This window comes from Perognathus longimembris, chromosome 7, assembly GCF_023159225.1.
Source record: "Perognathus longimembris pacificus isolate PPM17 chromosome 7, ASM2315922v1, whole genome shotgun sequence".
Lineage (NCBI taxonomy): Eukaryota > Metazoa > Chordata > Mammalia > Rodentia > Heteromyidae > Perognathus > Perognathus longimembris.
This window is the reverse complement of record NC_063167.1, coordinates 62,083,677-62,203,972: the sequence shown is the minus strand read 5'-3', so window position 1 is coordinate 62,203,972 and position 120,296 is coordinate 62,083,677. Positions and strand designations below refer to the sequence as shown.

The 120,296-nt window shown below is 40.9% G+C and overlaps 2 protein-coding genes, 1 long non-coding RNA gene and 1 other non-coding gene across 8 annotated transcripts; 3 read left to right on the top strand and 1 right to left on the bottom strand.

Annotated features, from left to right (window-relative positions):
- The first annotated feature begins 9,790 nt into the window (after positions 1-9,790).
- Positions 9,791-35,384, top strand: Mcoln3 (mucolipin TRP cation channel 3). 4 transcript variants are annotated; one of them, XM_048351682.1, is made up of 14 exons: positions 10,095-10,131; positions 11,752-11,803; positions 12,785-13,014; positions 16,626-16,793; positions 23,609-23,762; positions 24,852-24,936; positions 25,012-25,108; positions 27,958-28,057; positions 29,610-29,722; positions 29,808-29,957; positions 31,784-31,885; positions 31,993-32,115; positions 33,065-33,271; positions 35,196-35,384. In XM_048351682.1, exons 3-14 carry the CDS (start codon positions 12,787-12,789, stop codon positions 35,328-35,330), a joined length of 1,662 nt encoding a protein of 553 aa, XP_048207639.1. In that variant the 5' UTR covers positions 10,095-10,131; positions 11,752-11,803; positions 12,785-12,786; the 3' UTR covers positions 35,331-35,384. The 4 variants fall into 4 exon arrangements, with proteins under 4 accessions (XP_048207638.1, XP_048207640.1, XP_048207637.1 ...); XM_048351681.1 differs by lacking the exons at positions 10,095-10,131; positions 11,752-11,803 and adding an exon at positions 9,791-9,915; XM_048351683.1 differs by lacking the exons at positions 10,095-10,131; positions 11,752-11,803 and adding an exon at positions 9,955-10,070.
- On the bottom strand, positions 35,365-43,957 carry LOC125355353. The gene is made up of 3 exons (XR_007211647.1): positions 43,946-43,957; positions 38,753-38,763; positions 35,365-35,444 (listed from the first exon to the last, which is right to left on the bottom strand). It is a non-coding gene; the product is annotated as an uncharacterized LOC125355353 (long non-coding RNA).
- A 9,725-nt stretch (positions 43,958-53,682) lies between these two features.
- On the top strand, positions 53,683-107,521 carry Mcoln2 (mucolipin TRP cation channel 2). Of its 2 annotated transcripts, none has more exons than XM_048351679.1 (14): positions 53,683-53,757; positions 67,346-67,505; positions 76,977-77,150; positions 79,270-79,423; positions 85,133-85,217; positions 85,326-85,422; positions 87,592-87,691; positions 91,960-92,072; positions 93,367-93,516; positions 95,385-95,486; positions 95,598-95,720; positions 103,139-103,345; positions 104,207-104,325; positions 107,235-107,521. In XM_048351679.1, the coding sequence occupies exons 2-14, from the start codon at positions 67,353-67,355 to the stop codon at positions 107,269-107,271; spliced, it is 1,614 nt and encodes a 537-aa protein (XP_048207636.1). In that variant the 5' UTR covers positions 53,683-53,757; positions 67,346-67,352; the 3' UTR covers positions 107,272-107,521. The 2 variants fall into 2 exon arrangements, with proteins under 2 accessions (XP_048207636.1, XP_048207635.1); XM_048351678.1 differs by lacking the exon at positions 53,683-53,757 and adding an exon at positions 54,153-54,228.
- Positions 107,522-119,050: 11,529 nt separating this feature from the next.
- Positions 119,051-119,154, top strand: LOC125355767. Its single transcript, XR_007211704.1, has one exon. It is a non-coding gene; the product is annotated as a U6 spliceosomal RNA (small nuclear RNA).
- Positions 119,155-120,296: the final 1,142 nt, after the last annotated feature.

The window sequence follows — 120,296 nt, the reverse complement described above, 5'->3', positions numbered from 1 at the left end:
TAGCTATTTGCCTTTCCTAACTACTGTGGCATAGTTCATCATTCCTGGTGTTGAATAGTTACTAAGTAATAATGAGAGTGAATAAGACACCACAGCAGAGAGAAAGTCAACTTACTATCATATCTTTCAGATATCTTGGAGGAGGCTTCTAGACCCTTTTTTTTCTCCTTTATTTTCCACTATTGTCCATCAGTTGGCAAAACTAGAAATTAGAGTTATTTGACTCTTCTACTGTAGCATACTACGATCATTCATTTATTTATTTGGTTGCTGGGCTTGAACTCAGGGCCTGGGCATTGTCCCTGACCTTTTTGCTCAAGGCTAGTGCTCTACCACTTTGAACCACAGTGCCACTTCCGGTTTTCTGGGGGTTAATTGGAGATAGGAATCTCACAGCTTTTCTTGAAGGTGGCTGGTTTTGAACCACAATCCTCAGCTCTCAGCTTCCATAGACGCTAGGGTTACAGGTGCAAGCCACCAGCACCAGGCAAAGTTTAGTTTTTTAAATATCTCTCTAACATCCTCCTTTAGCCATCCCTGCCTCTCTTTTATTTCATCCCTGCCTCTCTTTTATTTTAGGTATGCTTTTTCTTTCACCCAGATACTGGCAATAGTCTCTTGACTTACTCTGTCATCTGCCTTATAAATTTTTCCCAACTTGCCATGAATCTTCTAAATCAGGAATTAACTCTGACACCATCCTGTTTAAATATCCTTAGTGTGGCATAAAAATACCCTGTGGAGAGCTTTAGAAAAACACCAGGGATTTAAGGCATAATTCTAATCTTATTTCCTGCCTCTTCCCAGTGCAACCTACGTTTATTTCAGTGTTCCTCAACTGAAGACTCCTGGGAACCAATGGGCCCAAAACCTTAGCGAGATGTGCTGGCAGGAGATTGGTAACCAGGAATTGGAGCCTGAAATGTTACCACTGAGATGTTTTTGTTTCATATGAAGAACTCATGAGCTCTTTGCATTATTTTCCACAATGCGTTTGTGTTTGTTTTAATTTAAAAACGCATAAACTCATGAACTAAAGTTGACAAAAATTGAATAAAGGCAAAGAAGATTCAGACAACTCTGCTATGTTTATCCCATGGTCTCCCACAGCTCCTGGCCTACTGTAGCATAGGCCTGGGAGTTTGTGTGTCCCCAGTTGAGAGCCAGAGTTCTGGTTATTTGGGTTTCTAATGGTTCCCCAGATTTCTAATAGTTGTTCCCTGACTATGCCTTTCCCTTTCACAATTGAGCATCTTGTTCTACTTCTACCTCTCTCCCAACCTGTGATGTTTTTCTTCATCTTCATTACTTGATAAACTCTGTTATATTTCCACAGTTCAACTCAAATAAGAACTCTGAAAATTCTTATAAACACAAAATAGAATTAGTCACCTTCCTCTGTTTTTTCATTAGAGTATTATATTGTGTAATGTGGATTTGGGGCTAGGATGGTGTTTCATTCCTTTATATCTATACTGTCTAGCACAATACCTGATATATTCAGTAAACTATTGGTTTAATTGTTAAGTTGACTATTCCTGAAAACAAACTTACAGAGGCTAACAAAAGCTTCTTTGTATTCTTTAAAAGGATCTAAAAGAAAAAAAAACAGTCGTATTTAGTGAAGTAAGAATTGTAATCTTGTGATTTACAGGAGACATGAGTCCTTCTGTTACCTTTAGTTTTTAAGAAATACCCCAAGAGAATGAGTCATACTACCAAGAAATTTAGAAATGAAGTGGAAAATGTATAGTAATTTCTTCAGGCTACAGATTCCTTGTTGACCATCTGCTCTTTGGTGGGAGTGGTGAGAAATGGAACTGCCAGGGAATGCTGAATTAAATGAACCTGAAACTTGAGGATATTAAAAATTCATTTATTAGTTGAATAAACATAAAAAGAGTCAAGAAGCTTCAACTGAAAATGCTTCTCTTATTAGTTAAGGACTTCTAGAGAAACTTCAGATAGGCTTTACAGAAGATAATCTTAGAAATTAGATATAAGGTGGATTTCTACTAATAATTACTTCTTAGGAGTTAACTCAGGATGGAAGACTCTGAATAAAACCTTTTATTTATTTATGTATTTATTTATTATTATTTTTTTTCTTTTTGGCCAGTCCTGGGGCTTGGACTCAGGGCCTGAGCACTGTCCCTGGCTTTTTTTTTTTTTTTTTTTCTCAAGGCTAGCACTCTGCCACTTGAGCCACAGCGCCACTTCTGGCCATTTTCTGTATATGTGGTGCTGGGGAATTGAACCCAGGGCTTCATGTATATGAGGCAAGCACTCTTGCCACTAGGTCATATCCCCAGCCCTGAATAAAACCTTTTAACCTTTTGCTTTATTACTATGCACAGGAGAGAGAAAAGGAGGGGGAAAAAAGTATCCTTGTTTGAGCCCTAAACTTCTGATATTGCCCCGTGATTATTGGAGTACTTAGAAAAGTCAATTTTATTTTTTTTAATTTTATTTTTAATTAAATTTTGTTGACAAGGTGATGTACAGAGGGGGTACAGTTACATAATAAGGTAATGAGTACATTCATTAACATATTTATTACACCCTCCCTCATTTTTTCCCTTCTCTAGTTCAGATAAGCATATATATATATATATATATATAATATCCAGTTCACCAAAATCATATATAGTAACCACAGGGGGTACACCACAGGAAATTCACCTAGTACATTAAACCTAAAGATAAAATCCTCCTGTTTCCATTTCTTGGAGTTCATTTTGCTTAGCCTCATCTTATATAATCATATGTATGTAGCTGTTGAGCTCTTGTGATCCTTTGATAGGTCTATCCTAAACCTAGAAAAGTCAATTTTAGAAAGGAGAAAAAGAGACAGGCTCTATTTGCAAACAATGCTTTAGCTATAATAGAAAAGGACCAGTTAGGATAATTCTTAAAAAAAAACAAAAACAAAAAAACAACACACCCACCACCACCAACAACCCCCAACCCCCCAAATTCTCAAAGAAGCTTTGGAATACATACAACAATGAAATGAAAAGAAAGGTATTCTTACCACTTGTGCAGATAATGGTTTAAATCTGTTGAGGACTAAGAAGGAATGAGCCCTACCTGGCTGAGATTTGCTTTGCCTTTCCACAACGAAAGGCGAGGTCCTACAAATGTAGGTAGCAGATGTCTCTGAGATTCCAATGTAGGAGCAGAGGAGGAAACCAAGTCTCCTTTCCCTTCAGTTGGAACAGCATATGACAAGAGAATCACCATGTGGTTGATAGTGATAGCACTACAGTATCAGCAGGCATCAAGAACCAGTGAAAACCAGTTTCTTGTATCTAATAGTATTTAGTTATATATTTATGCATTCATTCATTGAAGTTATGATGGGCCTGAGGCTTGAACTTGGGATCTGGGCATTATCTCTGAGCTTTTATACTCAAGACTAGTGCCTTACAACTTGAGCCACAGCCCCACTTCGGGTTTTGATGATTAATTGAAGATAAGAGTTACACAGACTTTGCTGCCAGGCTGGTTTTGTAAAATGAAGCTCAGATCTCAGCTCCTGAGTAGCTAGGATGGCAACCACGAACCACCAGTGCCTGGCCTTCTAAATGCTTTTAAAGTAAAAATCTATTCAAAGCAAGAAAACTATGTTGTAGCCTAAATGTGTCAATTTCTGGGTAAGTAGCATCAAACTATTAAACTCTGAATCCTCATTGAGGGTAATAATGCTTTCTTCAGTGCAAATCAATATTGGGAGCAGGCATGTTGGTACAGTATGGGTATTCCTCACCAGGTACTAAATATCCCTGTAGTGGAGCATAGATAAGTATCAGTCCACAGTCCACAGATAGCTCTGTTATTACCGGGAGGGGGGGTGAGGGGGGGAGGGGAAAGAGAGACAGAGAGACGAGAGAGACAGAGAAACAGAGACAGAGATAGAGAGACAGATAGTGACAAAGAGAGAGGGGGACGATGGAAGAGCATAGAATATACTCTACACACTCCTTCCTTCTACTAATCACCCCCCCTCCTAAAGTTTGTGCTACTCTCAGTAGCCTATTGAGATCTTGCATAGCTCATCACGTTATATGCTGAGTGCTTGTAGGACAAGTGTGACACATTATAAATATCTGTGTACCTAAACATGTCTAAATACAGAAAGGTGCAATAAAAGTATGTTATAGAAGACAAAATACAGTACAACGTACAGAGTGCTTACCATTAATGGCTCTTGCAAGCCAAGAAGTTTCTCTGAGTAAGTCAGTGAGAGGTGAGCAAATGTCAAGGCTGAAGGCAGGACTTCTGTAGATTGTGTGAGCACTATACAGTTAGGCTGCATGAAATGAGTCATGATATTACATTAGCAAAAACAGATAACTGGACTTGTCAATGCTGCACAATGCCTATTAGTTCAAGATTTGTTCAGTCAAGGAAATTCAAGTGGTTATACCTTCCCATTTCCCATGGTAAATGAATCTACCATCGACAAAAATATCTGAAGAGAAACCCAGAAAGAAAGAGGATTGTCTTGTATTTAAGTAATAAAAATGATAGAGACTTTTGAATTCTTGTGGGATGAGCAAGATTATTTCTGAAGGGCAAATGGTGGTTTTGCCAGGTGTATGGTCTGTAAAAGAGTTACTTTGGATAAAAATCTAATTATTACTTTCTCTCTCTATGTGTTTTGATTACTAAGAAAAGTAATGGGGGCTGGGAATATGGCCTAGTGACAAGAGTGCTTGCCTGGTATACATGAGGCCCTGGGTTCGATTCCTCAGCACCACATATACAGAAAATGGCCAGAAGTGGCGCTGTGGCTCAAGTGGCAGAGTGCTAGCCTTGAGCAAAAAAGAAACCAGGGACAGTGCTCAGGCCCTGAGTTCACGGCCTAGGACTGGCCAAAAAAAAAAAAAAAAAAAAAAGAAAGAAAAGTAATGGGTGAGAATAATACCTTTGGTATTTTGAGTGTAAATCATACTAACTCCAATGTGAAAAAAAATCAAATGTAATCTGTCACTCAATGTTAGAAAAATCACCTAAAATAAAGTTTGATAAATAATCTTTGTATCAAATAGTTCAAGGAATTTTCTTTAATAATTAATTGGCCTTAGATTATTGTAACATTTTTACTTTATAAACTAAATTTTTTTGTACTTTTTGACTTTCATAATAACAGTTTTAAAGATAAACACATTGTACAAATACATACATTATTTCATAAGGATTACTTGATTTTAAGCTGTTTTACTTTTTTAAAGTTTAAAACTAAGATGGGATAAAGTGAGTACTACTGGCTCAGGACTGTAATCCTAGTTAGTCAGGAGACTAAGATCTGAAGGACTGCAGTTCAAAGTGAGCCTGGACAGAAAAGCCTGTGAGGATCAATCTGCAATTAACTGACATAAAGCAGAGCTAGAAGCCTGGTTCAAGTGTAGAGTGCCAGAGAGCAAACAAGCTCAGCAAGCAAGAGGCTCCTGAGATCAAGTCCTGATACTGGAGTTGGGAGGGAATCCTTGACAAAACAAAACAGATCCCCCCTCCCTGAAAAAAATAACACAGAAAAAGAACAAAAGTAGGAAGGAGATGAGCAGTTGTGGCTCATGCCTGTTATCTTATTTATGTAACCAGGAGGCTAAGATTGGCCTATTCTAGGCCAGCTGGGGAAGAAAAGTTCTTGAGGCCCCATCTCAGTGAAAGATGCTGGGTTTGGTAATGAGTTTCTATCACCCCAGCTATGATGTCAAATGTAAAATAGTAAGGTTGCGTGTCCAGGAATATTTTGCTTCCAAACTTATTTCTTGAAATACCATCATGGAACTAACATGATACATTTCATGTATGTAAATGAATTAAGGTTTATTTTGTTTGCAAGAATGATGTGTTAGGTCCAGGAATATACATGTACAACCCAGCAAAGTTAAAAGCAAGACTGATTAGATCTCAATTGATTTTCTGTTATGTGCTTCTGTCTTGCTTTCCAGAAATGTTTACGTAAATCTGTAGCACTAATGACAATGTTTCTTGTCTTTATTGTGACTTTGTCAATAGATTTATTATTTTTAAAATTAATCAATTTTATCATAAATGTGATGTATAGAGGGGTTATAGTTACACAAGTCAGGTAATGAGTACTTTTTGAACAATGTCACCTCTTCTCTCATTTTCTCCCAGTTTTTCCCTCCTGACTCCCCCCACCAAGCTGTATAGTTCATTTTTAACATAGTGTCTATTGAATATCTCTGCTGCATTTGTTCATTTTTGCCCTGCCAGTTCTGTGCTCTCCTGTCTCCTCCCTCAAGCAGATAAACTTACATACAAGGCAAAAGGCACAGAAATAAAAAAAAAACAGTGACAAAGGAGAAAAAGAGCAAAATAATAAAACCTCTTGTTTCCATTTCTTGGAGTTCATTTTGATAAACATCCTTTTTTTGAGCCTTTGTGATTCTCTCCTAAGAATATCCTTCTTTGGTCTCACTGCACAAATGTTTAGAATTCTGTTTAATTTATCATGTCTAAGTATTTTTTTTTGGTCTTTTACCATTCATGGTGGTCATTTGTAGATTTATAGGCACATTCTAATTACCACCAATGAGGGAAACCATTTAACCTATGTTTCTTTGGGTATGGCTTACTTTGTTTAATCTAATTTTTTCCAAGTTTCCTATTTCCTTATGAATGGTACAATATTGTTGCTGATGGAAACACTGTGTATATATAAAACACATTTTCTTGATTCAGTCATCCACTGATGGCCATCTGGGTTGATTCCATTTTAGCTATGGTAAGCAATGCTGCAATGAACATGATTGTGCTAGTGGCTTTTGTTTGGCCTTTTGTATGTGCTCATTTAGGGCAAATGCTGGGGCATTTAAATCTGTAGCACTAATGGCAATGTTTCTTTTTTAAGGGAAGCTCTATGTTTAGTCTTTTGAAGAACCTCCATACTTCTTTCTAGAGTGGTTGAACAAGTTTGCATTCCCACCAACAGTATAGCATTGTTCCCTTTTAGATACATCCCCAGTATCTATTATGGTTAGCTTTCTTGATAATGAGCATTCTAACTGGGGTGAGGTGGACTCTCAATGTTGTTTTGAATTGCATTTCTTTTATGGCCAGGGATGTTGAACATTTCTTCATGTGCTTATTGGTCATTCTTACTTCTTCTTTTGAGAAGTCCCTTTAAATCTTTAGCCCATTTATCAATTGGGTTGTTGTTTCTTTGAGGGAGGGTAAGTTTTTGAGCTCTAAGTATATTTTAGATATGAGGCTCTTGTCTGATGCATAGCTGGTAAACATCTTCCATTCTGTGGGCTTTCTTTTTATATTGCTAGCTATGTCCTTTGCAATTCAGAAGCTCTTCAGTTTGATGCAATACCATTTACCATCCAGCCTTTTTTTAATTTGTTGTGATTCTGGATCTTTACTGAGAACGTTTTGACCTGTGCCTAGGAGCCCTAGTGTTTCCCCTACCTTTTCCTGTAATATTTTCATGATTTCAAAAGCTCTGGAGAAGCTAAGAATCAATAAATTTCTTTTGCCCGTAACCTTACTATATTTAATGTTAAGGTTAATTTCCTCCTTCAACATTATCTTGACATCTTTGTCAAAAAATTAATACTCCAGATACATGGGTAGGAGTCTGTTTCTGGACTTTATTCTATTCCATGGTTTATGTAGATTCTCTTGGTCTGTTCATTAGAATAGAATTGCTTTGCTTATGACTTTAAAACTTTAAAAGAAGTTGCTATCAGGTATGGAAAATCCTCCAATTTCTTACTTTAAAAAAGTGCACTGGGCTACAGGTGTGGCTCAAGTGGGAAAGCACCAGCTATTAGAAAACTAATCACTTAAGAGGTCCATGAGTTCTAGTCCTAGTGCTTGAAGAAAAAAATCATATGCATTTCCATATGAATTTTAGAGTGCATTTGTTAGTTTCTACAAAACAATGTGGTGGAATTTTGTTTACTGAGAGTGGAGTCAATCTATAAATGAACTTGGCAAACACTGATAACCTAACAATATGGAACCTTGCTATGCATGAACACAGTTGGTCCTGCTATTAATTTATAGCTTCCTCAGAAAGAAAAACCCAAACCACAATATCTGCAAGTGCATAAAATATGCCAGGCACATTCCAGGTGCCGGTGGCTCATGACTGTAACTCTAGATTTTCAGAAGGCTAAGATCTGAGGATTTCAGTTTGAATGTGAGATTATGTCCAATTAACCACAAAACAAACTAGAAGTGGAGCTGTGGCCCAAATGGTAGAGTGCCAACCTTGAGCAAAATAGCTCAGGGATTAGTGCCCAGCCCCCAGAACAAAAGGGAAAAAAAAGGAAATGGAGCTGTGGAGAAAGTAAATAATTTTCTACAGAGCAGTTAGAAATGGCATAGGAGATAATTCACAGCTGATCGAAAGTGTGGCATTTCCCATTCACCAGTCTACATAACTTTACCTAGGGCTAGAATTAGAAGTGAGCATAGTCGATAACTGCAAATCTCTCCAAAATTCATTCATTCTAAACAAGTATTTCAAACACCATCACTGTTAGTGGAAGAAGACCATGTTCGATTGTTGGGAGTATATGAGCACTTGGAATTAAATTATATTTTTCAAATTGCACTTGAGAATAGAGTGTGCCAATTATATCCTTTGGGTATATGTCTTGCCTGTAACACTTGGGATTCAGGTTAATGAACACCATAGAATGTTTGTACCCATTTCAAGAAAAGATGATTCCATTTATAACTTATCCATACAAATGCATCTGGAAACTAAAAAAGAAAGTATTGAAAAACGTCTAACAGTTCGGGATACAATTTTTGGAGTACCCCGTGAAGGAAATTGACACAAATTTACCTATGGGCCCCAAAGGAAAAGCAAACAAACAAACAATCTAACAAATGAAAACAAATTCAGACGGATCGAGCTGGGCACTGGTGGCTCAAATGTGTAAAAGACTGAGATCTGAGGATCCAGGATTGAAGTCAGCCTGGCCATAAAAGTCCTAAAACTGTCATCTGTAATTAATTAGCAAAAAATCTGGAAGTGGAGCTGCGGCAATAGGTAGACAGATTCCCACCTTGACTGCAAAAACCTCAGGGGCAGCTTAAGGCCCCAGTTCAAGAACTCAGTATGCCCCAACCCCCCTCTCTCTCGCACACACAGGTAGATATTAATTAAAATTAACCAAAGTGCTGATCCATTCCTGATATGGAATAGGCTAAGAGTGATTGATTAATTAATTTTGTCGGTCGTGGGGCTTGAACTCAGGGCCTGGGCGCCGTTCCTGAGCCTGAACCACAGCTCCCTTTCTGGTTTTCTGGTGGTTAATTGGAGCTACAAGTCTCATGGATTCTCCTGCCCGGGGTGGCTTTGAACCTCGATCCTCAGATCTCAGCTTCCCGAATAGGTAGGATTACAGGCGTGAGCCACAAGCGCCTGGCTAAGATTTAATGTGGAAGAGCAATCTATAAAGAAAAAAGGTTACAGTTTCAAGTCTCCATAGGGTGTTTCTATTCACATCGCTTCTAAGGCTTTCCCAGAGCTCAAATTAGAGACGTCTAGCGTGCCGTGGGTTGCTTCCTTGAGCTTGTCTGAAACTAGGACTGGGGGGTGCGGGTGTGGGTGGGAACAGGTGGCGGTGCCAGCGCTCGGGGGCACAGCCGTACTCCGGGAGACTGCCTCCTGCGCGGGCCTCACCGGTCCAGCCCCCAGGCTTCCCGGAGGGGGGCGTGGCCTGGAACCCGAGCTGTGGGGGAGGGTCACGAGCTGGGGCGGCGGGAAGGGGGGAGGGGGCGGATGCCGGGCGTCCCAGGGACTGGCTGAGCCGCGTGGGGCCGGATGGCCTCTCCCTGACTCCGGGAAGCCAAGTCGCCTCCCCGACGGCTCCCTGCGTCCCCCGCCGGGCGCCCCCTCCGCGTGCCGAGCCGCAGGTGAGCCGCGCCAGGCGCCGCCCGGAGGCATCAGGTGTCGTGGGAGCCGAGCCCCGCGGCGCTCAGGGCGGGACTGCGATGTCACGAGCCTCGGGTGACACCGAGCCAGAGGGAGGGTCGGGCACTCGGACGTCGGCGCCATGGAGGGCGCGCAGGTGGGAGCCGGGTGCGAGATGCATCTGGTCCGCACAACCCCTGCCCCGCCGCCTGCCCAAGGTCAGTAGTGGCCATGGTGGGCTGGGTGCTCTGCCGGTGTCACGGAGCATCCCAACCAGGCTGAGCTCCGGGCCGGGCCGAGGGCTCAGTCCCTCGGCCCCGCCCAGCCTGCCACCGCCCCGGACGCCAAGGCCAGCACGCTGGGAGCAAAGAGCCCCCCACAGCAATGAGTCTGGGCCTACTATAGGGTCTTGATGTTGCTTGGCTGGGTGCTGGCAACTCGTCCTCTCATTAGAGGTGTGGGGGGTGGGGGGTGGGGCATGGAGACTGTGGGATGCAGTCTTTTATCAGGTCTCGGGTCAGCAAATCTCTCAAGGGACAGTGCTGGAGTGCTGGAGCCCACAGCTCTGCAAACACCTTGCATCCAGGACCAGCCCCAAGAGATAGGCTCAACCAAAAAAGCGATTAAAAGTTGTGTAGGATGAAGTAGGAGAGTGTCTGCTTGAAGAAAACGAGTTGGGTTGTCTACTGTGAGGCGGCTCCATCTTTAATTTTCCACAGCTGGCCGTTGTGAATAAATAACCTGTGGGTATGCATTCTAAGAGCATGATTAACATAGCAGATAGGACCCCTGCGCCCACCCTGCCTTCCCCGGCTCCTGGATGGATGGATGTGAAGAATAGCTGCTAATTCTCCTTCAGTTGTTGGAGGGGTCAATAAGGCTTTCACTAATGCTTGCAGCAAGTTTAGTAGTCAGTCCTGAATGAAATGAGCTTGCTTCCGGAACAACTTGGTGCTGGTGTGCTGAATAAATTAACCGTGGTTGGCTCATTGTCTCTTTGTTGCTGTGGGCTACTGTTACACTGGTGTGGCTTCTTTGTTAAAAGTTTAATTTCCTCTGCTTCAGTATAAGGCTTTAATGTGACTTCAAATCTGTAGTTCACAAATATTATCAACGCCATTAATATATTGGTATTCATATGCAATTATTATGAACAGGTAAACTCATTTAGGTTCCACAGATAAACTCATATAAAGAATAGCTGAAATATTCTATCTTTTTGAAGAAGAAAATGAGATTGTTTTGAATGAATAAACTAAAGGATTAATTTTTCTCATGTTTTCACCTAAGAATTATTGTACATATTCTGATATGCATTTTAACACCAAAACAAGGAGCTTCTAGCAAAATTATTTAATTTTGAATGTATAGTAGTGCTATATAGAATATCTCATAATACTATATGCTTCATTCACTCAGCAATATCATCATTCATCTTTTAATTAACCAAGCATTTAAAACTTTCCCCATGACTAGTTTTATAGCCAATATCTACTTTCAGGAATGTTAGTTTTGCTACCAATATTAGCATTCAAATCAAAACATGGGTTTCTAGAATTGGGAAAAGTACTGCATTCAAACTGTGACATGTTGGTTATTATATAAACACAATTTAAATTCCCTCAAACATAGGCAAAATTTTTCCCCTGATTTAATACTTTATTATATGAAATCATTAAACTCACCCAGGCTTTCTGTATTGTATGGAAAGACTGCTCCCTGGGAGGATTGGGGTAGATGATTTTGAACAGATTTCCATAATGTCAATCTTTATCTGAGGGAAAATACAAGATAAATCTGAATCACTGGAGTGGTTTTTCTGTCATTTTTCCTTTCAGAGAGACAAAAGAAACAATAGGTACAAGCTACTTTGAAAATAAAACGTGCTATGTAAGTATATGGCCTTCTGTGCAAAGCAAATGCAGGTGATGGGACTGGCTGCAGATTGGACAGCAGTTGCATGTCCAGCTTACATTTAGCAGAATAGTTCAGTTCCCTGAGCTCACTCTGTCACTCACAGGGAATCATGCTGGCTGTTTAAGAAGCTGCTGTATCTTCTGTTGGGTCTGGGAAAGCACTTCAATGCAGCTGTTTGCTTAGTGCTAGACTGTGCAAGAAGTTTGTTTACAATTTTCAAAATGTATGTATGTATTTATGTGCCTATATCAGGGCTTGAACTCAGGGCCTTGTGCTCTTGCTCAGCTGTTTTGCTCAAGGCTGGCACTCTACCACTTGAACCACACCTCTACAGTTGACATTTTGGTAGATAATTGTAGATAACAGTCTCCAGGACTTTTTGACTCAATCTGGCTTCAAACTGTGATTCTCAGGTCTCAGTTTCCTGAGTAACAAGGAACACAAGTGTGAGTATTGGCACCTGAGTTTGTTTCTATTTTATTTGATGCTTGTCTCAATTATATATTTGCTCTTGTCTCAAATATATTATTATTATTCATATTTTCTCTTTCTTGTATACATTATGTGTACATATGACCTTTTACTAATAGGAGTAGACCTTGAGTTTGCTAACTTGGTGAAAATTCATTTTTTACTTTTATTTTTGTAATTTAAAAATTGTGATTATAAAGGTGATGGATAGAGAGGTGACAGTTATATAAGTCAGGTCAAGAGTACATTTCTTTTTGGATAATGTCATTGAAAATTTCACTTCTTAGTAAAAACAAATTTAAAAAGTGACACCTTACTTTCTATTCTGTAAAATTTCAAGGGCACTTGAGGACCACCACAGTGCTATGTGACAGCAGGTCTCTTGTCTAGGCTTCTTCCTGCACAATCCTGCAACAGTGAATGATACCAGCTGTGCCCTCTCACTGAGTGGACATATTGGGTTGTCTGTTTTTTCCTCTCTAGACATGGCCAATCCTGAGGTAGTGATAAGTAGTGGCAGCTCTCATGAAGAGGAAAATCACTGCACTTTCAACCAGCACACCTCCCCATCCGAGCAACTTCTGTTAGAAGACCAGATGAGGCGGAAACTCAAATTTTTTTTCATGAATCCTTGTGAGAAGTTCTGGGCGCGAGGTAGAAAACCATGGAAACTTGCCATTCAAATCTTAAAAATTGCCACTGTGACCATACAGGTAAGCACTTCAGATCAGAGTTTGATAAAAGCCTTGTTAAATTACAAGGAGAAATAGTGGGTGGTGGTGGTGCTGCTACTCCTCCTCCTCCTCCTCCTCCTCCTCCTCCTCCTCCTCCTCCTCCTCCTCCTCCTCCTCCTCCTCCTCCTCCTCCTCCTTCTCCTCCTCTTCCTCCTCCTTCTCCTTCTTCATTAACTGCATATGTCATAGAGAACAATAAAGAAACACAAAATTTAACCCTTTTTTTCTTTATTACAGGATTTAAATGAGGTCATTTAGTGTGAAGAAACTATAGAAATGGGAGTAGAGTTAGGGGAGTTTTTCTTTTCTTTTGTTCGTTCTTTTTTTTGCCTGTCCTGGGGCTTGAACTCAGGGCCTGAGCACTGTCCCTGGCTTCTTTTTGCTCAAGGCTAGCACTCTGCCACTTGAGCCACAGAGCCACTTCTGGCCTTTTCTATATATGTGGTGCTGAGGAATCAAACCCAGGGCTTCATGTATATGAGACAAGCACTCTTGCCACTAGGCCATATTCCCAGCACCTTCCTTTCTTTTTTTTGCTTTCTCACTTCCCATGAAGTTACCATTCTAGTCACACATTTAATTAATTTTCAGGAGTAGAAAAATTAGTATTTGGATTCTAATCAAGAGATATAATGGAAGGTATCATTTCTGGAAACTAGCAATCTCCCAAGGGACTTTCTTTTCCTTGGGCATTTTTCCCTTTACAAACATCTCACAGCTCATTATCATGAACACTGGGCAGCCGAGGATGTGGCATTATCACAGAGAACTGATATTAGCTAGTGAGACATGGGATGTTGTTTGTCACTGAAACTAACTTCCTTGGCTTCTTTCAAATGTTTTGTGGCACTTGTATGTACTAGTTATTTTGACTTAGGCAGTAATGAAGTTTGAACTAAGGGCCTTGTGTTTGCTAGGCAAGTGCTGTACAGCTTGAACCATACTTCCAGCCTCAGATGATGTGGTTTTTTTTTATGATACTCTCCTAGGGAGAGTAATTATTTCTTATTAGAAGCAAGAGCGCAAACATGAAACAGATTTTAGTACTAAAAATAGTTGTGATTGGGTTTAATCTTTATTTTTATTCACTCCTCATGGTAAAACCTAGTATTAGAAAAATTTATTAAAAAAACAAAAAACAAAATACTGACATTACTACTGTATTTTTTAAAAGGCAAGGTCTCACTGCATAGTCTAGGCTGACCTGAAATCGGTAGCAATCCTGTTTCAGCCTCACAAGGATTTTGAGTGGGATTACAAGCCTGGACCCACATGCCTGGCTTGACATTACCAATACTAGTTGCTTCTTGAGAAAAATTCATATGATTGGTAGAAGCCAATGAAATTTCTACAAACATAGAAAGTTCGTGGGTTTCTTGCTTAAGTTTCTAATACTAGAGGTTGCTTTAAAGGGAAAGGACCATTCTGGTACATTGTCATTTAATTCTATCAACACTGCCCAGTCATTTCTATTGGGTAAATAATGGCTCCTCTCATCTAACAGAGGAAAGAAAGGCACATGGCTATTCAGTGGAAGAATGAAGATCTCAGAGACAGACACACTCTTTGTAATATCACACAAAAGATGTTAGTATCTTACTATAGTTTTTTGGCACTTGGAACTGAAACTCTCAGTGATAATGTGTTACATTAGGGAAAAGCTTACCAGTTTGCTTTACATTGAAGAAAAGTCTATATAGACTAAATATGACTGTTTCTTACTTAGAATAATAACTGGTACTAGAAGAGGGGCGGGGTGATGAGAGGGTGACAGTGTAAGTCTAATTAAGGCTCATTCTTTCCATATATAAACATGTCAAAACACAATCCCCTAGTACAACTATTCGAGACTAATAAGAAATGTAAAAAAAAAAACAAAATTAATAGGGACCACTTGAGTGTTTGCTGTGTACTAGACTATATATTTTACAGATGTAATGATGTTCAATTCTTAAAACAAATTGGAGGTGGGTAGTGGTATCTATCTCACAGACAAGAACATTGAAAATAACCTGTCATGTTTAAGAAAGCTGAAGAGTGGGACTGAGATTCACACTCAGTCTTTCTAAGACGTATTCATAAGTCTCCTGTCTAGAGTTCATCTAACCTTCTATAATTACCAGAGTGGCCAACAAGAACATTAATCAATGGTTTACACCTATTTGTATTAACACATAGAAGGTATTTAGGTAAGTTTTAAAAAATGAACTTAAAGGAGTCTTACAATATTTCCTAAATCCATATCTGAGCAAACAAATATGACATAAAGGTAACTTTATCATTGAGCAACTGAGGTGACAGATAATCCTTTTCCAGAGGAAAGTTAGTGTTTCTGTTTGTTCTTCTTGTTGTTGTTGTAGCCCTGACTGGTCTAGAAGTCATAATACCCCTATCTCTTCCTTCTAAGTGCTAGGATTATAGGTGTGCACCTAACACTGGTGAGTTTTTCTATAAATTAGATGTCTACAACACCAACACTAATAATAAGTAGGAAGATGTGTACAATAAAGAATACTCTAGTGAAAGTACTGCTCCTACTACCCACCCAGTCATCTCTGAATGTGGTCATTCGCTCAGGCGGTCCTTGAAGACCAGAGCTGATTATCTTCTCATTATCCTCATTACCTAGCTCAGGGCTGTCATGTGGGAGGGGCTCATGTAATTGAAGAACTTGGCAAGGATATCTGTCGGAAATCTTCAGAGGTTTATGGTCATCAGTTTCAATAAATATAAAATCCCTGGACTATCAACCTGTCATTCTATCAGGACTTAAATGAGGACACTTGGCTTAAAGAAACTCTCCAGAAACGGGCCCTATGTAGAGAGTGGAAAGGTGTGAGTGCAGGTCATACATTATAAGGGATCAGAGGGAGAAAGATTACTTTACATTTTTTCCTGATCAGATCCTGGATTGCTTTTCATAGCATGACAGGATGGATAGAGGTTTAGTCTATTGGCTTGTGTTACAATTTTGGCCATATACTTGCTAGGTGTGACTTGGAAAAATTAGTCAATTTTTGTGAGTCTTTGTATACTCATTTGTAAAACTGTATGTTGGTAACTATACGATGGGATCGAGAACTCTGCGGGCAGGAGCTGGCATGCAGGTGATGTGTTACTCTCTATTTCCATGTAAAATACCCCTGCTTCACCTTGCATCTCAGTCAGAGTATGCATTGAAAAGGGGTAAGGTAGACAGTGGTTTGGGGGATGAAAAGAAGATGAAAAAGATGATTAGAGAACCGCAAGCTTTTGGGTTTGGCTGAAAGGGCAACGTTACCATTACAATGCTGTGAAATGATCTTTTTGTAAACAGTTGAGTTTCATGTAAATCCTATGACTATTAAGGGCACATTGCATTCTTACACTTTAATTTAGGGATACATTGCAAGGGTATCTTCTATTTGGGTGTATTGTCCTTGCTTTGGCAATAAGGCCCAGGAAGTAGAGTACTCAGCAGCTGCAAGCCTTCTTGTCCTACACAATTCATTGCAGATTCTTCTGTTTACCATTCAAGCCTCTGCACCATCTCCCTCTCCCTTTTCTGTTTAGATTTTCACCCTATTGTTGTTCTTCTTTTTCCCATTAAGCTGGTCCTTTTTGGACTCAGTAACCAGATGGTGGTAGCTTTCAAGGAGGAAAACACAGTAGCCTTCAAGCACCTCTTCTTGAAAGGATACTTGGACCGAATGGATGACACATATGCAGTGTACACGCAAAGGGACGTATATGATCAGATCATCTTTGCAGTAAATCAGGTAAATTACGTGTGTGCAGTTTTTTTGTTTTTTTTTTTTTTTTTTTTTTTTTGGCCAGTCCTGGGCCTTGGACTCAGGGCCTGAGCACTTTCCCTGGCTTCTTCCTGCTCAAGGCTAGCCTCTGCCTCTTGAGCCACAGCGCCGCTTCTGGCCGTTTTTTCTGTATATGTGGTGCTGGGGAATCGAACCTAGGGCCTCGTGTATCCGAGGCAGGCACTCTTGCCACTAGGCTATATCCCCAGCCCCCAGTTTTTTTTAATGCTAGAGATAGAAGTCGGGGCCATGAGAAGTGCTCTAGCCTGAGCTACACACCCAACTTGAGTATTAATTCTAGGGAGAAAGAATGCATAGAGGAAAAAATAGCAACTGATATTATTACAGAAACCGATACTTGGGTATTGAAGAGTGAACAATCCTACTTGAATATACATACACATATGTATTTATACATATATACATACAAATATATGTTATATATACTTGTTATATATATTTGTTTTATATATATATTTACAGTTGGGATATGTGTGTGTGTGTATGTGTGCACGCACACGTGCATACTGGTATTGGGACTTGATCTCAGAGACTAGGTGCTATCCTTGAACGTTTTCACTCAAGGCTGACACTCTACTTCTTGAGCCACAGCTCCACCTCCAGATTTTTTGGTAGTTAGTGATAAGAGTCTCACTGACATTTCTGCCCAGACTGGCTTTGAACTTCAGTCCTCAAATGTCAGCCTCCTAAATAGCTAGGACTACCTATGTGAACCACTGGCACCAACACAATTGACTTTTAAAAATACTGCTAACATACCTTTACAAAACTAAAAAAGCTTTTCTTTAGTACTAATAGAAAAGAAATCTTTTAATGTTTCAGTGAAAACAATTGGAGCTAGGAGTTGGCATGGCAACCGCAATGATTTCAAATTAGTAACATGACCCTGGGTAGAAGTAGTCATTAAGTATTCAGAGCTTGTACCTTCAGAGGCCCATAACAAATAATGAGAATATTAGCTCTGCTGAGTTTGTATAGCAATCAAGTCCTAAAGGTTCACTTCAAAGTAATTAAGGCTTATGTCATACATGACAATGACTTCATTGTGACTTATAAGCAAGAAAGAAGCTTGCTTTTTCATGCCAAAGAGTCATAATTTTATTGATTTTTGTCATTTTTTGGTATGAATAATATTTTCTCAAGATGACAAATTCCCCACTACTGAAAGTGTTCTTGAAGCCAGTATTTCTATCCTGACTTAGTTTATGGATGTATTTCATATTTACTACAACTCATATTCAACATATAATTATGAATTCATCTTGTAGAGAAAAATCTATGCATATTGCTATGATAGACTGTTGAGACAAAATAGATCTTTATGGCACAAGAGACTTCAATTGGCAATGGAGTGAAAAAGTTAGTAACAGAAGTAACAAATCGTTAAACAGGAAAGTGGAGATGTGACTTAAGTGGTAGAGCACCAGCTTTGATAAAAAAACAAACAAGCAAGCAAGGCCTACTACCAGCCCACACATATAAAAATATCTATAATATGTTTAACAGAATTATGCCCCACAATCTGTTAAAAGGAAAATATCTTGTTGTAGAAGTTATTTAGCTTTGAGTGTATTGAGTGCCTGTAAAGCTGTTCTGAATGGAATTGATTGTTTTAGCGTGGGGAGGGGGCTGGGTAACAGGTAAGGGAAGAGACACACAGTCCTCTAAATTCCTTATGGAATATCTTTGTCTTTATAAGTAGGCTTAAATTCACTCTTCAAAATACTTGTCTTGATATCCAGGTCATTCTGCCTATCAGATCTCCATTTTCTTTACATGTAGCAATTTATGAAGATTCCTTAGAGTGGTCTTGTTTGTTCCTACCACAACAATAAAACAACTGAGGCTAGAGAATTTATAAGCAACAGGAATTTATTTCTTGCAGTTCTGGAGGCTGGAAAGGCTAGGATCAAGATCTGCTGGCTCATTGTCATGTATCTTGTTCCTCATTCTCACATGGTTAAAGGGATGCAGAAGGATTAAAAGGTCTAACTGATTTCTAGCCTTCTGCGTTGTGTATGTGTTTGCCAGTCCTTGGGCTTGAACTCAGGGCCTAGGAGCTGTCCCTGAGTCTTTTCATTCAAGGCTAGCGCTCTACTACTTGAGCCCCAGCTCCACTTTTTGTTGTTGATGGTTAATTGGCGATAAAGTCTTACTGATTTTCCTTCTTAGGCCTGCTTCAAATGGTGATCCTCAGATTTCAGCCTCCTGAGGAGCTAGGATTTATAGGTGTGAGCCACCCAGCACCTGGCTTTCTTACCCATTTATAATACTGTTAATTCCATTTTGGAAAGCTGCACTCTCACTTAATCACTCACTTAAAGTTTTCCCTTGGCATTATCATTATTGTCATTATTATCATTATTGTAGTTTTAAGTTCCAACATATGAATTTTGGAAGGGCATAATGCATTCAAACCAGCACTACTATATAAATACATCACCCTAAGAGAGTGATGTTTGCCTTTGGCAGAGGAATCCTTCCTGTCTCCTAAGCACCATTCAGGTGGTTAGATAAAAATTAAAAATATCCTATTTAGAGGCATCGTGAACCAATAGAAGTTTGTTCTTAATGAGATCCAGTATTCTTCATGGATTTAGAGAACAGAGGGGGAAAACACGTAGAATCTGTTTTATGTGATAAAATGTCTTGGTGCTTGAGGTGACAGTCATTTGCCATCTTAGTTACGAGAAGTATTTCTACAATGAATTGGTGAATTGATTAAGCTAGTCTCAAGATGTTATTGAACTGGATGATCTCTAGAGCTCATTTGAATGCAAAGTGTGACTATAACAGCATTTCCTTTGGCTTATTTATGCTTCTATTTGACTAGCAAAGGCTTAGCTTTTTAGACAATATTTCACCTCAGCTTTGAGCTTCTCTCTTTGGTCCCTTCTAGGTCATCTTTACTGGCTCCTTTTCTTTCCATAAATTTGGACAATGTTCTGACTACATCTTGGAATCACTACATCCAAAGCCGCTTTACATTTCCTTCCTATCTGCTTCCAGATGGTTTTGCTTTCTGGTTAGGTGCTTAGATTTAAAGTCCTCAGGATTTCCTGGGAATTATTTACTTTTACAGTTTAAACACCCTGTATAAATGATTGGCTTCCCCTCTTCCCCATCTGCCCTACCACTTCTTATCAGTTTTCTGAGGAATTGGCCTAAGATCATAGATCTCATAGACCTCATGGTATAGACACAGAGACAGATACATATACTGTATCTATCCATACATTACATCTGTCAGTAATCAGTAGCACAGTAGTTGACACAAAAATATTTGTGAATTAGTAAATGTGCTTGAAAGACTCCTTTAACCAGGAGATTATAAGGCCACAAGTTAGAAATCTATAATCAAACAACAATCAGTTTTAATTTTAGGTAGCCATACCACTTAGCTAAGGGACTTTAATTTGGGTTTTGTATTATCACCCAAAGGATGACCTGAGACCTTGACTCAAGTAAATAATTTCTTTCAAGGCAGAGTTGCACTGGTTGGAAAGAACAGGTGCCCAATTAAAGGAATTAAAAGCCCAACCCCATAGAAACCTTAGCTACAAAAGTGCCCTGTGCAATCTGACCAGGAATTCCATAAGGAAACCACCTTCCAACTATAGTATCTCACATATTCCTGTCCCAGAATCCTCTTTGGAGTGGCCCTTTAGCTTAACACAGCCCTGCCACAGGCCCTAGACTGTCCCATTCAAGTTTCTGCAAAAGAGCCTTACTAAAACAGCCTAGAAGCTTACCATGTTATAGCTACCTGCAGCACTAGGCCTCAGATCTTTTGTATCTGCAGATCTTAAAAGGTTCAAAACACAGGATTACACAGTTAGGAGCTTCTATGCTTCAAGTAACTCTTGCAGGGATTGCCCACACAGCTATGGGCCCCATTGCAGCTGTGATTCTATCACACAACCCCTGCATGCTTTTCCAGATTTGCTTTCCACTACACATTGTACATGCCAGTTCTGGTCTATTTGTTGGAAAGCAAAAACTATCTCCAACTATGCATGTAGGGCAACTGCATTGGCAACTATGTTTCCCTACATGCACAGAACCTAGTTCTGGGAATAGCTCATGTGGATTGTTTCTATTACTGAAGACTTTGGGCTGACCTTCTTAATCCTAATACTCACAGAATAGCTTCTGTACTCCTTACAGTCTACCAACACAATCTACATAGATTAACAGTAGGAATGAAGAGGTACTGTTATACTATAATAATCTTTCAACTCATCATTACTTTAACAAATATTTATTCACCTATGTACCAAAAGTGCTGCAATTAGAGCCATAAAGCTCAATAAAATCCCTTTTCTGTGGAGCTTATGTGTTGATGGGGGAGATGGACTTTTAACAGATTCAGCCAAAATCATTTGATTTAGGGTAGCAATGGGTGTTATGAGACAAAATAAAGCAGCACAAGGCAGAGGCAGTACCTTCAGGGGATTGAGAAAAGACCTTCCTGAGGACTTAAAGCCAGGAAAGAATATTTTAGGCTGAAGGAGAAACCACAACACAGATCTTAGAGCTGAAAAGCATGTGACATACATACAGAAATGCAGTATAGTGAGTGCTATCCTAGTAAGGCTCTGAAAACACAACTCTCAGGGCTTTCCTAGGCCTGGAATGAAACTGAGTCTTATCCTGAGGGAGCTAGGAAACCATAGAGAGTTTATGGTGTGAGAAAGACTAATATAGAATGGCAAAAGTTAATAGGTATTTGTTCAAGTATTTATTTAGCATCTATGATTATCAGATGCTGGTGTGGTTACTGCAGTGAACACACAGAAAAAGGTGAAGGAGGTTACATTGTAATAGGAAGAGATGGGCATGATTAAATATGTAAGGGTTTCGTCGGTCAGTTGATTATCAGTACTATGGAAGTAGAAAAAAGTAAGCAGAGGAAACAACTGGAGATGGTCAGGAGAGGCCTCTTTGGGGAGGTACCAGATGAGCAGAGGAAAAATGTGGGACAGACCACTCATGACTGTCTCAAGGAAGCAGTCTTAAGCAGGTTCACATTCTGGGTATTATGAGTTTCATCTACATGAATCCACTCACTCCTGCATTCTAGATGGAGACTAAACTGGGCTGAGAGTCAGGATTGGGAACAGGGGAACCAGGTAAGGGACTGGTCTTGTCCAGGGAAGAATGATAATGGCTTAACCCAGAGCAATAGCAGTGAATTTGAGGAAGTGCATGTGCCTTGTAGTGAGGATACTCAGATCCTTAGGGGATTCCTACAGGGGTGTAATTAGCAGGAAATGCAGCTCTCTCTCTCTCTCTCTCTCTCTCTCTCTCTCTCTCTCTCTCTCTCTCTCTCTCTCTCTCTCTCCCTCTCCCTCTCTCCCTCTTGCTGGTTTTAGGGCTTAAAGTCAGAGCCTGGGTGCTGTCCCTGAGCCTCTTTGTGCTCAAGACCAGTACACTACCACATGAGCCACAGCACCACTTCTGCCTTTTTCTGAGTAGTTTATTGGCGATAAAAGTCTCACAGACTTTCCTGCCCAGGCTGGCTTTGAACTGCAATCCTCAGATTTCAGCCTCCTGAGTTGCTAGGATTACAGGTGTGAGCCACTGGAGCCCAGCTAATTCATGATTTTCTGTAGGATTTGAGAAAAGGAAATTTAAAAGATCATTCATAAGTCTTACTCCAAACAACCCATTAACTTGCAGAAAAGGGAATTTTTATGAAAAGAGCAGGTTGTTTTTTCATATGTACATTTATATTTAAATCTCTTGTGGGCAACATAGAAATTGTGTAGGTAGATTGCTACCCATGGAAGGTGTTTGGTGGAGAGGTCAGAGCTGGACATACACACGTGCGCGCACACACACACACACACACACACACACACACACACACACACACACACACACATATATACCACCTGGAAGTCACCAGCTGACTAGTAGAAGTTACCTGTGAGAGAATGTGGAGAAAACAGTCTTGGACTGAATCTGAATGCATGAGAATGGTAAGGGAAGGACGACCAAGAGGAAGCAGTCTGTACCACAGAAGTCAGATAAAGATGTTTCACAAGAAGGAAAAACACTTCGATTCCTCAGCACCACATATATACAAAAGGCCAGAAGTGGCGCTGTGGCTCAAGTGGCAGAGTGCTACCCTTGAGCAAAAAGAAGCCAAGGACAGTGCTCAGACCCTGAGTCCAAGCCCCAGGACTGGCAAAAAAGAAGGAAAAACGCTCAACTGTGTGAAATTACTAGAAAACTTAAGTGAGATGCTGGCTGAGAACTAAGACTCAAACTCAGTTACATCTGCCCATTAGTGACTTTGACAAAGGCCAGCTGAGGACATATCCCAGAGGCCCAGATTATAAATAATTTCCTTTACCATAAATCAATTTCTTTTTCTATTGCTCTTACTTAAATCCTTTTTATCACAGCATGTGTCTCACACATCCTTCATAGATCTACTTTTCTGTGTCTACCACATAAAAATTATTAATTCTAAATGAGATCGATATTATTTCCTTGTCTTTGTATGACCAATTATGCCAAATATAGCCCACAGAAACCTCTGAGATACTTTGTTTTAGAAACATCTACAGAAACCCACTGAGTTTACATTGAAAATTATTTTAGGATTCCATAAGATTCTCATTTGTAAAAGTAATATTTTGTTTTATTTAGAATACTTGCCAGGGGAAGGGAAATAATTCCGTGAAAGGAGTTAAAACTGTATTTTTGCCTTGGCTGGTATTCCACTTCCACTTTCTCTTTTTTGGTTGAAGTACTTGCAGCTCCGAAACGTCTCTGTTGGAAATCACGATTATGAGAATAAGGGTACCAGGCAGTCAGCTATGGGAATCTGCCAGCACTTCTACAAGCAAGGAACCATCTGTCCTGGAAATGATACCTTTGACATTGATCCAGAAATTGAAACACGTGAGGCATTTCCTACATCCAAGAACTTTAGTTTTGACTCCTTGATTTATGCTTAAAACTTTTATTTTCATCTCTGAAAACACTGAACTGCTTTTACTACTACAGAATAAGAAGAATCATGCAGAAATTAGGTGTTCTAGGCCCTTCACTGTAATTCATGAATACTCAAAACAAAACAAAAATAAACAAATAGACGAACAAAGGGTTATTATCCATATTTCAGAGAGTCTAAATTAGAGCTCAGGTGATGATCTGCTCAGGATGACAATGGTAAGAGGCAGGACTGAAAGCTGGCCCAGGTTGTCCGTGTGATTACCCACTGTATCTCATCATCACTCATACTGAATATTCTGGTTAAATAGATTGATACTATATTAGGTACTTGTCAATTCTTGATATATTGCATCAAGAGGAAAAATAAAGGATAATGATTGCAAATAGGAAAGTTTCTAAATTGCTGTTTTCCTTTCTTAAAAGTGCTTGATGAGAAAAAAACAACTGTCGACATCATAAGATTTTAAAATACAAATCCACTAATCTTAGACAATGTGTTACAAACCCTTGTTTTAGGATATGTTTATGTAAGCTTAGAGGGAAAAGAAGGAAAGTTGCCTTCTAGATAACCCCACTGGGGCAGAGTTCAAGTTATCTCTAGCTTCCAACCAATCTAGAGAGGTAGCCGCCTTTTATGTCTTAAAAACATCAATTGTTTTGATGTCTAGTTTGTAAAATCTTTTTTTTTTTTTTGGTGTGTGTGCCAGTCCTGGGCCTTGGACTCAGGGCCTGCGCACTGTCCCTGGCTTCTTTTTTGCTCAAGGCTACCACTCTGCCACTTGAGCCACAGCTCCACTTCTGGCCATTTTGTATATATGTGGTGCTGGGGAATTGAACCTAGGGCTTCATGTATACGAGGCAAACACTCTTGCCACTATGCCATGTTCCCAGCCCCTAGTTTCTGAAATCTTAATTCAGATAAGTAAAACTCCAATAACTGATCATGAAGATATTATTCCTTCAAAATGTCATTTGATTTATTTTAGATATCATGTCAGGATTTCTGTTGTTGTTGTTTGCTTCTTTCTTTGTCAGAATGTTTCTATGTGGAGCCTGATGAGCCTTTCCATATTGGAACCCTGGAAGAAAATAAACTCAACTTAACATTGGACTTTCACAGGTGAGGAAAGCCAGTGAGTGTGTGACGTGGGCTTGTGTGTATGTTCCTTATACTAAAGCCATCTCTGCTTTCCAGACTCCTGACAGTGGAGCTCCAGTTTAAGCTGAAGGCCATTAATCTTCAGACAGTCCGTCATCAGGAGCTCCCTGACTGTTATGACTTTACTCTGACTGTAAGTGTGGGCTGCGGTGAATCTGTTTCCAGTACAGGAAAAAAACTGTTCTATTTATATACTTCATATATCTGTTCTAAAGCATCATAAAATAATATGTTTCTACATGAATGCACATAGGTGGGCTTTTGATACAACGAGCTCTTGTTTGTTATAAATTGCTTACTAGTTCTTTGTCACCTGTACCTCACTGTAAGATCTTTAAAGGGCACAAGCTTGCCTTTTATTGCCTCTCTAGTACAGTGCTCTAAATAGAGTAGATGTGCAAACATAAGAGGAACAGATCTTACTATCACTGGCAAGGGTCCTGGTGCTGAGTTTTCTCATCATGGAGGTTTACAGCCTTTGGGTTATTGATCACAGTGACTTCCTCATGTTGGCTTTGAAGGCATGGTTGGTCTCTCCCCTGTTTGCCCACTTGCCACTGCTCTGTTGTTCTTGATTGCAGATGAAGTTACTAAGCACTCTAGATAGCACAAGATGCTCTCAGGTGGATTAGCACCTCATGAGATTGACACAACTTACCTTCCTATGATCCAGATTTCTAGTATTTCAACAAGGCTCATAGTGGAAGAATTAAAATATGCTTAGATAATGACATTTCCATCAGAGAGTGTAAGACATATTGAAGTTAATAATATCAGAACATGACACATGGTGATTTTTCAGAGCAAGAACAAAGAAAAAACACCAAAACCTTGAAAACAAGAAAAAAATACTAAACCTGGAGGAGTATTTTGAATTAGGATGTATATTTTGATCATAATATTTACCAGTAGGTTATAAATTATCAGTATTGATTTTTTTAAAATTGAGCTAAAATCCATAGTCTCTTCTCCAGTTGGAGATAAATTCTATACCCTGATTTCTCACGGTATAACGTTTTGAATTATCATTTTGTTTTATCTTTTGTTTGTTTTATTCTCTGTCCCTACTCACATTTTTATATTTTATTGAATTTAACACTTTGTCCTTTGTTTTAAGATTTTCTATGTATTTAAATATCTAGAAAGCTCCCTGGGGGCAGGAACTACTTTGGTTAACTTTCATCCTTTAAAGAACATAGGAGACACAGCTGTTTATTGCATAATAAATGAAACACTTGTGAAATCCATATCCTTTCTAGTGATTCAATATAGATACCCAAGTCTCTAGTATATGCTAGATAATTTTTTTCAAAAGCTACTTTAAGCTAGGCACAGGTGGCTCAGGCCTGTAATCCTAGCTACTCTGAAGGCTGAAATCTGCAGACTGTTATTTGAGATCATCCTGGGCAGGAAAGTCCCTGAGACTCTTAAAATTAATCACCCAAACCCCAGAAGTAGAGCCATGACTCAACTGGCACAGTGCTAGCCTTGAGTAAAAAAATCTAAGGTATATCACCCAGGCCCAGAGTTCAAGCCCCAGTACTGGCACACCTGAAAATAAATAAATAAAGATAGATAGATTAGATAGATAGATAGATAGATAGAAGTCAGGTAGAACTACTTAAAACTTTCCTATGTGTGTTCATTTGGCTTTATAATAAAAAATAGTGTATTCACACTCATTCATAGTAGTTTAATAGTTTGCATCTTGCATTTTGAAAATAGATGTATAAATATATAGAATTCTTTAGTTCATTTGATGAACTAACTCTTACCATTGTGAAATAATTTTACCCTTGATAATATTCTTTATGCTAAAAGATATTCTTTTGGTTAATACAACTGCTCTCTAAAAAATTAGTATGAATGTGCTATACTTTTCTATCTTTTGTATTAACTTAGTTGTATCTTATGTGTATGCGTGTGTGTGTGCGCGCGTGTGTGTGCATGAGTGTATGTGGTGTTGGAGATTGAATCTAGGACCTTGTGCTCTGTAAGCAAGTGCTCTTCACTGAGCTGCATTCACTGTGCTGTTCTCTTTAGTTGAAGCCTCCAGTCTAAATTCCACATGTCAGTTCTGAAGAAGTAAGTGACATTACGGAGCTCTGGGTCATATTTTAAGGGTTTCATGGAGAAAAGTCATCTTATTTCTAGACTCCGTATATCTTTTGATCAGCCCACAGTATTATCTGAGAAGTAAAACATAGGTGGTAACTCTGTGTCCCCAAGTATCCCTCCCTTTCTTGTGTTGGTCCTGGGGCTTGAGCTCAAGGACTAGGTGCTTTCTCTGAGTTTTTGTTTTTTTTTTTCCCCTTAAGGCTAGCACTCTACCCCTTAAGTCACAGCTCCACTTCTGGCTTTTTGGTGATTAATTGGAGATGAGTCTTATGGATTTTCCTGTAGGGGCTGGCTTTGAACTGTGATCCACAGATCCCAGCCTTCTGAGTAGCTAGGATTATAGCATGAGCCACTGGCACCTGGCCCCAAGCCCCTTTGTGATGCTAAAGTGACTAATATCTAGATTCAGAAAGAAAATAAACCCTATCTGAAATGGGTCAACATAGAAATCATGAGCCTTTGTATTAGTCAACTTTTTAGGAGCACTGAAAACCTATCTGTAACGGAGGCTTGACTATACATACCGGACAAAGCAAAGCTGCACCAGGTCTTGCCATAACAAGAAGTCATCTGGAAACACTCAGGACAGGAAGGAGGGCAAGCACTTTTGTTATATAAGGTATCCACAGTGGTATGATGACTTAAGGACATACATAGTTTCTATAGAAGATCTAATTCAACCATTTCAACTCACAAAGAGATCGAGGGGCACTTCCCAGAGATGAATAGAGTTAGCAAACAAATCACAGATGAGAATCTCCGTGTCTTGTCCCTTTGGAAGAAATGCTTCCTAATTAGTGCACAGAGATATGTTGAGCTTACAAACTATACATAATGTCCTAGACCCTTTGTCTCTCTTTCCAGATAACATTTGACAACAAGGCTCATAGTGGAAGAATTAAAATAAGCTTAGATAATGACATTTCCATCAGAGAATGTAAAGACTGGCATGTATCTGGATCAAGTAAGTGAACAGCTTTACTCATTTTGGGGAGGGCCTTTGGATAATGTAAAAAGGGCTGTTAAATTACTGCCTCTGAGATATGTGGAATGTCAAGTAAAAGATTAGATCATTCCCAAGTCCTTACTTTTCTGCAGGTAGAGAAAGTATTGCAGATCCCTGGCATTTCAGGCAATACGTAAGTTCAAAGCATGAAGATGACTCCTTAATATTTCCTCATGCCTCTCTTGCCCACTCCTGACCAAGCTCATACTCACAGTCCCACCCCAAACCTACACATACCCAAGCCCAACTTACCAACTTCATATTATTTATTTTCACATTCATCTTCCTCATTTTAGTATTTCAAAACATACTCAGGAGTGGTGGAGCCATTATTGTTACAGATGAAGAAACCAAGACTCAGGTGTGAAGCCTGGGGTCCATGGTCCTATAGCTAGGAGAATGAGGGAGGACTTGACTCTGGAGCCTCCCACACCTTCTCATTGTGTCCTATCCGGGGTTCAAAGTAGGCTAAATGAGGAACTGGTCTAAGGAATGCAGATGAGAAGCTAATTCACATCAGTGGCCCATATCTGTAATCCTAGTTACTCAGGAGGCTGAGGGTGGGAGGATCATGGTTTCAAGCAATTTTTTTTTTCCAGTCTTGGGCCTTGGACTCAGGGCCTGAGTACTGTTCCTGGCTTCTTTTTGCTCAAGGCTAGCACTCTGCCACTTGAGCCACAGCGCCACTTCTGGCCATTTTCTATATATGTGGTGCTGGGGAATTGAACCCAGGGCTTCATGTATTCAAGGCAAACACTCTTACCACTAGGCCATATTCCCAGCCCCAGCAAACATTTTTTGAACAAAACAATTCACAGGACTTCTCAACAGAAAAGTCAAGCTTAATACCTTTCCACTATGATGATTTACTTTGTTTATATCACTTTCTTCAGGTCCTTGTACACTTTTGTTTAACTTCATGCAGTAGAAATAGAACTTCCATAAGACCTGGAGCCTGCCTTGTACTGTACCTCACCACCCAGAAAATGGCCAGGTTTTATACCAAGTTCAGTATAAGTTAATATGCTTTGCAAGAAAATGAAATGTATTTAGAACCCCAACCCACAAACCAGTAAACTAAAGATCTTTGAATGCTGGTTATAGTGATTTTGAAAGAGTTTCGTCTTTAAGTACTAATTGGAAGCATGCTTCTACTTTTTTTCTTTGTAGGTAGCGTGAATTAAACTCAGGGTCTTGCATTTTCTAAACAAATATTCCATTACTTGAGCTGTATCTCAGCCCCTTTACATTTTTAGCTTATTTTTCAGATAGAGTCTCACTCTTTTGCCCTGCTGTCTTCAAACAGGATCCTTTGTATTGCTGCCTCCCACATACCTGGGATTGTAGGCCTGCACCACTGTTCCCCACCTGAAAAGATGTGTATCAAGGCTCCTTTTATGTATTTTCTTTCTGGAAAGAATGCTCGAATTATCTAAATTGTTCTAAAAAGAAGTAGATGTCACTGTATTAATATCTCACCATTTGTACACTACCAAATCTTTGTTTCCAGTTCAGAAGAACACTCATTACATGATGATCTTTGACGCATTTGTCATTCTGACTTGCTTGTGTTCACTGCTCCTCTGTGTGAGATCTGTGGTTAGAGGACTTCAGCTCCAGCAGGTAAAGGCTACTGCTTTCCAGGAATGCCACACAGACATTTGGATTGATGGAAAATCTCACTGTGCCTCTTTGCTTTTCCATAAAGGAATTTTCCAATTTTTTTCTCCTCCACTACAAGAAGAAAGTTTCTGTTTCTGATCAAATGGAATTTGTCAATGGATGGTACATTATGATTATGATTAGTGATATGCTGACAATCATTGGGTCAGTTCTGAAAATGGAAATCCAAGCTAAGGTAAATTTTTTCCCTTAATCATACCATGGTTAGTTTCAAATTTATTAATGCTTTTTTTCCCTAAAATGTGAGAATTTGCAAAGTAATGATTTCTTTTAGAATGTACATTGAGTACACTTGAAGTTAATCACCCTTATTTCCATAACTCTAACTAGGAAGTCTCAGGAAGAATCTTTGAAAGCATAAGCCACAGGCTCTTACACTAGAATCATTTGGGTGCCCAGTAAAAATGTCCTGCATTAGATTAATAAATTTGAACTTTCCAGCGAAGCATGTATATTCTTATGCACAAATAGTAATGTAATTAAGTAAAAGATTTAAAAATCTTATAAGAAATTTAAAAAGGTTCAACTAAAAAGAGTAGGCCAGGATGAGAGAAGTGAAGCCAATGTACCATTGTGTACCTGTGTGTGTTTTCTCTGTCAATTCAAAACAAGAAGACTTCCTCCTCCATTCTTTTCCCACTGATGTGCTCCAAGTTTATAATTTTTCTTGTCTTTTCTCTCTCCTTCCTTCCTTCCTTCCTTCCTTCCTTCCTTCCTTCCTTCCTTCCTTCCTTCCTTCCTTCCTTCCTTCCCTCCCTTCCTCCTTCCCTCCCTCCCTTCCTTCCTTCCTTCCTTCCTCCCTTCCTCCCTTCCTTCCTTTCTTTCTTTTTTTGTGCTGGTTTTGGGGCTGGAACTCAGGGCCTGAGCACTGTCCCTAAGTTGCTTTGCTCAAAGCTAATGCTCTACTACTTGAGTCACAGTTTCACTTTCAGCCTTTTTATTTTTTTGGTGGTTAACTGGAGATAAAAAGCCTCACAGACTTTTTTTCTCTGGCTGGCTCTGAACCAGGATTCTTTGATCTCAGTCTCCTGAGTAGCTAAGATTATGTGCATGAGCCACTGGTACCCAGCCCAAGGTTATCTTTAAGATTAATCTAGCCTAGAAATAAACTTTCTCCCCAAGACAAAACTCAAAATAAAAAGAGAAAATTATTTAAACGAATCTTAGTCTTTTAGTTTCCTAGCTTTGTGGGACTAATTAACTACATGCATTGCCTAAGGAGCTGGTCATAAACCTGGGCAGAGCCCCTCATGCAATGATTACCTCTTTCATGTAATGTGATAATCAGGGTAGGCCATCCACTCGGTTCTATGCAGTCATCCAGGGATCCAAGCTCCTCTCAGTTTGTTCCTTTGACAGCCCGTAGGGCTCCTGTTGATACATGATTGACCTTGAGTTGTCTCACAAGGAAATTGTAGCCTATGGGAAATGAAAACACCACATGATGGAACCGCTTTCAGTCTGTGGCTGGCTGAAACATAGCAGAAAACCTGTTCACATCCTGCTGGAGAGAACATAGTCATACCTGTCTATGAGTAGGGGTGGGGTGCAAAGCCCTGGCATGTGCATAGGAAGGAGAGTGGATTTTTGTCAACATTGAGCTGCCATCCTATGTGATTATAGTCTATGTTATTTAACATTAGAGATAGAAAAAAAGAGAAAGGAAGGACTAAGGGTAGATTGGTAACAAACCTTTAATTATTTTTACAGACATTTAAACAAATGTCTCCTAGTGGTGTCTAACCATCCTTGATTTTTCTAGAACATCTACTCCTTGACTTTTCTTTTCTGCATTTACCATTAGTAAAGATCCTATTCGTCTATTACTATTGTTTCTGTGTCCCACCCCCAACTAGGATGTAAGCTTCAGGAGGGGAGGAATTTTTCCCTTTATCCTTAGCTCTTAGAAAAAGAATACCCAACTCATAGGTACTCAATAAATATTTCTTGCTGAAATGACTTTCTGCCATTTAATCTATCCCTCCCCCCATTCCATTGCAGAGCCTCACGAGTTATGATATCTGTAGCATATTTCTTGGGACCTCTACCATGCTGGTGTGGCTTGGCGTCATCCGGTACCTTGGTTTCTTTGAGAAGTACAATGTAAGGGATTTTATAGAGCTCTGTGTTGTTGATGTTTGTCTCGAGGTTATTGCACTGCTTGGGAGGAAGTACAAAGGGGGTTCTAGTAACTTCTCTTACTTCCACAGCTCCTAATTTTGACTCTTCAGGCAGCACTGCCCAGTGTCATCAGGTTCTGCTGCTGTGCAGCCATGATTTATTTAGGCTACTGTTTCTGTGGATGGATTGTCCTGGGGCCTTACCACGACAAGGTACAAAGAAGCAACTTATTTTTCCTGTCACTATAAAACTCTTAGAGAAGGTCCAATGGTTTCTTTAGTCTTTAAAAAGGAACCTTTTATCTGGGGGTTCTGCCTTAAGCTGTAGAAGGTAGTATATTTATATGTAAACTAGTGTGACTGTCTAGAGAGAATCATTGATTCGCTCATCTTCTCAAATGCTGTTTGGAATATATCATTTAATGAAGTTCATTCTACTATGAGGCATCAAAGTTTATACAATTTTATCCATTAATATGCAATTTAATATTACCTAGATAAGCTTTCCTCAAATATGACTTTATTAAAAGTATATAAGTTTGTAGGAATATTTGAAAATTTTGTTATCAGACCTAAAGTCTTGAATATTGTGTCAGTACTAGGGCTTAAACACAGGGCCTATATTTTTGGTTGTCTGACATTTTTACTTATAGCTGGCATTCTCCTGTCCTGTTATTTTTTGCTGCTTATTTTGGAGACAGGGTCCCAAGGACTTTTCTTCCCAGGTTGGCTTTTGAGTAGCTAGGATTACAGGCATGAGTCACTGGTGCCCAGCTTCATTATGCATTATCTAATCACAGGAGCAGGCTTGGTTAGGTCCTGGGAATCTCTGCAGAGCATTGCAAGGATCTCTCTCTCTAAGAAGATAAAGTAAAAAGAGAGACTTGTCTCAGAAAGGCCCTAAGTGTGCCGACCTGGCCCCTCTGCCTTCCACTTGGGCTGCACCAGTTAACAGGAACACTAAGAAAGAGCTGCTCATCAGAGGGAAAACAGTAGACTTGTGCGTGTTATACTAAAACAAAGGCTTGTGACTATCTCAGTTTGCTTGAAAAAGATAAGTGGGGCTATGGGGTCTCCTGTTTTTTAAATACAATGTCATGATCAAAGGTTTCAGTGGGGAAGGACATTCAAGAAAGTAAAGTTTTCTCTTTTCCTTTTCTAGTTCCGTTCTCTGAACAGAGTCTCTGAGTGCCTTTTCTCTCTGATCAATGGAGACGATATGTTTGCAACATTTGCAAAAATGCAGCAGAAGAGTTACTTGGTCTGGCTGTTTAGTAGAATTTACCTCTACTCGTTCATCAGCCTCTTCATATACATGATTTTAAGCCTTTTCATTGCACTGATCACTGACACCTATGAGACAATTAAGGTATGTTAGCCAGAAGTACCAGCATTCTTCTAGAACTGTCACAACAATATTTAATTCCTAAGATGGGGGAAAGTAGGTAAAGAGCTCAATTTTAGACACTAAGGAAAAGAAATGGAGAAATAAAACTTCTAGAATGTCAAAAGTCTTATCTCTAAGTAATTTTGATTTTTTAAGTAAGATTTCTTAACTTTTATTAGAATTAGATGAGTCAGTAGCTATTGGGTAAATAGCAGTCCAGAAAGCCATTATTTTTCATAGGGTAAACTTTAAGAATCCAACTTTCATAAAACAAAATGAACTCTTTCATTGGGAGCATGCTGTAATTGAACCTATTACTCCTTGCCAGGTCTTTCATGGGATATTCTAAGAGCTCCTTGGCCTCCAGAATAGCAAAGAAAGCTGTGTGGAGTGCTAGCTGTACATGCTTTATACACTCAAGAGACCTGAGTTGAACAACTATCTCCATTCATACTTAAAAAAATCCTCTTGAGTCTCTTGAAATATGAAAAGGTAGACTAAATATTGACATATATTTAAATTTCTAACAACTTTATAGTGTTGGGTGTACCATTGGCCTGGGCACATCTACATGGGCATATTTTCTTCAGGAATTAGGGGAATAATGAGATGTGATGCCATGTGATTAGCTCCACGGATGGAGAGAGGGTTGTGGTTTGCAGTTGATCATTAGGAATATCTCACCCATCAAGCCTGGGCTGTGACTTCATTCCTTCTAAATCAGAGTTTAATGATTGAGCATCCTCTTCCACTCTCTTCAACACTTGTTCAGCAAGGCTGTGATTTATTCCCCAAGACTGGGGAAAGAATGTACATGTAACTGTCTCAATTCCTGCATAGGCTATGCTCTGTTTACTACCTTCAAACCTACAAGTGGAGAATCATGTGTCACCCTAGGGTGACATCAAGATCTCTTTTTATTTCTTGCTGGTTTTTAGGTACTGTCTTTGAGCTTCTACACTCAAGGCCAGGGCTCTCCCACTTTAGCCATAACTTCATTTCCAGCTTTTTTTTTTTTTTACTGGTTATTTGGAGGTAAGCATCTCTCACACTTTCCTAAGTAGGCTGGTTTTGAAGCACAATTCTCAGATCTCAGCCTTCTGAGTAGCTAGGATTACAGAAATGAGCCACTGGTGCCAGCCAAGATCTCTTTTAAGAGTATCTTTTGAGGATGCAAGCCTGAGCCTCCTGTGTTAAATGTGAACCTCTTTCCATGGGTTCAGAGCACCTGCCATGTGGGCAAGCCAACTTATGTCTGAGTCTTTCTGACCAAGTGGAGATTCCAGACCCCAAACTGGTACCCATACAAGCCTTCAACAAACCTGTCTGCCTGAAGGGGTGATTCTATGAGAGCTTGCAGGTTGGAAGTTGTTTTATGGCACTCAAATCTTTGGTTAGACACCTGGACCAGCTAGGAGCATCGAAGATTGTAAAGAGGTTATCCAGAGAACACAAGCAATGCCTACTCTTCACTCTCAACAAAATCCATTAATCCAGATCATTTGGACTTCTATGTCCTGAACCAGGTTCATCTAAGAAGTTTGCTTTATAGTGCCCCGGAGGTTGTGGGGGTATAGGGCAGAGTGGTGATAAGGTGCGAGACTCAGGATGCAACTGGCTCAATTCTCACCAGAAAGGCGATGCAGAGCCAGGTGCAGCATGACCACAGTGGGTTGAGGTGGAACAGGAAAGGAGAGGGCAGGAAGGCGACTGCAGAGTCTCAGGCCTGCTTCACCTCAGCCCAGCTTAGGAGTGACTCCAAAGGTTATATCTCCTAACTTCCCTGAGAGAGCTAAATGGTCCCTCTAGAAAGATCTCCTCCCCTGCCAAATAATCTGTGTTGTGTTTGGATAAAAAGCTATTTCAATGTATGTATCAATGAGAGCCTTTTCATTCTTCTGCATAGCACTATCAACAAGATGGCTTCCCAGAGACTGAGCTTCGAAAGTTTATATCAGAGTGCAAAGATCTGCCCAATTCTGGAAAATACAGATTAGAAGATGACTCTCTGGGATCTTTATTCTGCTGTTGTAAAAAGTAGATGTCAGGTTTATCTATGACTTAGAGAAAAATGTAATGTGTCACTAAGTTGGGAAGTCTCATGGATATTTTGAAATCAAACATAGGATGATTTAATACAATTATGTTGAGATAACTATTTATATTTTTAAAAGCAATATTTAATGTCTCTACTGCTTCTATTGGGTTTGCTTGCTTTTTAAAAACTAATTTTAATAAAGGAAGCTGCTGAATTACTATATTTTCTTGTTTATTGTAGCCCTTTAAAAATTCCCTGAGGCTTGAACTCAGGGCCTTGCACTAGGTAAATGCTCTAGCTCTTGAGCCACACCCCTACATTTTTTGCTTTTAGTTGATTACCAGATATAAGATCTTTTCTTAAAGAATAGAGAAAGAAATAGGCTAACAGTGGAATGGTTGGCTCTAAAGAACAATTTTTTAAATTAGATTTTGCCTTTAGTTTTAGAGAGAATCAAATATTTTAAAGTAAAATACATACCATTGTACATACACTTTCAATCTTATACTAGGCACAAGGTACTAGGTACAAAGTAGAATGTGTATGTACATATAAATAAAAATTAAAATGAATACAAAATATGTATTTAAACAATGAGTATTTTCTTAGTAGCCAGATGTCTTGTGACAACTTCTGATACTCTGCCTTTCCTGGACACATTAGTCTCCCAGAGAGTGATTTGGAATCGGGAGGTATAGTCTTATAGAGTGAGGTTCTATAACTCATGTAAAAATGTTTTGGAAAATAATTTTTGAAAACAGTTGAGAAATGTGTGCCTTAAAATGTTTCTACCCCTTGGGGACCAGTGATTGAAAACTGACAGGATTTTCTTAATATAGTATTTGTTTTGTATACTGTTTATTCAAATAGAAATAAATATATAGTTATATAATAAAAGTTTCTCAAAGTAATTTTTTTTGAGGGGGACACCAGTTTTTAAATTTCTCTCTTTTTAAGGCTTAATGAAGACTGAAGACACTGAAATCATATTACTTAATCATACATTATGATTCTAGGTGTTGCAATGTGAGGCTTTACAAAGCTAATTTAATAATACATGTTGCTTTTAAAAGAGTGAAAAATGTAAACCTGTATGGGAGTCTGTATGGAGGGATTGTTTTTACTATTTGTATTGCAATCATTTTTAGAATTTATTAGGACACAAAATGAATTAAAAAGCATGTTTATTATCTGAGAAGTCCTTTCTGTTATTCATTATGAGATTTTGTTTAGATTAACTGTCGGGGCCTCTGAGGACCCCTTTTCCCCTACCTCCCGGGGAAAATGCCTGAACCCCAAAACTATGAAAGAGACTCAGCCCTACCCCTCCCACCAGCAGAAGGAATAAGGCGTATCTTTGTGGTCTTTGCTAAGTGGAGGAGAAATGCTGAAATCCCCTTCCCCACCAGCCCCCCTCACCTGTTTGATGCAGGAAGAGAATCCTGGGGAGACAGCTTGATGGTTGAATGGGTCTCACCTGCCCAGGGGGTGGGCAGAAGAATTTATTACAGTGACAAAGGCGGAAGGGGAGGGACTTGGGGTGATTAACTGATTGGATGAATTGGGCTGCCCATCAGGTGATGTCATGAACCTTCCTCTGTGGGCGGGGACTACAGCCCCCCCATGGGCCGGGCCACCGCCATTAGACATGTGGCCAAGCCGGGAGGCCAAGCTGGGCTTGCTTCTCTTCTGGTTGAGGCCAGAAGGTGGGAGGGGTTCCCTCCCACACTGCCCCAGGGCTGGTTGAAGGGCAATTAACAAAAAATGTTTCAGTGGCAATGTGAAACTTCTGAGCCAGTGTGTGGCAGGAGTTTTGCTTTGCTCTGCATTTATTATGTTTCTTCTGTGGAATTACAGTGGCTTGGTGCCTTCAAGTCTCCCTTTCCTGAAGCTTCAAGCTTCCTTATTGTGTCAGGAGTCTCTGATAAACCCCAAGGCCTAATTTTAGTAATCATGTCTATGAGAGAAGGGTTCTGTTATTTCCAGGAAGAACAGTCCTAACATTTTTGTACTCTTCTCAGACCAAAACAGTGGCCTGATCTGGGTGGGAAGGTGTGTTATGGGCATACATTATAAAGTAGGTGTGTATGTACCATAGAGCACTGCAAGGCAGTTAGATAAAGTACAGGGGAAAATAAGCCATTTCTTTTTCAAATTTTCTTTCTCCCTAGCCCTGTCTACCAGGCCCAGGTTTTCTGGAGACATTTCTTTGTTTGGAGGTCAGGGTCTCTGTTCTTTCTCCCACCATGATGATTCTCAAGAAGACTGAGTTAGAACAGGAGGTGCTCAAGAAATACCAGCACAGATTCTCATTTGTCAAGTCCTAGGTTGATGCCAAGGACCTACACTCATAATAACCATGTAAGTTGATTACAATGCGAGTAGGAGCTACAAGGCCAAGAAGAGCTAGATGATGAATTAGGTAAATCCATGTTGGGATAACAAATGAATAACTGTCCCAAGATTAAGGATTCAACTTGCCTTCTGTTAGTCAAGATAGAAACAAACCTACTCAGGAGGTGGAGACTGGAGGGATGGAAGCCCAAGGCCATCCCAGGTAAAAATGTTATTGAGACATCTCTGCTGATAAGCTAAGCATTATATATATATATATATATATATATATATATATATATATATATATATATATATATATATATATATATATATGGAGGCCACAAGTAGGAGGATCTTGCTTTGACCCCATCCCAGTTAAAAACACTAGACTGCCTGAAAAGTAACTAAACAAAAATAAAAGGACTGGGGGTGTGGTTCAAGTGGTAGAGTACTTGCTAGTAAGCATGAAATCTTAAGGTCAAAATCCTAGTACCACTAAAGAATAATAATGAGAATAATAGTGAAAGAAAGAGAGAGTGAAGGAGAGGGAGAGAGAGAAGCCTCAAAAAATGGGCTTGTTGATAGCAACTTGGATATTTTAGGATTTGTATTGTCTGTTAAGATCATTTTTTGCTCTTGCCCACATTTTATTTAAGCCATGCAAATGTCACTTCCTTTTTTGCTTTAATAAAGGTTTAAAATATATATTGAGTTTTACTTTTTGTCCTAGCATAGAATTTTCAAATTAAAATCATAATACAAATAAGGAGGTGTATGAATTAGAAGAATAAAGGTAAAATTCTCATCATTTGTAGATGTGATGCTCTGCATAGAAAATCTTAATAGAATCAAGAAGTTATAAGTACTTATTGGAGGATTCAACAAAGTTGTTGGAAGTAATGATCAACTGAATAGCTCATAGTAGTGACACAGATTACCTTAGGGACAAAGGTTTTGTTTTTACAAGCTAACATTAGGAGCATAAAAAAAAATCAAAGTGAGCTAAAAGCCATGAGCTAAGAATAAACTGTGGAGGATCAGGGAAGATGGCGCCGAAAGAATAGGGAGGCACCCCGACTCGCACCAACTGAATAGCGAGCTGGGAACTCCAACGCCCAACACCCCATCAAGAACCCAGCAAAACCAGCATCCAGAAGCAGTGGAGAAACGCAGGAAAACAAAAAGGAGCAAAAAAGAAGAACCGAAAACCTACACGGAGCCGGAGATTAATCGGGGCACCCTCCCCCCACCAGCCGACCCTGGCCCAAACAGGGTCAGGCTGGGAAAGGGGAACCCAGCGATCCGCAGACAGGCTGCCAGGAGCGCAGAATTCATATAGCGGGAGACCCCACGGACACAAGGCAGGGTGCGGACCAAGACACACACCGGCAGCGACGAGAAGTTCGGGTCCACACCGGGTTCGGACGAGGGAACCCAGCGCAGCAGAAAGAGGGAACGGGGGAAGCCACCATGACACTTCGCCAACCCCTGAAGGGCTAATGGCTGCGCGGGACACACACACAAAGCAGCAAAAGTGAGTCCCCCATAATCCCTTCCCCCAACAGGAGACCCAAGCCCGAAAAGAAGCTAGATCTCCCTCCCTCCCCCTCCCCACTCCCGAGGGAACAAGGAACCCCCAAATCAGGCGGGAAGCTCCCATCAGGCGCTGGGAAGCCAGTTTAGCAGGGGAAGGGTGGAACAGCCCCCAGCCCCCACAGGTTCCTCAACTGGCAGAACCGGCCCTGTCCCCTTCCCAACAGGGGCCAGGGGACGGCCGGCAGGGCAAGCCCCACCCGAGGCTCCTGGACCTCGCAGACTCTTACAACTAAAATCACAGGCGCTGGTGGGCAATACCAGCCCAGCAGGGTCACCTGAGCCTGATCACATCCCCCCCTCGCAGCGGAGGTGAGGTCTGAGGGTGCCAAGCCACACCCGGACAGTCGATCCCACTGGGCCCCACACATACCGCCCCCCCCCCCCCAACGGACTTGCGGGAGGGCGCAAGCACAACCCAACAACCCAGGACTCGCTCTGGGAGGCATATCCCGCTAAAGTGCATGTTGTATTGGACAACAGCACACAGGAGGATGGGGGCCCCCGGCGACAGCGCCCGCTCTGGTAGGCGTGTACCCTGCACTGGTGGGCGGGGCCACAGCGGCAGCACCTGCTGCCGTAGATACGCCTACACAGGAGGGAGGAAAGAGCTACAAACCAAATCTGAGAAGCCACCCAGATTTCCAGAACCGCAAATCACAAAGAAACATAACTCAGTTCATCAAAGGACAAGCCAACTCGCCAGCTCCAAAAAGCAGCACGACTGAAGAGGAGATGGAGACTAAAAAAGCAAATGAGGCCATGTTAACAGGAATGATCGAAAGCGTCAGAAATGAAATCAGAAAACAATTCCAGGAGTTTAGAGTGGAAATCTGGAAGGACACCAAGGAAGCCAAGAAAGAAATGGAAGCAAAAATGGATACAATGCAAGCCGCCTTTAAAGAAAATCTCCACATCCTGAGAATTGAAATGCATGAAAAAATAGAATTAAAATACAACTCTTTAAAGGTAGAAATTTCCACGATCAGAGCTGATATGACAACCATGAATAGCTCTCTGACATCCATAAACTCCGCAATTGAAACCATAACACAAAGAGTGGACCACATAGAATCCAGAATCTCTCGCCTGGACGATGAAGCAGCTGACAACAACCAGAAAATGACCACACTCCAAGAAAAGGTGAAGCTTCAGGGAAGATTAATCCAGGAACTAATGGACAAAGACAAGAGATATAATCTGCGCATAATTGGAATAGAAGAAGGAGCCGAATATCAGAACAGAGGGCTTAATCATGTTCTCAATAAAGTTATTGCAGAAAACTTCCCCAATCTCACAGGGGACCCCATCCAGGTAACCGAAGCCTATAGGACACCTGGCAGGCCAGACCCCAGGAAAACCACCCCAAGGCACATAATATTCAAGACTACAGACCTCAAGATTAAAGAGCAAATTCTGAATTCAGCCAAAGCGAAGAAGGAAACTTTTTTCAATGGGAAGAGGATTCGAATAACATCCGACTTATCCACACAAACTTACCAAGCTCGAAGTGAGTGGAAGAACACTATCCAAGTACTCCAGAATAACAATTTACAACCTCAGATCAAATATCCAGCGAAATTGGAGTTCACATTCGAAGGGAGAACCAGATCTTTCCACACCAAAGAGGAGGTAAAGGAGTATGTGAATAAAAAAACCAGCCCTACAGCGAATATTAAGAGGGGAACCCCACCCAACAGAGAGCATAAAAGACACACAGACAGAATCAGAAAGAAACTTCAATAGCCAAAGTCCAGCAGAAAGACCAGCTCACTAAAGACAAGAAGAAAAAAAAAAGAGGAAAAAACAGCCCAACAAGAAAATGGAAGGAGAAAAAACACCCTTATCCTTGATCTCTTTAAATATAAATGGCTTAAACTCCCCGATTAAGAGGAGCAGACTGGCAGAATGGATTCGCAAACAAAAAGTTGACATCTGCTGTCTACAAGAGACCCACCTTACAGCAAGGGACAAAAACAGGCTTCGAATGAAAGGATGGAGCAAGATCTACCAAGAAAATGCACACACCAAAACGGCAGGTGTAGCCATCCTGATCTCAGACAAGCTGGACCTCTCTTTAAAGTCCACTCAAAAAGACAAAGAAGGACACTACATATTAATACAAGGAAAAATCCAGAATCAAGACATCACGGTGATAAATGTATACTCACCGAACAAAAGAGGCCCGACATATGTCAAGCAAATTCTCACAGAATTACAGAGCAAGATAGATGCAAACACAATCATAGTGGGTGACTTTAATACTCCTCTCTCTCCAAGAGACAGATCCAACACTCAGAGGATTAGTAAGGGAGCTGAGGACCTAAATAACACCATTTCCCAAATGGATCTAACAGACCTATATAGAACCTTTCACCCTACAGAGACCCAATACACCTTCTTTTCAGCAGCCCATGGATCATATTCCAAAATAGACCACGTCATAGCCCACACAAAGAACCTCAGCAAATACAAAAGTATTGACGTCATCCCATGTATCTGATCACAGTGGATTAAAGGTAACCCTCAACAACAAAGGAAACCACAGACACTATACACACTCTTGGAGGCTAAACCCCATGCTGCTATCCAACACTTGGGCCACAGATCAAATTAAAGATGAAATCAACAAATTCATACACCACAATGACAAAGAAAACACCTCACAAAGAAACCTATGTGACACAGCTAAGGCAGTACTGAGGGGCAAGATCATTGCACTCAGTACCCACATTAAAAGAATGGAAGCAGAGCAGGTGAATACCCTCACGATGAAACTAAAACAACTGGAGAAACAAGAAATGACAGAATCTAAAACGACTAGGAGGGGAGAGATCACAAAGATTAAAGAAGAGATAAATCTGATTGAAAATAGAAAGACCATTCAACAAATAAATAAGACTAAAAGCTCGTTCTTTGAGAAAATAAACAAAATTGACAGACCCCTTGCAAGACTCACAAAAAAAAAGAAGAGAAGAGACTCATATACGTAAAATCAGGGACTCCACTGGAAAAATTACAACAAGTACACACGATATTCAAACAATCATAAGGAGCTATTTCCAAAACCTCTACTCAGCAAAAAACAATAATTTTACAGAAATGGATCAATTCTTAGAGAAGTACAAACTGCCCAAACTGAACCAAGAAGAAATAAATCAACTAAATAAACCAATAACTTACGGTGAGATACAGGAGGTAATCAAGAACCTCCCTACTAAGAAAAGCCCAGGCCCAGATGGATTCACCAACGAATTCTACAAAAACTTTAGTGAGGAGCTAATACCAATACTCCTCAAACTCTTCCGCGAAATAGAAACAGAGGGAGAAATCCCAAACTCATTCTACGAAGCTAATATCATACTCATTCCCAAACCAGGCAAAGACCCAACAAAAAAAGAGAACTACAGACCAATATCACTAATGAACACAGACGCAAAGCTTTTCAATAAAATATTAGCTAACAGGATCCAGAAACTGATCAAGAAAATTATACATCATGACCAAGTAGGCTTCATCCCTCAGTCACAAGGATGGTTCAACATCCGTAAATCAATCAACGTAATTCACCACATAAACAGATCTAAAATTAAGAATTACATTGTTATCTCAGTCGATGCCCAAAAAGCCTTTGACAAAATACAACATCCATACCTATTAAAAGCTTTGGAGAGAACAGGAATAGATGGAACATTCCTCAAAACAATAAAAGCAAAAGCCATATACAACAGACCAACTGCTAATATCATATTAAATGGAGAGAAACTTAAATCATTCCCCCTAAACTCAGGAACAAGACAAGGATGCCCACACTCCCCACTTCTGTTCAACATAGTGCTGGAATCCCTAGCCATAGCAATAAGGCAAGAGGAGGACATCAAAGGGATCCACATCGGCAAGGAAGAAATCAAGTTATCCCTATTCGCAGACGACATGATCTTAAATCTGAAGGACCCAAAAAACTCAGTACCCAAACTCCTACACCTAATAAACCAATTTGGCAAAGTAGCAGGATACAAAATCAATCCACAAAAGTCAGCAGCTTTTCTGTACACCAGCAATAGACAAACAGAAAAGGAAATTATGGAAACAATTCCATTTACAGTAGCCAAAAAAAGAATAAAGTACCTAGGGATCAACTTAACCAAGGACGTGACGGACCTATTCAATGAAAACTACAAAAATCTAATAAGGGAAATCAAAGAAGACACAAGGAGATGGAAAGACCTCCCATGCTCATGGGTAGGCAGAATCAATATAGTGAAAATGGCCATATTGCCCAAATTGTTATACAAATTCAATGCAATACCTATCAAAGTCCCAGCCACATTCTTCACTGAAATAGAGAAACCAATCCATAAATTCATATGGAACAGCAAAAAACCTAGAATAGCCAAAGCAATTCTAGGCAAAAAAAAATAGTGCAGGAGGTATCACCATACCAGACTTCAAGCTCTACTACAAGGCCATCATAACAAAAACAGCATGGTATTGGTATAAAAACAGATCGGAAGACCAGTGGATTAGAATTGAAGACCCAGAAATAAAACCGCACTCTTACAGCCAACTGATATTCGACAAAGGAGCTAAAGACATACAATGGAATAAACATAGCCTCTTCAACTACTGGTGCTGGGAGAACTGGGCAGCCATATGCAGAAAACTCAAAGTAGACCCAAGCCTATCACCATGCACCAAGATCAACTTAAAATGGATCAAGGACCTCAATATCAGACCTGAATCCTTGAAACTACTGAAGGACAGAGTAGGAAAGACACTAGAACTTATAGGCACAGGAAGGAACTTCTTGAATAGAGTCCCAGGGGCACAACAAATAGGGGAAAGACTCAACAAATGGGACTACTACAAATTAAAAAGTTTCTGCACAGCTAAGGTCATAGCCCCCAAAATAGAAAGACAGCCAACGATATGGGAAAGGATATTTACCAGCACAGCAACAGACAAAGGCCTGATATCTGTCATCTACAGAGAACTCAAAAAACTAAGCCCCTCCAAGCCCAATAAACCTATTAGGAAATGGGCAAAAGAGCTAAAGAGAGACTTCACAAGAGAAGATATAAAAATGGCAAAGAAACACATGAGGAAATGCTCAACATCCCTGCTAGTAAAGGAAATGCAAATAAAAACAACCCTGAGATACTACCTCACCCCAGTTAGAATGGCCTATACTCTGAACTCAGGAAACAACAAATGCTGGAGGGGCTGTGGGGAAAGAGGAACCCTTCTCCATTGTTGGTGGGAGTGCAAATTAGTACAACCACTTTGGAGAACAATATGGAGGTTTCTCAAAAAGCTCAATATAGACCTACCCTATGACCCAGCCATACCACTCCTAGGCATCTATCCTAAACAGCAAAACCCAAGATATCAAAAAGACATTTGTACTTCCATGTTTATCGCGGCACAATTCACAATAGCCAAAATATGGAAACAACCCAGATGCCCCTCCACAGACGAATGGATCCAAAAAATATGGTACTTATACACAATGGAATACTACATAGCGATTAGGAATGGTGAAATATTGTTATTCGCAGGGAAATGGTCAGAACTTGAACAAATATTGTTGAGTGAGACAAGCCTAGAACACAGAAAACAAAGGGGCATGATCTCCCTGATATATGACTGTTAACAAAGAGAGACGGAGAGACAGTAGAGACCAAGTCTGTGAACACTGTATATGTGCTTGATACAATGTATATTGCATATGGGTCTACCTGACCTAGACAAGGGATGGAAAAACAGGTTGTAAGATATCACAAGAAATGTACACATTGCCCTACTATGTAACTGCACCCTCTTTGCACAACACCTTGTAAAAAAATTTATGTTCAATTAATAATAAAAAATATATATATATAAAAAGAATAAACTGTGAATTAATATATAACTTTAAGTCTCACACTACTCATTAGGCTAGAGAAGCTAACAATGCTTTTAACTTCTCGCTAATAATTTGTTCAGAGCTCTAGATAAGCAAATTATGAATAAATGTCTCCAGAAAAAATCTGGTAAAGCTCACCCCTGGACTGAAGAAGGCCTTATGAAAGGTGGATATATATCTCCTAAATGTGGGTTTTTCTGCCCTAAATAAATATCTTCTAAAATAAATGCCTGGTAGATTCTCAAAGATTTATTACATATGCCAATTAAGGAGACTTGGTGTCTAGGAAACCCACACTTACTAGTTTTGAAAACGTAAGATGCAAATGATTAACTTTATAGATTGTGGAAATGAAGGAGCATGTATGGAGTTAGGGACCTGGAGTCCTTTAGACTGACCTGAGTTGTATAAATAAGCCTTATATGAAGGACTGGTGGCTCTTCTCAAGTGCCCACATTACTAGTCTGTTGGGATAAGCTTTGTTATCTTGATTTATTAAATAAAACTTGTATAAGTATCTCAACTAGTTAGACTCATCTGTGAGTTCTTTTCTGTGATAATGTCATGAACTTTGTCGACATGAGTACCATGAATATGGATGGCATGCTATGTCACAGCTTAGCTTTGAGGTTGAAGCCCACATTCTCTGGGAACCTCCCTGGGTTTGAATGGATCCTGGTTCCTGTGACAGTAAGACCTTGTCTTAAACTACCAAAAAGGGAGGGGGGGCGGGAGAGAAAAAGAGCAGACTTTCAGATGTTTAAAATAAAATTTGGTAGTAAACTAGGGCCTGTGGGCCAAATCTAGCCTGCCACCTATTTTTGTATGTCTCTTAAGCTACAATAGTTTTTTTTTAATTAAAAAATTGTTTTTGCCTGTCCTGAGGCTTGGACTCAGGGCCTAATCACTGTCCCTGGCTTCTTTTTGCTCAAGGCTAGCACTCTGGCCTTTTCTTTTTATGTGGTGCTGAGGAATTGAACCCAGTGCTTCATGCATGCTAGGAAAGCACTCTATGGCTAAGTCACATTCTCAGCCTCTTAAAAATAGTTTTAATGATTAAAAATTCAAAACCTAAATAACACATGTATTAAAAAGTCTTCAGAGAAATTAAACAATATTTGAACTAATAAAGGTGAAAATACAAACTGTCAGAAATTCGGAGACATAGTAAGTGTGGTACTGACAGGGAAAATTATAGCATTGAAAGAATACTTTCAAAAAGAAATGTTAATAATCAGTCATTCCAGTGTCTACCTTAGCAAACCGGATTTAAAAAAGAGTAAACACAATCCACATCTGACAAAATAAATAAAAAAAAATAGAGCAATAGAGAAAAGTATCAAAAGCCCAAAAGTGGCTCTTTAAAAGGATTAGTAAAATCAATAAACCTCTAGGCAAGCTAAGAAAAATGAGAAGACACCAACTTGTAATATTCAGAAATGAAAGTAAGAACACCACTACAAATCTTATGGGCAGCAAAAAAATTCTAAAACCATTATGCACATGTCTTCACTCATAGATTTAAGAACCTAGGTTAAATGGACCACTTTCTTTAAAGACACTGCTATGGTTAAAGTGTGTTTTCCAGAAGTATGTTTTGAAAACTTAATTCCTCAGTGTGGCACAGTTGGAGTCCTGGACTTTGTGGGAGGTGTTTGGGTGAAGCAAGGATGGGGCAGGGTGGCACTCTTACAAATACATAGCTTCCCCCCCCCCCCCCCCAGAACACGTTGGCTGTCATCATTTTTCTTTTTCACAAGTGCTTGGCTATCTTTCTGCTTTCTGCCAGGGTTGAAGAAGTGCAGGATCCTAAAAAGCTGATGATACCATTTCCTTCATATATTACCAAAGACTCTATTATACCAACAGCAATTACACTCAAACAGAAAACTGGTGCAGCAAAATGAGATATTACTATAATAATACTTAAAAACATAGAAGCAACTTTGGAACTGGGTGAATAGGGGCTGAGATTGTATTGAAGTGAATGCTGGAAAGGACCTGGGTTACTGAATAGAGTGCAGTAAGGGTAATTCTGGTGAGGACTCAGGAGACTAAGGAAGTCTGGCACTTCATACAGACAACTTTTATGACCATAATGTAGATAAAAATGTGAACAGAAATGGCCATCCTGATGAGCTCTCAGATGGGAATGAACTAGAGGAAAGGCCATCCTTGTACAGATGTAAAGAAGTTGGCCCATCAGACCAATATCACTAATGAACACAGACACAAATCTCCACATTAGCTAACAGGATCCAGAAACTGATCAAGAAAATTATACATCATGACCAAGTAGGCTTCATCCCAAAGACACAAGGATGGTTCAACATCCGTAAATCAATCAATGTAATTCACCACATAAACAGAACTAAAATAAAGAATCACATTGTTATCTCAGTCGATGCCCAAAAAGCCTTTGACAAAATACAACATCCATACTTATTAAAAGCTCTGGAGAGAACAGGAATAGATGGAACATTCCTTAAAACAATAAAAACCATATACAAGAGACCAACTGTGAATATCGTATTAAATGGGGAGAAACTAAAATCATTCCTCCTAAACTCAGGAACAAGACAAGGATGCCCACGCTCCCTACTTCCTTTCAACATAGTGCTAGAAGCCCTAGCCATAGCAATAAGGCAAGAGGAGGACATCAAAGGGATCCACATTGGCAAAGAAGAAATTAAACTATCCCTATTCTCAGATGACATGATCTTAAATCTGAAGGACCCAAAGAACTCAGTCCCCAAACTCCTACACCTAATAAACAATTTTGGCAAAGTAGCAGGATACAAAATCAATCCACAAAAGTCAGCAACTTTTCTGTACACCAGCAATGTACAAGCAGAAAAGGAAACTATGGAAATAATACCATTTACAATAGCTAAAAAAAGAATAAATTACCCAGGGATCAACCTAACCAAAGACGTGAAGGACCTATTTAATGAGAACTATAAAAATCTAAAAAGGGAAATCAAAGAGGACACAAGGAGATGGAAAGACCTCCCATGCTCATGGGTAGGCAGAATCAATATAGTGAAAATGGCCATATTGCCCAAATTGTTATACAAATTCAATGCAATCCCATCAAAATCCCAGCTACATTCTTCACTGAAATAGAGAAAGCAACCCATAAATTCATATGGAATAGCAAAAGACCTAGAATAGCCAAAGCAATTCTAGGCAAAAAAAAGCAGTGCAGGAGGTATCACAATACCAGACTTCAAGCTCTATTATAGAGCCATCATAACAAAAACAGCCTGGTATTGGTATAAAAACAGACCTGAAAATCAATGGAATAGAATTGAAGACCCAGAAATAAAACCGCACTCTTACAGTCAGCTGATATTTGACAAAGGAGCTAAAGACATACAATGGAAAAATCATAGCCTCTTCAACTACTGGTGCTGGAAAAACTGGGCAGCCATATGTAGAAAACTCAAAGTAGACCCTAGCCTATCACCATGCACCAAGATCAACTCAAAATGGATCAAGGACCTCAACATCAGACCTGAATCCTTGAAACTACTGAAGGACAGAGTAGGAAAGACGCTAGAACTTATAGGCACAGGAAGGATCTTCCTGAATAGAGTCCCAGGGGCACAACAGATAGGGTAGAGTCTTGACAAATGGGACCACTACAAACTAAAAAGTTTCTGCACAGCTAAGGACATAGCCACCAAACTAGAAAGACAGCCAACCATATGGGGAAGGATCTTTACCAGCACAGCAACAGACAAAGGCCTAATATCCATCATCTACAGAGAACTCAAAAAACTACGTCCCTCCAAGCCCAGTAAACCAATTAGGAAATGGGCAAAGGAGCTAAAAAGAGACTTCACAAGAGAAGAGATAAAAATGGCAAAGAAATATATGAGGAAATGTTCAACATCCCTGGCAGTAAAGGAAATGCAAATAAAAACAACCCTGAGATACCATCTCACTCCAGTTAGAATGGCCTATACTCTGAACTCAGGAAACAACAAATGCTGGAGGGGGTGCGGGGAAAGAGGAACCCTTCTCCATTGTTGGTGGGAGTGCAAATTAGTACAACCACTTTGGAGAAGAGTATGGAGGTTCCTCAAAAAGCTCAACATAGACCTACCCTATGACCCAGCCATACCACTCCTAGGCATCTATCCTGAACAACAGGTCTCAAGATATCAGAAAGACATCTGCACTTCCATGTTTATTGCTGCACAATTCACAATAGCCTAAACATGGAAACAACCCAGATGCCACTCCACAGATGAATCGATCCAAAAAATATGGTACCTATACACAATGGAATACTACATAGCAATTAGAAATGGTCAGAGCTTGAAAAAATAATGTTGAGCGAAACAAGCCTAGAACACAGAAAACAAAGGGGCATGATCTCCTTGATATATGACTGTTAAGGTGGGGGGAGGGGAAGACAGTAGAGACCAGGTCTGCGAAACCAAAAACTTCTTGTCAAATGGTATTTCCCCCAGGTTTGGGTCAGTGACCCTACATTATGTAACTAAAACCAAACTACTAATCAACATATAAAGGTCAAAAATTGACCTCTCAGTGGATCACAATAGCTCAAAAGCTATGTATATATGTTCATATAAGACAAGGATAAGCAAACTCTATTATCGACGTTACATTTAAAGTCCTAGGTGAATTTCCTTTGGTGTATGCCACATGGCTACTGTATATGTTTTGGTACACTGTGTATTGTATATATGTTTACCTGATCTAGGGAAGGGAAAGAAAAACAGGGTATAAGATATCACAAGAAATGTACACACTGCCCTATTATGTAATTGTACCCCTTTTGCACAACACCTTGTCAAAATTTTTTTAATTAATAAATAAATTTTAAAAAAAAGAAAAAAAGAAGAAGTTGGTCCATTATCTCCATGTTCTAGGGCTGTGTGAATGGCACAATTGATGAGCGAGCTATCTGGTAGAAGAAATATCCAAGCAGTAAAGTGCTTAAGAGGCTACATGGTTACTTTGACCACTTCTGGAGACATAGTAGCAAAGGGATGAACAAAAGGTATCATTAAATGGGAAATTTGCTATTAAGAAGGAAACTAAGAATTATAATTTGAAACATTTTAATTACATCCCTAGCCATATAAAGTAAACAAAAAACATGTTAGATAAGGAATATTGCATGGCCTAACTACTGTTTGCTGAAGAGATCAGTATGAACACAAAAGAGCCAGAAACACTCACAGAGTAGTGAAGATCAAGACTCAAAGATATTTCAGAAATCTATTCCATCACAAGCCCAGAGTCCTAGGAGAGCAGAATAGTTTCAGGGGACTGGCCTGGGGGCCCTCAAGGGGCTTTCTGCTCAGGGAAACCTGAAGACTCTTCCCCTTGATCTTCTGAACCACATCTAGCTGTGACTCAAGTAGTCCCAGATGTGGCTCCAAAAGACACAAGCAGCAAATCTGAGCAGAATCGCACTGTGTCTCAAATGGGCCCAGATGTGCCTCCTGTTGGTGCTGCAAGGGACGCAGTAACTATGCCTTGCTGTGCCACATCTACATGGTAATAATTCTGCAGGTATGTGGGATGCCAGAGGTAAAGAAGTGGAGGCCTCCACCCCAATGTCAGAGGACATACTGAACTCCCTGAGAGCTGGATAGAGACTTTCCACAGGAAAGGAGGCACCAGAGAAAGTCCCTGCCAAATCTAGTGGGGCCGCAGGCCTAGGACTGCTGCTGAGATGTGAAAACAGTCCAGCCACTGTCAGTGTGCAACAAAGACACTGCTATGGGCTGAGCCCTGTAGGGATGCGGCTGCCTGAGGTGTTGGGATCCCGCCCCTTCCCCTGGCATGTTCAGAAGGCTGTATGTGGATTGGAAGATTATTCTGAGATTTAAGATTTAATGTCTGCCTGATGATTGTTGGACTTGTTTGGCATAGTCACCCATTCCTTGTGATTCACTTCTCCCTTTTGGAGTGGGAAAGACTATCTGATGCCTGTTCTTGTGGCATCTTAAAGTGGATAACTTGTTTTTGATTTTAGAGATCCAGAGTTAAAAAGAATTTGTCTTGAATCTCAAATAAGACTTCAGAGTTTAAGTTGATACTAGAACTAGTCTTAGGATTATTGGGATGGAAAAATTGTGTTTTAATGGAAGGTCATGAATTTGGGAAGCCAAGAGAAAATGCTGAGGTATGAGTTTATCTCCCCAAAGTTCAGGTGTTACGAGGTTAGGCCTAATGAATTATTTGGCTCATGTGGATAGAGCCCTCATGAATGAATTTTTCTTAGGGAGATGGTGAGCTTTATCAGGAATTTGGATTTGGCCCCCTTTTTTCATGCATGTGCACAAGTGTATGTATGCGTGTGTGTACTTTCTTGCACTTCTGCTTTCTGCTATGGATTGAGGTAGCACAAGCATTTCACCAGAAGCCAAGCAAATGTCAGCACTATATTCCTGGACTTTCCAGCTTCCAGAATCTTCAGCCAAAGGAAACTCTTTATAAATTACCCAGTAAAATTCTGTTGCTATTCCTGTGACTGCAAAGGAACATACACTAACACACAAAGGAGGATCAAAGCCCAGGCTAACCTAGGTATAAAGCAAGGCCTTACCTTGAAAATAATCAAGGCAAAAGGGAGCTGGGGGTGTGACTCAAGTGGTAGAGATTCATCCTTGCAAATAGGAGGCTGAGAGTTCAATTCCAGTGCTATAAAACCAACCAAGCAGCCAACTTATGACTATCAGCATACTTAATGGAAAGAAAGTTCAGCAGATTTTGCCTGCTAAGATCTGAGACAAGGCAAGTATATTCTGCTTACCATTTCTTTCAGTATCATAGTAGAAGCCCTAGATGATGCAATAGAGCAAAAAAAGGAACTCAGAGGTATTCAGTATTTGTTGTTTATTTCTTTATTTTGCCAATCCTGGGGCTTGAACTCAGGGCCTGAGCACTGTCCCTGGCTTCTTTTTGCTCAAGGCTAGCATGCTACCACTTGAGCCACAGTGCACCACTTCCAGCCTTTTCTGTTTATGTGGTGTTGAGGAATCGAACTCAAGACTTCATGCATGCTAGCAAGCGTTCTACCACTAAGCCCTAGGACAGGCATGCAGGTGCATATGCATGCGCACGCACACACAAATAGTACATAAAATTCTTTATCATGAAATTATTGTTATGTGCAATTTCTTACTAGTTTCTCCCCAGTCATGCTGCTGTCTGCCTTCTTCACTTGTCTCCCCATAAATGAGACTAGCACTTTCTCCCCTCTTCTGAGGAGGAGCCCAACAATCCCCACCTGTGCAATCTGGCACTGTACAGACGGGATCTTCCAAGCTCTGTACTTTGGGCACAGACATCTGTGAACACAGTTGACAGGGACTCTGAAACATGGTGGGTTTTGTTTTTCTCATAGCAACTTCTTTAGAAGATCAATATTTTTTATGCTTTTACATCCATCATTGTGTCTAATCGCTTCTATTTGGAGATGTACATTAGCCTAATCCCTAGCAGGATATTTTTGTCGCTAACCCTAGGGACCTTGCAGATCTCCATAGCCTGCAACCTGGAATCTTTGTAAATACATAGCCTGCAACGTGGGCGCTTTGCTACTTCGTGAAGATTTGGACCAGGAAGGGGGAAGAGGATTTGGGTCGGTGCTATGGCAACCATCAAGTCAGTCTCACTCCGTGGAACGGAGCGTGCCCACAGCCTCCATTCCCACCGACTCATGAGTGGTGGCTGATTACCTTCCTCGGTTTTCCGCTGTGATCTTTTCCTCCTACATCAAAAGGAAGAGACTACAGCCAGGAGCAAGGGCTTCCTGAGACCCACTGGACAGGCGGAGAGGGTCTGGGCCCCACACTCCAGGCCCCTGGCTCCAGCAGCCAGTAGTCAGCGAAGGTGGGGGCGGGGGCGAGATTCATCTTGGTTTTTTCCCTTGTGCGCTTTTATTACTTTTATTATCTCTGAAACGTGACTCTTGTCATGGAGGTTGGTGATCGCACACTTCTGAATCTGCAATGAAAGAAATTGCCCCTAATGAACTCTGAGACAAGAGTCTCACTGTGTACCCCAGGCTCACCTCCTACTTCAGTGTTCCCCAAGCCTGGAATTAAAGGCATGGATCACGGACAAGGGGCAGTTGTGTGTGACGTTCTGCAAGTTGAGGATTTTCACTTCCTCGTCTTGGTGTGGAGTATTTGCCAAACACATCGAGAAAGAAACTGCTGAATGAATGAATGAATGAATGAATGAATGAATGAATGGAGAAAGAGGAAAGGGAGGCCGGGAAGAGGGAAGGAAAGGACGGAGCAATGAGGAAGGCCCGAGTGGGGAGGGCAGGGCTTGTACTCCGGCCTCGGGGGAGGGGTGGAGGTTTGTGGGCGCTCAGCTCTACAGACAGGTTCCCTTTAGGAAGGCTTCTTCCTGGCCCGGCCTCCCGGCAGACGCCCCGGGACCGAGCCTGGGAGCCCCAGACTGAAGCAGGTGCAGCAGTCCCGGCGGCACAGCGTCCTCCACGTGTAGCCCGGACTCCACCATGCCGCAGGGAGCAAAGGCGCTGGACCTACTGCTGTGGAACCGCACCTCGGTTTTCTCCCGGGGGCCTCACCACAGGTCAGCACCCCAGGGGTTTGGCCCTAGCTCGTCAGCCCCCTCGATTCCGTCGTGCCTTCTGGGGGGGTTGCTTCCCCCCCGCCCCCCTCCCACCTCGGGTAGTTTGGCGCCGGCACCTGACCTGCATCCCCTAGGGCCCAGGGCCGGCTCTGCGCCACTGCCTCCACCCTCCAGCCTCCAGCCTCCAACCTCCAGCAACCAGGAGCAAGCAGCTGCCACGTAGAGAAAGTCCCAGCACCAGGCTGCAAAACTCCCCTAGCGCCCAGCCTGGGCTGGGCGGAGGACGGGGCGGGGGCAGAGGTGGTGATCCGGGCGGGGAAAGGGGGGTGATCCGCGCCTGGCTGCGTGCCTGCCGCGCCCCGTGGGGCCCAGACAGAGGCCTTTCATCACCACGTGCGCCCTCTGCGCCCGGACGCCACCCGACCTGCAGGCAGGACCTGCACGCTCCGGGCTGGGTGGCTGACTGGAAAGGTAAGAAAGAGGAAGGGGGCCCTCCCAGAAGGGCTGCAAGTTAGGGGGGCTGCGATGCTGGCAATCAAGGCCACCAGGTGTGCACGGAAGGGGTTTTCCTGCTCTTCCCAATCCCAAGAGTCGTGGAAAGTTCCAAAGAAGGTGGCGGCTGGGCAGCCTTGTCTTTTCCCCCAGGTCGGGAACCCAGAGTGGGTTCACCTCTAGGTAAGGCAGCTAGCTGGTCTGCATCTTTCGGCTTAAGGGACTCTGGAGAAATCCTCTAGAAATTTCTTGCTTCCTGGTCATTAACTGCCTCCTCTTCCTGAACAAGCAGGCTTTTAAAATTTCTTCAGTCTGGAGGGTTATAGTGTGGGTAACCGCAGTCCTCTGAAAAGGCTTAGAGCTGAGCCAGATGGCTGTACCAGGCGACCCTCCTCCATGGTCAAAGCTCCTACCACCCGGCGCCATAGCTGAGCCAAGTGGCCAGTACAAGCTGGCCTGGGCTCTGGTTTCCCCACTCAAAACAAATACATTGCCGGGCTGTTAAACTTTCCCAAAGTAGTATTGAGACTTCCCTGTCTCTCCTTCATGGCTCTCTCTGTGTCCTAAGTTGACTTACAGCTAACAGGGAAAGCCAGAAATCAAGAAAACTGACTTGATTTGTCCAAATAAAGTAATTTTCAGTATGTGTAATGTATTAGTGTTCTGGTTTTTGAAAGACAAGTTTTAAAATTAGGAAACACCATTGGTGTAGCTTTGTAGTAACTGCCATACCAAAATGACTCATGCCATGTGATGTACAATTTTAATGCTGAAGTGTTTGTTTTGGATGGCTAGCTGGGTGGACATTATATCATACTTCCACTTGCCTTAGCTTTAAATGTACAATTCTTAAAAAGTCAGGAGGAAGTTAAGTCTGAATTGATTTACTCTCTTTTGCTTGTGCGCAGGCTGGGCGTGGTATATGATCTCTACTTCTTTTTTTTCTTGACTACATTATTTTTCATAGCAAATTTCCTTTAAGGGCTTACATGGCCTCTATCATATCCCTAAACTAAATCAGATGCATTGTCTCATACACAACAGTGTATGGCTTTGGAAGGCTTCTACATTCCATATAGACTATGTATAGGTGTCTGGTTGTGCAGTAACGGTGAGAAACAGAAAATTGGACATCACTTTTAATTGAGAATGGAAGAAAAGTGATGAAAGAGAAAGGTGTTTGTAAATCACAATGCAAAGTCTTGTATTCTATGGAGACTAGACCAGCTTCATCGTTCTCTCCAGAAAAGGGGTGGACTTAATACTCAGAAACTCGAACTGCTCACACTGTCTGTAGTGGGCTACTCAGCTCAAGTAGGACAATCGGGTGGCTTCTTCCTGTTTAGTCAGAGGACTGTTGAGATTTGTACTCATTCTCATCCTGGGGCCTTGAGAACAGTTCAACTCTCATGACCATGAACTTTCCCCTGCATACCCTCCAAGTTAGCAATGCAATAAGCCAGGTCTGCTTCAAGAACAGGCTTGCTCATTCTACTTGTTTATATTATTTTCTACCATATATATAGTATATGTGTATATATGTATATGGTGTATATATGAGATATATATATGGCATATGTGTATGCAGTAATGAATGTGAAATATCCGAATGGAACAAGGAAGAAGGGTTTGGAGCAATGTTTAGACATAGTGGTGGAGAATAGAGAACTGAAAGTCAGCAATGATCACACTCCCTGGCTGACCTCTGTCTAATCCTCCAGCAGTGAAGTGAAACCCAGATTAAGAATATTTTTGCAACAGTGGAAAAAAAAAGCCACTTGGCTTTTTGAGGCTGCATTTTTGTCAAAGTAGAAGAAGTGAGTACATTTCTTATCCAACTTGTTACCTCCTCCCTCATTATTCCCCTCCACCCTCCCCATTTCCCTCTCCTCCCTGTGAGCTGTACAGCTGGTTTACACCATATAGTTTTTTTTTAAGTATTGCTGTTGCACTGGTTTGTCTTTTTATCCTTTATCTCTCAATTTTGGTATTCCCTTTCCCTTCTCTAGTTCCAATACACTTATATACAATATCCAGGGTACTAAAATCAGTTACAGTGTTATCAGGGGTAAAACCATGGGAAGGGAATATGGAAAAAAAAAAGGTGATACAGATTTAGGCTAGTCATAGCAGAAGATCACAATAGCCCTATAGCTATGACTTTATGAACACATAACATGATGCTAAGTGAATTGAACTCCATGTTATGGAAATGAGTGCTATATCATTCTTGTAATTATTTTCAACAAGCCATGTGAAACCGTAGCTTTCTTTGGGTTCTTCTTGCCCTCACTATCTCTGTATCTCATCTGAGTACCCTGGATACTGTATATACGTGTATTAGAACTAGGGAAGGGAAAGGGAATATCAAAATTGAGAGACAAAGGATAAAAAGACAAATGACTCCAAAAGCAATACTTATAAAGCCATTTGGTATAAACCAACTGAACAACTCATGGTGGGGGGAGAGGAAAAGGGGGAGGGGTAAGGGGGATGAGGGAGGAGGTAACAAGTTGAACAAGAAATGTACTCACTGCCTTATGTATGAAACTGTAACCCCTCTGTACATCACTTTGACAATAAATAAATAATTATTAAAAGAAAAGAAGGGCACGGTTTCATGTGGCATGTTGAAAATAACTCAACAGTGATAATCACTTGTTTCCACAACTTGAATTTCATGTTGCTTAGTATCATCTTATGTGTTCATACAGTTGAGCTATTGTGATCTTCTGCTTGGACTGTCCTAGACTTGTACTAATTATTCCCTATGAGGGAAACTATAGAGTCCATGTTTCTTTGGGTCTGGGTCACTTCACTTAGTATGATTTTTTTCAAGTCCTTCCATTTCCTTATGAATGGGGGAATGTCATTGTTTCTGATAAAGGCACAGAATTCCATTGTATATGTGTAGCACATTTTCTTGATCCATTCATCTACTGAGGGGCATCTGGGTTGGTTCCATATTTTAGCAATGACAAATTGTGCTGCTATGAACATGGTTGTGCTGGTGGCTTTAGTGTGGTCTTGCTTATAATCTTTTGGGTAGATGCCCAAAAGTGGGGCTACTGGGTTATAGGGAAGCTCTATGTTTAGCCTTTTGAGGAATCTCCATACTGCTATCCAAGTACCTCAAACATAGGTGTACATCACTACACTTGTCCCCTGCACAGAGGAATTTTCTAGAGGTAGCATGAAGCCTGGAATTCACCAATATGACACTGAGACAGGCTTGTTCAGAATTAAGATAAAATCAACTCATTGAGGAAAAAAACATAACATTTATTTGCAACTTCCTTAACCTAGAGAGTTATCATCATGGAGCTATTAGATTAGATTATCGAAAACATTACAGAAAGAAAAAGTTAGTCAGGTGTTGGTGGCTCATGCATGTATTCCAGTCTGAGATCTGAGAATCTTGGTTTGAAGCAGAATGGTCTGTGAGGATCGGACTCCAATTTAAACAATGAAATGTTGGACTCGAGGCCTGGCTCGAATGGTAAAGTACCATCCCTGAGCAAGAAAGCTAAGTTGAGAACATGAGGCCCTGAGTTCAAGCCCCAATATGTATTACACAAATATAAAATAAAATTCAGTGTTGCTGCATTTGGAACCCTGTGTTGCTGTGAAGTGGGGATTCCTTGTTCATCTCTGCCCCAGAAAGCTATTTCTTCATGACAATGTAAAGGATTGTGGTTGTTGAGAAAAAAAAACACACTTTTAAAATGGGCGGCTCCACTTCTGCTTTCCTGGTAGTTGGAGGCAGCAAAGTGGCGAGAGGGGATGGTTTTACAGGAATCTGGTGTCTTTAGGGAAATTCCTGAAAATATCATATAGTCATCCTTTGTGGGTGGCCCTAGTGGAAAAATGAAACACCGCTTCCTTCCTTCAAGGCTCTTCTTAGGAATGACCATGTGGCTTGTGTTCTGAGAAAGATGCTGAGAAGGAGCCAAAGTTTACTTTTTTGCTCCTCCTACCCCCATCTCAATTCCTTTAGTTGAGACACAATACTACAGAGACATAGATAACTAACTTGGTTTTCCTTTTTCTCATGAGGGTAGCAAGTCATGAGGGAATTAGTTGATAGCAGGAATTACAGTGAAAACCTAATGTGAGAGTTGTTAGGATTGCATCAAAGTTTTCCATCTGACAATCATCTTGGGGCCAGCAATGGTCACTATGTAGAAACACTGATGCTTATCTACCTCTGTCTTATCTTCCTGTAGTCCATCTCCCCCCCACCCCAACCATGTCCCCGGTCCCACTACATGCACATGAAGGACAGGAAATACCTGACTACCTGACACACAGGAGACACTTTCAAGTAGCTTATTTTAACTTACAATGTTAACTCAAGAATTCACATGTCAATCACAATGAAAAAATAGGGAGAACTTGATATGACAAAGGAAATTAAGAACAGCCATATTATATATGAATGTCACCAGGATGTGTGCTTTGTTTTTGTTTCCTAGTTTATGTCCTTCTAGACTTTTAAAAATGTCTGTGTATATATACATGAAGAGTGTTGACAGTTTTTGAAAAATGGGATCTCATTGTATCTGTTCTATAACTTAAAAATACATCACACATATTTTTTAAGTTAGCACATAGTTATAAATAAGGATGCAATTAGCATTTTTGTCATCATCATTCTGACCAGATATTTTAAAATTGAGTTCTAGATCACAAAAACTCTTATGGCTCCTGTCCAAGTACCCTTCAATATTTAAAATATCCAACAGGGTCTTCCCATAATTCTTAGGCAGAAATTAAAATAGATCTTTGACAATCTGATTATTAATGAATTTTTGTTGTTAGTAAATGTCCACTAGCTTGTTCAGGTCTTCTGCTTGTTTTATTAGGTTGTGTTTTCTTCTTCTTCTTTTATTTTTTTTTTGCCTTTTTTTTTTCTTGGTGCCCCACCCAGGAATATTTCTTTTTTTTTTTTTTTTTTTTGGCCAGTCCTGGGGCTTGGACTCAGGGCCTGAGCACTGCCCCTGGCTTCTTCTTGCTCAAGGCTAGCACTCTGCCACTTGAGCCACAGCGCCCCTTCTGGCCATTTTCTGTATATGTGGTGCTGGGGAATCGAACCCAGGGCCTCATGTATATGAGGCAGGCACTCTTGCCACTAGGCCATATCCCCAGCCCCGTGAAATGACTAATATTTCTTAAATATTACTGGTTAGGAGCTTTCTACAGGGAACTTTGGCCTGATTAAAGATATTGCATGCATTTTTGCTGTTCTATTTTTTTCTTTTGACTTTTTGTAGCCTTAAATTTTTATATTGATGTCTATCAATCATTGTTATAGCTTTTGAATTTTCTCATTCTTAGAAAGGCTTGATAAACTATTTTTTAAATTCTGTACTTCTGTCAATGTTATTGTTTAATGTGTGAAATTTTCTTTGTATTCAGTCTGAGCACTCTGTTTCCCAAATAGCAAATTATCATAACAGTCTCCTGTATAATACATTCCTCTAATATGTTTTGCTTAAGGAAGAATTCAAAATGCAGTTCTTCATATCAATATATGAGGCTATTATTGTTGTTATTGCTATTATTATTGGCAATGTTTGATCTTAAAGAGTACTGGCCAAGCAAAAGTTATATAGTCAGGATTATTGTCTCATTTTAAGATTTGTTTTTCTCCCCTAAGAAATCTTCATTAACACCTGCTTTGTGTTAGTCTGCTATACGCTGCCATATACCATAATAAACAAGGCCTCTTGTAAAGAAACCAAATAGAGACTATGATCTTGACTGTGAAGAAAATAAAAAGGGATATAAGCAGCAATGGAGCAGGCTGCATGCAATAGAGTGGTCAAGAATGTCTTTAAAAAGAGCAAGAAAGTCGTGAGACTCTTATCTCATTTAACTACCAAAAAGCTGGATGTGGAACTGTGTGTGGCTCAAGTGGTAGAGTGCTAGCTTTGAGCTAGCTTTGAGAAGATCAAGGACAGTGTCCAGGCCCTGAGTTCAAGCCCCAGGACTGTCACAGACAAAGGAGGGGGACATTTGAGCTGAGAAGCAAGAATGAATCAGATACAGTAAATTGGGGAAACAGCAGTAGATTAGTTGAATTACCAAGTATATACCCAAGAAATGAGGAGTGTTCCAGGCTTAAGAATGATGTTATGGTGTAGCAAGAAAGCAGAAAAGAGAGTTGGGGAAGAAGTGAGCTGAAGACTTTTAGGCTATGGCAGGAAATAGTGGGAGAGTTGGACTTTAAGAGCAAGATAAAGTCCCAGAAGTGTTTTAAGGAAGTAAATTAGTTTAAATTAAAGTTTGAGAATATCCGTCTAGCTGTCCTATGGAACATTGGTTGGAAAGCTATGACAGTTTTTGGATGAAGAGTTGAAGTGCTTGGACCAAGGAGCTTGAGAGGCAGAGAGATGAGAACTGAGAGAAGACTGGGTAACTTAAATGTGAGGGCTGAAGAAGAAGAGAAATAAAGCCACCTCTAGAGCAGTGGTTTAAATGCCTTACTGTACATTAGGATCACCTGGGAAGTGTATTGTTACTCTGTGGTCAGGTCACACCAAAATGTCTAGGATCTGGTGCCCAAGCACAAAAAGCCTTTAAAACTTCCAGGTGATTCTGCCGTGGAGCCAGTGTGGGGAATATAGAATGGACTATGGATAGCTACTGAAGCATTGGGATGTGCAGATCACTGCTTTGAAAGATAGAAAGAGAGGTTAGAGCAGATGAAATGTAGATTTGAGAAACCTGTTAGACATGGGGAGTTTTAAGAACGAAGTTGAATAAGGTGTGTGTGTGTGTGTGTGTGTGTATGTGTGTGTATGTGCCCGCACGTGCACACCAGTTTGCACTCAGAGCCTGGGAGCTGCTCCTGAGCATTTTGGCTCAAGGCTGGCACTCTACCTCTTAAGCTACGGGTCCATTTCTGGCCTTTTTGGTGGTTCTTTGAAGATAAGAGTCTTGTGGACTTTCCTGCCCGGTCTGGCTTTGAACAGTGGCTCTCAGATATCAGCTTCCTGAGTGGCTAGGATTACAGGCCTGAGCCATAGGTATCTGGTGAGTAAGAGGACCTTTTTAAGAGAGACCAAAAGTAGAGTCCCATCAGATGGATAGCATTTAAAGTTACAGGATGGGGTAAACTCAACTGGAGTATGGAGAATAACATGCGGACCATGCTCTGACTTCTAAAAGTCAGATGGAGGAGAAGCCAGCAAAGGAGATTGAGCATGTCCCCAGGAGGCAGGAAGAAAACAGAAGAGAAGGGTCTCCTAGAAGCTGAAAGAAGCACTTTGTCAAAGAGATGGTAAACTGTATCAAAGGCTGCCAAGCCACTGAGCCTAAGAGGTATTGGTGGGACTCCTCAGCAGAAGTTTACTCAGTAGTTCCTCAGTAGTTCTGGTGAAATGAAAACCCAGTGTTTGTTTCTAGCAGAGTTGAAGCTCAAGTTACCTTGGGAGGCAGATGCCGGGTTCATGCCATCAGATGCTGGCTTCACCTGTGCCTGTGGTTTCTTTTCCTTCTCCTTGTGATAACATGACCATATGGAAATCTCAAGCGTTTGTGACTTAGAATAGCTCTTTGCTAAAACATTATATATTTTCAATAAAATTAATTATATTTGAAAATGACATTTTTGCTTCTATCCTGACCATTTTACAGGCCATTATACCTTAAGAAGTATTAGTTCAGGGGTCAAGAACAATGGACAAGGGATCAGTAAAAATATTTTTCCATTGGTTGAGCCAAGGGTCTTGCACATGTTAAGTAAGCATTCTATCTCTTGAGCTATGCCCTCAGCCTAGTTTTTTAAGTTTATTAATTTTTTAAGACATTGTCTCAAAACTTTTTCCAGGGCTGACCTCAGACTGGTGATTCTTCTGCCTTGGCCTCTTTAGTAGTTGAGATTAGAGGCATAGAGTACCATGCCTGGCTAATATTGGATTCTTGTAGTTGGGGGCAAGCTGCAACTTCAAGTTACCTGAATTATCTCACGGATAAAATGAGGAGATAGCAACAGTAGCCTCTAAAGTGGGGGTTTAAGATTGGGTTACACAGCAGGGACATATGGAGTGTCCAGGTAACTTTTATCAGTAGGATAGGGATCACGCAAACACTAAGCCAAACCAATAGCAGCCTGAGGCTGCTTGCCTAATTTGCTGACAAGGAATCATTACTGTGACTGGTGTGTGCATTTTTCCTGGGCAAAGGTCAAGCGCCTTCTTCATGCCCACGTTGGGGCTTATGGTTCCATGAAGGTTAAGAATCACTGGTAACTGGTTCTTCCCACTCACTCCAAAATACAAACAACCTCAGACTTCTTTCTTTAGTTTCCCTCTAAACTTCAGGATTCTTCATGTTATTGCTTTGAAAAAGCTGAAATTATCCTTGGTCACACAATAGCCTCAAAACCAGTTGATATCACAGGGTCCTGATTGGCTAGGGAGAAAGTAGGCTTTCTTAGTAACTGGGCTAGGTTTCTTCCTCTCTCCTCCCTTCTTCCTACCACAGTGCCAACTTCTTCCTGCATCCTATGTAGTTTTCCATTCAAGCATCTCAAGTATTTGCTTTGTCTACTGAATGGATGACTGCATTCAATTCCAGATTGGTTTTCATGCTTACTAATTATTATGCTCCGCCCCCCCCCCCCCCCCGCCTTTGGTTTTTTGGTCTCCAAATACCATGAAGCTTGCTTTCCTGTAGTTTAGTGAAATTAGCAATCCATAAGTGTTGTGATTGCTCTTATTTCATGCAATTTGATTTGTATGGCTGTCCTGCAATTAATGGGTATCACATTTTAAACCTTCATTGACGTGTGTGTGTGTGTGTGTGTGTGTGTGTATGTGTGTGTGTGTGTGAATACTGGAGCTTGAACTCAGGGTTTGGGCACTGTCTTTTAGCATTTTTTTTTTTTTTGCTCAAGGCTGAAGTTTCACCACTTGAACCAGAGATCTACTTCCATCCTTTTATGATTGTTAATTGGAGCTAAGAGTTTCATGGAGTTTCTTGCCTAAGTTGGCTTTGCTCTGCAATCCCCAGATCTCAGCCTCCCCAGTAGTTAGAATTACAAGTATAGGCCATCAGTGCCTAGCTCTTCATTAACTTTTTTGTTCTTTGTCTTATGTTATAGCAATGTTTATTGTTTATTGAACCTCTGGTCATTTTCACCATTAGTCATGTTTTATTAAATAAAAAGTGAATTTATTATTATTATTTATTATATGAATTTTTATTAAATCAAAAGTGAATTGGGGATCATCAAGGTGGATCCATTTAACCTCACTGCTAAAGAGATAGTGGTTAAGTCTGAGCTCAGTATTTCATGAACATATCTCAGGGGCATTGGGCAGGCTTCCTCTCAGGGCCCTGAGTTCACAGTGGAGGACACTGCTCTCAGATAGTTAAGATACCATCATCTTCTTAGAGATGAATCCTTCAATATTTCCAGTCAAGTATATACTATATATTAGGACTGTGATGGCCTTGGCCGTGGCTCTCTGCCTATAGAACTGTGCCTATAAGCAGGATTTACACTGTGGCACAATGCTCTCTCACCTGAAGGACACTAATGCGTTCTCAAATTTCTCTTTCACTGAACACCGAGCAGTGAATTTCCAGGAGTCCACTCAGCCCTACGTCCAGCGCTTGCTTGGCGAGAAAGGGCACATGAAGTGATCAGATTGAAAAAGGAGGGAAACTATGGCAGGTTCAAGGCAAACAGGTTTGCAAAGTTTTTGTGATATGACATTCACTGTAGTCATTGATTTTTTTCTTTCTAAAGGCATTTATCCACCAAGTTTTTCTGGCAGATATTTTGCCCAGGCTGTATGGTTATTTTTGAATGGGTCTAATTCTAACATACTTAGTCTTGTGTCTGTTTACCCTGTTCCTTCCTTCCTTCCTTCCTTCCTTCCTTCCTTCCTTCCTTCCTTCCTTCCTTCCTTCCTTCCTTCCTCCCTCCCTCCCTTCCCTCCCCCTCCCTTACCCCTCTTTCTCCTTTCCTCCCCCCTCCTCCCTTCCCTCCCTTCCCTCCCTCCCTCCCTCCCTCCCTTCCCTTTTCTGTGCTGGTTCTGGGGCTGAAACTCAGGGCCTGGGTACTGTCCCTGAGCTTCTTTTGCTCAAGGCTAGCACTCTACCACCTGAACCACAGCTCAGCTTTTTTGGCAGTTTATTTCCTGCCTGGGCTGGCCTGGAACCACAATCCTCAGATTTCAGCCTCCTGAGTAGTTAGGATTGTAGGCCTGGGCCACCAGTGCCCAGCTTACTGTTTCTAAGTAACTGTTGCATGTTAGTTGATTTCCTTGGGTATATCTAATGGCCTGCTGGTCATGTATCCTACAAGTTGTTTGCTAGAAAGCTCCCAGTCTCAGGTTGAACCTTTGGAATGACCTCTGGGTTTTATTGGGCCCAAAGGAGAGATCTAGTCTGGGACCTGAGGATCACACAAGATCATAGTTTGAAGTAGCTTGACCACCCAGATGTGAGGCTCATGGGGCTGATGTGTGGCTGTTGTTTCTCAGGTTGAGTCTGTTTCTAATGATTCCTTCTTTCTTTGGAAAGAGGGTTCGGAACCACTCTCATCTCTGTTGTCTTCTGTCTCAGTTGGTGACAGGCACTTTTGATGCTGGATATTGTCCTGAGAAGGCAACCCTAAGAACACACATCTAAATGTGAAGAGGATCTGTTAGATCATGGGTTGGATAGGGTCTGAGTCCTGGCTCCTTTGTCCCCCTTCCTGAGGCCACAAAACTCCAGAGACTGTGTGAGTGGCAACTGGCCCGTATTTCTCTGGTCATCCACTGAGACTGCACAGGAGCACTCTGCAATCTAGACTCAAGTCCTTTAAAGGACTGTCCTGCTTCTCAAGAAGCATGGAGCTCATGCAGGACTTTTCTTCTTCCTCTCTTCTCCCCTCCTTGTTAATATAGATAACAGAACATAACTCAATAAAAAAAATTATAGCCAGGTGCTGGTGGCTCACACCTGTAATCTTAGCTACTCAGGAGGCTGAGCTCTCAGTATCACAGTTCAAAGCCAGCTCAGCCAGGGAGGTTTGTGAGGCTCTTATCTCCAAGTAATTACCAGATATCAGAAGTGATGCTGTGGCTCAAAGTGGTAGAGTGCTAGGCTTGAGCAAAAGAGCTCAGGGACAGTGCCCAGGCCCTAAGTTCAAGCCTTATGACTGACAGGAAAGAAGGGAGGGAGGGAAAGTGGGAGGAAGATGTTATATTTCCAATTAAAAGATCCTAAAAAAATAACCTTCAATTACAAAAAATTCCTCAGGAACTGTGTAATCTGAATGATAAACCTAATATATTAGACATTGTAACTAATGTTATTACCAAGATATAGAAAGCTAACTACAAGTAACAACCCCCAAAGGGTATTGAGACTCAAAGTAAAAGTTTTGAGATGGATAGATTCAGGCACCATTGGATACAGTTGAATAATTAAATACTGCAATTAAACTTAATGTCTATCTTTTGTCTGGTTGTCTGTCCTAGCTCCAAATGCTGACAGGTTTTCCTTTGGTGGGGACTTAGCATCTATCACTCTAGACTCAGCCTGTGCCTGTAGTCTGTGAGTGCCAAACCTGATCATGTACTTGGAAATAATACTGTGCTCAGTGCAGTAGTCCCAATGTGTGCATATTTCTTTGTGAAAGATTATTTACGACTGCTAGACATTTTATATTATGTTCCCTATATTCCGTTACATTGTATTTTGTGTAATTCACCTTACATTTTGAGCCCTGTGTATATTCTATGTTACATTAATGATTAATGCAGTTCAGAATTTAGTTCTTAAGATGAAGACTAAAATAGAAGCACTAATATTTTCTGTTATCCCCAGTGGATTGTTTTGTACACTTCACTTTGAGGATTACTGTGTAGAAAGACCACCTGTGTGGCCACAGGTTACAAGCATGCTCCGACCCGGGCTCATGGATCCTCTATGGCCCATGTGAGTTATGTGCCCATCCCTGAGTCCTGAGTCTTTGAAACAGGAACAGCAAACTATTACTAAAGTGGTCAAATGTGATTAGATATAAGAATCTTATAGTCATTGACATTTTATCCCAAAATGAGGGACACAATCCTTGTCAGTACAGATAGAGGTTACAGTGATAGAGATAGAAGTTCTCTAACTCCATAGCACTGTAATCCCACTGGTGCTAACTACATTTCTATCATTTCATACCTGAAGTATTATAAAAGTGTCTCTGATCATCTAGGTTTTGCTCTTCTACAAACTCACAAATACACTTACACATTTACACACAATCTCTCGCCTCATACTTATACACACAAACACACATGCGTGCACACACATACACACATGCACACACATTTTTTCCAGCAACAGGAGAATGCTGTATATTGAAGTTCAGGAATTGGTGAGTCTTAATTTCTCTTTTTATAATTGTTAAGAATGTCTGCAATGTCACTCTTCTGTGGGCCTAAATATGTTTTTGATTGTTTTTTAAGAGTTATTATAGCTAAAAATGCTTTTCCAGAATCTATGTTGAAAATCTTGCCTTCTGTTTTGTGGCTTTCTTATCAACTTCCAAATGTAATTGATATTTTGGAAACAAAATGCTTAGTTTTTACTGTATTCCAATTCGTAACTCTTAATAAAATTAAAACTTGCTTGAGAAAAAAAAAAAAGAATGTCTGCAATGGACAACATCAGCGGCTGTGTGGAAAGGCAGATAGTAGAAAGGTTGGAATAATGTTTAGATCTCTGTCTTTTTTTTTTTTTTTTTTTTTTTGGCCAGTCCTGGGCCTTGGACTCAGGGCCTGAGCACTGTCCCTGGCTTCTTCTTGCTCAAGGCTAGCACTCTGCCACTTGAGCCACAGCACCCTTTCTGGCCGCTTTCTGTATATGTGGTGCTGGGGAATCGAACCCAGGGCCTCATGTATACGAGGAAAGCACTCTTGCCACTAGGCCATATCCCCAGCCCCTAATGTTTAGATTTCTAAAGAAGTAAGGCTGTGCCTGGCTGGACAGAGCAGTGCTAACATGAACAGCGGAAGTACTGAATTGAAAGTCCTATTCAGAAACAAGTTAAGGGACAGACTGTTCTGGGTATTTAAAAATTGATCTTCCATGGCAGAAATACAATGGCACTTCTTGATTCTGAGGTGAAAGAAGAATGCTTGAGGGATGACCTGAAGTTTTACTTCATGAGCCCCTGTGAAAAATATCGAGCCAGACATCAGATTCCATGGAAACTGGGCTTGCAGATTTTGAAGATAGTCATGGTCACCATGCAGGTAATTGATATTATTTCTTTTCTCTTCACCTCAGGATGAAACTGGGGTCATGTGTGCTGTCTCTGACTTTTGTTTTGAAAAGTTTACACTTAAGTTCCTAAGACTATAAAGTCATATCAACTCTGGAGAGCAGATGGCAGGTTGAAGTTCAGTTTAGAAGGAAGCTGGAAGTCATCGCTCCATAGGCTCTGTAAACAATAATAATATTTATTGAAGGGGATTTTTGTACCTGTGTGAGGCCCATCGCCTGGCCAAGGTGGTCAGTTTAAAGTGATTTGTATTCTTGAAATCTCTCATCTTGGATCAAATGTCCTTTATTTAAATGTTCTCTTGAAATATACATTGTTTTCAGATTTATAGAATGTTGTTTCCCTTTCATCAGTAGCAATGTGTGCTAAGTGAATGATTTCTGGGCACTATCAAGAACGTACACTATCCAAGTACTAGTGGCTCACACTTATAATCCAAGCTACTCAAGAGACTAAGATTTGAAGATTAAGATTCAAAGCCAACAGGAAACTCCATGAGACTCTTATCTTCCATTAACCAGCCAAAAGTCAGAAGTGGGATGTAGCTCAAGTGGTAGAGAGCACCAATCTTGGGCAAAAAAAATGCCAAGTGAGAGCACTAGGCCCTGAGTTCAATCCTCAGTACTGGCACACTTGTGCACACACACACATACACAAATTAGACAATTTGCTTAGACTGATTTGCTACAGGCTTATCACTAGCATCAGAAAAGTCTAGTCACTGGGTTGCCCTGTAGCTATCGATCTCTGATACTAATCAGTCTAGGGGAGGCTCCTGTGTAGATAATGTATTTGAAACATATATGCTTTAAAAATTAGTACAGATTTGGGGAATTTATTGCTATTGAGAAACAACCATTCTATTATTGATGCAAAAGTATGTAAAGTTGCTATTTCTAGAATATAATCATAAGTACTCAGAATACACCCCTACAGCTGTAAAACTGAGAGGCTTCTGCTGCACCTGCAGTTGCATCATCTATACTCAGAAGGAGGTCCTTCTGTTTTGTGGCATGCCATCTTAGCTCACCTCATTGAGCTGTAGGGGAAGAAAATCACGTGAGAAGAAACAAGACTGAGATATAAGCACTCTATTAAAGGTATGTGCTTATTAGATTTTTTCATTCTTGGTTTTGAAGTTTTGATTCTGATAGCTTAAAGCCTAGATGCATTGTTAGCATTACCTGAAAAGACAAGAAATAATGTTCTTTTCTGTCCTTTGATTAATTTTTTTTGTGTGGATACTGGGACTTGAACTTGAGGCCTCATGCTCTTGATTGGCTTTTTCATTCAAGGTTGGTGCTCTACCATTTCAGCCACAATCCACTTCCAGATTTTTTGTTGGCTGATTGGAGACCAGTCTTTTATTTTCCTTTGTAAAGAATTTACTCTTTGTAATAACCACCATGTAAGCCCCTCCCCTGGCAACCAATGGACTATTAGATGTCCCTAGAGTTTGGACCACCTCCCACAGACTCTGCCATGTCTGGCCTGCATAGTTGTCCCTTCCCGTTATCCAGTATAACAAAGCCTGAGAGAATGCCAACCAGCTGCCATTTCCCAAAGTAATGCAAAAGGACATGAGTCCACTTCTTTCAGTGGTGACTGCCAGGTCTTTAGATAGTAATTATCTCAAACTCATCATTTGTGACAGTCTGGAGAAGAGCGGGAAGGGAGGGTTCATTGCCCAAGCCTGCAAGCTCTTGGTGGTGCTAGATATTGGGCAGCAGCAACTCAATCTACTCCATGGTGGGGTTCTCCAAGGGGCAAGGCACCCCAGCTTCTCCTTGGGCAGGCTCTACATTGTCTTAAAGTTGCAATTCTTTAAAACCTTGCTGCTCCTCCATAACTTCCATCTTTGCAGGGCCTGACAGGTCTGACGGAGCCTCAGCTGCTGGGTGGCTGCCATATTCTTGTCCTGGCACTCTGTGCCTTCACCTGCAAGGTGTAACAGCATCTCCTGCAGTTCCTCCTTCTTCTTCCACTTGATTCTGGTGGTCCACCTTGTCAGGCAGGCTGTGGATGAAGCAGGTTTTTAGCTTGTTCTTGGGTACCTGTGCATCCTGCTTCCTGTCCCCAGACAGCCGTGATTCCAGCTCTTGGGGATGAGGGCCTGGTACTCTAGGTCTCTCTGGCACTGGGCTGCCAGGTTGGCCAGGCACCTAAGGTGGGCCTGCTGCTCCTGCAGCTGCCAGCTGAGCTTCACCTTCTTTGATTCAGCCACTGATTGATAGTGCTCCAATGTAAAATCTCACATGGTTTGTGGGTTGTTGGCATCCCCTGGAAAAGTCACATGAAGTGGAGTTGACTTCTTACTGTTTTCTTCTTCTTTGCTCATGCCCTTACCTTCCCTAGGGGAAGCCAGGAAGCTCATCTGGGTCTGCAGCTGCTCGTTCTCATATCTTGCTGCATCTAGGCATTTCAGTGTGTCCTGTAACTTTTGAGTTCTCAGTTCTCCAATTTGCTCTGCACCTGATCCTGCTCCAGCTGCTTCAGCAGCTAGGGCTGCCTCAGCAGGTGCTGCTGCAGGGCCTCCTTCTCTGAGGTCAGCTGTTGATTGGAGACCGTGTGTTCTTCATAGATGGCTCCTGCAGCTGGGCCAGGACTGCTCCTGCTGTTCCTGCAGATTCTGAGCTGCTTGGTTCTTTAATTCAGCAATCTTTTCCCATTCTTTGAACTTCTCCTCTAACTGGTCCAGCTTCTCCTGCAGATGTTTCTTCACCTGCTGCTCCGAGTGCAGGATGCTGGTGATCTCCTCCTCACCACTCAGCATATGGAAGGCATCCTCCAGCTGGGCCAGCTGATCTTTCAGCCATTGGTTGTGCAAGAGAGTGCATCTCATGCTCTTGTGCTCCCTTTCCATTGTCTTGAGGATCTTGTGTCAATCTTTGGCCTGCTGATTCCATTCCTTGGCCTTCTCCAGTATCTGCAGCCATTCCTGCTGCTCCAGGTTCTAGAGACTGAGGCTCTGTATTTGGATGTGCAGTTGCTCCTCCAGGTTTTTTAGGTTCTTCTGCATCTGGTACGCCTGAGCTTATAGCTGCTGCTCAACCTGAGATGGCTCTGCAGGAAGCTGCAGGGGTGGCAGCTCTGCCTGCTGATTTCTCAGTTCCACAAGGATGGTTTCAAGTCTAACATCTGCTTCATCCCTTTCTCCTTCTCCTCTTTCATTTGGCTCATCTGCTCCGACAGCTGCTGAACCTTCTCCTTCCACAAGGACCTCTCCATTCTCAGGATTTCTGCGAGGTTTTCTCTCTCCAAATTTAATGTTGTCACCAACTATTCTGTATTATCTAGTTGTCTTTCCAACTCTGCCTGTTCTTCTAGTGCTTGTTGTAATTCATGAATTTTGATCTTCCTGTTGGCCATCTGTGTCAGGAGCATTTCCAACCTCTCCTATATCTCTGTGTTCTCTTCCTCCAGATCACCATAGACTCTGATGTTTTCCTGGAGCTTCAGCTTTACAGCTTTTCAGTGCTTCCTGTGCACAGGCCATCTTCTCATCCTCTTCCCCCTATTGATCTTTCAGGTCTTTCTTTTCCTGCTTCAGTGTACAGCGGCTCTTTTTGCATTCTGCAAAGGCAAGCACCAGATGTTGGTAGAACTTTTCTAGATTCTTGGTGTTATTGAGACCCATGACACTTTTGACCCTGGCATCTCTGACTGTGCCCAAAGATGGAGAAGGCTCAGTGTTAGTGTGGTTTTTGGCTGCACCTTCAGTCCCCAGTGGGGTTTCTCTTAGGAGGTTACTGCCATTTTTAGTCTCCTTCTTCTTCTTCTTCCTCCTCCTCCTCCTCCTCCTCCTCCTCCTCCTCCTCCTCCTCCTCCTCCTCCTCCTCCTCCTCCTCCTCCTCCTCCTCCTCCTCTTCTTCTTCTTCTTCTTCTTCTCCTTCTTCTTCTCCTCCTCCTCCTCCTCCTCCTCCTCCTCCTCCTCCTCCTCCTCCTCCTCCTCCTCCTCCTCTTCCTCTTCCTCCTCCTCCTTCCTCTTCCTCTTTCTCTTCTTCTTCTTGGATTCTGCAGGCCCATCAGCACAATTACTCTGCTGGTTTTCTTGTAGTAGTTTCTTTCCTGCAGTTATTTCTAAAAAAAATATTTTGTCTTGTTTTCTGGAGCAGTGAAGGTAGGGGATCCATATTCCAAGGCTCTCTGAAATCACCTCTATTCTTGCACTCACCACCACCACCATCTACTTCCTGCTGTATCTTCAAAATCCCCTCGATTCTCTCACTCATCATTCAGCACCCACCCTCAAGTATCTCCCTCAACTGTTGGTAGTGGTGTGAGGCAGCAGAGGGGATATCAGTACAACTAGGTAGCTTGGAATATGGGTGTGGGCCCAATTCTTGTATTCCATTGGTCAGAGAGAAACATTAGACATAGGGGCATGGTCAGGCTTTTGTAATCCAGGTAGAATGGGTGGAATCACACTGACAGCTGCTCCTGTAGCCCCTCCCCCATGCAGACATGTCTAGTTTTGTTGGGGGACAGGTGGAACCTGCTCTTGCTATATAGGTACACAGTTTTACAAGTCACCTTTCCTGGCTTCCCTCACACAACTGTGGTCACCAGAGTTTCCACCAGGCTTCCAACTGCCCTTCAGGAAGTGGTACTAAGAAACAGCTTTCTGCCCACATCCAATGTCTTCAGGTCTTTACTCCATGCAGAATTAGCTTAATTGTTCTGACCATATTTGTTTACCCTTGTATTTTGATCAGAGAATGAGGTTCATAATGGCCTTAGTATACCCTGCTATTCCAGTTGCTCTGGGACTGGAGGGTGCAGGGATACCATGGGTCCAGGGCTCCTCTCCATGAGTTTCAACCATGCTACACACCTAGGCCATGCATAGCCCTGCATGTGCTCCACACACTTTGGCAGGTGATCTCAGAGGATTCAGAAACACAATCATGGGAGGAATGAGAATGCCTGAGAATTCCATGCTGCTGTCCAGGAGTATGTGAAATCCACACTAGACAGAAACAAGAGTGATAAATGGGAGATGATGGAAAACAAATGTTAGCCAAGCAGTCAGTTAACCAGCCACATCCAAATGACATCCAGTGTGTCCAGAATCCAGGCTCTGGGGCAGCCCACTATCACCTTATCCCCTGGACATCTACTTCAGCATTGCAGTGATTGGTGAAGTGATTGACGAATTCATTTTGTGTGGTCAACTTTTCCTTTCAATGAAAAATCTGTGCTGGTTGTGGTGGTATGCACTTGAAGTTCTCTCTGCTCCAGTCACTTCTGAAATGAACTCTACCTTGGTATGATGGCTATATGGCATCATAAGGATGTCCATTATAAACATACATTCTGCCTATAAAGAGTCACTGTAAGTACATTCCTTGTAAGTTGCAGGCCCTGGGACTCAGTGCAGAGGCAACTTCTCAGTCCCTCAACTAAGATGGCACCTGGTCCCTAACTCCCACCACAGCAATCAGCTCAGGAGGATACCTTAAGGAAAACAAAACATTACTTCCCTGAACTCCACAGTAATTTATAATCTCAAAGGGGGTGTCTGCATTCTTTTGCTAGTTTTGCTATCTCTCTCCATATTTCTTGAACATAGCTAGAATGGTATCTTGTTTTTATCTTGCACAGGATATTTTCTCCTAGAATGATTTCAGAATGAAATATTTACTTCACTTGTCAAACTACATTAGCATGTACTTATTTTCTGTCTTGTGCTCTCAGCAAATCTTAGGATCTAGTTAGTTGGATGTGATACATTTTTACTGTCACCTGCCTTTTGAAGATAAAGTCATTTTTGTCAATCCTGTCTTCACTTGCCCTTGCTCTGTAGGGAAAGCTTGGTGCTTTCATTGTAAGAAAGACTTGGCAGTTTCCTCCTTATTACTGTCTTTTCTAAGTGAAGCTTTGAAAACTCAAACCTTCCCTGACACTAGATAAAGATGTTGGCTTGTTCTATGAACAATGGAATGGAGGAAATTTCTTGCTCTTGATGCCAGGTAGAAGTGATTCCAATCAGAGATTACAATTACATGCTCTCTTCTCCCCAAACTTGTATTAATGGCTTTGCGTTTAAATAAGGCAATGACTTTAAATATCAGCAAATGGTAGATCTCTTTCTTGGTCAATTGTACATTCCTTATTTTTGGCAGCACTGAACTGTGAACTTAAAGTCTGTGTTCTATAGCCCTTTTTGAGCCCTTCCACCTCCTACCCCTTCCTTCCTTCTCTCCCTCCCTCCATGTTTCCCTCTGAATCTCCCTCCATTCCTCCCTCTCTCTTTCTCTCTCTTGTTCTTGTCTTCCCCTCCCTGCCTCTTCTGCCAGCCTCAGGTTGTGATTCTTTTGCTACCAATCCTCTTATCTCTGCTTCATGAGTATCTTGTGAGCACAGGCATTCTCCACTATACCCAGACCTTCTTTTGTTTCTTTAGTGTCACTCTGGATTTTGGAGCAAAGGACCTAATAAACTGGTAGCATTTCACTTTAAGCTGTCATGTGGCCAAATGCATGAGAGGCTCTACTGACAGTCAGACCTAGATTCAGATAGTCACTTTGATATTTTCTAGATGTCCCAGCATAGACACATTATACGTCCTCCAGTTGCATATATATAAAATGAGATCATATTCATCAATTGATCCAGAATGTGATGAAAACATTGTGATGGGCACTACTTCCCTTCCTGAGTATCTGGTAGTAAGAAAAAAGAAAAAAAAATAATTGCCTGACACAGTGTGGCGGCATCAAATGAAAATAAAAAGAATTAAGTTTTAACACTGTCCCTGGTATTCCATGCTAAGGGTTGATCTTGCTCACATTGTACCCCAAGCTTGGCACAAGACCGACTTGGTAAACTGTGATGGAAGATTCAGTGGTGCTACTGGTAAGGCAAGCAGTGTCAGAGGGTGTGGATGCCTCTGCTAAAAATTTAAAACAATCATGTGAATCTATTTCCTGGTTTACTTTTTCAGCTTTCAGAGAGCAACAGGATCTTTCCTGGAGTTTCCACCAGGTACCACTGACAGACATCATATGCTTGGAAGAACTTTTAGCCTTCAGTTGTTTGATTTTCAGCCTGTGTTGGATGATGTGGGGCTTCTTATCTGATGTTTCTCTTAGAGTGGCAGTGTTTTAGCACTTGCTCAATTGTTGGATGTGGTATTTGAGGCATGTGGAATGGTGAGAGTATCATCTATGGATATTTTCCAGCAATAATTGCATTTCATAATTTGGAAAAACTTGCAATTAAATCCTTTTTATAAGAAATATCTCAGAGGTATTTGATAGAAAAAAATTTATGTAGCACACAAATTAAGATAGTTTTGGTGTTAGATCTGACTCTTAGTCTAGTTAGTTGGCTTGTAGCAATTTAATAGGACTAAACCTCAGTTTCTACTGTGCAAAATCACAACTAAATACTGCATGTATAAACTGGGTAGAAGAGGTTCACACTTGTAATCCTAGCTACATATCAAGCTGAAAGCTGAAGGATTATGGTTTGAAAAGTCCTTAAGATTCAGTCACAAAAATGATGAACAAAAAGCTGGCTGGAGGCTTTGTTCAAGTGATAAAAGCACCAGCTGAGCAAGTAAGGCAAGGAGGTTTAGGATCTAAGAAAAGAAAAGGGAAAAAAAAAAACTCCTTTGAACAAGTAACTGACAATTTATCAAAATGAATATCAGGAAGCTGAAATATGTGTTGTCTGCAAGGGGGCTTAATAAGAAGGGGGTGGGAAAATGGGGAAGGGGTGATGAATATATTATAATATTCAATGTATATATGTGAAAATAGAGCTAGGTAACTGAAGGGTTACCTTCAGTTGGGGTTTTGAGATGAGGGAGAATGATGGAAGGGATAACATTGATCAAGTTGCTCTCTCCTCAAAAACTGACATGGTGAATTGAATCCCCTTTATACTACTACTTAAAGATAATAAAAATACATAAATATAAAAACTAAAAAGATAGCAATGCTTGAACAAAAGTTAACACAGTACCTGGCAGAATAACATTGCTGACAATGGTGATGATTAGTTTTAATTATTTAATTTTAGAAAATAATCAGACAAAATGTAAAATCTAAAAAATGTAAAACACTAAGGCTGGGTGCTAGTGGCTCATGCCTTTCATCCTAGCTACTCAGGAGGCTGGAATCTGGGGATCATGGTTCAAAGGCTACCTAGGCAGGAAAGTCAGTGAGACCCATCTCTAATTAACCACCAGAAAACTGGAAATGGAGCTGTGGCTTAAAAAGTGGTACAGCAACTAGTCCTGAGGAAAATTATTCAGGAACAGTGCTCAGACCCTGATTTCAAGCCCCATGACCAATAACAACAAATGTTAATCACTAAAAAACTTTATTCCAGTTTTCATATGCAAATAGATGTTAGTTTCATCAGAATTGTTCCTAAGTGATTTCTTGTATACTAGAGTTGAGCTGGATCCCATTGAATAATGGAATAACAAAAGTGTCAGGACCAGCTAATTAAACTTAAAATTTAACCTCTGAAGGAATAATTTTAAAATGTTTTTCTATCTTAGTTGGGTGAGGTGGGAAACTTTTGAGGGTTTCTTTGATTATGTTTTAAAACAACTTAGGAAGGTATAGAAAGATATACACCCCTGCCCGGGCGTGGTATGTGAGAGACAGAGAGGGGTGAAGGCATGGAACAGGGTACAGTGGATATGAAGAGCACACAAGGTGAGGGCACACATGATACTATGTATATGCACGTGTGTGTGTGTGTGTGAGAGAGAGAGAGAGAGAAATGGATATACCTATGTGAGAGCTATACACACAGCTATACAGCTGTGATATGTATGTATATAGAGATAGATAGATAGATAGATATATAGATAGATAGATAGACAGATGTATATGTGTCATTTATATTGCTTTTAGTTTTTATAAGCTTTTGGTGCTAATTTTTCCCTTTATTGAGCTCCAAGAATAAGCTTTTCATTTCTGTTGAAGTGAGTCTTTGGCTATCTAAGCTTTTGTGTGAGAACACAGTGTAAGAAAGAGCAAAGTAGGCATTTTATCAGGAGCAGGTGGGTGTTTGGCGACATGCCTGGGTTTGACATCTACAGTTGTGTTCCTTCTGGAAAAATGTCTCTTTAGTAAGAGAATTTCAGGGAATGTCCCTCCCTGTACTTCAGGAGAGAAAGGAGATGTGAGAAGATCAGAGGCCCTGGCTCCCAGCCTGCTTCTTTACTTCAGTACATCAGCATATCAAAGCGTAACACTTTTAGATAGTTTGTTTCTGAGTCCCAACACAATTTTATCCTACTTACAACTGCTGATATAGCACCATAGGGTCATTCTTTTTGCTGATGTTTGACAATGTTGCTATTAGCGTAAAGCTAAGTATTGAAATTTTTCTTCCTTTTAGAAGTGAGGTTGATAATAATAAGGAATTATCTTCCTCTGGCAAGTGGTAAGTGTCATACTCCTATTTTGTTTCCTAGCTTGTTCGATTTGGTTTAGGTAACCAGCTGGTAGTAGCTTTCAAGGAAGACAACACAGTTGCATTTAAGCACTTGTTTTTGAAAGGATATTCTGGTGTAGATGAAGATGACTATAGCTGCAGCATTTATACTCAAGAGGACACCTATGAGAGCATCTTTTTCACTATTAATCAGGTAAGACTGGCACTTGACACTTGTCCTTGTTGTCTTTGAAAACAACTGAAAATTATACATATATTAAAATGTTAATTGTGCATCATCTTTCAAAATGCTTTTTAATTATTTCTAGAGCTATATAACAGTGGTTTTCTGTTTTGAGAGTTTTTCTTTAAAATTTACCCTGTTTTAATATATGTCTCCATTGCTACTACTTTGGGAAGATTATCAAATGGCTAAGAGAGTCATAATGTCAAGTTTGATGAAGATTTGAAACCCATACTAAAAGTCCATGGTAATCTTAGTTTTGGCTTCTTAGTATTAATAAGCCTAGCTAAACCTTGAGGATATGAAATATAATACAATTATATTATAGATAGGTATAAGAAAGTACATTTGTTAGTCTGAAGAAACAGAGGAGAGAGATAGTTTCTTTCATTTATTCAATATACATTGGAGTCCATGGTACGTAGCAAGCACTGGTCTAGACCTTGGGGAGTATAACACAGTGAATAAAACAAAATCCTTGTTCTTTTGAGAGGGGGAGAGATAGTTAAATATGTAGTATTAAATGTTGGCTTCCATAATACATGCTGATATGCAGAGCTGAGTTTGTTTTGCTACTGTGGTAAGAATAAAGCTACTGTGACCAGTCTTCATGGTGCTTTGGCTAGAGAGAGAATCTTTTACTGTGGAGGGCCTTAATTAAAATTAAGTGAAGATCATGATAGAATAATATACGATTGGTGGATACAGCAAGGTAAGAGCTGGGAAACAGTCTGAAAGACTCTTGGAGTTGTTAATAAATTAGATCTTCAAAAGAGTATTTAGTTGAGGGATTTTTTTTTGGCTAGTCTTGATTAGACGAAAATTATTTGCAAGTTTTATGTTCCTGAGTCAAAATTCCCTGTGTAAAAAAATCTTATTGGTGAAGATGGAGACAAGAGTTAATATAAACTGTGGTATGGGGGCCTCCATGGTGTGTCTAAACGTGAGAGCCACTGAGGAAGAGAGCCAGGAAGGAGATAGGTAAGTAACTGTGCACTGGGATGGATATTTACAAGTCTCTCTAGAAGTATTATTATTATTATTATTATTATTATTATTATTATTACTGCTACTACTGCTATACTACTATTACTAGGGCCAGTGCTGGGGCTTGAACTCAGGGTCTTTCTCACTTGGCTTTTTTACTCAGTAAGGTTGGTGCTCTGCCATTTGAGCCACAGCTTCATTTCCAGCTTTTTGCTGGTTAATTGGAGATAAGAGTCTCATGAACTTTTCTGCCCAGGCTGACTTCAAACCTTGATCCTCAGATCTCAGCTTCTTGAGCAGCTAAGATTACAGCCATGAGCCACCAGTACCCAGCTAAAAGTATTTTTACTTATTTATATTTTATATTTATAGAATTATAAATCACAAATATAAATCCATTGGAGTACAGTATGACAATTTGGTACATTTGCAATTTTCCTTTGCTTGATGAGGGAACTTCTCACTGAGATGGTGATATTTTGAATCAAAACCTGATGGAGCCAGTTGATATGGAAGTTCCAGAGAGAAAGAACAACAAAGGCTAGAGGCAGAAGCATAGCTGACAAGCTCTTGGAACTGCCAGAAGGCAGAACAATGTGGCTTTGGGACTCCAGTAGGTGATAAAGTCTGAGAGATAAGGTAGGCCCTTAGCTTTGGCTCTGAGGGAGACAGGATCTGTAGTCAGTATTTAATGTAGTAGAGCATTATGTGAAGCAATGTGGCTCTATACAACCTGAGAAGATTACTTTGTGGTATCTTTAATTGGAAAGGGCCCCAAGGAACATGATGTAACTATAAAGAGTAGCTCAAAGGGCATTTTGTATGCTGCAGTGACTGGTCGAACTTTTAAAAGCCTGTGTGTGTATGTGTTTTCATACCTTTTTAAAGAATCTTTTTGAGTCATTCCTAGGGCTTGAAATCAGGGCTAGGGCACTGTCTCTGAGCTTTTCCACTTGGGCCACAGCTCCACTTCTAACTTTTTGGTGGTTAATTAGAATTCAGAGTCCCATAGACTTTCCTGCTTAGGTTGACTTTGAACTATGATCTCAGCCTCCTGAGTATCTAGGACCCACATCTGCCTACCTATTTTGTTTTTAAATAGTATCATCTTCTAAAGAACATCTCCCTGGCACCCCTTGATTATGGTGAAAATGAAGACAACAGAATTGGCTTAAAGGTCTGCAAGCAGCTTTACAAGAAAGGGACCACATTTTCTTCCAATGAGACCCTGACTATTGACAGCAACATTGAGACAGGTAATAGGGTGGCCATTTTGTCATATGCTTTTCTCTGTCATTCCCTATGATAAGAACAAAATGGCTCCCAGGTGCTGGCAACTCTGTGGAACATCTTGCCCCTGGGAGAAGGAGCTTATCCAGGCTATGGCTGTCACATTTGCCTGTAAAGACTAGGGCTCAGGAAACTATGTGGTGACAGTACAAGTTCAGCGTTTTGGTAGATCTGTTTGCTAGAACTCAAAAGAATTGGTTTGTGGGTAAATGCATGGATGGATGTTCATGTTTGTTTAGGTTATTTTCCTAATAAGGGAATGATTAGACTATTTTTTGCTTTTATTATTTATAAAATATAGAAATGCTCTTCAAAGGTGGTTAACAACTGAGTATATCTTTTAGGAGATTCTTAGCAGCTGATCATGTTAGAATTGTTTTGTGCCCAATCTGTTGAGGATGGAAAAGAACACCATATATTTGGTTTTCATTCAATAAACTTGACACTCGCTATTTCCTGTGGTGGGGTTGCAAATAATGAACTGTTCAGGAGTAGGAATCCTAGTAGCGTTGAGAACATGGAATTGGGCTAGTACTGGGTCTTGAACATAGGGCCTTGTGCTATTATTGCTTGGCATTTTTCTGCTCAAGGCTGGCACTCTACTACTTGAGTCACACCTTTACTTCTGGCTTTTTGCTGGCTAATTGGAGGTAAGAGTTAGATTTCTCTGCCTGGGCTGGTTTTGAATCATAATCCTGAGATTTCAGCCTCCTGAGAAGCTAGGATTACAAGCATGAGCATGTAGAGCTATGATAGAATGGTGTTCATTAAATAAACGAATCATTTGGCCATATATGACTTTTTGATCTTAAGGTATCTTGGTAGCATAGAAGAGGACATTCCTGTAGCACAGAGGTTTTTATCTCTGTTTCTGAATGCCTGTTCAGTTTATCTATATGAGCATGCATTCTAAGTTCTTGATTCTGAAAGAGGTAGCCCCTAAGCCGTACATTGAGGCCATGTGCTGTCTGGTTCCAGGTGTCCATCAGAGACCCCTTTGAGGAGAGGTGCTTGGTTCTGCAGCCTGCCACACCGACATGATACTCCTTTAACCTGGGTGCTCAGCCATGCACCCTGTGACTCTGTGACAAAGATTGGGAAGATGTGAGAGATGGGGCTCAAAGCCATTCCGATCCCCCGCTACTTCATGTAGGCCCTGCCCTAGGTCATGTATTTGCCTTTTTAAAAGGTGCCACTCAAATTGGATACAACAGACAATGTTTGCCACTGGCTCACATGCTGTTTTTCTCAAGTGACTTTTAAAAAATCGGTTAAAGAAGTTTGGCCAAAGTCAATATCTAAAGGCTGCGCAGGACTGGCAGGGATGGGAACAGGATGTATTTATTTCCTGACCACCACACAGCGGTGCTATTGTTCATTTTCTCTCTATAAGAATATGACACCATTTTGAATAAATGTAGAGAGGTTCATTGATTTGAACTTAAACAGGTCAACTGTAATTTTTTTTTTACCTTATTAAGTATAATTCATCAAGAACCTTTCAGTGTATGAAAAAGATACTAAAAATTCATGGGACTTGGTTTTAGGCCCTTTTTTCTTAGATATATTGGATGATAGTAAATACAAATTGAATTTGGTTTCATTGAGGAGGCATTATAGTTTGAGTAATGTGTATTGGTTGAAACTATCTCAGATTAGCTACTCAAAGTGTACATTCTTTGCTACTAATAGACTGTGTTAAATGCAGAGATGAAACTACTTCCCAGCTTTTCTGGTGAGTTTATACTTAGTTGCATCACTGATTGCATAGATCAAGTAAGTGTTTGCCTTAATTCATGCTTCCTATTCTACCTCTGAAGGGTAGCTTTCCCTCATGGGACAAGTGGTTCAAGTGATAGAGCACCTGCCCAGGCAGTCTTGAAGTCTTTATTTCAAACTCCAGTACAATCAATCAATTAATAAACCAATCAATAGAAGTACAGCTTTCGAGTTCTGTCTTGTTAAAAGGACTGTTATGCCAGGCATCGGGGACTCACACTTATAATCCTAGCTACTCAGGAGGCTGAGATCTTAGAATCACAGTTTGAAGCTAGCCAGCAGAAAAGTCTATGAAACTTTTATCGCCAATTAACCAGCAAAAACCTGGAAGTGTAGCTGTGGCTCAAGTGATAGAGTGCTAACCTTGAGCAAAACAGCTCAGGGATAGTGCCCAGATTCTGAGTTCAAGCTCCACGACCAGCACACACAACTGTTATGAATTCTGTCAAAATTTTTCTCAACAGTTAAGTGGTTGTCATTTGAGTACAGGTTCAGTATACCAAAATTCCTGGAACCAGAAGTGTTTCTTTTCTTCAGATTTTTGCAATTATTACATGAGTGTAATGCAAAAACATCTTTGGGATGAGACTCAAATTTGAACATGAAGTTCTTTAATGTTTCATACATACAACCAGAAAGTCATTTCATTGCAACATTTTTAGTCTATCTGCATTTTGACAGTTACCATTGTGTGAGATCAGGTGTGGAATTTTCCACTTTTATCAAGTGAGAACTCAAAAAGCTTCAGATTTTGAGAGAGCTCCAGATTTTGGGTATTTGGATTAAAGGTGTTCACCTTAAAAAGTGTTTTATTTTTGTTTACTCTTATCAGTTTGTTATGGACTTCTTTCCATGTGTTCTTAACATGAGGCATGGTGACTCTACCATCATTTTTCCTGTTGTTTTCAGAGTAGAGAAGACTGTAGTAGAAGGTCAGCTAGGCTTCAGAGAAAGTTCTGACCAAGTATTGTGTAAACAGGACCTCTAGAATAATGAAATAATTCAAAACTTGGACACTAAGCAATCTTCTAAGGCAAGTTTTATAGAGAGTATGAAGTTAATGGAATCAGAGAGGTTCCATATCTCTAAATGTAAGGTTCCATTAAAAAAATCTTTACCGGGCTGGGGATATAGCCTAGTGGCAAGAGTGCCTGCCTCGGATACACGAGGCCCTAGGTTCGATTCCCCAGCACCACATATACAGAAAACGGCCAGAAGCGGCGCTGTGGCTCAAGTGGGCAGAGTGCTAGCCTTGAGCGGGAAGAAGCCAGGGACAGTGCTTAGGCCCTGAGTCCAAGGCCCAGGACTGGCCAAAAAAAAAAAAAAAACAACCTTTACCATCCCTTCCCTAGCCTACATTAACCATAGTGGTATTTAAAAAAAAACTACAATTGGGTCAAATCACATCCTAGTTTCAAATTATTGCTATTATTATTATTGTTACTATTCTAATTGTCAGTACTGGGACTGAACTTAGGTCCTTTCATGTTTGTTCCCTTGGCATTGTTGCTCAAGTTTGGTGCTCTACTACGTGAGCCACTGCTCTGCTTCTGGTTTTTTGGTGGTTAATTGAAGATGTGTCTCACACTTTTCTGTCCAGGCTGATTTTGAAACATGATCCTCAGTTCTCAGACTCCTGAGTAGTGAGGATCACAGCATGAGCTACTAATTGTCCAGCTTTAGCTTCAAAATTAGTGATGGCTTCTCATTCAACTTGGAATCAAACCTACAGCTCCCTATGGGAACTAACACCTGCTACACTCACCTCTCCACAGCTCCATCCCTAGTTCTCTGTTCTAGTATCCTTTCTGTTACTGGAACAAGCCAGGCTCTGTCTTGCTTGGATTCCTTACTGCTTGTTTGGAGGCCTGGAGTGCCCTCCCCTTCCTGGCATCTGTACTCCAACTAGTTCATTTCTCTTCAGCAACTTCAGCATCTTGAATGTACCTCTGTGATAAGCTTTCCTAAAGTGACTTCATTCCATCTTCACCATCTTTACTTTAACTAGAATTCTCTTGTCTATGTTTTCGATGTGTTGTTTAGCTTCCCCATAAGGAGGTGAGTGCCATGTTGGCAGTAGCTAAGTCTGTCTTGTTCATTGCTTTACCTCAGAACCTACCTCAGGGCCTGGCTTGCTTCAGCAAATATTCCCTGAAGAAATGAATGAGTCAAGGAGGGAGCCTAGCTCCTTGATGTTCTAAAAGCCTTGCCTTTTTACATGATGGTGTCACATTCCTGTAATCCCTGCTACTCGGGAGGTAGAGGCAGGAGAGTGCAGAATTTGAGGCCAACCCTGACAGAGCTAACAGAGACTTTGCCTCAGAAACAAAATATGAAACCAAAGGGGCTGGGAGAGAGGCAAGGGACAAAGTGCTTGTCTGGTATCCACATGGCCCTGCGTTCAATCCTCAGTAGTAGAAATACACACATGCTCAGAGGCCACCCCCAGTGATACTTAGGATCTAAAACCAAAGAACAGGTATATTTAAGTGTTGTTTAGACACCAACTACTTGTGTGACATTGAGGAAGTTTCTTGCTGCGGTTTGTTCATCTGTAAATGGTAACTATGGTACATATCTCACAAGGTAACTTTGAAGGTCAAAGCAGGGCATTCAATATGAAGACACATAAGACCTATACTGCACTGTATATACTGGAGTGTACTGAGATCCGGAGGACAGACTGGGTGCCAGGCCTGCATAAGGTCCTGACTGCTCCATGTCACACACTGCCTGCCAGGAAGGCACAGCCCTAACCTGATGGGGCCCACCATGTGCAGCTCACACCAATTCTGCCACATGCTCTTCTGACCATGGCAGGTGCGAACCTGCAGCCTTCCTGCCTTCCTGCTTTGGAAAGCACCAGTGTTTGGTCACACAGTAATAAAATAAACGTTATAGGAGGTTCGTTCCCATTAATTCTATGTATAACTGTTTCTCCTGAAAGCAATTATGCTGTTTCTTTCCTCCAAATTCTTCAGTGTGCATATCTTCCACAGAACAACACTAACTACTGTATAGTGTTCAAGATAAGGAGTTAACTTTGGTGCAACACTACAGTCTACAAGCCTGCTCCATACATCATCAGTTGTCCTAAAGTTTTTGAAAACAAAAAATATTTTGTCCCCACCCCCTGCTGTCAGGATCACGTGTCACAATAAGTTGTCAGATTTTTATGGTTTCCTTCAATCTGGGCTAAGGTAAAGTTACTTGAATATGCATTTCTTTCTTTTATGATCTTGAATTTTTGTGGGTGTCAGTCCCGGGGCTTGAACTCAGGGCCTGGATGCTATCCTTGAGCTTCTTTGCTCAGTATTGGCCTTCTACCACTTGGTTTACAGCTCCAATTCTAGCTTTTCTGGTAGTTAATCGGAGACAAAGTCTCATGGGCTTTCTTGCCTAGACCTGGCGTTGAACCACAATCTTCAGATCTCAGCCTCTTGAATAGCTAGGATTACAGGTATGAGCCACTGGGTGCCTGACTGATCTCTCTCTCTCTCTCTCTCTCTCTCTCTCTCTTTGGTGTGTGTGTGGTGAGGGGAGGGAGGTCTAAGGATTGTAGTGAGGGCTTTATGAATGCTAGGTAAGTGCTCTAGTTTTAAAGCCATGTCCTCCACACAATCTGGACAAATACAGTTTGATTGTCTCTTACTGTGAGGGAGCCTTGCTGTTTCCTCATGCATTTGGGGGCAAGGGTGCACAGAAGCACCGTGTCCTCAGTTCATCTTGTGACTGGGATGTTAGCTTTGTTCACGGAAAGGTTTTCATCTTCTTGTTGTAAGTAGTATTTTTTCTGGGGAGATGTTTTGAAACATTTTATGTATCCTGCTACTTTTGCTCATCAGTTTGGGCCTTGAATTGTGAAGTAGTCCTTTCTTGTTCTTCTACTGCTCTAGATTGTGTTCACTTAGACCTGCAGGCGCTTTCCAGTGTGCCCCAGGACTGGAAGCAGCTCCAATTCTTCACACTGGAATTTTATCGGTAAGTACACGCTCAAGGCCTGTCTCCCAGGTGATGAGAGTTGGGGGAGCAGGGAGAGTAGACTTGTCAGATTATGATAACGCACACCTTTTCATATATTTTATTTAGGCTCTTACAAGTTGAAATCTCCTTTCACCTCAAAGGCATTGACCTACAGGCAATTCAGTCCCACGAGTTACCAGATTGTTATGTCTTTCGAAATAAGGCAAGTGTGTGTGTGTGTGTGTGTGTGTGTGTGTGTGTTCCTTGAACTCAAGGCATGGATGCTGTACTTAGACTTTTTTGCTCAAGGCTGGACTCTACCACTTGAGCCACAGTTGTACTTCTGGCTTTTTTGGTAGTTAATTATTTATGAGTCCCATGGACTTTTCTGTCTGGGCTGGCTTCAAACCACAATCCTCAGATCTCAGCCTACTGAGTAGCTAGAATTACAGTCATGAGCCATTGTGCCCAGCTAAATGTTTGTTACACTAGGCTACTTCACATATTCTTCTATACCCCTTTAGTAGGTAGAAAGTAGAAATCACACCAACTTATATTTGGTTGTGTTTACTAATCATTTGTGGTGTCATTGTTGTAGAGAGGCTGCTACTTCTATAGATGGAGCAAGTAGGTCCCAATTTATAAAAGCAGATGTATGACTTGAAAATAGTTGTCAGATTGCCCTTAACCTGCTATTCCTCTATGACATTAAAGGAAATATTCATGGTAATGCTTTTTTCCAGCTTCAGAGGAAGGTTTTTGTAAATGATTTTGAACCACAAGGCTGAAACTACCCCTCTTGATCCATTGTGAGAAGGAGCTGTGTTTTCTCTTCTTTATTTGGGCAGGAAGCTCAGGCAATAGAGGCTGCTCACCGCCATGGGGAGGGCAAGCTGCTTCCTGATTTCCTGCAGTTTCTGTCTCCTTTCTTTTCTTTTCTTTTTTTTCCTTTTTCTCTCTTGTTCTTGTCTGCAGCTATAACAGACTACAACAGATTGGGTGATTTATAAACAAGAGAAATTATTTCCCCCACAATTCTGGAGACTGGGAGGACAGCGCAAGGGGCTACCTCTGGGGGAAGGCCTTGTCATGTCTCAGAATGGCCAAAGGCATCACATGACGACAGAGAGCACACATGAGCACACATGAAAGAACAAAAGAAGGCTGTCTTTATGGACAATCCACTCATGATAACTAGCATTGTCCATAGTAACGACTGATCCACTCATGAAAGCAGAGCTGCCAAGACCTCACCACCTCTTAGTAGGCCTTACCTCCTCATCAAGTTTGCATTGGGAGTCAGAGGACACCCTGAAATTGCAGTATGTGACAGGGGAGCACATCAGTGGCTGAGGAGATGGTGGTTAACCTCCCTGTGGTGAGCAGGAAGTGCTGGGAATGTCTAGAGTGACAAGAACAGAGATAGGAGAGGAGCAGGGAGGGGTTGGCTTCACAACGTCAAGGGCACTGATGGCTCTTTTCATAATTTGGTAGACATTGTGCCTTAAATCAGATGCTTTGGGTTTTTATTTTCTTTTTAATTTATCCTTTATATTTCTCTCTACTTAAAGTTCTGAAGGCTTGAGGGAAATACTTCAAGGGCTCCTCTAGGGGAAAGGATTTGGTACAGAGATCTGCCCTAGCTGCTAGATATAGAGAAATGGGACTGATAGGACTTAACTCTTTGGATTCTGGTTTGGTTTTTGTGATGGTGTTGGATTGCAAATAATGTGGCTTGTTTCCAGTGCTCAGAGAGGTGTGGAGTTGATCACCCCCACATCCAGCTCTCCAAGTTCTTTCGTTTGTGAAATCTCAAAATTGTTTTAATATGTCCACGCTACAAACAACTCAGTGTACAGCTTATGTCTTCTATAAACTTTACATGATTCAGATGACTAAAATAAAGTTTTTGATGTGGAAGGATTAAAGGCAATTGGCAATCTTTGTTTGGAACAATGCTGTCATTTCTGAAAGCATGGTACATACCTCTGGAAGTGAACAGAATATTCTAATAAAAACCTAAGTTTTTATGTCCAAAGGACTAAATTGATAAAAGGTATTCTTCAGTTCCATTCAGGGGAATAATTAAAGGCAGTGTCTTTTCTTGTCAAAGACTGGTACATTTTTATTTTAGTTCTTGGGACTAGTCAGCTACTTTGCTCCAGGATTTCTCTAAACTAGACAGTGGAAATCTACAGTCAGTAGGACTTCCTGTACTTACCCTGCAAACAATTTTCTTCATAAACAATAGAAAATTGTGAAGAAATCCCATAAGGGGGACATTCTCAGCAGTATGATTCTCTTTGGATCAGGCTGAGTTTTAAAGCTCAGTTGCTCTAATATGTTCTATCTCTTGCTGGGCTATAACCTTTCACTCTCCTTGTATCTTCAGATTACCTTCGATAATAAAGCTCATAGTGGCAAAATCAAAATCTACTTTGACAGTGATGCCAGTATTGAGGAATGTAAAGCCTTGAACATGTCTGGATCCAGTGAGTATGCACCATGCCTGGCCCCGGGGCCCATGGATGGGTTTTAACACTTTAGCTTGGAATTTGGAGAATTTAAGTGGTTGATTTGACTGATGATAGGAAGAAAGGGTTCTTGAAAGCCATAGCAAACATTTATAGTTATATACTTCTGTTTATACAGCAATTGCTTATTACACATCTCTTGAGGAGAGGTAGTGGGACTGGGAGGTTAGGAGCACAGGTGTTCAGTTCCTGGGTTAATTTACCATGCCTATACTTTTGAACTCCCTTCCTTCCTTCCTTCCTTCCTTCCTTCCTTCCTTCCTTCCTTCCTTCCTTCCTTCCTCCCTCCCTCCCTCCCTCCCTCCCTTCATCCCTTCCTTCCTTCCTTCTTTTCTTTTCCTTTCTTCTCTTTCTTTCTTTCCTGTAGGTACTAGGCCTGGAGCTGTCCCTGAGCTTTTTTGCTCAAGGCTAGTGCTCTGCCACTTGAGCAACAGCTCTACTCTGGGTTTTTGGAAGTTAGTTAAAAATGAGTTTCATAACCTGTTTTGTTTACTTAAGAGAGTCCCAACCTTTCTACCTTTCAGTTGTAAACTATAGCCTAATGCTTTTGATTTTTTTTTAAAAAGTTTTCTGTATCAGAATACAGTTTTTGTTTTCTATGAAAACTGGTTCTTCTCTTGTAGACACCATTTTCTCTCACAGACACCTATCAGATGTGTATATTCCAAGTCCAAATACAGACTTCAGATATTAGAATCAACCTGTGGGTTAAACTTGTTGCCAGAATAAGAGTTTCTTAGAACATTGGGATCTCGGGCTCCCTCCTGTGGCCAACAGCAAGAAGCACAAGCCTCCCAGAAGGCTGAGAAGAGTCGCTAACATGCTTGTGCTCCGTCACTAGGAGAATATGTATTTAAAGTGAGGGACGGGAAAGCCTTAAAGGCTGAAAGTTTAAAAACAATTTTAGGAAATAGGTTTTCTCCCTTGTAGGTGAAGCAATCTGGTGGGCTGATATGACCCTGGTTTGGGGGAAAGTGAGACAAGGGCAGGGGTGTCACCTAGTGGGCTCCTTATGCCATTTCCAAAATATTTGGTGGTCTTTTCACACCCTTGCAGCTTCCTGTGCCCCTGTTTTGCCTCAAATCAAAGATTTCCTCTCATTTGTAAATTTCATCTAGCCTTTTATGAGGTTGGACTATGTTACTGATTACTTCATCTGACTTGAATTTATAAGCAAAGTAGTTTGTGGAAGAGTAAGTGGACAGGAGTCCCCACTGAGAGGATGTAAAATGGTATTTATCACAGGGAAGGGGGTGGTAAATTTAGGAGGCCAGAGGTGGCCTTTGGAAGGGTGGCATGGAACACATGGGACTTCCTTGGTCATATTTCAAGGTATCTTTCTGGGTTCTACAAACCTAAATTTGGAGGTCATTCCTGTAGAATAACATAGTTTCCAGGGAGTAAGAAAGTAATTACTTTGTTTATAAAAATACTAAAAAATGTCCGCACTGCCTTACATATGAAACTGTAATCCCTCTGTACATAACTTTGACAATAAATAAATACATTATTAAAATACTTTTCAAACACAAAAAACTACTCTTTTCAGTAATTCAAGGGAAATAATAAAACAAAGAGAACAAACAAAATCCAGGTAATCCTTGCTATTGAAAAGACTAAAATCTGGGGACTAGTAGATCAAATCATCCTGGGCAGAAAAGTTCTCTAGATTCCATCTCAAAGCAAACAAACAAATAAAAAGACACAACTGCTTTCCAGAGTGATTGAACAAGTTTACACTCCCACCAACAATATAGTAGGGTTCCTTTTTGGCTATGTTCCTGCCAGCGTCTGTTATTTTTAGTTTTCTTGATAATGGAGATTCTTACTGGGGTGAGGTGGAATCTCAATGTGTTTTTGATTTGCATTTCTTTTATGGTCAGTGATGTTGAGCACTTCTTCATGTGCCTCTTGGCCATTCTCATTTCCAGAGTAGTCTCTCTTTAAGTCTTTAGCCCATTTATTTAAGGAGGTAGTTGTTTCTTGGAGGATTTGTTTTGTGGGCATTTAATTTTTTGAGTTCTAAGTATTTGTTAGATATGAGGCCCTTGTCTGTTGTATGGCTAGTGAAGATCTTCTCCCAATCTGTGGGCTTTCTATTTATCTTGAAAGCTATGTCCTTTGCCCTGCAAAAGCTCTGTAGTTTGATGCAATTCCACTTGACCAACCTTTCTTTGATTTGTTGGGTTTCTGGGCCTTTATTAAGAAAGTTTCTACCTGTGCCAAGGAGCCCAAGTGTTTCTCCTATTCCTTCCTGCAGTGTTTTCAGGGTACACAGATGAATATTGAATGATAAAATACTGAGCACAGCTGAGCACTGGCAGCTCATACCTATAATCTTAGCTACTCAAGAGAGTGAGGTCCAAGGATGTCAGTTCAAAGCCAGCTCAGGCAGAAAAGTCTGTGAGACTCTTATCTTTGGTGCTTAGCCGGAAGTGGAGTTGTGGGTCAAGTAGTAGAGTGTTAGCCCTGAGTGCAAAAGCTCAGGGACAGTGTACAGGCCCCGAATGACCAGAACAGGTGTGACACACACACAAGCACAATGAGTGTCTGGTATTATTGTTTTCCTAGGGCTGCTCTAGGAAAAAACTTGTGTCACCTTCACAGTAACGTTATGAGGTAGATTTCATTATTGTCACCACTTAGCAGATGAGGAAACAGAGACTCAGAAGTTAAGTAGCTTTCCCAATGCGCCCCACCTTCTGAGTGTACCTAGGCTGTCAGGCTTCAGATGTCATGTTCCTTCCTGCACTTTCCTGCCTCTGTGCTTCATGCTGAGATGTCTCTGAGGATGTCATTGTGAAGTTCATGGCTGTCACACAGAGGAGAGTGAAAGAGACCATCCATGTGTATAGTCATGGGGCTCTGAAAAGATATAGGCAAGACTTAGAGAGATGGGAATTTCGTCCAGCTTTTTGTTGTTTTTTTTTTGGCAAGTCCTAGGCCTCGGACTCAGGGCCTGAGCACTGTCCCTGGCTTCTTCTTGCTCAAGGCTAGCACTCTGCCACTTGAGCCACAGCGCCACTTCTGGCCGTTTTATGTATATGTGGTGCTGGGGAATTGAACCCAGGGCCTCATGTATACAAGGCAAGCACTCTTGCCACTAGGCCATATACCCAGCCCCTCATCCAGCTTTTTAATCTGAAGCTTGATGATGAAACGAATGATCAGAACCTGTTGTGTGTAGGGAAGAGGCGCTGTCCCTGGCAGAGACACCAGCATGAACCAAGTTCCTGAGACAGGAACAAGGGCTGCAGGGGAGATAGAGAAAGAAGGTGGGAAGCAGACAGGCGAAGGAATGTTTGAAATGTGGGATGTCACCATGAGGTTTGAGAGAAACGAAGAGTATAGGTCCATCTCTCTTTGGCATAGATTCACTGGGACTGTGTATTTCAAATAAAAACCCAATTACCTCTCTCCTTCCAATCATCTTCTACTCCAAGAAGTTCTTTTCCTCTGTGTACAGAAAAGCTCCCAGAGAGATTGAGAATCAGAGTTGAGGATTCTGAGTGGTGGTGATTTTTATTTTGTTTCCTTTTCTTTATTTTTGTATTGGTCATAAGGCTTTGAACCAAGGGTCTGGGTGCTGTCCCTTAGCTTCTTTTGCTCAAGGCTAGTGCTCTACCACTGGAGGCATAGCTCCATTTCCCATTGCTTGGCTTTTTCACTTAAGGCTGGCTCTCTACCACTTGAGCCATAGCTGTGTTTCTTGCTTTTTGTGGCTAATTGGAGATAAGACTCTCACAGACTTTTCTGCCTGGGCAGCTTCAAACCATGACCTCAGCCTTCTGAGTAGCTAGGATTGCAGGCATGAATCTGCACAAGGCTGAGTGGTAGAGTTTGAAATGCAGACTGGATGTCCACTGTTAATGGTTTTTTGTGAAGAAACTCACAGTATGTTAGAAGTTTCAACCATTTGAATAGAGAAAAATGAGTCACATTCTACTGTATCCTCTTCTACAGTAAATATTTATAAATTATTTTGGTGCATTTATTGACTGTTCGTATGTTTTTAAATGTATTCCTCTTTACCTCAGTAGCTGTTTTCACTTTTTTTGTGGACTTGGAAATGAATGTAGTGTAAATTGTTTCTGAATTTACCATTTCCTTTTAGCTGCAGACCAAACTTTTTATTTCATTTACATTTCCTTTCAGTTGTCCATTTTGATTGAAGGTGATTCTCAGTGGAGGTGTGTTTAACATTTGCTTTCTGTTTTGCTCTTTAGTTCAGAAAAATACTCAGTATGTCCTGCTCTTTGATGCATCCGTCATTGTGATTTGCCTTGCATCTCTTATCTTGTGCACAAGGTCCATTGTTCTTGCTCTGAGGTTACAGAAGGTAAGTCTGTTTGCTTTAACTCCTTCCCCTCTTGGTCTCCATTTCAAGGCTCCCTAACTGATGTTGGGCTACTCTGGCCTTCTGGTACCCCTGGACACAATAATTTCTTTAAGTGATGGCCCTAGGTGGGACACTAGTCAGCTTCCAACATAGGAAATAAGAAAAAGCTCTGGTTATGCCAGAGCAAACCAGATCATTTTCCCCTTAAGGCTGAGCTAGGGAATATATTCAGGTGCTTTACGGTGGTGAACTCTTGAGCTTTTGGATATTTCCAGAATACATGAGACTTTTTGGCTGTAGGAGTGATCTCAAAAAAAAGTAACAGCGTGTGTAGGTTTCATCTTTTGTCTTCAAATCAGAATTCATTTTGACAGGGAAGGATGGATGGTAAATGGTTTCTAATGAACTTAAAATGCTTTAATTCTATTTTTAAAATAGTTGAAAAATTCTCCCCAAGTTTCATCTGACCTTTTTACCTTTGGGGTTCCAGGGGGTCTATGCTGTAGCTCCCCACCGATCTTCCAGTTGTGGCATTCATGATAAGTCCTGCTGGAATCAGAGGACATGGGAAGTTGTGGGAATGCCTTTGTGAGCAAGGATAGTCTTCATTCTGTTTTCCTTGATGGAGAACTTTTGTCAAGTTGACTTGTAAATATCTACCCACCTCTCTTGACTGCCTTCCAACCTTATTTTATTTGTGCCTGTACTGGGGCGTGAACTCAGGGCTACATGCTCTTGATTAGGTTTTCTTCTCAAGACGAGTGCTCTGCCACTTGAGCTATATCTCTACTTGCACTTTTTTTCTGGTAAATTGGGCATAAGAGTCTCACAGGCTTTTTCTGCTCAGTGGCCCTCAGACCTCAGTCCCTGAGTAGCTAGGATTCCAGGCATGAGTCTCCTATGCCTCCACTAACTTGGCTGATATTCTAAGCCCAAGGTTAAGGTGCTGTCTCTTCCAGCAGAATGGAGACAACATAGAGAGCACTCCTGCAGGTCCAGGCTTGGGTCCTCTGTACCTCAGTTCCCTTAGCTGGGAGACAGGACTTTCTAGTTCCTAATTTACAGGGTGTTGTTGGTTCAGATGAATTGATAACATAAAGTGTGTGGGACATACTATGTGTTAGTTGTCCTGATGAATGTTGGTTCAAGTCAGAGCATAGGTCTTTAGTTTTAGTTTAATTAGCAAGTGTACAGATGATGGAGGAAAGATCATTTCACACATGTGAAATGATCCGTCAGTAACACAGGGGGAGAGAGTGCTTTATAAGAAATAATTTTTAAATACTTGCTGCAGAAATTTCAAAATGTCTTCCTGAAGAAGTACAAGCAACAAGTGTGCGATGCCAACCAGTGGGAGTTCATCAGTGGGTGGTATGTCCTGGTGATAATTAGTGACCTGATGACCATCATTGGATCCATCTTAAAAATGGAAATTAAAGTCAAGGTGAGGGGCAAGGCATTTGCAATCACTTTTGATTCTTTTGGATGACCTCAGGCATCTCCAGGTATAATGTCCTTCCCGAGGGTAGTTTGATTCTCACTCTTGCTCTTTCCTCACACCCACACAGTAAGCTGTCCTCTTACCTGCTGCCTTGGGAAGGGGATACGGCAGCTGGAGGTCTGTGCCAGCCCTATGAGGTCTCTAGGAAATGTGTGGCATCTTCACAAGAGTAACTGAAGTGGGAGATGATCGGCTATTGGGCTTCACGTTTGTTATAGTTGCAAAAAGACTAAGTGACCCACAAACCAGTCAGTCCCCCTGAATGTATGTGTGCCTCAGTGGTGACGATCTGTGATGCTGGATGCCCTGATGGATGGGGAGTGCATGAGCCCTTGGGTATCTATGGATGCTTGGCCTGCTGTGCAAATGAGCTGATTTGATCTCGGGACTCATTTCTGATTCTTTCTTCCCTCATGCTGTGGCCCATCATCATTGCCAGAACTCATCAAGGCTACAGCACATGCATTGCCCCATCTTTGCCTTTCTTGGCTTCTCTGGCCTGTGTTTAGCCTCCTTGCTGCTTTCTTGTCTTCAATGTTATCTCAATTAAAAAAGATTTAAGTAGTTGTACAAAAGTGCTTCAATTTAGTGAGTCAGATGAGTGCCATGCATCTTGCCTGTTCCATGTCACCCCTGCCCTTGTGCTCTCTCACCTTTCCCAGTCCCAGCCCTACACGCACGTGTGTCTTCAGTCTTTTAAACCCTGTCTACACAGCTTCCACAGTGACTTTTTTTTTTTGGAAGAGTTTGTCTTGTTGATACAATCCTGTTTACCTGGGTCTCCCCTTGGGATGTAGTGGCCTCCCTGTAGCATGGCTTCCAAGGGGTCCCTCTGTCTGAGCTCTGGCTCTGATGCTGCTCTTCCAGGATAACTTGTTGGCTCTCAACATTGTGCCTCTGTTCCACCTTTTCCCCATTTGTCTGTGAAACTTTCTTCAGGCTGTCCTGCAGGCCCTGGGGTCTTGTGTATGGCAAGCTCGTAACTAGCAGAGCGTTGTCCTGTTGCACGTCTATTAGAGTCATGCTCATCTCCTTAGTGCAACTTAGAATTCCTTCCTTCATTTCCCTTCCTTCCTTCCTTCTTTCCTTCCTTCCTTCCTTCCTTCCTTCCTTCCTTCCTTCCTTCCTTCCTTCCTTCCTTCCTTCCTTCTCTCTCCTTCCTTCCTTCTTTCTCCTTCCTTCCTCTGCCTCCTTCCTTCCTCTGCCTCCTTCCCTCCTTCCTTCCCTCCCTCCCCCTGCCCTTTGTGCTGGTCCTGGGGCTTCAACTCAGGGCTTGGGCACTGTCGCTGAGCCTTTTTGCATAAGGTTAGTTCTCTGCCATTTGAGCCACAGCTTCTCTTCCAATTTTTTTGTAATTAATTGGACATAAAATGTTTCAGGGACTTTCCTACCCATGCTGGCTTTGATCCTCAGATCTTGGTCTTCTGAGTATCTTAAGATTTCAGGCATGATCCACTAGCACCTAGCTAGAATTTCTTGAGAAATCAGCAAGTCATATTGGAGCTTGCATAAGTAGGTGAATTATATTGTCTGATATTTTAAAAATGCTGTTAACATATATCCTTTAATACTTTGGTCAGAGGTAAATGCAATTTCTATTTCACAATCTTGTTTGGAAAAAAAAACAGTTCAGCCAATTGAAATACTAAAAGGAAATGAGACATTTAAATTATGTCCTAAATTTTTCTTTTAAAAAACATTTAGTAGCCCCTATGGAGAAAAAGCTTATTCCCCTCCCCCATCAGTTGGAAGTAAGTTAAGTAAGTCATTTAGACTAGAATGCTGTACTGATCTCTTTTTTCCCCCCATAGTATCTCACAAATTATGATCTGTGCAGCATTTTGCTTGGAACATCTACGCTCTTCGTGTGGGTCGGAGTCATCAGATACCTGGGGTACTTCCAAGCATACAACGTAAGCATTGGGCCAGGGAGAGAAACCCAGCAATTAATGCCTATCTCTTCACTGGGTTCTAGCACCAAGTTTTCCATCTTGGCCATTATCTGACCTTCTTTTTCTCCCCAGGTGCTCATTTTGACAATGCAAGCCTCACTGCCCAAAGTCCTCCGGTTCTGTGCCTGTGCTGGCATGATTTACCTGGGCTATATATTCTGTGGCTGGATCGTCTTAGGACCGTATCATGAGAAGGTGTGTAGCTCTGTTTCTTCCTCCTGCTCCCCAGAGCCTGGGACCATCTGCAAAAGGCTTCCACGCCAGCCTTCTTCCTTCCTCCTCCTCTCCAGCATGTGCCCTTGTCAGCAGTGTGCAGATAGCTGTAGCTTTGATTTCTTTTTCTTCTCTTTTTTAGGATATTGAAGTGACTTTAGGATGTTGGGCCTATTTTTTTTTTTTTTTTTGGTCACACATTCACCCAGATGATTGTCAGTTGAGAGGTATCAGGACACAAGATCTCTTTAGTTAAGAGGAAAAAGCCAGGTACTCACACTTGTAATCAAACTTAGCTATGTAGGAAGATTACAACTGAGGCTCATAGTACAAACCCAGCTAGGACAGGAAAGTTCATGAGACTCTTATCTCCAATTATAGTAAGAAGTTGGAAGTGAAGCTGTGGCTCAAGTCATAGAGCACCAGCCTTGAGTGAAAAAGCAAAGCAAGAAAGTGAAGCTCTGAGTTCAAGCCCCAATATGGCAAAACAATGTATAAATAAAAAAGAACAGTATTATAAGATCTTTTAATTGGAAGCCTTGGGGTTTTCATCCTTGTTAGCTGAGGATGGAGGTAAGTAAAGACTCTGCCTGGAACAACCATTTTATTTCTGATTGAAATGAATGTAGGTGATCACAATACCATCTTTGTGTCTTATTAAAAATTGAAATCTGTGTTCCACACTGTTGCTGAGCTATAGCAGCATTGGAATCTCAGCAATATCAAGGTTCTACTTAGATGTTCTGGCTTTGAAATGATAACGTTGATTGGAAGATAATTTATGAAATGACACAGAAATGCAAGCAGTTATTATGAGTTACAATTTTTCTCCCATGGATCTGTTGCTACTGGAACAAGAAAAATAACAAAATCCAGCAAATAGCAATAGCTAGCTCTTGCTTCTTAGCTCTGCTCAGCATTGCTGCATTTTTTCCTCATTCCATCTCTGAGAATATCAAGAGCACTGCAAGGATAAAATGGTTTTAATAAAAAGCAAAGAATTGCTACTAAATTTAGGTAGCACTTCAATCCTAGGTTTTGAGATTGACAGCTGTATTAACCAAAATGTGTGGTCAACTCTGGGTTGCAGACTCCACAGAGTAAATTGAGAGTTTGAAGTTCAAACCTTCTCTGCTGTCCTACTAAAATATAAGTGCACAGCATGGCTTTCTTCTCCAAGTGTCATATTTAATAAACCCAGAGGGAATAACAATTTTTATTACTTGCAACATAGGAGTAATTATCAAAATGATAACCTATGATTCAATAGTACACCTAGATAATACTATCCATTTTTCAATTCCATATCTCTTCCTTGAAGGTGAAGAAGAAAAGAAGAAGAAAATTTTCCTTTGAAGCTGAGTGCTGATGGCTCATGCCTGCAATCCTAGATAGTCCATAGGCTGAGGTCTGAGGACCACAGTTCAAAGCCAGCCCAGGCAAAAAGTCCTTACAAAGGACTCCCTCAAAAAGCCAGAGTGGAGTTGTGGCTCAAGTCGTAGAATGTTAGCCTTGAGCAAAAAATAGCTCAAGGACAGCACCCAGGCCTTGAGTTCAAGCTTCAGGACCAGCACCCCCACCCCAATTTTTTTCTCTTTGATATAGTGTTTTTGATCTGGATAACTCACTTTTGTAGTGTCCATGAAAATTTACATTTTTCTTCCTCATTTTAGGCTCTGAAAGCTATTGCATGTTTTGGTCATGAGAGGGCAGTGTTGCACTGTGTGGAATAAATATTGAGCCTAACAATTTGGCTTTTTAACTCATTGGCTCCTAAGACTCTGGGACAAGCAGTATTATTATTTCTTTTGCCACTGGCTTCCTGTGTTCCCCACTCCATAATTATTCCGTAATTTGCACAGTTAATGTGGCTTGAGTTTTACTATGTGGACTACCATTCTCAAGTGCTGTTTGTAAGGCCTGGTAGCTCTAAGTCTTCATCTCTTTTGCTATGTTCACTATCCTATCCTGGTAGCCAGCTCACTGTCACTGTGACAAAAATGCCTGAGACGATTGACCAACATTTAAAGAGGAAAGATTGAAAGATTCATTGTAGCTAATGGTTTTAGTTCATGTGCACTTGGCCCTGTTACATTTGGGCCTGTAGCAAGGCAAGACATCATGGTGTCCATGAATGGCTGAGAAATGTGCTTCACCATCTAGTGACCATGAAAAGGAGACAGAAAGAAGCTGAGATTCCAATAATTCCTTCAAGGACACACCCCTGATGACCTAACTTCCTCCTGGCAGGCCAGCGCCTACAGGTTCAGCTTCCCCAATAGAGCCTCAGGCTGGAAACCAAGCCTGTAACACACGGTCCTTGGGATATTTGAGATGAAAACTACAACATTACAGCTAGGCACTGGTGGCTCATGCTTGTAATCCTAGCCACTCAGGAGGCTGATATCTGAGGATCATGGTTCAAAGCCAGCCTTGGCAAGAAAGTCTATGAGACTCTTGTCTCCAATGAATCACCCCCAAATTGGAAGTGGAGCTGTGGCTTAAAGTGGTAGAGCACTAGTCTTGGGGAAAAGAGCTCAGGGATAGTGCCCAGGCCCTGAGATCAAGCCCCATAACTGACAACAAAACAAAATAAAACACAAGTACAACATTCCATTTTTTCTTCCCTGTGGGGAAATATTTGCCTTTATTTAAAAAATAATGTTACAGGGGCTGGGGATATAGCCTAGTGGCAAGAGCGCTTGCCTCGTATACATGAAGCCCTGGGTTCGATTCCCCAGCACCACATATACAGAAAATGGCCAGAAGTGGAGCTGTGACTCAAGTGGCAGAGTGCTAGCCTTGAGCAAAAAGAAGCCAGGGACAGTGCTCAGGCCCTGAGTCCAAGGCCCAGGACTGGCAAAAAAAAAAAAAAATGTTACAATAGGAAAGGATCCTTTACAGAAAGAAATGATTTGGTAATTTTTCTGAGGTCACCCAGATAATAAATGATAGAAATGATATTCACACCCTGATCTGCCTGGCCTTAGTGCATATGCATTTACCAGTTCTCTATAGAAGTTTTCTTGGTATAATCTAAAACAGAACATTGCAAAAGAATTGGGGTTGTACTTCTGGATCAATGGTAAGAAAAAAGCCCCAGAATCTTTCTCAATGTGTATCAAGATCTTGATGGAAAGTGATGTCATTAGCTTTCTGAGTCCAGCGATATTTCCACACACTCAGTTTTGCCCTTTCATCAGATCAAGGTAAAATTTGGATGCTCTGGGTCAGCACTGTCCAATAAAAATGGCATGTGAGCACAAATGGAGCCATGTGTGGACTTTAAAATACTCTAATAGCCATAGTAAAAGATGAAATTCATTTAAATTATGTATTATATGGAACCTAGCATATCCAATATTGTTTCAGCATGTAAGCAGTGAAAAAGAACACTGCTCTTTGACTAAGTCTTTGACTCAGTATGGTATCTTTTGTATCCCCACCAACATCTCAATTCGGATATCCCACATGTCAGGTACTACACAGCCCCACATGGTGAGAGGTTATTATTTTGGATAGTGGACTTGTAGACATATGTCTCACTTAATGTCAGCTTCCCTTTAAACCCTGGGTAGTACAGGGATGAGAGATGTCTCTGGGGTTTCCTGGCAGATCTGTGTAGGTACCACACACCCCCATCTCTAGCCAGGCTGATAGACTGAGGGCATGTATGCTTGAGGTAATTCAAGAAGTACACAGATCAGCAGAGTGAAAGAATTCCAGTATTGCACTGCTTTTCTCTCCTTGCTGCTTCTCTGAATCTGAACTTAGAAGGTTTACCTCTTGCAGTAAAATTTCTCTCAAATTTATCTAAACTATCCAAATGCTCAGGATCCCTCTCCCCCAAGAGTTCCCCTCGGCCCTTTAATACCAAGCACGACTGCAAGCATTTCCCCATAGTATTTTAGAATCATACAACCTTTAGTGTGAAGAATATATAACTAAAACAAACAAAATACCTCTAAAGAGGAGATATCAGAAAAACTAATGTGGTTTTCGACTGTTTGAAATTAGCCAGAGTCTTAAACATTTTAGCTTCCTGTCTTTCTGTGACATTTAATTTCAGTGGATCAACTAAAAGGAACAAAGGAATGAAAAGTGTCTTACTGATTGGTTTATCTCCAGCACTAATGGACTTTGGCACTGTGCCCTTTGAAGATATCTGGGCCCAGAGGGCTAGAGACTATTGATGTTCTTCCAAACCTCACCTTGAATTATTAAGCATTTCTCTAATGTGGTTTTCACATTTCTAGAAGGTTTTCTCTAGTATGAGGCAAAAACAATAGTCTTGCATTGTCTCCATTTTACAAATGAGAAGCCCAAAGCATTGAAAAATTGTTTGATTTTGCTGTTAGCACAGGTAAGATTCCCCAAGTCCTGCATCACACTTTTATGATTCTAAAAGCCTCTGGCTTTAGCCAAGAATTGATTTTACTCAAAATCCCTGAGCCAGTTACAACATTTTGTCTAAATGTTACATGAGATTCTGGCCAGCAGCTCATTCTTCCACATAAGCTATTTGCAAGTTATATTGCATTCAAATAGAAGTTCCTTTTGGCTCAATCACAAATGATCATTAGTGAAATGAACTTTAGATTCTCTTTGTGGTCCCATAGAATCTACAGGGACTTTTTATGGAAATACCCTTTTAATATTTATGAAATTTCTTCTGGGCATCAAGTCTTGTCAAGGCTTACCCTCTGTCAAGAGTCAAAACAGGTTTTGGTACACATGTCCTTCTAACTGGAAGCCCATTAGGACCTTACCATGGGAATATTTGAAGAATACTTATACAGAATTTAGTCACTGAAATGAACTCTGATCATTGCCAAGTCTTGCAGTGCAAAAATATCAGAATGGGAACCAGTTAATTTATTAAGTCTCTGCTTCCACTTGTTGGTGGCTTGAAATGATTCATATGTGCACACAAGAGGGAGATGTATAATGGTTATGGATATCGATGTTGAAATGACTTCAAATGACTTGAGAGTCACGTTCTGCAAAGTTTATGTTTTACTGAAGCCTACACTAGAGTTAAAAAAATAAGTTTCCTTAATAATCCTATAATATTATTATAATTAAGTGTTGACATGAGAGTGGTGTATAAAGGATGAATCAGAGAAACAGAAGGATAGGCCTGGGATGGATGGGAGAGTATTGTTAGGAAATTCAGCACATAGTTTTTGAGTATTTGATTATTTTGACTCAATGACAGAAATAGGAGAATTTGAAAGGAAAGCTCTCTTTTTCCTGGTAAGGGTGGTAGGAGATTTTGTTTTTTTGCATGTGAACTAATAACACAACTTTCAAGTAATGTTGTTGTAGACATTCTCCAGGCCTTCCTGAGTCTCCTCAAAGCTACACTGGCTTCATGCACATACAGTCCTGACGTCCAGAGGGTGGAATTTACTTCAAAATTCTGTAGTCCTCGGTTTGATCTGTGTTTCTAAGAAACAAATTTTCTTTTGCCTACTAGGTTATGATGCCTCCTTACAAGGTTTTCCTACCTAACAAATATTTAACCCAGCACCTCCAGAGACATTTTTATTAAGCTCCTGCTGTTTGCTTTTATTGGATGTGGCAGTAGGTCAGACTCTCAAAACCAGGATTGCTGACTACCAGGTCCAGTGAGTGATATTTATTCCATGGTGGCCTGGGATTGGCTCCTGAATTCCAGTGTACACCTTCAACCAAACTACCTACTGTTAGTATTCCTGGGGCATCAGATCACCTTGTCTAAAATGGAGCCCATCACTAGCCCCATCACTTATCCATACTTCAGACATACTTCCTCCCTGTTCTTCTCATTCAATCAGGCCTCTCCCTCTCACCTAGACTCCTAAGTCACCTCTGACTGGCATCCTGCCCTGGGACTGTTCCCATTCTAGGAGAGTTTGCACCTGCCATTGGCTACATTGAGAAACAAAGATAAGATTGCATTACTGCTTTGATTAGAATTTCTTTTGCTTGTGTCTAGTTATGGGCTAGACTAAGCCTGATGTATATAGAAGAAAGAGTGTGGTCCTGTGCAGCATGGGGAAGACATCAGCTTCCAACCACTGCCCCTGTGGTTTGGCACCATACCACCCCAGGGTCACTGAGCCCAACTATCCCCTCCTTCTAGTGCTAAGTGTAACTTACTTTGCACAGCTCACCTCAGCACTACCATGGGGTCTTATTGTCTATTTGGTTTGGTTTTGAGACCAGGTCTCACTATGCTTTGTAGCCTGGGCAAGCCTGAAACTATTGATCTTGCTGCTTCAGCTCATGAGTGCTTGGATTACAGATATGAGCTACCATTCCTGGCCTACATATTCATTCAGGTAGGGGTGATTGGAAGGCATTAGCTATGTTTATTTCTTCTTTAACACCTCTCTTGTGGCATCCTTTACTTTTTGATGTGCTAGAATTACCTGGATGAATGTTGGAAAGACTATGGCAAACAATTTAGCAAGATTTTGTGGTTCTGTGTTATATCTCAGTCACTTTCAAAGGTTGCTGATCAGAGTACACAACCACTCTGGTTCTTTCAGAAAGCAGTTTGGCAGTTCATTGCCTTAAAAATGTTAACCCTTAGACTCTACAATAGGAAAAGGCATTTGCAGAAGTCTTTGTTCCTTTGTTCTTCAAATTAGCAGACATGATGTCCCCAGTGGCAGAGAAGTAGGTCAACTGGGGATTTTCAAGGAGGAGCCTATTAGATAACTGTATTTTCTGTGTGTGAATAACATAAGAAGATGTGTGTGTGTGTTTGTGTGTGTGTGTGTGTGTGTGTGTGTGTGTGTGTCAGATAGCATGTGTCTCATCATGATGCTTCTTGTTCCCGTAGTATGCAGGGTTCCCACTCAAATGCTTCTTCTTCCCATAATGCTCTGGGTGCCCATTAAACCGATAAAAAAGATCAGGATGGTGCCTTTGCAAACCATCAAGCAATCAGCACAAAGCCCAAGGGAGGAGATATGAGAGGAGTAGTGTATTATAAAACCCACTCTCCAAGAAGACTCCATTGGACAATAGTCTTTTGGGGCCCCTCATTTAGGAGATTCACTGCTTTCCTTTCATTTTGAAATAAAAGCTGTTTATATGAAGTAGAAAAAATTAGAACCCAAATTTGTTAGACAATAGGAGTAAAAACATGTTAAAAGTGCATGGGAAAAGCCAAGACAAATGTCAAGTATTTATCTGTGAGAGGACAGTGGACAGGAGGGAGTTGAATGTTTCCTATTTTTGTGGTATTCTGGCTGTCTTAAAAGGAATGCTTTCACTATGACCAAACATCATCATCAATGACAACAAAGCAAAAAGACCACTTTGAAAAAAGACAAGCTAACCATCCCATTCTGCTTTGTTGGATGTGCATCTTCTCTCAGAAGCTAATTTCTGTTTTCTCTCTACAGTTTGAAAATCTGAACCTAGTTGCTGAGTGCCTGTTTTCTCTGGTCAACGGTGACGACATGTTTGCAACCTTCGCTCAAATCCAGCAGAAGAGTGTATTAGTGTGGCTGTTCAGCCGCCTTTATTTGTATTCCTTCATTAGCCTTTTCATATACATGATACTCAGCCTTTTCATTGCGCTGATTACAGATTCTTATGACACTATTAAGGTATGCAAACTCGGTGTAAGATCAGAGGATAGGAAAATACCATGCTTTTACTTAAGTATGATCATTGTATTTAGCTTGTGTAGAAAATGAATCTTTTGGTCTCTAGAGACTAATTATCAACATACATTTGCTACACGATCTCCCTGTTATCCCAATTGGGTTGGGCAGGGCTGGAAGTGCAGTGATAAAGACAAAGAGCATAAGTCAGGATGGGCTAAACTGGGGTGTCCAGCAGACAGGTTGCTACTCTCTTTACCAGTTGATGTTTCTGCCCAGCTGGCTACCTATAAGTTTAATTGATGAGAAGCCATCTTGACAACTAGCTGAATAGTGGCACACTTCATTCATGTTGATGATAAAAGCCCTTTGACCGCCATATTAAAGCAACCTCACTTGAGTGTGAAGGACAGGGTCCTAGAGTCTTTGTGTCTGCTGGGAAAGCTCACTGCCCTCTGTTCTACTCAGTGGACAACTTCCATAAAAGTATAGCAAGTGGCTTACATTCCAGAAGATTCTAGGTGGACAGAGAAGACAGTGGAATATCTTATCTGCTCTCACTATTCACATTCTAACTTTCTACTTTTGACTATTTCCTTCTTTCCCTCTGTCAACACACTCTTCTGCTCTTCCTACCAGCTTTCTTTCAGCTGTTTTCCTCTGGATTGTTCTCTGTTCCTGCGGTGGCCCTGGTGTGGTTGTTCTGGAACTGGCAGGGTGATTCACCATTGTTAATAGAACTCTTTGGATCTGAGCTAGCACTGTGGGAGAGTTTTCTTTCAGCAAAGGTGGGGTTGATTTGTTGACAAAGAGCAATTTTTCGTTTTCAATAAAGAAGGTAACATTGTGTACTTTTAAAAAAAGAAATATCAACAGAATGGGTTTCCTGAAACGGATCTGCAAGAATTCCTGAAGGGATGCTACAGCAAAGAGGAGTATCAGGAAGAGCCCACTGCCTTCCAGTCCCAAGCCTGCTGTCGGAGGTCAGTATTGCATTTATTCTCCGGGCTCCTGAGGTCAACTGCTGTGTTGCCTTAAGAAAGAGGTGATCCAAGGCTAACACCACACTCTGAAATCAGTTCTTTGTGAACAATAGTTTATCTGTTTTTCCACCCAAATTGGCTTTAGAAATGGATTGTTTCTTGTAAGACAGGTTTTTGCAGAAGGGTTCATGACATGAAATCAGGAGGTTGATATTTTTCTTTTTTTTTTCCCCCTGGGTCATGAGGCTTGAACTTGAGGTGCTGACCCTGAGCTCTTTTATTTCAGACTAATGCTCTACAACTTTAAGTCCCAGCTCTGATTCCTGTTTTTTTGGTGGTTAGTTGGAGATAAGAGTCTCACAGACTTTCCTGACCAGGATGATTTTGAACCATGATCCTCAGATCTCAGCTTCTTGAGTAGCTAAGATTATTGACATGAGCCACAGGTTCCTGGCAAGAATTTCTTTTTATTTCTTCCAAAAATCAATACTTGGGGTTTATAATTCAGGAGGCTGATCTTTTAAGTGACTGAAGGAAATGGTCAGAGTTCTTCTTTTCGGAAGTGGGGCTTTGGGAATGTCTTATGGCAGCTTTTCTTCTCACAGCATGTGGTACAGATCATCTCCTGCAGCAGAGCAGGAAGCCTCCTTGAGATGAAGCTGTGTGTGTGGCCTTGGTTGAGAACATGAACTTGAAGCTTTTCATGATGTCCCTGAGCTTTCTTTGCTTGCTGTATGGGACTCAGGAAAGTGGCCAAGAACTGAGTGGACGGCATGTGCCACCAGTGGTCTGGAGACTTGGGATCAGATGGGGACAGTTCTCTTCAACATGTCTCTCCTTGTTCTCATCAGAAGTTTTTGGTGGGAGTTTTCATGCTCTGCCTTTGTTTTTCAAGAAGGGTGCTTTCAACCAAATTCCTTAAGGAAGATGAGATATCATTGCTCCTTAAAACTATAAGATGTATTTTTTTCTGCTAATCACATCTTGGGATTTAAAATAACGTGAGCAAGCCTATCCAAAGAATGTCTGGTAAATTAGAAATGAGATCTTCTAGAGAATTGAGTTTTCAAAATCACATTTCATTCTCTCTGAGCATTAAATTGTTGTTGTAGAATCTGGGAAAAGGGGCAGTTACTTTTCTTATTAGGAAGCTGACTCCTAAGAGTCAGCCTGTATAAAGAAAGTCTCTCACAGTTGTTTTTCTATTATGTAGAAAAAGGGGACGAAATTTCACTAGGAAATGTGGTTGGGAATTGTGAAAGGTAAGTGATAGGCTTTTTGGTACTCTAGTTTTGGACCTGTTTTCCATTACTGAAACAAAACAAAACAACAAAAACCCTCAAACTCCAGAAAGCTGTTAAATGTCTCATTGTGCAGCCATTTAGAATAATGGTAGTCTTGAGATTGGACTAGATGCCTTATATACTAAGAACGAACCTGAATGGTGAAAAGGAGGGAGCAACATCAGCAGACAATTGTTTTTACATGTGCTAAAGGGCTGTTTAGAAGATGCATGGTGAGAAGGAGGGCCGCTCATCATGAGGAATGAAAGAATTATACTAAAGAGTCCACCAAGAAGATCACAGAACTGGGATGATAATTTTGAAGAAAGGAGTCTATCAGTGGTTTGAGATGTAGCTCAGGTGGTAGGCTGCCTGCCAATGAGCAAAAGCATAAGATATCAAGTTTAAGTCCAGATCTCAGGCAAACAAACCCAAAGTAAGTATATTAAACACAAGAAGTCATTGCTGCCATGTTTGGCCAAAATTTGGTCCTTGATGAAATCAGCTAGAGTGGTGTTAGTAGGATTAATGCATCAAAACCTAGATTCCAGGAAGGTTTGATAATTCCTGTAGAAAGTATATGATTCATGGAATCTGATGGGAAGGAGTAAGTTGCAATGGGATCTTGAGAACAAGCGATTGTGTTGAGCTCATCTGAAGTTATAGTAAAATGTGTTTAAAGACTAGAAAGGAAAGAATGGAATGAAATTGAGGAAGGGTATGGAGAATAAATATATATTGGGAAAGGGCTTTGCAGAGGCAACTTGGGTAATAAAAGCACTGAAAAGATTTGTGTCAGATGACAGCAAACCAGCTCAGCTCTGCCCCCTGCCGGGCATGGATGTGGTTGTTTCTTTTCAACAAAGCAGTCTGGAAACACCTACCAATGAATTCCCAGACCTCCTAACCTGGTCATCAGAATACCTGGGTTTTTGTTTTGGACCCTGACACTGATCAACTGTGTCCTGTGACCTCTCCTAAACCTCTCCATTTCTCTCGTGTTATCAGGGTAAGCCAGGTGGTCTATGAAAGCACTTCCAGGCTAAAGAGAATGATGTTTTGGAGAGGGATGCTTTATTGAATAGATGTGAGTTAAATTCCCTCCTTCTTTATTATAATAAAGGATGAAAACTAGTCCTTGTGACTATTGATAAGGCTTTATTAAGAAAGAGGAATAGGACTGGGAATATGGCCTAGTGGCAAGAGTGCTTGCCTTATATACATGAAGCCCTGGGTTCAATTCCCCAGCACCACATATACAGAAAATGGCCAGAAGTGGCGCTGTGGCTCAAGTGGCAGAGTGCTAGCCTTGAGCAAAAAGAAGCCAGGGACAGTGCTCAGGCCCTGAGTCCAAGGCCCAGGACTGGCCAAAAAAAAAAGAAGAAGAAGAAAGAAAGAGGAATGGAGGGTCCTAAGAGATGGATGGCTGCTCACAGTTTGTTTCCAGAAACATGTACTCAAACCTCAAATAATGTAAACATTTCTTCTTAACTTTTCTCCCTTTTGCATGTTTTACTTCTATTACCCATGTGTGCCTAGGATGTAGAGTATTCTGATGTGTTGGTGAAGGTTTTATCTTTAAATCACAGTTGTTCTTTCTCTTTTTCCTCCCCCTTTTTCTTGTAGGAAAGGAAGTGATGACGACTTGATGCTTATTAATTAAAGTCCTTCTGCTATGGACAGCTAAGTGTCAGGCTCTTTATACAGTGGCAATGCAGAGTGACCCCAGAAGGCTTGGACCAGTAGGTCCAAAAGAGTTGGCTTACTTAACAGTGCATTAACAAAGAAGACTGACTGTCAGCTGGCTGACCAGAACCAAAGTTTCAAAGTCACTTTTTCTATGAACTTGGAGGATAAAAAATAAACTACAGGCTACTACAAGACATATGTGCAATGGAAATATAGACAATGGACCCAGGTGCTGATGGCTCAAACTTCTAATCCTAGCTACATGGGGGACTCAGATTCGAGTATAGTGATTTGAAGCTAGCATGGGCAGGAAAGTCCATATGACTCTTATCTCCAATTAACTACAAGGAAGCTGAAAGTGGAGCCATATCACAAGATTTGGAATGTCATCCCTGAGCAAAAAGCCCAAGGGATAGTGTCCTGGCCATGAGTTCAATCCCCAGCATGGGAACAGGAAGAGCAATGAAATTATCCATTAATTTGATAAGTTAGGACAGGGTAATTTGGGGATGGAAACCCCTTTCCTCCTTTCTTGGTATGGAAATTAATGGTGTGTAAAGCAATGCAGTATGTGTTTTGTCACTAAAGGATTTGTTTTCAGAGTGATTCGTGAGTAGAAGAAATGTTTTAATTCATGATCTTCACAGAAGTATAGTTGAGTGTAATAATATCAAATGAAGATGTCAAGCTGGAGGAGTATTAAGCCATGTAAAGATAACACTTAAGCCAGGAGCTGGTGGCTCATACCTGTCATCCTAGCTACTCAAAAGTATTGTGATTTAAAGTTAGCCAGGGTAGGAAAGTCCATGAGACTTTTATCTCCAGTTAACTACCAGAAAGCCAGAAATGGAGCTATGGCTCACTAGCCTTGAGCAAAAAACTCAGTGACAGTGCTCAGGCCTTGAATTCAAGTCCCAGGATTGGCACGCACACACAGACATAAATTTTAAAAATTACATTTAAATCAACAGTAGATATTTCTTAGCCTGTTTGCCCATGAATTTCCTTCTTCATCATAATATGGAGTAACAATTGGCATGCTCAGTGGAATGAATTGGAAACAGAACATTGTTCTAATCCTGACTGGACTCACACAATATGTGGCAATAAACGGTCATTGTGTTCACTGAGGTTAACCTTTGATCTCCACCGAGATGGGGATTTACCATTGTCAAGCAAGGAAATGTGGTGTGTTTTTCTTTAAATAAATTTATTTTCATCTTATATTGGTGATATTTGTATTTATTAAAATGTATTATCTCATAGTATCTGAAAAATTAAGAGTACATCTTTATGGACTTTTTGTCTACAAAAATTCTCATTTTGGGGGCTGGGGATATGGCCTAGTGGCAAAAGTGCTTGCCTTGTATACATGAGGCCCTGGGTTCGATTCCCCAGCACCACATATACAGAAAATGGCCAGAAGTGGCGCTGTGGCTCAAGTGGCAGAGTGCTAGCCTTGAGCAAGAAGAAGCCAGGGACAGTGCTCAGGCCCTGAGTCCAAGGCCCAGGACTGGCCAAAAAAAAAAAAAAAAAAAAAAATTCTCATTAAAAAAAAAGCACAATAGGGATTAGTATACAGAAGTTATTAAATATTTAGTGATGATGGATTAACATTGTTCATGCATAGATTTATATTTAGCTATCTCAAAGATCAACTATTTGAGTTTATTGGTGAAGAGTAGAACATGAATTAAGCAGAACCCTTATCTTAGGGCAGATGCTTTATGGCTGCATTGAACTTCTAGCTCTTCTTATGATGGTTATTTTTGAGATAGATAGTTCACTTTCTGTCTAAGCATGTGCCTGGACTTGATCTGCCAATTTTAGGATTCCTATTGCAGTTTTGATGACAGATATATGGCCACATCTAGCTATAGACTGAAAAGAAGTCTTAGGAACTTCCCTAACCTGGCCTGCCTCAAAGTACAATTTTCCCAAATACAACATCCTTGTATGACAGGTCACCTAGCTATGGGTTGAGAAGGAGTGTCATGAGCTTTTCTTCTTGGGCTGGTCTTGAACCATGATTCTTCTGTTTCCAGCTAAGATTATAACTATATGTCACTGGTGCTGTGGCTCAAAGTGGTAGAAGGATAACCTTGAGCAAAAGAGCTCAGAGACAGTGCCAAGGCTCCAGGTTCAAGCCTCTTGACCATTACCACCACCACCACCACCAACAACAAAAGTATATGTCACTAGCATTTGGCTTATGTTTGCCTTTTAAACAAAGAACATTAGACTGACGGATCTGGACTCCTTTATATGACTCCAGAATCAGCTATGTGAATAGATCACTTATTAACTACTTCTGAGTGTATCTGCCTAGCCCTTGTCTCTGAACAGAATTGCCTCTCATCTAAGCCTGTAACTGTGACTGACATTTGACTAATGTTTCTCTTTTATTGGCTTCCATGTTTCTTTTTATTTCTTTCCCCTCCAGTTTTATACAACCCTCTCAGGTAGGAAAATCTTTTTTTTTTTTCAAGGTTACGTGAATTGATGGAAACATTGTTTTCTTCATTTTATGTAATTTCAGATAATTGTCACTTTTTCAAGTGTATTATTTGGATTTTATTGACCAGTTGTCTCAAACTTCTGCTAATAGATAGCTCTGAAACCATTTCTGTCTTCTGCAAGGCTCCACTTGAGGAGTTCACTATGAAAGTTAGGAGACATTCTTTCTGTCATACAAATTTAATTATGGAATCTCTCCCCCTTCTAGAATTTGCCTTCCTGGCTTGTAGTGACACAGTCAAAGCCAGGTGCAATGTCTTCAGCTCATTGACCTGGAATGGGAGGAGAAAGTGTCGGCATAGAAGCCCCAAGAGTTAAAATTCTAACAGTCTTACCTCAGAAAGGTTGAGGCTCTAGACGAGCTGCTCTCTATATTTAAATAATAATAATAAATCTCAATAAAGTATGGAAGTTAAGTCACATTCCTCATGCAAAATCTGGCATGATGTGAAACCTAGCCTTTCTTCCCCCTCGATTCTCTACTGTGTTTCTAAGTAGCTTCCAGGAAGTGCCGCAGACATTAAGACACAGCTTCTGCAGCTAATGGGCCTGCACTTTCCTCTTCCTGAGTCTCTGTGGACAAGTCATGTGCTTCAGTCTCCCCAGGTGAGTAATGGAGATGGTGAGAATTTCATTTCAATTTTAATTTCAATGAGTGAAATGTTAAAGTGTATATAACAGAACATGGCTTTTTAAGTGTTCCATGATGATTAGGTTTCATTAATAAATGCTTCCTTGCATAGTGGGCAACTCTAAAAATCTCACCTGAACTAGCCATGAAGATAGATCTTTTTTTTGTTTGTTTGATCTCATCTGTGTTTTGCTCTAAGCTCACCACACAGTTACGATGGACTTTGTTTTGGTTAGGACATCTAACTCCCTCCTGGAAAGTGGTTATCAATTCAAACCCAATTAGTGTACACCTAGCTGTGGAGGAATGGCACAGCAAAGCAGCCTCCATATCCTGCCACTAGGGGCACAACTGTCCTGATAGAACAGTAAAGGTGCTGGAGAGTCACATGTCCCTAGTCCTTCAACATGGCATGATCCTCAGTCCTCTATCAGGGGCCTATTGCCCTTGCCAGACTCACCAGACTCACCAGAATATGCAAAGTATGGGCCAGTTTGCTTCATGGCCTGTGCCGATTTAACATAGGAAATGCGGACAGGTGATGGAGATACTTAGCCAAAGCCAAATTGGATTTCTGCCACTTCCCCCAACTCCTGCAGAGGGCCTATACTGTAATTCAGGCAAGAGGCGCACCCTAACCCTTTGGAAGCCCCAGCTTGAAGCCTTGAAAAGCATAGCAGCTTAGCTTTATAACCCAATAGACAGTATCCCATGAAGAGTTGACCTGAATCGGAGCCACTTAAAAAAAATAGATATTTTTCTAGAGCCGTGTTAGGTCCACACAAAACAAAGAGGAAAATACAGAGTTCCCATAAATTCCCAATTCCCACATTGGCCAGCCTCACCTCTCCTCAGTGGCCCACACCAGAAGGAGACATTTGTTGCAATCCTGTTGGTGAACCTATCTTGGCTCACCACTCTTAAGTTCATAGTTTACATTAGAGTTCACTCTTGGTTTTATGCACTTTTGGTTTTGTAATATGTTCCCACCATGATAGGTGCACATGGGATAGTCTCACTGTTTTACAAACTTTCTTGCTTATTCCTTCCACCATCTTGCTCCAACTCTTAGCAATGGCTTATCTTTGTACTGTCTCAATGGTCTGTTCTTTTCCAGGACATAATATCTTTGGGATCCTACAGCCCTTTCAGATTGGCTTCATATTTAATTGTATTATTTTAGTTTCCTCCATATCGTATTGTGAGGCTGCCTGTTCACAAAGGGACACCATTTGTCATATCTCCACAAATGTGGCTGTTTCTTGGCTGGCCAAGATAGAGATTAAACTTCATGGTGAGTGAGGTGGTGAGAAGCCACGTTTTCCAGGAAGGCTAGGTGCTCTGATGCTCTCCTTTGCCTCATTTCCTCCCTCCTCCAAAGAAGAGCCTCACTTCCTGAATTTCTATTTAATATTTTTCCCTTGACACAGAATAAATGACTTCTAAATTCAAGTTAGTCTGACAATTGCTATGGTCCTCAGGCTTTGTGCAGTAAAGTCCTCTAGGAACTTCCCAGTACACTGGACCTACAAGCATTCCCTCCTGTAACTTTTGTTTGTTTGCTTGGTTTTAGTGGTACTGGGATTTGAATTCAGAACCTCACACTTGCTAGGCAGAGGTTAAGACACTTGAGTTACACCTTCAGCCCCATTTAGCTTTATGTTATTTTTCAAATGGTCTTGCATATTGGTTGGTGCTGGCCTAGTACTTCAGTCCTTCTATCTATGCCTCCCACACAGCTGAGATTACAGGTGTGCACCACCAGACCCAATCCCAATGACTCTCTTTACAGCTCTTAGTCTGAAGGGCCTATGTGTGTAGCACTATTAAACATGTTGCGTCTTGGAGAAAAGAGCATAGTAGCATTGGGAGTACTTAAACCAAATTTCCAAATAGACACTCAAGTTGTTAGGGAAACAATTCAACTCATGTCGGTTCTACAATGGGCTCATTTACAGCAAACGCTGCTGTAAACCACGGATGGCAAATGTGTCTCTTGCCATCTGTCTTTGCTGGAGAACCAGCAAGTGAATGAGTAGCAAGAACATTCCACACCACCTTACATAACAAGGACAGCAAAACTCTGACTTCCTGAAGACTCCTGGGAGCTATTGGCTACGGTGAATGGGGGAGATCATTTATTAGTGTGATCTATGTGTCTTAGTTTCTAATGATACATAAATTATCCCATGAGCCATGATACATATGGTTTAAGAGAATTTTAAATGAAAGCAATTTTTTTTCTAGCAACATTAATTGCCTAGCAGCAGTAAATTACTTATCTCCTGCAGCCCATGGGCTGTGGTCATTACTCTTTCCTCGAGGTTGAGAGAATGTTCCCCAAGAGGAATATTTGCTCTGACAAAGTGAATTTATATCTTCATGCGACCCTGCAACTAGGTCTAAAGGAGAGAGCATTACTCGGGGAGGAGGGGAGGGCTAAGCGCGTGCGCGCACACACATGCCATGCTGCATGTGTTACCATGAAAGGATAGTGAATTTAGTTCTATCTCTGGTTTGCCTTTAGGGGAAAACCAATTTTGCTATCAAGAATTAATCTTCTCCAGATGCAGGCTTGAAAGTAGACTTAGCTAATAAGCATGACATTCCCTAGGTAACAAGCATGGGAAGAGATAAGCATTATTAATATTGGAGAACACTAGATAATTACATCATGTGTAGAAGGAAAATGATGATGGTATGCAGGACCATGAATTCATCACATATTTGTCCATTTCAAGGCCTACATTAAGTATTAAAGATGTAAGGGTCTAACTACAAGTTTCCTTCCTCCAACTCATGTTGCATCTAGTAGATGAAACACTACAGCACTACAACAGAATCAAGGCCAGTGAGCTGTCAGCCAAGGCGATGTCTTCCTGATGGGTAAAGTAAGGTTTTTCAGAGACTAGAAAATGCTAGAATTGAAACTTAAAGAATATATTAGCTGGGCCTTGTGTGTCATACCTGTAATCTCAGTATGCAGATACCTGGGGCAAGGTGGGTCACAAGTTTGAAGTCAAACAGCCTCCCCAAACAAGCAAACAGAAAAACAAACAAATAGAAAACAGTGGTATGGATGAGGGCTTTCTGGACAAGCCTTCTGGAGGACAGAATAGCAAAGGCGTTGATGTCTAACATGGGACCTGGTTAGTTAGGAAATTTGTGCTTTTGAGTGGGTAGAATGTAAGTTGTATACTGAAGAAAAGAATAGAGGGTACCAGGCACTGGTGGCTCATGCTTACACTCCTGGCTATTCAGGAGTCTGAGATTTGAGGACCATGTTTCAAAGCCAGCCCAGGCAGGAACTTCAGAAAGACTCTTATTTCCAATTAGCCACCAAAACAACAACAGCAACAACAACAAAACTGTACTTGGAGCTGTGATAGAGGGCTTGCCTTTAGCACATAAGCTAAGGGCCAGCACCCAGGCCTAGAGCCCCAGGACTAGCAGGGAATAAAAAACAACAACAAAATACTAGAAGGCACAACTAGAAAGGTAGAAATACAGGGCCCCAGGACATTTTATACCTTGGGAGAGTTTAGAGCTGAGAGCCATATGACCAGGGAAGGTAGACTAGAAAGGACAGTTGGGCTCCAGTGATGTCAAAGAAAAATCAAATCAGTTATAATGCTGAGAGAATCACATATGAACATGATTGTATGTATATTATCTGTGTATATATATATATATATATATATAAATCATCTATTATCTATTTATCTACCCACCTATGAGAAAGAGAGAGAGAAATGAAAAACTGACCTAAAATTGTCTCTATAGGAATATACCAGATTATACTACATTGAATGTATCTATATCTATGTATCTACCTATCTAATCTGTACACATATTTTTCACTTCTCAAAAGAAAATACCCTGGCATTTTCTTGAGCCATCTCACTTTGGGGGAAGGAGGGTCTCCTCTTTGAATTTCTGTTAGTGAGAAATAGGGGTGTTAAGATGAATGGACTGTATTTCTATCACATGGAAATTTCTCATTCCCACAGTTTTAAACAAAGCAGTTAACTCAAGACTTTCTCTTTCTGCCTCACTCCTCTTCACCCACCTGAAACCCAGATATTTTGAAGTCCTCTGACCTCGGCCATCAGCAGATTTGTGTTTCTAATGGTGGCAGGACCTGCAGGTGTGACCACTAACAGTTTCAGTCTTCCATGAGCTGTGGAACACTTCCCACTGTGCGTAGAGCTTCTAAAAGACTCTGCCTCACCTCTAAATTCCTGCTGTGACTTTGTGAAGATTTGGGAGAGGGATCACAGGTTTGGAAGTGAGCATGGCTGTGCAGGTTTTCCAGCAAATGCCCGGAAGTGCTCCGGTTTAGTCTCCCTTATGCTTCCATCAATCCTCTGCAGAGACAATCCTCTGCCAGCCATAGAGATGCCATCTTCCAACTCTGCCATCCTCTGACAAATGCACCCATGTGGGTTAGAGGTGGTAAACTCCTAACTCTTCCTTAGTGTATGGAACCTATGAGAGCAAGGGCAGGGAGAAACCCCATGAGGTGTTCCTCACCACCCCAAGCAAGAAGTGGTAAGGACTCTTGCAGCCCTGCAGGCTGATCATAGAGCAGGGAACCTGAGGAATACAGTGGGTAGTCCAGACTGATTGGTGGATGTTCAGTTCTCTGTAATATGTTCACAGGGCTAAGCCGTGGCCCTAACGTGATCCATACTAGCTCTGGCTCTGGATGGCCAGAGAGGCATGAGGAGGGGAAACCATCATTGTCCTGCAATGGTTCCTAGGCAGTAAGGATCACAATCTCCTAGGCCAATCTTGGGGGAGGGGTATGCATTTCCTCTCTAATGAGACTAATATGGAGACAACTTCCTATATCAACTTCCCAAGGTCAAGTTCCTGGAATAGCTTTTAAGGCATCTAATGGATGGAGGAGGGGATGGGTGGAGCTATGAGGATTCTTTTACTAGATTTTTATCACCCTTGTGAAGAATGTTTCCACAGCTCCTCTGAAAAAGTGGAACACAAAAAGGGATGTTAGTCACACAAGGGAAGTTTGGAGGTGGGGTGTCTCATGAAATGATGATATGATTCCCCTCCCTCATGCTTTTCTCTGGCCTTAAGCTCTTTCTTATGCAAAATACTTTGTGAAAGTCTCCACATTGAGATGATTGAGACAGAAGAATTGTCATTAATTTTCTACATTGAAAATTAAGCAACTAAGTAGCATAAACCTCATGGATATGTGGTTCTTTCCCTTTGGCCTTTTCACAGTAGGCATCTTCTAGAAAGTACGTCATTGAGATACAAGTGGGTACAAGGCATATCAGCCAGCAGCATTATCTTTTTAGTATACGTTAAGAAGATCAAAGTTTAGCACCTTAAGGGTGTGTAGTCAAATTCCAGATGGATTATAGACTTGACTGTAAAAAAAAATCCATATATGAACTAGGAAATAATACAGATGACTTTTGATCTGATCCCACAAAACAATAAAAACTTCCAAACTACTAAAACAAAACAAAAAAAATACCTTAAAAGAATAAAATAAAACAGGTGCCAGTGGCTCATCCTATAATCTAGCTATTCAAGAATCTGAGATTTGAGGCTCATGACTAAAAGTCAATCCGGGCAGGAAAGTCGATGAGATTTTAATTAACCACCCAAAAGCCAGAAGTTGAGCTGTGGTAGAGCACTAGCCTTGAGAGAAAAAGCTACGGGGCATTGCCCAGGCCCTGAATTCAAGCCCCAATTCTGGCACACAAGAAAGAAAAAGAAGGAAGGGGAAGGAGAGAGGGATGGAGAAGGAAGGAAAGGAAGGAGAGACAGAGGAAGAGATGAAGAGAAGGAGGAAAAAAGAATGAAGGAAAGAGAAGGAAGAAAGAAAATACAAATAGACATTACTATAAAATAACAACTTTCAAAAAATTAAAAATGTAAACGAAATTTGAAAAGCAGACTGGGAAAATGCAAGCCCTGGCCTATATTCGTGGTTAAGCATCCTTGTAAAGAACTACAACTCATTCTGAGAGTGCAGCAAGCCCTATATTTTCTGTCTGTTGCATGTACCTAGCACCATTCCTGGAGAATAGCAGCCATTCCACAAACACTGCTTTTTAAAGCACTACATAGCTGACTGCCCCACTACCTGTACATATCATTGCTCTTCCTCCCAATGAATTTAAGGGTTAAGAATTAGGATTTCCATTTTACCAGAAGAAAAGACTGAGTGCAAAGTAAGTGGTGGAGACTGACGATGACTTCAAAGCTTTTGCTGTTTGCTTCTATCTAAACAAATGCTTCTTGATTGGAATTCAATGGAAGGAAAATGATTAGTCTACTTAATGAGAAACATGACTTCTAATTTCAAATAACACCTTGTTAAACAACATGCTTTGAACTCAAACTTTGCTAGTGCTGAGAGGAAATAGTTTTACGTTTGTGGAGGAGTTGAAGAGCACATGACAACTCGCAGCTCTCCCATTAGATAGCTTAGTGATGTTAGACAAGCAGGGTAAGCTGTTCCAGGTCTCAGAGTCCTTATCTGGAATACACAGATAATAGAATCAAGAGTGCAGAGAAGCCTAGTAACTTTATCCAAGATTACACAGTGCTAATTGCTAGCCTGGAATAATCAGACCCAGGCAGTTATATTTAGAGCCGGAGTTCAGTTAAAAGTGATGTCTATGGAATTATGGATGTCAGAAAGATTTGAAAAGGATAAAGTGGATCCAAGCACCAGTGGCTCATGCCTGTAATCCTACCTACTCAGAAAGCTGCGATCTGAGGATTGAGGCACAAAGTCAGCCTGTACAGGAAAGTCTGAGCCACTTACCTCTGATTAACCACACACACACAAAAGAAGAAGAAAAGAAAGTAGAGGTGTGGCTCAAGTGGTAAAGTGCCATCCTTCAGTGAATAAGCTAATGGATAGCACCCAGGCTCTGAATCCAAGTATAGGCACACAAAAAAAGAAAAGAAAAGAAGGAAGGGATGGAGGGAGGGAGGGAGAGAAGAAAGGAAGGCAGGAGGGAAGGAGGGAAAGAAGGAAAGAAAACCTGGAAATATTAGGTGAATAGGGATAACATCCTGGAGTACTGAGCATGGTTTTGGTTCAAGAGTGTGAAAAATAGAGTTCAAAGGGACATTTCTGATGTCTGGGTATGTGTTTAATGTAGTATCTATTTTCAAACATTGTTTAAAATGCATACTGATAGAGAGACCATAGTACCCTTCCTAGTCCCTTCAGAGAAAACCAGTGTGGCAGTACTGAATGGTGGACCAAAGCCAGCATGCCCCAAATTAGAATCTCCAACTAGCTCCATAAAATAAAAAGTACAGTCACTGAGGTGGGGTTTTGGCATGTATAATTATGAATCACCAAATTGTTGAGATTGAAGAAAAGATAGCCACTCTATAAAACCTGGACTCAGCACCTCTTTCATCTCACTGGCCAGAAGCCAGAGAGTCAGTGTTAATAACGTGTTTTAATGGCACTCACGTTCTTTTCATGGCTGGTGCAGTACTGATCGCTGATGACATCAACTGTTGTACGTACATCACATCTTTCTCAAGTTGATCTTCCTGCTCTCTTCTCTTCCTCTCATTTATTCCATCTATTTGCTTAGGTGTATTTGAGAGAAGGTTGCATATATTATGAAAGGGACACAATATAACTTTCATAACGTACCAAGGGGATGACATAATACCTCGGTGTGTGTTTCTCAGACTCTAGAATAATCTCTTGTCTAATCACAGCAATATGGCCAGTTTAGGAACTTTAGCATTAAATCATACTTTTTATCAAATATTTGATTCACAATCATTGTCATCCATCACTCTAATAGTTCTCTAAACAGCATTATTTTCTTGCTTTTAGCACAGGAGCCAATGCAGGGTCTATATTAAATTTAGGTGTCCATATCTCTTTAGTTTCTTCTTATCTGGGATAGTTTCTCAGCCTTTCTTTCTTCTTCAGGGATGGTGATGGGGTACTGGGGTTTGAGTCTCACATTTATTAGGTAGACACTCTACCATTTGAGCTATACCCTCAGCTCTTTTTGCTTTCATTAATTTTTCAATGATTTTTTTTTCAGCTAGAGTCTCACTTTGTTCAGTTAGTTGGGATTACAGGCATGTGTCACAGTGCTGGGCAATCTTCATAGTATTTTTCACTGACATTATGACCTTGAAGCCTCAGTGGTCAGGTACATCTCCTTATCTGGATGTCGTGATGTTTCCTCATAAGTAGTTCTTGTGTTTCATGTTTCTGGCACAAATACTCAGAAACACTGTCATAATCTCCTCAGGGTATCCTGTCAGAAACATGTGACAGTGAGTGGTCAGTCCTGGTTGGTGACATCTATTCTCAGTCAAAATGTTGTCTAGTTCTTCCATTGTTGTGGTGGCAAGAAGTATAAACACACACAACTTCAGCCTCTTGTGAGGAACATGATTGGTGGGTTGGCCCAGCTGCTGTGCTTAGAATCCATCTATATGGGTTTCCCCCCCAACATTGATTGTATTGCATTGCAATTGTATCTTTAAAAAATTAATTTGATATCCATTAACAGCTGTTGTGTGTTTTATTGTAGGCTCATGTAATCAACCTCAAGAATTCAGTTACCTCGTGCTAGCTTCAGCAGCACGTATACTAAAATTGGGCCGATACAGAGATTAACATGGTCCCTGTGCAAGGATGACACGCAAATTCCTGAAGTGTTCCATTAAAAAAAAAAGGAATTCAGTTACCTAAATATGTTTTAGAACAAATGCACAGAAGCAGAGCAAGATATTCTAGTTATACTGAATTAACTAAGAAAAAAACATTTCTTTTCACTAAGCACCAAAAATAGTTTTCCTTCTATATATGTATGCATATATGTATATATACATATATATGTTATATATTTATTTATATATGTAGCCCTAGTCATGTCAATGCCTATAGTAGAAAGATGAATGGTAAGAACTATTAACTCCTATATGCATTGCTTTTATTTAAATATATAAATGACAGTAGTTTTACTCTTAAAGATTCCATAAAACACACAATAATCATTATTTAAGATTTTACTGGGGGGCTGGGATTATGACCTAGTGGCAAGAGTGCTTGCCTCATATACATGAAACCCTGGATTCGATTCCTCAGTACTACATATATAGAAAAGGCCAGAAGTGGCGCTGTGTCTCAAGTGGCAGAGTGCTAGCCTTGAGCAAAAAGAAGCCAGGGACAGTGTTCAGGCCCTGAGTTCAAGCGCCAGGATTGGCAAAAAAAAAAAAAAAAAAAAAAAGAAGAAGAAGATTTTACTGGCATTTTGAAAAATAGTAAATCTATTAATATTAACAATCCACTACAGGAGCATAATTCTTAGTAAGAATAACATATTTACAGTGTATTAAAAGGTTTGCAAATGGTTTTCACATATATTATTTATTTTTACCCTTATAATAACCCTGTGCAAAGTAGAGTATGTGTTATGATTCCCATTATATATATATGGAGAAATTGTATTCTTTCACAAACGGAAAGATGAAAGTTAATTGAAATGGCAATGGATGCTAAGGAAAGTATCTCAAACCTGGCATGCAGCATCGAGTTTCTGAAACTACCTACTGTTATGCCTGGAAATTTTCATTTCTTTTATAATATTTAATATTTAATACAATTGCTAATACACTAGAGTCAGTGTTCTAACCTGCAGAGAAGTCTTCCTTAAATCTATAATTCCTTTTGCTGCTTTTGGCAATCAGGGTTTAATAAATAAAATAACACAAGTTCTGAACATCAGTGTTTTTCCTTTGAAACTGCTGAACATTTTGAGAACCTTTAAACCTTTTTGATTACCATGAGGTTAATTAAAAAGAGAGAGAAA

Bases quoted from the DNA above. Each gene is read 5' to 3' on its own strand.
- Mcoln3 (XM_048351680.1), top strand. From the start codon at position 10,056: ATGGAGGGCGCGCAGGTGGGAGCCGGGTGCGAGATGCATCTGGTCCGC. The intron at 10,132-12,784 runs GTCAGTAGTGGC...TTTCCTCTCTAG, and splicing joins TGCCCCGCCGCCTGCCCAAG to ACATGGCCAATCCTGAGGTA. The intron at 29,958-31,783 runs GTAAATTTTTTC...ATTCCATTGCAG, and splicing joins AAATGGAAATCCAAGCTAAG to AGCCTCACGAGTTATGATAT.
- Mcoln2 (XM_048351679.1), top strand. From the start codon at position 67,353: ATGGCACTTCTTGATTCTGAGGTGAAAGAAGAATGCTTGAGGGATGAC. The intron at 79,424-85,132 runs GTAATAGGGTGG...CTACTGCTCTAG, and splicing joins TGACAGCAACATTGAGACAG to ATTGTGTTCACTTAGACCTG. The intron at 85,423-87,591 runs GCAAGTGTGTGT...TTGTATCTTCAG, and splicing joins GTTATGTCTTTCGAAATAAG to ATTACCTTCGATAATAAAGC.